We start from the raw sequence: 144,179 nt of genomic DNA on the forward strand, positions 1-144,179 counted from the left end.
TCTGCTTTTCAAAATTCTGATTTTCATAATTCTGTTTTACAAAATTCTGCAAAAAAGCGCGCGCTTTTAAACATTTTCCAAACCATTTTTTAATTTTTTGCTGAATTTAGTAAAATTATCTCTTCGCTGCTTTTTTGATTACTTACTCACTTTGTCAGTTTTTTTGTATGTTCATTGTTTGTTAGATAAATCAAATTGTTTGTTTGATAAATCAATAAATTAAAAAATATTAAAAAATTATATATTAAAAAATTTCGAAAAATAATTAGAAATTTATTAATTTATCAAATAAAAGTATATGTTCGAAAAATTGATTAAGAAAGGAATATTTCCTATCTTTCTTTTTAGTTTCTAATAGTTTTTAACGGCTTATAGATGTGAATTGTAAGAAAGTCAGTCTATGCATTATAACAAATATTTGGGACAGTTAGACAATAAACAGTAAGGAAAGTTGAATTACTTTAATGGATTAATGAGATGTTAGCGCATATTATGCTATGAAAAAACAAACAGAATTAGCAGAATTTTTTTGTTCAAAAAATATGCTAGCAGAATTTTGAAAAGCAGAATTTTGAAAAGCAGAATTTTAAAAAGCAGAATTTTGAAAGGCAGAATAGAAAAAAAGCAGAATTTTGAAAAGCAGAATTTTCGTAAAAAAAGCAGAATTTTGAAAAACAGAATTTTGAAGCCAGAATTTTGACCCGATCCCATAAAAGTTTTGTGAACATTTTCAAACTTTTTAAAAATGTTCAGTTAAGCTCATAAGCTAAAAATACAGAACAAGTCTTACACATGATGATTTAATTTTTATTTACTTAATATTTTGTATTAAAAGAATTTTTTTTTTTTTCAAATACACGACTATTCCTTTTTAGTTACATACATACATATAAATATACTTATACTATATACATCGCGAATGAAAATTCATAAAATTAAACGATAAACCCACTGTTGAATAAAGTATGAAGGAGACATCATAAAGCCAAAACAAAACTCACACATAAAAAAGCAAAAAACAATGTCGACCTTATTTAGTTTAGTATTTATTTAAAAAATTTATTGAATTTTTTTTTCTGAATTACTTGCTTTTTAAACAGAAGGAATTTAATAAGTATTGTTATTGTCCCTTATGGATAAAATTAGAAAATAGATTGTTGCACTTCATTACTATATTGCTTTTCTAAGACTAAGACCTAAGTTATCATTTTATTAGCCGGATAGTATGAAACGAAGGTCAACTTATCTTATGATAAGTGTAAAGTTAAAAGAATTTTTCCGTTCATATTTTCCAATAGCAAAAAGTTACACATACGCCACATTGTCCCTCTAAGTTGAATCGCAAACAAAAAGAAATACTTAGAATAATCCCTGTATATAAATTACAAAACTAGTTGTATTTTTTATAGAGAACTCATTGTTTACCAAAATACAACTGCTCATTTAAAATTTTAGATATGGTTTGGTAAAACTATTATCGAGGAGAGCAATAGTTCTCACAAACGAAAATTAGTTTCTACGCACATATCCATGAGCAAATCATACATTTTTTTTAATGAATATCGAAATACTTATTTTTATCTTAATGTAATTTGTTAATACATATTCCATCAGCCTTAAATTTCCACAAAACCATAAAAACTCGGTTTTGTTTAAAAATCATTTTCGAAATTCTATGAATATGAACATCTAAAATAAAAAAAAACATACAATCTTCTTAAACCATGCGACGTAATTTTCTTTAAATTTTGCATTAGACTATTTGCAATTTGATTGTGAGTTCTTTTTGGCGCAACGTACTTTAACAAATAAATTAAGTAACATCATAAAAACAATGCCATTAAAGTCTGTCAACGTCTTATTTGAAAACGATTTGCCTCTTTAATAGATACGCGCAGTAATAGCATCTAAAACAAACCATATGAGTACCTTAATCAAATCAGCTAATGTCGTCATACTGCAAATTTTATGACGTTTTTTTCTTGAACAATGGCAAAACATGTAAAAAAACTCACAAAAAACGAAATAAAAAATAAACCTTAATATCTTGCGGTTCAAGATGCTATAAATATTTTATTTTATTTAGGTATATAAAAAAAAAATACAAATTACTGTATTTTAAAGAAGTTTACGCATCCATCATCATCACATTAAAAAAAGATACAAGACATTTCGAATATACAAATAAGAGCAAAGGATATGAACGAGTCGCATGTAGTAGCTCTTGAAGCTTAAAAATGCTGGTAATATAAGCCTTTTTGGAATATAAAGTGAGGTATATAAGAATCAAAAATAAAAACAAACTGGCAGCAAAATTAAAAAAAAAAAAAATGTAAAGCTTTTATATCAAATTCTTTTGATTTTTCAAAAACAATAGTGTAGCATTCAAAGATCGAACCCATATTTGAATAAGCAGTCAATTCAATTCAATTTTTTAAAAATACATATAAAAGTTGGGTTGGGGTCAAAATTCTGCCGGGGTCAAAATTCTTTTTTCAAAATTCTGCTTTCAAAATTCTGCTTTACAAAATTCTGCTTTCAAAATTCTGCTTTTCAAAATTCTGTTTTTCAAAATTCTGCTTTTCAAAATTCTGATTTTCATAATTCTGTTTTACAAAATTCTGCAAAAAAGCGCGCGCTTTTAAACATTTTCCAAACCATTTTTTAATTTTTTGCTGAATTTAGTAAAATTATCTCTTCGCTGCTTTTTTGATTACTTACTCACTTTGTCAGTTTTTTTGTATGTTCATTGTTTGTTAGATAAATCAAATTGTTTGTTTGATAAATCAATAAATTAAAAAATATTAAAAAATTATATATTAAAAAATTTCGAAAAATAATTAGAAATTTATTAATTTATCAAATAAAAGTATATGTTCGAAAAATTGATTAAGAAAGGAATATTTCCTATCTTTCTTTTTAGTTTCTAATAGTTTTTAACGGCTTATAGATGTGAATTGTAAGAAAGTCAGTCTATGCATTATAACAAATATTTGGGACAGTTAGACAATAAACAGTAAGGAAAGTTGAATTACTTTAATGGATTAATGAGATGTTAGCGCATATTATGCTATGAAAAAACAAACAGAATTAGCAGAATTTTTTTGTTCAAAAAATATGCTAGCAGAATTTTGAAAAGCAGAATTTTGAAAAGCAGAATTTTAAAAAGCAGAATTTTGAAAGGCAGAATAGAAAAAAAGCAGAATTTTGAAAAGCAGAATTTTCGTAAAAAAAGCAGAATTTTGAAAAACAGAATTTTGAAGCCAGAATTTTGACCCGATCCCATAAAAGTTTTGTGAACATTTTCAAACTTTTTAAAAATGTTCAGTTAAGCTCATAAGCTAAAAATACAGAACAAGTCTTACACATGATGATTTAATTTTTATTTACTTAATATTTTGTATTAAAAGAATTTTTTTTTTTTTTCAAATACACGACTATTCCTTTTTAGTTACATACATACATATAAATATACTTATACTATATACATCGCGAATGAAAATTCATAAAATTAAACGATAAACCCACTGTTGAATAAAGTATGAAGGAGACATCATAAAGCCAAAACAAAACTCACACATAAAAAAGCAAAAAACAATGTCGACCTTAAGAAAGTAACAAAAAACTTGAACAGCAAAGTATGTAGTAGATGAGGGAGTGTAAAACCTTATAAAAAATCGTGGAAAAACACACGGAACTGGGAATTTATTTGAGGATTGGGGAATCCTGCAATTGTTAAGGGTAAATCCCATATCAAATATCCTACGACTGCGACGCAACGCAGAAACTCAAGAAAAATAATCTATTTATGGTTATTAGTTTAACAATAAATTAAATGGAAGAGAAATCACGTACAAATGAAAGAAATAATAAATAATAATTTTCCTTCGAAAGTGTTATAAACTAAACTTATTTGAAAATTTAAAAAACAAAATTGAATGCATTTTTAGGATCATATTTGTTATAGGGGCTATTTATAGCTTATGTTCATCTCCTTGCCTCTCCGCGGATCCGATGGCTGTCGACCATGCTAAGTTGCTTACGTTGTTTAAAATATAATTCACATAATCTTTGAACACAGATAAGTACTTCATGTCTTTTAATCCTGTGTGCTTATTCTCTCAGACACAGCATACCCCTCCAATTGGATAAATAGAGTTTTTTATTAAACCGCCCACAGTGAAACCTTTGATGCTTTTTGGTGACAATATTATTTACACGGCCATTAAGAAATAAAAAAATTTCAAAGTGCAATAACACTGAACATTTAATTTTTTATTTAACCAAAATTTACTCGATAAAACAATACTTAAAATTATGTTTGAAGCTTCAAAAGAAAAAAAAAATAGTTTCTACAGCATTTGTGCGATCTTTTTCGGTTTGTTACAGAAATGTCACATGGGGCTACAAGGGGTTAATACATTTGCTGCGTTCCTCTGGGCACATTTATCTGCTGCTTAGTAATTAAAGCTACTTTGAACTCCTTTGTCAATAGACTAACAGTAGTTCAACTTACTTTAAGTCCTTAGCAAGCTTTATCACATAACTACCAAAAAATCAACGAATATCATGGGTCTAAAGTCTTCTTTACAGTAATTCTCCTTATAAATTTCTATTAGAAATATGTTTTAATTGTTGAAAGTTTGATATGAAAAAATATTTTTAGATATTTTTGTATAGAAAGGTAAAAAAATTTGTTTGCTTATTAAGTATGGGCATAAAATTTTGCATCGGAACAGCTTGTTTAAATTTTTAATATTTGCAATGCTTCTGCTACAAATTTCCGTAAATCTTTTGTTGATGAGGCTTTTGACATTGACTTAACATTTTTTAGAAATCTACAAAGCTATTCCCAAACGTGTTGTAACAATATCCCTCTACTGGAAAGTACTGTTTTTTGAAATTCTTTCATCGTTGAATGACGATTGTTTGGTTGGACCAGATGGTGTTCCTCCAATATTATTGAAAAACTGTAGAAACTGGTTATATAAGCCCCTTACGTATTTGTTTGAACTTTCCATCAAATTTGGAAAATTTCAAATCGTTTGGAAATCATCATTTCTAATTCCAATTTTCAAGAAGGGTGATAAGACAGATATAAAGAATTAAAGACCTATTTCAAAACTTTCGTGTATTCCGAAGATTTTTGAACAAGTTGTTTGTGAGAGTGTTGAATTTTTCAGCAAGAATCTAGTATGTGAACAACAGCATGGTTTTATGAGGAAAAAATCAACTGTTACCAATCTTCTTACCTTTTTACATAAATGTTCAAATGCTTTAGAAAAAGGAAGCGAAGTTGATTGCATACAAACTGAAATTTCTAAAGCATTTGATCAATTGAATCATAAAATTATTTCTTTCAAGCTAAAAGCTTTTGGTTTTCCGCCTTTTTCTATAGCCTGGATAGAATCATATACCTTGAGAAAAGATCATATCAAGTTAAATTCAGAAACTGTCTTTCTGACCAATTTATTGCTCGCCCCAGGGAAGCCATCTGGGTCCATTTCTTTTAATACTTGCTATAAATGATGTAGCTTCATGCATAAATTCAAGTGAAATTCTCATATTTGCCATGACCGGATTCTTCTACAAGCTGACATTGACAGTTTTAGTGTTTGGTGTGGGAAAAACGGTGGGAAAAACGGTCTCTCTCTCGAGACAGAGAGATCTCTCTCAACCCAGTCAAATGCCGAACAATTACTTTCTCCCGAAAACGAGTCCCGAATGCCTTCGATTATTGTATATCGCAACACAAGCTCTGTTAAGTATTTAGTTTTAAGGAATTGGGTGTCCAATTCATTTCAAACTTAGAATTCACCGATCACATTAATTTCATAGTAAACAAAGCGAGCTCAATGCTTGGATTTGTAAAACGCTGGGCAAAGGAGTTTGACGATCCATTTGTCACACTTTCTTTATACAACTGCTACGTTCTACCCCACCTCGAGTACGCTTCCCAAGTATGGAGTCCTTTTTATGAGGTTCATAAGAATCGTATAGAATCAATCCAACATAATTTCATACGCTTTGCTCTGAAGGGTCTACCTTGGACAGATCCTTACAACTTACCACCTTACGATCAGCGGATTCAACTTTTAAACATGCAAACTTTACAACAAAGTCGTGTTAATAATGATATTATATTTTTTCATCAATTAATTAATGGACAACTTAACGCTCCTGACTTATTAGGTTGCCTGGGCTTTAACTATCCGGGAGGATCTCACCACCTACTAAGATTTGAATACTTACATATTGACTTTCATAGAACAAACTATGGTATAAACGAGCCTCTTAACCGAATGAGCCAACTTTATAATTTAAACGATATTGACTTTAATATGAGCAAGATGAAATTAAAAACTTTATTCCGAACCAGTGCTCCACAGACGTGATTGCCAGTTAATGTTTTAATTAGATTTTTAAATTGTATTTATGTAAGTATATCATTTTTAGCTAATGTTAATTGTATATTGTGCATGTGGATAGTATTTAATTGTTTTTGTCCTTCTAACTACTAACACATGCACTAATGATGAACCCTCTGATAGTAGTATACAGCTTGCTCTAAGCTGACTACATCAAAGAATCTGAAGTGAAAAAAAAAGTTCAGGGTCATAAAACCCCATTTTTGTATCCTCTAGTTAAGGTTGGCTAGAATAATGTTTTGGTTTTCTGGGCTCCCTTAATAAAACTGTATCACGGTTCTCATGCAAAACAACAGTTTTAATTATGTTCGTTACTGTACCAATTTTTTATTTCTATGTTTTATACATGTAGATATAAAATCATCTTGATACTCTCAACAAAAAAAAATTCACCCTTCAACCAAAAATATTTTTAAAATCTTTATCGATTTCAATTCTACTTTAGCTGTTGTAGAGAGAAAACAATAATAACGAATTTGAATTTTCTTAAAAAAAAATAAGACAAAGAACAAAGGAATCACCCAATTTCAATAGTTAGTTAATTATATTAAGTTTTTGGTTCAATAAATAAAATACAATTAGGAATTTCTCAGTATCTGTCCGTCATCCCCAATACAAGATGCAAGCGATACCTTAACCCAGGTATATCTTTTTCGAAACAAAACAATAATTTTGAGAAATGAATACTTATTATTTCTTCAAATTGACATCAATCAAGTTAAAATTATAAACGCAATCACTATGACTTTTGACCTTTTCTGAAATTGTTAATTATTATGTATTTTAGACTATGTTATACCTTTGCTGCTACCAACGTGCTCCAGCTAAAAGTGCTAACACGACCACAAGTTTCCATTCCACTGAAAACTAGAGAATTCAATGAACAACTAGGTACACGAGTAAAAGGAAATAATGATAATAAATTGGTTCCCGATAGCGATAGCATACATATAGCAGAGAAACTGACAACATTGTGCTGATGTCGTCTCGTCCTACTGCCTTACAATCTAAAAACATCCTCTCTGTCTCCTTCTATCGCTCTTATATTTGTGAAGCATCTGTGGTTCGCTCCGATTTTGTTCCTTGGGGCAATTGTTTGATATAACAGGGTACAAGCACAGGAAAGAACCAAAGAGTAGTAACAGCATTGTTTGAAAAGTTCATAGTAGGCAATCGATAAAATAACTATACGTCGAAAAATACGCCCCGTGTTGCTTTTGTGAACTTTATAATGGTGAAATATCTATAAATACACTCAGAAAAAAAATTCTGCAGCACTTTACCTTGTCTGGAAACCATGAAAGCAGACGTATCTAAAGTAAAGAAGATAGCGTTTTGTTTTTTTTTTTTTTATGAAATTCAAAAAGAGCTATTCATAATACCTACATATTAATATCTGATTGCTGGAGCTTTGAAAATCCCATAGTCATGTTAAGAAATGAAATCACATGAACGCACCAATACATCTCAAGTCCTCGTCCTAAAATAATAAAATTCGCTAAAAATATTAAATACAAATACTGGAAGATTCAAACTCTTACACGTGGATTCGCTAAGAAGAAAGTAGATACGGACACATATGCCAATAAATTCATTTAAGCATGGTTCTTAATTGAAGTTTTTTATCTATTAAGTTAAATTGCACTCTTGGAAGCAAAAAATTTAAGATATACAGCGCAGTAGTCCCAAAAGGCAAAAGTTTTAGAAAAAAAAAGTTCAAATGTTTTATTTGTATAACGTATAGAAATAGAAATACAAAAGCAAAGCTTTAAAAACACCGTACTAGTTTTATTTTGAATTTTTTACCTAAATTGAATAATTTTTTTCTGGCGTAAAATAAAATCAAAAATCGATTTTTTTTACAATTATATAATATTTAATGAAAGACCTTATATGTTTTAATTCAAACAATCAAATTGAAAATTAAATCCAAAAGTCTCCAAAACATGACCGCTTAAACAGGTAACCTTCATTTATCTTGAGTTTTTTAACTGCAAAAGTGAAATAACTTAAACTATATAAAGTTGATTCTCTTAAATCTTTCATATTTTTTATTAAAAACAAGAAAGAATAATTCCATATGAACCAAATTTTGTTTGGGTATCATCTGTCTTAAACTCTGGCTGGTATAAAATTAAGAATGGATCCAAAATAACGAAAAAAAAATACATTCGTCTGAAGTATGTTATTAAATCATTATTCATTAAACAACAAGCTATAGAAAGTTTAACTCGAAAAGATGTCAACAAAAATAATATATTTAAAACTTTCGTCACCCACACTTAAGTTGACGTTAACGTACAATAGAAATTCCAATAAAACGCCCTTATTTTTATAACATTAAAAATGAAATACACAAAAAATGCGAGAAAAAACTTGGAAAATTGCTTTCAACTTTTAACAACCTTTTTACAGGACATTTACTACTTCTCAGTTCTTTATAAATGTCACGTGCTTTGTGTCCATTTCGATTAAAAAGTTACACAAAAAGTGAGAAATTCCAACCCCAATCTAATATAACTTTGTTGTGTTTGCTCTGTTCGCCCTTTCAGCTTTTTCTCTGTTTTAATTCTCTCATTTTTTCTCTCTATATTATTGTCATGCTATTTAAATTACCTAAATAGTCAAAACTCAGTCTTTGTGTGAAAATTTATTAACATTTGTAGCAAAAAATAAAACCAGAACCAAAACAAATAAAAAAGTGAAAAATTTTTATTGCATTGGGTTGAAAGCAGTGTGTATGAATAGTTGGGAACCAATTATGTTAGTGCAGACCATTAATTAGACACCCTTCACATCGATTTAAAATTCACGGTGCTGTAAAAAATAACAGAAAATAAAAATCCTTTATATCATTCAGTAACTGTCCTTTGGTCCTTTTATTGTTGTGTTAAGTTTTAACCATACAAATGACAAACAATAGAAAAAAATACTATCACTGCGCTGTGATGTTGATTTTATTTGAGTAACCTTCACAAACCGCACACAGGGATTCGACAATGGATAAGGAAACAAGTGTTTCAGAGGTTTGGTGACTATTTCAATTTCGAATTTGTTCTCAGTAGTTGTTGTTTGGCTCAATGGAATAGTGAATTTCATTGCATTTCTCAGTTCTTCATTAGAATTAGATTTATTGTTTCCATACTTCATTCTACAATATTGTTAACAATTAGTATTTTACTTAATCTTTATTTTTAACAATTTTTATATTCATTTCTTTATCTACTTCATTTATTTTTAACCCTCTGTAGGCACACCTCTTTTTTGCGAATTTTGTTTACACTTTTTCATGTGGCTAGAACTTTTTTCGGTCTCACTATTTTATAGAGAATTAAATATGAAATTGATGTAGAATTTTCCAAGGAATTCGAATATTGTATTCATAATTCCAAAAATATTTATTTTCAGTCTTATAAAGACACTTTTTTGTGACCACTTTTTTTTTTTTTCCTACCAAATTCGCACCCGTGTGCCGGCAGAGGGTTAATAAGGTTTTTACATGAATATAAATTTATTTATTTTAATTTTTTTAAATGAAGTTATATAAAAGAAAGAAATAATAAAGAATAACAATTTGTGGCTATAAAAACCAGTAGCAAGTGTGTTTACATTAACTTATAATTTTTTTAAATAAGAAATGAGCTCCAAAAAAATAAGAGAGTATCTAAAGGAGAAAAACAACATGCAACATGCAAGTGCTTTTTAAAAGTTTAAAAAATATAAATAATGTTATTCTAAAAAAAGGGAATATAACTATGAGAGGAGACAAGCAATTAAGTTACAATTAGGATATAACTTGTAGTAGAGTTTCCACATCAGATCGTGAAAGCAATTTTTAATTTTTTTAAAAACATGTTACCTACCTTGAGTAACATTTCATGAGTCAGCTAGGTAGTTGTCGAATTAAAAAAAATGTGAAGTTTGTCACCTCAAATTTTATTTCTTGTGAACTGATTGGATATTGGACATTGTAAAAATTATATTGATTGGCCTTTCACGCAAGAATATATTTCATCTGGAAGGTATTTGCGAAGTGTGGTATTTTGGTCTAAATCCTGACCAAAAATATTCTTCACATTTTCCACATCAAAAACGTACCAAATGACTAAGAAGTTGTTTTAAAGGCTTTCCTCCCGATTACCCAGGAGAAAAACAAAAATTATTAAAAATAAAAAAAGCACTACAACACTGTGCTGTAATTTTTTCTTTATTTTGTTTTTTGACTCAAGTTTTTTCATCATATAAATTTTGAGAAGTTAAGTTTTAGAGATGAAATGTAGAAAAAAAGCTTTTTTCGTTTTCTAATTGATTTGATTTTTTTATCACTATTCAAATGGCCTAGTAATTTTTAGTCAAATACCTAAAACCTCATTCTAATAAATTCATAAAAATAAAAAAAGCTGTACAACACTGTTCTGTATTTTTTTTTTCTTTATTTTGTTTTTTACCGACTTCCAAAAAGGAGGAGGTATATTTTTTTTTATCCTCATAACTTTGGACCAATTTATAGAAAAACTTCACAAAAGAGTAGAGTGGCCTATTTATATACCTGTTAAAGGGCAGCTTAAACAATCTTAATCTTTGGAGGGAAAGTTGAGAAAATTGATTTACATATATTACTGGTGCTCCACCATAAATGACATAGGCACAACAAATGCATTTTTTTTTAATGTAGCGTAGGTACTTCTCTGTGAATTCGAAAAAAAATTCTTTCCCGGTGATCCGTTGGACTCATTGGTACTCAAGACTTTGTTCCAGAAGGAAAGAGGGAAGAGGCTAGCCAACATTTTCTTTTGCGAATTCCAATTTTTTGAGTTTATTTTTTAGGAGCTTTAGCTGATGGCAAATATTTCATGAAAATCTATTACATTATTCATCAAAAAAAATGTATATTAAATTTCAAACACTGCATTCATTTCGGCTAAAAGGATTAAGCTCTTTATATAAATGCATGATTATGATGACATAAATCTTAAAAATTATATTCATCTCCACCTGATTCATGTGTTTTACTTATTCAACAATAATACCATTGCCTTTACTATTATCCTTATCCTCCTGATGCGTCAAAAAGTCTTCCTCTTGGATGAAGTCGTAGGGCATAAAGAAGTATAAAACTCACTCTCTCCTCATGTGTCATCTGCTGAAAGACATCTTAACGAAAGAATGAAGATTTATGCTACATATCTATTTCATAGAAACCACTCCCCTGACATGAACTTACAGCACTAACACCATTAAGGCAAATCAACAAACAAAAAAGAAATCGCAAGAACAGAAAAAGTTCCTTGTCGTCATTTCTGTTGGTAGTATCTAGATCTATGAACAGGAACACGAAAACATACATTCCTGCTGGACGGATGACAGTGACGCAAGCAGGACTTTTTTATTGAAGGATACGTTTCAAAAATTTGTTGTAAGAAAACGAATGCAATTGAAATTATTTTCACGAAAAATTTCTTCTAATAATTCTAATTTACACGCAAATCCTTACCTAGATTTTATATTACTTCTGAGTTCCTGAGGGAGCAGACTCAAACTTAAGTCTACTCTCTCTCTCTCTCTCTCTCTCTCGCCACTGGTCCTTGTCCTTTGATGTTAGTTCTCTTGCACTTTGACAATATTTTATGTGTCGTCGTTAACGTCAGAGAGACGTATCCAAGTTCACTTATTTGACAGTCAAGAAAGATAGAGATTCCTGTGTATCCAGAGAAAATTCAAAAATAGACACAATCTACTACACTTCCTGTAGCAAACACAAAAAGAGGAAAATTTAATTATGCAAAACTTCGTTGCCTCGGCATCCGGTAATGTTTTTATCTATACCATCAACGTCCATATAAAGAATGTCCAAGAGCAAAGTTACACTGTCTGCTCTGGTACTAATTCTAGTAACCATTGAGATGTTTCTCTTTCTCTTCTATTCAGTTGTGCAGCAGTGTATGACGGACGACAAAGAAATTCCATTGCAACAAGCAAAACCTAGGTCAAGCTGCTGTTGCTGAAGCTGAAGCTACCACTGTTTATTATCGTTCTTGTTATCGTCTTCTTTGTGGATTGTTCTGCACAAAAGGAATTAAAAAAAAAAAAAAAAACAGGAAAACAAACCATACACTCTATATACGTACGCAGTGTACACAAATAAATTCTCAGGGTTTATTGTTTCAAAAGTTTGTGGTCATTCTAGCCCCAAGGATGTGTTTCTCATTTCCCCTTGAATGCAATCCTTTCTAGTTTGTCCTTCATTAATATTGTTACTGTCTATTATTACACACAACATTCTAAACAAAGATAAGACTTCTGTCATACAGGTAACAGATGCCTTATCTAGAGTGTTATTTGGTTTCATGTTTGGTTACGTAAATATGTAATATGTAAAAAGGAAGTTCTTGAAATAGTTAGAAGATATCAAACATACTTTTAGACATTATAACAATACTGGGTGGTTTCACAATTCACTTGATGATTGGTCACAATGTTAATATGAACCTACAGGAGTTTAAGTTTGAAATGCAAAAGCTTTTTTGCAATCTGCTTCGCTTTTTGAACGGGTTATGATCTCAAATCGGATCAAAAACTTTAGAAATCGTAGTCAGGCCTTCTGCGTATCTAGATTGTAAATTTAAAAAAAAGGTCACTGTGGTGTATGCGTATTTTTTTTTTTTTTTTTGTAGTGAATAAAAACTAATTCTTCTATAATTTTCAAACTAAGCGAAGGATAGCAAATATAAATGTTGGGCTATCCTGGGCTAACCTTGGTCAAACAAACCAAGGTTTTAAACTAAAGTTTTTTTTCTCAGGAAAAAAAATCACAATTTTTTCGGTTTCTGATATGAAAAAAAGTTATTTGTTGTATCTTTTGAAAAAATAGTGTAATAAAGAAAAAAAAGTTGGGCTATCCTGGGCTAACCTTGAGCAATCGAACCAGGTAAGTTAATTAACATTTAGGGGTGCCAAATTAACAGGGGATGAGAAAAAAATTATTCAATAGGTGTGTTTTTTTGTTTATCTCTATAGATTTTGTGCAAAAAAACGACATCGGGATTTTTGAAATCCGTCCAAATGTTTGGCACCACTGTATATACACTTTGGCAGCTGTCTGTCAAAAATGTGCCGTGCTCATGTTTTTTTTTTTAACTCCGTAGTGGTATGGCCATTACATCCATGATGGATTCAAAAAATTTTATTTTCACAAAAAACCAAAACCATTCGTATGGCCCCGTTGCATCCATGTTGGATTTTCGAAAAACTTTGGTAATTTTATATATACACTAGCTGACCCGGCGGACTTCGTTCCGCATTTTTCTAGTATTTATTTCCAATTTTTGGCTTTGTAATGTGTTAACCTTTTCCAATACAAAAAAATCGGGCGACAACTTGATATATGGAGCACAAACATATGTACAATTGTATAAAGTATTAAAAAAAGCAAACCATTTGTGGAGTGTGTACTAAGTTTCATTAATATTATTATTAAGGTATAACAACATAAATATTCAGCGGAAAGCAAATTGGTGCTATGTCCTTAACAGATCCTATGGAGTTATAATGATTTTGCTTTCCAGGCGATATGGGGCACATTTGAACACTTTTTGCTCTGGAAGCTGCTTGAACGAAATATGTTCGATTTCTTGATCTGTAAAGTTTACTAACATTGAACAGTAACATTGAACTTCGATTTGCAGTTTTGAACATGGAAGGGGCACTTTTGAACAGCAGTATTAGTTTCGTTGTAATGAATAAATAATACTTAACTTTTTATTAGTTTTTTAATAAGAACATACAAAAACTCCAAATTGATTATTATATCATACCCATTTAACCAACAAATAATAAAAACTCAGAAAAAATAACATTAAAATGTATACTATAGTTATCAGTTTATCACATTTATAAGTTCAAAAGAAAAACAAAAACCAAGAAAAATTCATTTAAAATATATCTTAGAAAAATGGTATTCATACCATTTATGCTTCTCAGAGCAAAATAGATCTATTTTGCGATCTAAATCGCATTTAGATTTAAATATTAAATCTAAATGTTAACAAAGCGGATGTTCTTCATGTACCAGGAGCATTAATTGGTGTAGGTAGCTTGACTTTAATTTCTATAACGCTTAAGCGGTATATAATCGAGTTCTCATCGAGAAAAGTCTAGCAGAACTTGAAGAATTCAGGCATTTTTTTAAATCCTCAATTATGTTGTACATATTCCCATTTTTTCTTTAATTTTGGCCACAAATGCTAGTTTCATTATTTTTATTTATAAGAACATTACGATTTATTAAATAAAACACATTCAAGTGTCCTTAAAATGTCTGATACACACTGCTCGAGGCGGTTTTGAACATGTTCAAAAGTGCCCCACCATACTTGTTCAAAACTGCCCCAACTGTGTCAACGACATAAAATGTTGAATAAATAATTAACATTAATATATTCATTAAAAAATTCACCGTCAATTAGTTTAAAATTCATTAACCATTAACAAAAATTGTATTGTGTTTTGAAATCTAACAACTAAAAAACTGAAATAATGCAAAACCACTATAAAAATCACCTTCCACCTATAAATTTGAAAGTCAGCCGAGATAACGATGGAAAGTCATTGACATTTATGGATATCGTGTTGACGGGTTCAAATATCGAAATACTTCTAAAAAAGATTGATATGCTAAAATTTTATATGCAGTGTTCAAATGTGCCCCGTGTTCAAAACTGCCCCACTCTCCCCTACTCGGCAACAGCTCCTAGAACTTGACAACAGTGCCAACTACTGGGTAAAATTATGAAACAAAACTTGTCTCGAATGAACCTTGTCATAACACAAAATTTCACAAAAATCTGTCCAGTCATTTGACCCCAAATATGGAATTTGCAGCGTCACCTACCGGGTCCAATTATAAAACAAAACCTGTTTCGGATGGACCTTTTCACATACATTTCACATAGAAGGAGTAGGGTCACAAACAAACGCACAGGGAAAATATATATAATAGATACAAACCATAACTCTGATTTATGGCACCTTGCATAATGGTGTCACACACATAGTTTTGTTGATCGTTTAACTTCGGCACATTGGTTTGCACAAAAATTTTTTATTTATTCAACGTAATTTTATTGCCTATCGCGTAGTATTTCTGATCAAGAACATCTTGGTCTTCACGATTTGAAACAACCAATCCTAATTGTTCCAATGCTTTACTCGCAATAATCAAACACGGGTCCTCAATGAAGATCAGAGATTGAATATACATTTTATTTGTGCAGTCCATATGTGGATTTAATGTCACAAGACGAATAATTATTTGTTTCAATAAAAATCAGGCTTTTTTAATTATTTTGAAAGCTTTACAAATTAAGCATACATAGTTAAATTTTTTATAAAGCGAGTGTTTTTTTACTCGTATAAGTTGACAGCTATGTAAAGATGCGAGAAAAGGTATTATTTTTTTTGATACAAACCATCTACGTATTATTACCTTTCAAACAAAAAAAAAATTACCAAAATCGGACCAGCCAAACGCGAGTTTATCGGCCACACACACTAAACGAACTCATTTTTATATATAAGATATTTCACACTTAAATACATTTTTAAAATACTACAAATATGTACTGCTATCTATTTTTTGATCGAGTTCGATTTTTTGATGAATCCTTTACATGACTTTAATAAAGTGCAAGTTGAATAAAGAAATGAAACAAATTTTTTTCAATTCGATTTCAATGGAATTTTTTTTCATCAAGAGACTTCGTCCATTGTCACCAATTACCTTACCCACCCAATCGATTTTTTTTCTTCTTGCAGATAAATTCACTTTCTACAGTTGTTGTGTTATTTTAAGAGTGGGGGAGAAAGTAAGTGGGTCGTAAAATTTCATAATCAACTAAAAGTAATCAAGACCCGGCAGACTTCGTTCCGCATTTTTTAGTATTTATTTCCATTTTTTTGCTTTTTAATGTGTTAACCTTTTCCAATACAAAAAAATCGGGCCACAACTTGATATGTGGAGCACAAACATAAAATTGTATAAAGTATTAAAAAAAGCAAAAAAAGATATTACCTATAATTTTAATTGGAATGTGTACGAAGTTTCATTAATATTATGATTAAGGTATAACCACATAAATCATCAGCGGAAAGCAAAATGGTGCTATGTCCTTAAGGATGGAAATCCCTCTGGACGACGGGTTTTTCAAGAATTTTTTTTGGAAAACTGAAAGCATTAATTAAAGTTTGGAAAAATACATGATATTATTGACATCATGAAGTGTTAACACAATTTTTTTGAAGTAATAAAAAAACAAAATGGCGGCTCTACAGCCGTTTAAAGTTGATGCCTCGCATTTGCGCCGTGCAATGCCCAGGTCCAGATAATTATTTATAATCAAAAGAGAGTTTTTTTTCCATTAAAATATATTTATACGCATTGCATGAACCTAAATTTAGCAAAAAAAGTGTAAAATAAAAATTAGAGACCAAAAAAACGAAAAAACACAATGTTTTTTTATAAAAAAATTGTTAAAAAAAAATATTTATTGTGAAAATTATATTAAACTTTTAGGTTCATGCAATGACCAATGAGTTAACGAGTAATTTGCACTTTATTTCAAGTCGATAGCTTCATTAGTTTTGGAGTTACTTTGCACGGCGCGGAAAAAAACGTGTTTCGAGAAAAATTCGTTTAATGTTTTCGTTTTTGTACTGTGGTAGGCTCGAAACCCATGGGTTTCAGGACTATCTGGGGATTTTTGAGGCTTCATTTAAGGCTAAGACCAGTAAAATAGTTTTTTCGGTTGATAAATGATTTTTTTAGGCAAAAAATTAATAATGCAAAAATAAAAAAATTCCAGAGGGTTTTCCCCCCTTAACAGATCCTATGGAGTTACAATAATTTTGCTTTCCCAGGCGACATGTATGTTGTAAGCATGCCACTGTTTTTTTCTGTTATTAGCACGGGTTTTTTGCGTCAAATAGTAAAAAAATGTTTTTAAAAACAAAAGCTTATGTATCTCGAACTTCTTTCAATGACTTGCAATCGCTAATAAAATCTGATAGTTTTTGGCTATTTAGGAAATTCAAAAATTAGCGATCTTTTTTTTTGTAAATTGTAAAAAAACCAACTTAATTCTGTGCATACGTCTAAATATTAAAATATTTTCTTAAAAAATTAAATCATTTTAAATTAATGCTGAAATCGTATTAATAATTGGTAGTTGAAACAACTTAAACAAATTTCAAGTTTCAGTTTATCATACCAGTTTTCAACTGAGAGATAGCTTAGTGGTAAACAATTTTATTTGAGGAAATAACATTTTAAAGAGTTAAATCATGTTTGTTTTTATTAGCCTTGAATATGAGCTCTTTGAACCCCAAATATTGTATTTGCTCATAGCTTAACAGCAGCGCCACGTACCAGGTATAACTATAAAACAAAACCTGTCTCGCATGAACCTTATCAAACGCAAAAAATTTCATAAAAGTCTGTACAACCTCTCGGACTACAAATATGGAATCAAACTATAACTTGACAACAACGTCCAGTCTTTCGAACTCCAAGTATGGAATATTTGCCTATAATTTGACAACAGCGCCACCTACCGCATACAATTTTAATTTACAAAACATGGATGGACCTTATTACATAAACGAACTTTCACAAAAATCTGTCAAGTCTTTCGGACTCCAAATATGAAATTTGTCTATACATACTTCGGCAACAGCGCTACCTACCGGGTCCAATTTATGAAACAAAACATGTTTCGAATGAATTTTATCAGACACAAAAAATTTCACAAAAATCTGTCCAGTAGTTCGTTCAAAATATGCAATTTTCTTAAAACTTGACAACAGTGCCAACTACTGGGTCCAATCATAAAATAAAACTTGTCTCGAATGAACCTTGTCATAACACAAAATTTCACAAAAATCTGTCCAATCATTCAACCTAACCTATGAAATTTGCCTATAATTTGAAAACAGCGCCACCTACCGGATCAAATTATAAAACCAAACCTATAACGGATTGACCTTATCACATACACAAAATTTCACAAAAATCTGTCCAGTTATTCGACCCCAAATATGGAATTTGCCTATAACTTGACATTAGCGGCACCTACCGAGTTAAATACATACATTTCACACAGAATTTCAGAAAAATCTGTCTAGTCGTTTAGAAGGAGTAGGGTCACAAACAAACGCACAGGAGAAATATATATAATAGATACAAACCATAACTCTGATTGCTGACACCTTGCATAATGGTGTCATACACATACTTTTGATGATCGTTTAACTTCGGCATATATTTTTAATTTATTCAACGTAATTTTATTACCTTTCGCGTATTATTTCTGACCAAGAACATCTTGGTCTGCACGATTTGGAACAACCAATCCTAACTGTGCCAATGCTTTACTCGCAATAATCAAACACGTGTCCTCAATGAAGATCAGAGATTGAGAGATTCGTCACAAGACGAATAATATAATTATTCACTCAAAATCAGGCTTTTTTTATTATTTTGAAAGCTTTACAAATCAAGCTTAGTAAAAATTTTTAAAAAGATAGAGTGTTTTTTTACTCATACAAATTCACAGCTATGTAAAGATGTGAGAAAAGGTCAGACTTTTTTAATTCTGAAAGCTTTACAAATTAAGCTTAGTTAAATCTTTTAAAAAGCGAGAGTGTTTTTTTACTCGTACAAATTGACAGCTATGTAAAGATGTGAGAAAAGGTATTATTTTTTTTTGATACAAACCATCTACATATTAATACCTTTCAAACAAAAAAAAAATTACCAAAATCGGACCAGCCAAACGCGAGTTTATCGGCCACACACACTAAACGAACTCTTTTTTATATATAAGATATATATATAACTATTTGTTCAACAATATCTTATGAGGATCCATTTAAGACTTTTATCTGAAAAGTGCATTGCGTATATCTCGAGATATTAACATTTCAATGCAACCATGTCAAAAAATTTTTGATTATTTTTTTCTATGAGAGCTTTTTTTTTTGTTAATATTTTCAGATATGTTCATACAGAAATACAACAATTAAACTACCTTGGCACTACTGTTTTTATCGAGAGAAAGTAAAATCTGGATAATTATCTGGATTTTTCAAAAAACTATACAGATAAAGTTTTTGTTGTTTTTAATAAATTGATTTGATTTCAAAAATCCCGATGTCGTTTTTTTTGCACAAAATCTATATATATAGATAAACAAAAAAACACATCTAATATTGAACACATGAACAAATAAATAGAACATTGTAAAAACCTGCCCCAGTCGCATCATTCTTTGCTGATGAAAATGCGATTTATTATTTTCTTAGAAATGATTTGTTTTTTCTTAAAATTCCATCTCAATTTATGTCTCTAAGCAAAAACATAAATTTCTTGTAACTTTATATAAAAAAAAAATTGACACACACTTGGCGTGCGCGGGAAAAAAAATCATATTAAACCTAATACCTCAATTTTGAACAATATGTACGTCATTCAATCTACGTAAGACGGATTTAAACCTTCTGGTTAAATTGTACACCTGGTTTCATCGTCTACACCTGGCACATATATAATTTACCTCACAACGCTGTCAAGCTGTGTAAATATTCCTACGCAATGCACCGAACTAACCATATGATTGTTACGTAGGTATTTACAAACTTTCGTCATCAGTCTTATGCAGAGTCGGGCTGTGGCAAAGGGGCCCGGGTGGCAAAATGATAAAAGGGACCCGCCACCGCTGCACAGTGCGTCGATTGTATGGAGATGGTGGACAAAAATCTATTTTTCAAAAATAACGTTACTATGTATATAATTATGACTTGTGAATATAAAATAAAGTGTTTTTAAATCAAAACAACAAAATTAACAGTTAATTTTCTTATAAATAAAGCTTTATATTAAAAAAAAAATTTCAATGCAAGTATTTTTTTTTTTTTTGCTGGGTTATTTATACAAAGTTATTTATTGGGGTTATTTACCTATATAAGTAAAAGCAAGAACAAAGTCTTACACGAGGGGGTGTAATTCCCCCGTTTCGCTGGGAGGGGCAATTTTATTTAAAAAAAATTACATAAAATAGAAAACATATTATAAAAAAAAACAACGGCAAAACCTACAATATTATGCTTCACCATTAGGTATATGAGGCCAGAAATCCATTCTTTAAACCGTTTATCATATTAAGTTTTTTTAGTTAAGGGTTTTTGAATAAAATAATTTTCAAACTCTAAGTTTTGAAAAAAAAAACAGGTTATCAAAGAATTTCAATAGTTTTTTTTTATATAATTTATTTTGAAGTTTAATTAACAAAAAATTACAAAATTAACATTCTTAACATTGAAACACAAAATTAATCATAAATAATGAGCATAATATTTAAAAAAATAAGTATTAAGAAGAATCATTATCCGAATCTTCAATACTTGCTGTATTTTCTGGCATTTTTATATATTGACCGATATCTTTATGGTCTTCTTTTGACAATTTAGTATCTTTTTTTCTTAAATTTGATATAAGAGGGTCAGACCTAAGAAGTAACCCAGTGAGAAGGTCTTCGTTGGTGTTTATGCGGGATGATTTTCTAGTGTGAGTAAGCCGATGTTTGCGAAACTCTTTATGGCTTGCCTCAAGTGCTTCTTCCGAAAGCTGACCAATTGGTATGTCAAAGGAGGAAATAATATCTGGGCCGTGGATTAAAAGCTTGTGAACACTTATTGGCATATAATACCAACTATAAAGCTCCAGATAGAGTTCTCTCACTTCAGCAAGCAATCTTGAAAATGCCTCGATGTCAATAGGCAACCCCGAAGCCAAAACTCTCAAAGTTAACGAAAATTTGTAAATGATTCTTTCATCAATTCCAGTTATTTCCGCAGTTGTTCTTGGATCATTGAAAAAGCGTCTTGCCGTGTTGCCATCATTTGTTGAACCGAATCCTGGCTTTGGCTTATCAACAATTAGACCCATTCTAGCCTTAAACAATCTTTGGATTTCGTTTTTCCTTTCATCAAAAATTGTTTTATTATTAGAGTCTTTCAACACTCGCCATGATTTGAAAGGGAGTCTGTAAGAAATGTGCAACAGGCATTCAAAACACCTTATCCACGAGTGAAGCGTAGATAAACCAAACCGAAAGTGTTCTTCATTGACTGGTTTTTCATTAACTTGAAGTGAATTCATGTCTTTCGGAGTTGCACCACATATACAGGGTGTCCCAAAAGTAATGGATCAAACGAAATATGCAGATAGGCCAACTTTAGGGCTCTCCATTGAAAACAGTAAAAGAGTTGGTATTAAATGTTCTTCTATACAATAGACCAAAGCTAATGGCTCTCCGTCCATCCATTCGACCCGAATTTATAAAAATGTACATACACAAAATTGCACAAAAAGCCATAAGAATGCAAATAAATTTTTTTGTTTATCATATTTAGTTTATATTAAATCAATCCCTCGAAGTATGTTTACTTTAAAAGTCTAAAAGTTACCAATTAATACGATTTTATCGAGTTTTAAAAACTTGCTTTTAACTAAAAAAGTCAAAAATTTAGAAAAAGTGCTAATTTTTGAATAGGTACATTTAAGTTGTTTCTTGACAAAAAAAATTAAAAATTGCATATTATCAAAGGATTTTACCTCTACTTTATTTCATTAGTACAAAGTTTGGACGTCCCGGCTACAAACACAAAATGCCCCTTGATTTAGTAAAAAAAAATAAAATTGTCAATTTTTTAACTTTTTTTTCTTTGATTTTAGGTTAGAATTTTAGTCAAAAATAATTTTTAAAATTTTTTAACCATCTTAAATTGACAGAAAATTTAATTTGCTATGAAAAGTGTCTTTGAATCATCTCAAAGTCAGGCTTGGTTTTCGAGTTAAATCAAAAAAAACTGAAAACCGACCAGTGTTGCCGTTTTCTCAGAAATGCACCAATGGATTTAGTAGCACTTTTGGCTGGAGTATTCTTGTATGCCAAGGAATCATAATCGCCAATAAAAAGTCTTTAACGAATTTGTTCTATTTTTGCTCTGGTGCTCGGGTCTATTAAATAGACTACTAGAATAGTTATATTTTTTAATTATTACCATAAGTCGTTATGTCGGCATGTCGCCTAGTCGCCATGTCGCCTTGTCGCCATGTCGCCTTGTCGCCTTTTCGCTATGTCGCCATGTCACCTTGTCGCCATGTCGCCATGTCGCCTTGTGGCCATGTCGCCTTATCGCTTGTCGCCATGTCGCCTTGTCGCCAAGTCGCCTTGTCGCTTGTGATTCTGTTGTATCATGTCTTTAAGATATATTAGGTGAAAATAAGGAAACGGAGTGTTTATTTCTATCTGTTTCTTCCCTAAATACAATCTAGCGTGGGGCCCTGGTATATGTACGTGGGGGCCCCGGGGGACTGCCCCAGTACAAGGTTATGCACAATTGTACACCCCTGTGGCCCAAAACCTTTTCACTTCTTATACCTACAATTATAAATATAACTTTCAAATAGTTAGAGTAAGGGCGTGCATTTGTTAAACGGGCCCCTTTTCTTTGTTTGAAATTTGTATTTGTACTTGTTTTTACATGTTCTTTATGTATTTTTTTTTTTTTTTCAATTATAGAATAGCTGAGGGCCCGGGTGGTAATCGCCAAGTCAGTTATATGGCCAGTCCGACCCTGGTCTTATGACGAATCCAGATGTTTTGTCATTGATAAAATTAAGTAAACTACGATAAACCGAATAAATAATCCCTTCTTTCCTAGATTTTCATATTATGTGCATTGCATACCCATGTAACTTATATTTTAATAATTCTGAGAAACATCGATTTGTACTTGCTCTATGGTAACTACATCGAGCTGGAGTCTAAACGGATGGATTTTAACTTAGGATACACACAAGTACATAATATGTATCTCTAGTTATTTTTCCGCAAAAACAAATCTAAGTTGAAATAAGAATAATAGAATACGATTTTTATAATGACAGAGAGTAGTCGAGTCCCGCAAGAGCATCTGTATACTCGTATCGTTTTTTGGAAGCTCTACATAGAAGTTTTTGGAATTCTTGGAAACGTTTGAATTTATCCAAACCGCCTTCTAGGGTTTTGATAAAAAAAAATTATTTTTGTATCTATATTTTTTTCGAAAATAAATAGTAGGTACCTACCTACCTCCCAAAAATCGGATTAGTAAATGTTTGATTTACACCCAAAACACATTTTATCCAAAGTAAAGTTGCTTCTTTGGGAAGAATACAAAAAACCAATGAGCTTCCATCAGCATCACAATTTCGCAATAGAGGTTTTCCAGTTTAAGTTCTGGACAGAGTTTGAACTGTAAAAAAAATCGTGTTTCTTTTATGTTCAGAGCGTTCAGAGTCTCAAAATTTGTGTATCTTTTTTATTCAGAAATCGTTCAGAGCACCAGAGCTGCCATTTCGAAATTTAAAAAAACATGATAAAAACATTATTTGAGTTCAAAAAACATGATTTATAAAAAAACAGAAGAGGCAAAAAAATGTACAACCACATCAAAACGAGCGAGGAACTAAACAAATAATTTCGAATATTTATTTATTATTTATAAATCACAAAGAAGGCAGGAATAAAACATAAATAAGTCCATAATTTCTACTCATTAAGGCATAACTAAAACGAGCACTTTTTGTAAAAAGTGGGAAGTTTACATAAGTAAAAAAAAAATTGTTTCTTTCTAGCGCAGTGATTCTGAAAAAAAACTACCAAAATTGTGTTTGGAACCAAAAAATAAGTTTTCGGCATAATTGTTTTTCATTTTTCGGTCTGAAAATTCTCACAAAATGAATTTGAAAATGTTCACTTTTTGCTAAAAGTGCTAGTTGTAGTTATGCCTTTAAGGTTAATTTCATATAAACGGACTTCAGGTATGGAGTTGTGGCTTACAAAATGATTTCTAAGTCTGAACTGCATTGGCTCTGAAAGTGCAAAAGTACAAAAGTGAACATTTTCAAACGCATTTTTGTATAGTTTTTCGGGCTGGAAAATTAAAACAAATGATGCAGAAAGCTTATTTTTTTGGTTTAAAAAACAATTTCTATACTCTTTTTCACAAAAAAATTGCGCCAGCCAGAAAAAAAAAATAATTTCACTTTTGTACTTTTTCAAAAAGTGGTGTATGTAGTTAAGCCTTTAAGCGTTTTTCCTTGAATTAAAAAAAAACATGATTTTGTACACGAAAACATTAAAACATGATTTTAATTCAAAAAACATGAAAATCATGGTAAAACATGATTTCTGGCAGCCCTGCAGAGCACGAACTACAAGCTCGGAAAAAAATAGACCGAACATTCTGAGTAAAACCTGAACGCCTTACGTCAATGAAAAAAAAAGAGTGTGTGTACACATGTACACGTGACTGAAGTTATACTTCTCATTCAGTATCAGTATTACATATGTAAATGAATTTCAGTTAATATTTTTAATTTCTATTATTAAATTAATTAATCCACACTTCGTTTTTTTTACATTTTTATCAAGTGAACAATAAATTAATTCTTTCATCCTCCTTGCGTCCATGTAGTTTTCAATTTATTCTGTGAAATTTACTTATGTTGTGCGGTTCAGAACGTACGGTATATGCTTAATGAAAGTAAATGAATTGCGCATAAAATGTGCGATATGGTAATTTTATGAGAATTGTGTGTGCTTCAGCACTAGTAGTAGCAATATGGAACTTGCAGGGTTGCTACAAAGCTCAAAAGTGAGCTGAGCTCAGCTCACAGTTTAGCTCAAATTTTGAGCTATCTCACTTTTGAGCTATGTACCATAGCTCAGCTCATTTGAGCTGAGCTGAAAGTGAGCTGAGCTGATGGTTGAGCTGAGCTGTTGGGTGAGCTGAGCTGTCGGTGAGCTGAGCTGAGCTGTTGGGTGAGCTAAGGTAAAGTGAGCTGAGCTGTGATGGGTGATAGGATACATTGATTTTTATTTGGAAAGTATAATGAAATATGAAGATATTTTAAACTTTTATAAAACACCATAGCTTAAGATGTTTGGTTCTAGTTATAAATAGAATTATTTTAACACATGGATATTTTTATAAATAAAACAGATAATTTTTCGTGATCTTTTCTCTTGGTTTTTTTAATAGTAAATAATATTTCTATTTTTGTATTAAAATATTTCTTTTTTTATCATAAAAAAAAATTCCGGTACAATTCGATTTTTCGACTTTTTCCAAAATTCCGAGAAAATCGCGTTTGAAAGTTGAGGTAATTTTTTTTTTTTCGAAAAATCCCCGAATCTTTGAACGCTCCTGGAAGCTAAGCCGCTTGAGAACAATTTTTGGGAGTAATGCCAAATGATAGCTTGTGTCATGGGCCTACGCTTTGCACATTGTCAGATTTTTAAAAAATCGCCTTCCATGTTAAACCGCCACATCATGCCTTTTTTTTCAGAATCATGCCTATTTTTTTTTTTTTTTACTTTTAAGTTCTCCCGGTTTGAGAACGCGTGGACCTACAGGGATGGGAGTTGTACCCAAATGTAGGTTAGAGTCCCCGCTACCTTTTGGCATCAAAAATTTTATTTTACTTTTCTTAAAAATTTCGCGATAAAGGGGTTGGCGCGCTTTGATCTAGAGACAGGGGAGTGGTGCCATATGAAAGTTTATATTCTCAGCTACCTAAAAGTGGTATAATCCGGTTTTTCGATTTTTTTCAAAATTCCGAGAAAATCGCGTTTGAAAGTTGGGGTAAAATTTTTTTTCGAAAAATCCCCGAATCTTTGAACGCTTCTGGAAGCTAAACCGCTTGAGAGCAATTTTTGGGAGTGATGCCAAATGATAGCTTGTGTCATGGGCCTACGCTTTGCACATTGTCAGATTTTTAAAAAATCGCCTTCCCTGTTAAACCGCCACATCATGCCTATTTTTTTCAGAATCGTACCTATTTTTTTTTACTGTTAAGTTCTCCCGGTTTGAGACGGCGTGGACCTACAGGGATGAGAGTTGTACCCAAATGTAGGTTAGAGTCCCCGGTACCTTTTGGCATCAAAATTTTTTTTTTTCATTTTCTTCAAAATTCCGAGATATAGGCGTTGGAAGTTGGGGGCGCTCACTTTCAGCTCAGCTCAAATGAGCTGAGCTATGGTACCTAGCTCAAAAGTGAGCTAGCTCAAAATTTGAGCTGAGCTGTGAGCTGAGCTGAAATGTGAGCTTTTTGCAACCCTGGCAACTTGCCACATGGAAATTACCACATGCAACTTGCCACATGCAACTTGCCACATGCAACTTGCCACATGTAACTTGCCACATGCAACTTGTCACACGCAACTTGCCACATGCGACTTGCCACATGAAACATGTAACTTGCAACGTGTTGTGTGTTTTATGTTTGCCGTACTGCGACGTACTGCATTTTTAAATACTAAAGTACTGCCTACTCTAAAGGTGAAAATGCACAATCAAAATTAAAATGGCTGCTGAAGCTGTCGGCTCCATCGTCGTAGTTTTAATAATTAATAATAAATTACTTCAAACTATGTTATTTTTAGGCCCATTTGCTCATACGGATCATAAATTTGAATCTTAGCTAGGTGGAGCATAGCACTTATGTTTTACTTAGTTTATTCCAAATTGCTTAAAAATATTTATGTCCAACCTAGCAATGATTTACTTTCATGCGAAAAATCAGTTAATTTAAATTGTTTTTGAACAATTAACGGGAAATAATTTAACAAATTTGGTTATTCTATCTATTTTTATTGAAGAAAAGGTTAAAAACATTGAAAGCAGTAAAATAAATGGTGTTTAATTAAATAAAAAAAAATTATTCATTTGAAGGATTATTTTTGTGTTTGTACATATTTGTGTGTCATTGTGTTTGTTTGTATTGTGTGTGGAAATTTTGACAACAAAATATTGAAAATAGTGTACGAATTTGTGCTGCAAATTGTACCATCTGCTAATGGTTAACACGTAAAAAGTAAGTTAACCGTTCTTACACTTATAATTATTATTATTCACTTTACAACCAAAATCATTTTTAGGGGATGTTTTTTTCTTTTTTATTCCAATTAAAATTGCTTAAGTAGAACATACATAATACCCTTATGATCTACTATTTCCTCATCCTAAATTATGTCAAACTTAGTCAGATTTAAGGGTTACTTTTAAGTCGTGCAAACCGGTATGTGAAACTTAGTCCCTTACGTTTTACTTAAATATTTAAGTTCCGTTTCAGCAAATGACCCTTAATGATTAAAACATAATTTTAATTTTTTCCTTTGTTGGGTTTGACAACTATGAATTGACAAATATTTCAATATTAATTCTGAGCGCTCAGAACACGTTCAGTTCACAGAATGTTCAAGGCATAATCAGAATGATCAGACTCCGATAACGTATTTGAGTTTTTTGGAAAGAATACAAAAACGTGCTTTTAAAATGATAGATGATAGATCGATAACTTCTCTAACTGCCTTAAAATAAAATCATATTTATATTAAAATAGAGTCTTTATTAATTAAGTTTATTTTTACTTGCTCTATAGGGCAAGTATTGGCTTCGTGTAAAAAAAAATGAAATTTGGTATAGATGTTTTTTTCGTAATTTCCAAGGTTATATGGAATTTACTTTAATTTTTTTTGTTAAATGTTGTATTAATCTTAAACTTGAACGCAAAGAGAAATTTCTTTCGACCCAGTCGTGCACTTTATTTTATAATTATAAAGAACTTTGAACATTCTATTTCCATTACATTAAAAACATTATCAAATAAAAAATTTTCAAATTTCACAAATTATTTTTATTTATTTTTTTATTTTTCCCTCGCTTTTTATCATAGAAGGTAATTCCAGACTCGATTTTAAACTTGATTTCGAATTTCCTACGAATATCAAATATTCATCCTACCTATACCTACATATTACAGGGAAATTTACAGCAATTCTAAAAAAATTTAATTTAATTCTATTTATTTTTTTAAAAATCAAATCGTAATGCTATGAATTTTCTTTGTCATTCCACATTACTGCTTTAAGGATCCCCTGCAATTTTCGAATTACCCTGCCAAACATGACTGGCATAGATACTCGTACCCCAGCTTCTACAATATCCAATACATAATGTATTTATACAATACAACATTACATTCTACCTGATCAATTGCTACTATCAAGTCCACAAAAGACCCATACATTTTGTTTGTTTTACGCAAAGAAAAAAAAAATTCATCAGAAATGCTGCTCAGCTCAAAATTATATTCAAGAAAAAATGAATGTAACATAAACGAATCTTCTACTACACACGTGGAGAGCCTGGTAATGCCTATCTATACACATTAATGTTTTTGCCAAAAACCTTTGTGAAATATTACAGCACATAATATAGTACCTACCATCAAATCAATTTCGTCTACGTAAAAAGAATGCTCTCGCCTTCTGGTTAAATTGAACATTTGGTTTTTCTGTCATATCATGCCCTTTAAATATGTCTACACCTGGCATATCAAACATATCCCACAGCTCTGTCAAATTGAACGCACGGCACAAGGCACATTCCTTTTCATAGGATCCAGCTTACCATGTGATTTTTACGTATTTACAAACGTTCGTCATCAGTATTATCTTTATCTGACGCACCCAGATATAATTTATCATGTGTGTGGGGGCCAAAATTGTGGTTTAAGGGAAAATTATTTTGGATTCTAGAAAATTTTCAGCCCAAATGAAGCACAAGCAAGCACAAGCACCCGCTAGGTAGATAGATGTTGTTATGAAATAATAACGAAGATTAACAGCTGGAGAATAACCCTATATTTTGACGTCTATGTTAACTGTTAACTGACTACCAAAATTTACATAATATCGAACTCTTTTGCTAAAAGCCAAAACCAAGTGAATCATTTATGATGGGGATCACGAAATGTCTTTTCATAAAAGCATGTAAGTAAAGTTATCAGCGCTGTAAGTTTTTTTTTATGAAACTATTTTTATTACTCAGTAGTGGTTTGAAGAATATAATTAGTGATATGGCTCATATAAAGGTGAAATAATCATAACACGTGTGCTCAGAAAACAGTAGGGAATAGATACGTTCTTTTACTAACAGGCATGTATCAAGGCAAGGGGATGTTGATGGAGATTTTTCATGAACCGTTTTTTTTTAAATAAAATAGGAAAGGTAGTTAAAGCTATAAACCTTTAAAACAATATGTATGCAATGTGAAGGTAGAAGTGGTAAGCGAATTCTTTCAAACTTTTAAGAATTGCTTTTAAGAAAGTTCGGAATTGTTTTTTAAAATAATTTGCATGTAGAGTGCTGTCAGATTAGATTTTCCTGTCTTTTAAGTGAATTTTAACAGAAAATTGAGTTATTCTTTCTCGGTTATGTTCCAAATAGGTACGTGTCATATGACCAAAATAGAAAAGCTCATTTTTCGCAAAAATGGTTCACGCGATTTTTAATACGCTTTTAGTAACTTCACTTGTAACTGACAAACTAACTAAGAATAATGTAATAAAATCTTGGAACTAAATTTTGACCCACTTCCAATTATCGTATCAAACTGAAACTTGGTACACATTATGTAGTTCAGATGACAACACAATATTTTGGTGGTCCGGACCCTGGGGAGGGGCATTGGGTGTCGAAAGTCGAAACACCCCAAATCAATTTAAGCTTACTTGCAACTATCTCAGATAAGACTAAAAAGTAAAAAATAAAATAAATAGTTTAAAAAACTAAAAATACGCTTTTATCACGCACTAAAAACGATAAAATAATTTTAATTGACTTATTGGAAATGGTTAGATCAAAAAGCGTAGAGCGCATGTTTGTTGTGTGTACTTTTAAAAAGTTTGAACAAAGTGCTGGACGCTTTTTAATCTCATACACCATTTACCCGATTTCAAGGAAAATCATTTTAGTAGCCTAAATTTTAAAATGAAGATAAAATTTCAAAAATAAACTATTTTTGGATTTTAGCGTCAATTTTTTTTTTTTTTGAAAAATCAATTTTTCGAAAACAAATCAATGATTTTTTCTTGTTTTTATTTGTATTTTTGAAAATTTTTTGAAAACAGTTTTTTTTTTTTAACGCTACAACCATAATAATAATAATTTTTCTTAAAATTCTTTGTTGCCTATATAAGAAAGCAAAATGCATACTTGCTTTTGAGTTCTAAGCAATGATTTAAAAGTTTTTTTTTTATCTATATTATTATCAACGTTTTTGTTAAATTTCTTGTAAAATTAAATTAAAAATGTTCCATTTTTTAAAAATAAAATTCCCTAAATTCTAAGAAACTCTTCCCATAAGATCAACTGCGTGCGACCAAGTCGTACATTTTATTTTATAAATATGTATATAAAATAAGGAAAACAAAATGAATCTGAATATTAAATCGTCTTAAGTTACTCATTTCGATTTATTACTTCTTTGACTTTTAAGGTGTCTTTTATCCTCATTACATTAAAACATATCTCTTCAAAGACTACATAATGTGGTAAATTTGATTTGAAAGCCAATCTGACTTACATGAATTTATATGGCATTGTGTTAAGAACAAACACATTCCTGCCGAAATTCAAAACAGGCTTCTCCATTTCCATCAACTCTTCTCTGCTTTCACATATTCCTGTCTTATGAAAAGGTTATGGTTTCATCCCAAAAAACAAGTCATAAAATTTACACTGTCTCTTCAAAATTTCGTGCGTAAATGTAACCAAAAATACTTTTTGGTCAGAATGAGTACACTTCTAACAACTGGGAACTTCAAGCTTGTTGCTGGTTGTTACACCTTGAAGATAGACCTCCCGTTGTTCTCATATACTGAAAAGAAGACACATTGATATCTTATTCTAATGAAACAACAATAGATATCCGAAAGCGTAGGCATTCAACAAAATTCAAAGATTGCACGCGCACCGGTTGTCGTTGTTTATGTTTATTGTTCGGCAAACAATACAATTTGTTGAAAATCTGCATTGATAATGTATTCCTATACCTAAGCTTGATACTCCTACTACCATGTTACTTGCTCTGCCTCTTTTTCATTTTTGATAGAATCACAAATTTAAACTTTGATTTTTGAGGTTTTCTCTTTAACTTGTGATAAAGGTTCTTTAAAGATTGAGTTTTTGAATTGCAAAAACAAAACGAACTAGAGGTAAAAATCAGAGATGATATTACGGAAATGAGGGTTGATATCAGATTTTTGTCTGATTTTCTGTCCAACATACATGTTTCAGAATTCAAAAACCACTTTATAGTGACTCCAATCTGTCTTTTGAGTTAATAATTTCCACTATCAAGCAAAAATTTGAAGATAACGACTTCATATATTTTATGAATTCAACCAATATAAAAGACATGTACGTACGACTTAGTCGTGCATTTTATATTATTTTGTTGTGTGAAGGAGGAAGTTTTCCCAAAGGAATAATAATTTTTCTTGATATTTAGGCAAAACAATAAACACATACATACATACAAACGTATGTACATAATTTGTGGTGAAAGAAGCATGAGTTTCAACTGAATGGAGTTTAGTTAACTGATACTTAAGCATCAGGCATCCAAAAATTACTTAATCCTAAGAAAACACAACCACGTACTGTTATATTGTAATTTTATTTTTTTGTTGTCGGATCTTATAGAACGTTAATGGATATTCTAGGTATTATGATGCAAATTAGTGCTGTAGGGGGTTGTTGCCTTACTTTCGTAATTTTGCTTTTTCTATACAAAATAATGTGAAAAATTTGTTGCAGAATGTATAAATAGACATTTTATGATACAGAATATATTAATAGACATTAAATGGTTAGACAGGACTAAATTTGCGTCTTTTTTTAAGAAGGTTTAATTACAAAAAAATTGTTTAATGCATAAAAGAAAAGGTTTTCATGTTTGTCAGTTGCTTGCGCATTACGTTTTTTTTTTTCTAAATGAAGAAAAAAAAACGATTTATTAAATTTTTGTTTATTCAAAAAAAATGCTCAATTTGCGGCTCTACAAAAAAGCGCTTAATAATTTTTTGGATTTACCCCCGCGTTTAGAAGTTATTCAACTTTAAAATATAAAAAGTAATTTTTTCTCATTTTTTTCCGATTTTTTGACGAAATTATTAGGTTTTTCAAAAAATTTGGCAAAATTTTCGAATTATTTGTATTCCATGTTGTGTTTTGGTTTCCCAGATCCTTTTATATAACTCTCAAACCCCTAATACTATCATATTAGATTTCTTCAATAAATTTGAATTATTTATTTTTTCAACTAAAAATTATTTTAACCCTAGTTTACAAATTGGGGTTCGTGCGAACCCCAATGCATGTTTAAATGGTTATAACTTTTTTCTAAATCGTTTTTTCGACCTGGGATGAAAACTCAGTGAACGAAATTCATTTTTGTTTACGTTTTTTGTCTTTTTTTTCCTTAAAAGCGGTTTTATATAATTTTCTGGAATTTTTTTCTGAAAAAAAGTCACAAACCAAACTTGGGGTTCATGCGAACCCCAAGACTTTAAATGGACTATTTTCAACAATTTTTATTAGGTATATTTTGGCAAAACCAAACACGTGTTATCATAAAAAGACACCGCAACTGTCACCTTAATCAATAACAGAAAGAGACAATGCATCAAATTGTTGATAATGAACAATTAGAGGTGCATAAAAGCTTTGGGGTTCGCGCGAACCCCAAGTTTGGTTATTGCATTATTTGCGTGGCGTAAACTAGGGTTAATTAATTTTTCGCGTCCGTTTTTTTTAAATTTTATAAATGCAATTAGAGCGTTCAATTTTATATAAGAAAATGATTAAATCTAGCCTTTTTGATGAACCATTATAAAGATAAAAAAATCTAAACACAAATACACAATTTTTCCCATACAAATCGTATGGGAAATAGAAATTTGAGATGCGGTGGTACTAAATGTTAACATTAAAGGCTGAAACTTTTACAGTATTTTTTTATCGTCATTTCCAACAATGCTTTGAACAAAAAAAAATTTTTTTTTTGAATCAGTCTAATACATATACATATTTCAATATTTCTATTTTTACTATTTCCTCTACCATCAGGGCAAGAGACTAAAATTGCATTGTACGCATATTTACACTTTTTTAGAAATCTTCTGAATTTTATTATTCCTGGAATAGAGTGTACCAACTGACATTACATTGCTAAAATATGAAAACCTTGTATCTTTTAAAACTTTTTCCACTGCCCACTTACATTTTGATGTTGCAAACAAAAATATAGCAATGCCAAGCTTATAATAGTATGAAGACTTTGGGGTTCTGTTTGTATATTCAAAGGAGCTATTAAAGATACAAATTTTCGTAGGAGTAACCATAACCTGCCCCCATATTGAACTGTAGATATTGCATATTGTAAATATTGTGCAATAAAATTTTATTACGTGTTCACTATTTACATAGCCCCAAGGATTTAGTAAAATGCCACCACCTTTTGAATATGTATAACCGATATAGAGTTATGCTGCAACCACATATTCCTGTCTTGGCAGCAAAGTTATGGAATTGTGGGCTTTACTTGCAACATCGAATTTGCCAATGAGAAGAATATTTACAAATTGGTTGTATTCAATAGATTTTGAGCTCACTTTGATTTATATAAAAACTGTACCGAGATTTAAGTTCATTTTTTTAATTTCTCAAAATATTTTTTCACATTTATTATTTTCTTATAGCAGTCAAATTAGTTTTCAAAATTATAAAACCTAAGTCCCCCTTGTTTTGTTTTCCTAATTTTCGTTTCGTAAAATCCAAGAAATTAATACATGTTAGTATTGTTAGTGAATATAAGAAAATAAAGCATTTCGTTGTTGCTCTTTCAAAAACTACAACTAATGCAGAATCTTGAACGAAAGATATGGACATCATTGAAAAACATAAGTCAAACACAAAAAAACAATTGGTTATATAATTTTGTTACAGATTATTTTTCTAAGAAAAAAAAAAGAGTGTGTGTACACACGTACACGCGACTGAAGTTATACTTCTTCTACTCAGTATATTAAATGAATTTCAGTTGATATTTTTATTTTTTATTATTTTTTTTTTTTTATTATGTATTAAAATAATCAAACAGCGTATTTTTTATGGTGGTATGGCTTATGGTGATCTTAGGAAATTTTTGATGCTATCTCCGTACCTTAACCCAAGACAATCTGACTTTCCTGAATATAGTTGTGCATGAAAATATCTTTATAGTTGGAAATTAAGAAACTTCATACTAATTTCCAGGACTTAATTTTTGAGAAAAAAAAATTAAATTTTATCTACGATTAATGGCCTTCCTATATCAACTTGCCGCATGCAACTTGCCAAATGCAACTTACTACACACAACTTGCCACATGCAACTTGCCACATGCAACTTGCCACATGCAACTTGCCACATGCAACTTGCCACATGCAACTTGCCACATGCAACTTGCCACATGCAACTTGCCACATGCAACTTGCCACATGCAACTTGCCACATGCAACTTGCCACATGCTACTTGCCACATACAACTTGCCCCATGCAACTTGCCATATGCCACATGCAACTTGCCACATGCAACTTGCCAAATGCAACTTACTACACACAACTTGCCACATGCAACTTGCCACATGCAACTTGCCACATGCAACTTGCCCCATGCAACTTACCACATGCAGCTTGCCACATGCAACTTGCCACATGCTACTTGCCACATGCAACTTGCTGCATACAACTTGAAACTTGCAACTTGCCACATGCGACTTGCCACATGCTACTTGCTACATGCAACTTGCCACATACAACTTGGCACATTTTGTATACTGAATACCACATGCCTCGTGCTACTTGCCACATGCACTTGCACCATGTTTCATGCCACATAGTACCTGCCACATGCAATTTGCGACATGAAACATGCAACCTGCCACGTGTTCTGTGTTTTTTGTTTACCCTACTGCGGCGTACTGCATTTTTAAATACTAAAGTACTACCAACTGGAACGACAGCCCTGCTGCCCAATTGTCTCAGATGGCGATCGCGTCATAATCCCTTTGACATTATTGTCTAAAAACAAATTTTCATACCCACCGTCCCATGAGAAGTATAACTTCAAAAATGTTACGTATACGCCAACGTGTCCTAAAAACCGATTAATCATTGAAAGATTAAAAAAAAAACATTGATATGAACCTACAAGATTTGGTGACGAAGATCTTCAAACGTTCACAAAGTATTGGAGGGAGGGGGCCAATTTTTGTATAGCCATCGCAGTTCAAAGAATCTCTTTTCTGAACTCATATTGAACGGTTTTAAATAAAACGTCTTTTCAAGATAAAGCACACACGAAAATAAATTAATTGAATGTATCTTGAACCTTCGTTCGTTTTCACAAACCTATTCTTTTAATCAACGTTGTTAAAATGGGTCAAAATGAGCATGGACAGAATTTGATCTTCTTAATCATGATTATTTTAATTTAAGGCTCCACTTTGAAAGTTCTCTATTTTGGTATTTAAAAATATTACAGGGGTGCTATACATATGCATACATATATGAAAATTTGTTACTTTCTTGTGAAAAATAGAACAATGTGTGGTCGTGCATTATCCTGCATAAGGATGAAACCATCCACCGATCTTTGTGCAAACGGGATGATATACGGATTGATAATCCGTGGGATGTAACTTTGAGAAGTCACAGTGCCTTCATTAAGAAAAACAAGGTCAGTTTTACCTTGTAAGCTGATACCAGCCCAGATCATTACATTTGGACCACCAAATCTGTCACTTTCATGAATGCAAGGATCAGAAAATCTGTCTCCACACTCTTATACGCCGATTGTCACTAAAAAACTTTACTTTACACTCATCTGTGAAAAGCACCTTACGCCATTCCTCCGTATTCCATTGAAGATGTTGGCGTGCAAACCTTAAGCGATTTGCACGATGAGTCCGGGTTACTTGGTGTGTGTTAAAGGTTTTCGCGAGCGTTGCTGATCTTCGTGTAAACGATTCCTAATGGTCTGGTAACTGACAAGGGTACCAGTAGTCCGGAGTAATCGGTTTTGTAATGCGCGCGCAGTCACAGTCCGATCTCGTCGCGCACTTAGTCGCACATACCGGTCCTCCTGAGCCGTGGTAGACCGAATTCTTCCTCAAACCAGGACGACGGGACACACTCCCAGTCTCCTGATAACGGTTCCAAAGGTTTTGGATAGCTCGTCGTGAATATCCCAATTGTAAGGCCACGGAACGTTGGGACTGACCAGCCTCAAGAAACGTTACGGCCCTGGCAGCAGGAACAGTGTCCAAATGACATCGGGACCCTGACATTTTACACTTTAATGATTAAATTACTCATTAAACTTTTAAAAACAACCGAATCAGTTAGGAGAATTGCCTTAAACTAATCCAAAATCAATTATCAAAAATTCACCTTTTCACGATTTTAGACGCAATTAATTTTAAACATACGCGGAAGACAAATAACACTTGAGACTTTATTTTAACCGTTAAATTAATACTTGAGAACAAAATGGCATTCATAAAAAATTAATGTCTGGAATGATATCTGGAAAAAATAACGGAAGAAGCAAACATTTTCTAGTGGCCCTTATTTTGTTTTGAGTACTAGCTATTGATTTACATCACGATTAGGACATGCTATGCTTAATCAATAACGCTGATGGCTTGAAAATGTGTATGATCTTGGGTCTCATTGTAGGTAGATCTCTTTTTTAATTCTATGAAAACACCTTTATATCATATGAATAAGGATTTTGTTTTCTGTCCAACTTTTGTTAAAAAACTAAACTTTCGATTCCCATATTTATTTATTCGTTATGTTAAAACAGCAATAATTCAATTTCCTTCAACTAACTTTTATTTCTCAAACCAATTTTATTTATGACTTTGTGTTTTAGTTAGTGGCTTACAATGTCTCCTTCCAAACCCATAAGACTCTATTCCAAACATTTTGATGTAGGTTTTAACTGCAATCTGTAATTTTGTATGTTCTTTTCATACTCAAAAGTAAGTGATTGTTCTTATTAGTTTAGACTTAGAAATAATTTGACCAATTAACTTACTTGTTGAACTTGCACATACATAAGTTACCAAATAACATCTTCTATATTTCATGTTCTTTTTCAGAAGAACAAAAAAACAAGCAATCAAATAAATAAAGAAGGTAACATATTCAGAAAAACAATTGACTACGTTCTCCATTAATTTCCCCATTCTCTGTGTGTCCTTAATGAAAACTTATTTTCCCACTCAATTTTATGTGATAATAAGTTTTGTTTAGTCACACACGCCATATTAATTAGTATTGGCATAGATTTATGCTCTAAGGCCTTGAGTTTTGTTCTGGTGATGAATAACATTTCAATGGTTTGTGAAACTTAGAGGTTAAATATGAACAAATTAAGGACATAAGAAAAAAGCTTAACGGGCTTTTTTGTCAAGAGTGATTGATCCATCACCATGAATTATATTCTCAGAATTCAAAATAATATCATTACGTTATTCCTGTTCTGAAATCTAATTCGCAGGCTAGAGCATAATCAACAAGTTACATAATATAAAATGTATGAATATATGGGCATGATGATGATAAAAGCTTAATTCGGTAGTTGTGATGACTAAACAAAGATCCTTTTAAATTTCTAAGACCCAAATAATTGCTATTGAGGAATTCACAAGTTAAAGTATTATCTACTTTAAACATTCTGAAGGTAAGCCTATATTATTTTTCTGTCGTCAAAGGATTCATTAGACCAATTCCAAGCATTTCTAGTTTGTAGCTAAAATATTTTGGAAATAATCAGAACTCTCTTGATGGACTTTTATTTATTTTTTTTACAGTAAACAAAAAAGCATCATTTGAAAATGAAATCATTTTATAGATATCTATCTTTTTAAAATTTTGATCTAAATGTTTCAGTTATCAATCTTTCAACTTAATTTGGCTTCTAGCCTATAATAACCTACATCGGTTTAACACCCTTTTTTAACCAACTTTTTGAACTGATTTTGATGATTCTCTTTTTTTTAAAGCTGGTGTTTTCGTGTGGTCTTATTTGGTCCAGTTCTGGACAATGTCATCCATGAGGAAAATAAAGTCGGTATTTTTTTAAATATAGGTAGGTATATGCATGGTGTCCCGGAATGAGATAAGGAACATTTAAGGCATTATTCTTGGTTATACTCTACCAAAAAAAATTGTTCTATCAGCAAAGTTGATAACATTTCGCCATGATTTAATAAAACTCTTACTTTTAATTATTACTTAATTATGTTTAAGTTTTTTATACCAATTTTTGTACAACACTTTATAATACATACAAGTCCTTTCTTTCAAATGCATTATAAACTTAACTTCCAACAATATAATTTATTCCAAAAAACAAAATGAATATAAAGGCGTGTAAAATAAAAAAAATACTTAGACCATTAGAAAAAAAAAACATGCAAACATATAAATCATGCGCCACGGTGTACCAAAACATGTATATTGTATATCCAGTTAAAGTACATATAAATACATGATAACTTGACCTTCGAAAAGCAACAAACAAAAGCTATTCACTTCTGAAATACAATGAAATTCGCTACAAAACAAACTCTTAATATTGCAACATCATGTAGAGTATATATTTAAAAATAGCAAAAAATTAATTCATTTTTAAGAACAACACAAAAATACTATTATACTATACACAAACGAGGTGTTTGTATCGTTGGAACAATGGTTAAATAAAAAAAACATCAACATCCTACTTTTTCTAAAGGGATCTCTAAGCAAAACAAAAAAAAAATTTATAATTAAAATGAAAATTCAATTTAAAATCGTGATATTTTTTTACGAAATAAAATTAATAAAACCGCACAGACCAGTATTTTTGAGTATTTTCTATTCAAAGTGAAAAGGGTAACTTTTAAGCACTTTTCTCACCGAAGCGATGAGCATTATTTTAGTCATCTTTGTTTAAAAAAAATAAACTCCGTCGGGATTGTCTGAGTTGATTCATTGCTGAAACTTGTTTTTTTTTTTGGGTTTTTTTTATATCAAAACCCATTTTCTGTGGTGAATTTGTATACGTTAGCCGAAATTCTGCTGTGGCGTAAAATAAAATGGACGACTTGGTTGCACATGTTTGTACTTTTTGTTCAAAGTGAAGGCTTTTAGTCAATTTTGATAAATGTGTGATTTCAAAAAAAAAAAAGTTAAACATCAACCAAGATGTTCTATAAATGTAATATTATTTTCTTTGCGTGTGTACATAGTGTTAAATTTACTTATTTGGATTAAGAAATTTTATTTCAATAAAATAAGTAAGCTCAATTCTGAAAAGAGATAAATTAAGGACCTTGCATCAAAAAGGATGCGGCTCTATTTTTAAATTCAGGCAGATCCAAACTTTAAAAAATCGTAGTTGTTACTTTTGTTTACTTAATTTAAAAATGCATATTCAAACATTTTTTTAAACCAGTGTTGGAAAAACAAAATTTTGAAAGCAGAATATAAAAAAAAAAAAAAGAATTCTGGTCAGAAAAATTCTGCTTTTCATAATTCTGTTTTAAAAAATTCTGCAAAAAAAAAAATTTATTTGGAATACCTATGTTAAAAACCTTTTTTTAATTTATTGCTAAATTTTGTAAAATCATCTTCTCGTAAAATTTTCTGATTATGTTATAATTTAATTATTTTGTCAATTTTTTAGATGTTCATTTTTTTTTTTTGAAATCAATAAGTTTGAAATATAAAAAAAAGGATTTTACATGTTAAACATTTTTAAAAAATAATTACAAATTTGTTAAATTATCAAATAATAAAAATGAACAGGTATTCAACAAATTAAAAAGAAAAGGTATATTTAAAAAAATAAAGTTGAATTACATCAATGAGATGTGATTTTGCTTAGTAAGGGAATACCTATACTATGAAAAAAAAACGGCATTGGCAAAAATTTTTTTGTTCGTATATGCTGGCAGAACTTTAAAAAGCAGAACTTTAAAAAAGCCGAATTTTGAAAGACAGAATTTTCGTTAAAAAAAAGCAGAATTTTCAAAACCAAAATTTTGACCTCATTTCCCATGTCACTTTTGTAAAATGTTAATTTTTGCCTAATTCTTTATGTACACTTAAGGAAAGCGACATCAAAATGAACGGAAGCCACTTTGATTTAACGTTTATTCGGAATGATTTAGCGTTGAAAATGAACATTTTAAAATCAACGTGGAAAAAAGATTTATTTTTAGTAATTTAATTTCTATAAGGCAGTACAAATCAATTTGGTACATCTTTGAAACAAACACTTTTTAACTTAACATGATTGCTTTGCATCATTTTTTTAAAATTCTTTTTCGAATATTTTCCAGAAGGCTTCTGAATGATTCCGGACGCTTCCGGAGAGCCAATAGAAAACGACATCAAATACACAATTTCCTTTAGGATTACAATGTAGATATTTAATACGAAGCGATTGCCGTATATTTTATGAAAATCGGTTCATTATTACAGTGGTGACGTAAGTCCAAAGTTTTTTAAGTTCATTTTTTGGGCATAACTTTTTTGTAAGGACAAATAAAAAAAAAACTAGGTACACACAATGCACATATCGCAGAGCAATTGCCGTTTTTCAAAATCGGATGAGTTTTGCAACTTTAGTGGCTGTCCAAACCTCAGCAGGCAAATTGTCTGAAAAGTTCAGGATCATGATATCGTCGGCACAACGCCAAAACCGCGAATCTGCATTTTTTGACATTTTAACTTGAATGCGTCATTTTATTTCTATATAAGATTGTAGTTACTTGATAAGAATCAACTTTCAGCCACAGGCAGTAAAATTATTGCCATTCTCAAAGTGACAGATGGTCAAAGTTTGAACTAGGGACTAAAACCAGGATTTTTTCAAACTAATATTTTTTTCGCTTTTTGGAGCTTTGTGTCCTTTTCATTACCCCTAAACACAAAACTTGAATTAAGTAAACAATTTAAGAATGTATTTTTAAAATTGCTTAGGTATGGTTTTAAAAAGCTGAATTTTTGAACTAGAATTTGGGTTTTTTTACCTCTTCTAAACTTACCCTTAGTATCTATGCATATTTACAAATATATGTATATCGCATATGAAAATAAATAAAAATTGAAACAGTTCAACGGCACACGCATGTCACTCCCACCCCAAAACGCCACACAACACCTTTAGCATAGTGCCTTCATGGATAGAGATGACATTTGACTATATTACTTGGCAACCGTGTTCTTTTTTGGGTTAAGTTTGGTTGTATTTTTTATATAACATAAAAACGTATATTCATATGCGACATCGAGTGCTGTAGCTATTTTTAAATCCAAGAAAAATCTTTTTATGGAGAAAACAAATACAACTTACCATTTGGGTTGATTCACATGAAAATTATTGTTTTTATATTTTTCTACTGAAAACATTTTGATTCACATGAAAATCATACATTCATATAAATGTATGTATTGGTATGTTTGAAATACAATTTTCTTCTTTTAATTTTGTCATGTTCCCACTTATCGGAATAAATGTAACTACATGTCTGTGTCTGTTATTATACAAAAGGATGGTCCAGAATATACTAGGTTTTTTTGTCTCGACCTTTTATTTTAATTTACGTTGAATTTTTTTTTTTTTATTGATCGAAACATAAGAAATTAATATAGTTATAGAATGTCTAGAAGTCACTGCCCAAAACATACAAATATTAATTACCTTCAAACTTGGGTTATTTCATTTTTTAGTTTTCATCTAATGGTTTACCAGATTTTACTTTAAACAAGATTTTTATAATTTTTAGTGGGTTTTTTTTACTTTTTTTTACTTTACCTAAGTACCTACATTACATAAAAAATTTGCCTTTCTGAGTTAAATTCTTTTTCTTTTCTTCTTATTTTGAAGGCTGTTTTCTTATTTCGTAAAACTTTTAAAAGTGACAAAAAAATGTTCGGACCACCCTTATGCACATATTATGTGTTGAAAATATTACTCTGTTTGAAAAATAATATTTGTGAATATGACATTTGTTCATTAATAATTCATTTTACCGTTCGTTATTTGTTTGGAAATGGTTAAGGTTCATACATACAAACATACATAAATATGCCTGTATATCACACCGAAATAAACAAAGATATCCAAAATTTTACATTTTGATTGTTAATAAATAATTTATTATCCAAGGGATAACTTGTTAGACATTTTATAAGGATAATACTATTTGATGAAAATTGCATTAATATAAAGGTGTTTGATTATTTTGAAGTATAAAAATACTAATAGATATATAAGTGGGCATACATTTATAATAAACATGCGTATTAATAGTGGGCTACTAAATATTCTAACTGAAAGGGTATATCAGACACTGAACCTTGAGCTGAAATTAATTGTTTACACGACACTTTTGCATTTAAAAAGTATCATCAACACATTTTGATTTGGAAAATTAAGTAGCTCAAAATTTAAAAAATTAGGATTATATTACGTATACTAACAGTTCTATAAATTTCATTCCTGTAAAATCGAAATTCTTTTTTTTTAATTTTGTACTTTGCTAGACACCACCTCTAGAACATACCAACCAAATATGAGCTCTTAATATTAATGGGAAAGTCCTCCGCTTCGAATTTTCTAATTTTTACATCAATCTTCTACAAAAAAAAAATCATTTTTTTATAAATCGACCTTTTAGCAAGTTGCCTATATATTGCAATTTCCTTGATAAATAAATCAATATTTTTCCTCCAAAAAAAACTTTCTTTTACAGTTTTTAATTTAATAAAATTATTCGACACATAAAAACAAAATATCTAAAATATTTATCAACATTTTACTCCATTTTTGAATAAAAATTTTCGTTTCAATAGGAAGACATTTAGAAAAAAATCAGGGATCAAGAAACCAGTTGTATGTATATTTAATAATATGGTCAAAAAAACATTTTGTTTATTTTTTTTTTTATTTGGATCTTATATTTGCTAAAGCCCACAGTTTATTTTTAATCAAAACTATTGAACCCGGTTTTGTGAATTTTTTTGATTTTGGTTATTTATAAGGTAACTACTGTTTTCTATTTCTACTTCTCCTCTAGGAAATCTTTCAAAACCATCAACTAAATTATTTCAGTGCATTGGACTGTAGCTCGAAATAGAGACAGGCATACAAGACCAACTTTTTTCGCATTGTCTATCATCGTATAGTCCAGACAAAATAGACATAAAATAGATGTTGCAAACCGCATAGAGCCAACAATTGGTATAGACATAGAGCATTGAGGCATCGATTAAATTAAAATGTCAAAAAATCCCATGTGTGCATAAAAAGTTATCCAAGGCTAAATGTCGAAAATAAAGCTATCAAAAACAAAAATACATGGACGACTTGTAGGTTTTGTAATTCCCCAAAAAAAGTAACGTCACTCTTTTTCCTCGAGAAATCCTTGATATCGCAATTTTAAAATGTGTTAAATGTCAAATAACAGGTTTTTCGGATATTTCAAATTTCAAATATTTCAAATCATGTGTAGATTATAAGCTTCTCTACATTGGAAAAATTCACTTTTTATTTCTCAGAGCTATAAAATAACAAAAAAAAATATTTTTTTTTTCAAGAGTTAATTTTTTCGTTTTCGTCCTGTTTTTGAACTATGATGGTTTTATGATTTTGCTCTCTTTTCACTTAACTGGCTTTATCTTTGCCAAATTACAACCAATCAAGAATTAATTACAGTTTTAGTTTGTCCCAAAACTTTTTTTTTGCGGACAACAATTTCTCCGCAATTTTGTTTTTTTTTTTCACTTTCATATCATTTTATTCAAAAACAAGTGAATGAGTATCTATTAATTTTTATTTTTGTTTCATTAATAACGTGCAGTTTATTTTCTTTAAAAAAAATATTTTTTTTTTTCATAAAAAAAAGACTACTGAAAATTTAAAAAAATAAACAAACTTAAAATAAAAATAATTTTTATTATTTTTTCTTCGTTTGTATGTCATTTAAAGCATGTAGGATGTAGGTATAGGTACAATGTTTACATTATTTAAAAATTAAATCAAAAAGATGTTGTGTAAAATATTAAAATATTTTTTTAAGTATAAAAATTGGTATACAATTCAAAAGAAAATACTAACCGTTGTTCGAAAAACTGATTTAAAAAAAAAAAATGTTTTTTTTTTTTTTCTTAAATCCAAAATTAGTTTTTTTTTTAAACTTTTCTTACAATGAGAAAAAAACGTAAAATTTAATATGATCAATATATGGTGTTCCTTGATCTGAAGTTGTTTTTTCTTTCAGTATAGTCATAACGTGAAGAAAACGCTTTTATGGAAATGACCGTTCTTAACGTTTCAGTGGTTTGGGCTGCAGTCTGAGTTTTTTTTGCATTCTCTATAATGGTAAAGACATATTTGATTGATATCTAGAGTTCGATTTATTTTTTTTTTAATCCTTAACTTGCCCTGTGTTTTTATAAATGCCATCATAATTGTCTCAAATGTCCACAATCAATTTCCACTTTCGCTGTAACGGTGCAGCACCTTGTCAAACTACGGGGCCCACAAGGACGTGAATCGCCCACATTGAACACGATCTTTTTTAACCATCGCAATTTCCAAATATCATTCCATTCTAGTTTTCGTAGAAAAATTTATTTTTAGTAATAAACCATTTGATATGGTAAGCAAAATAAATTCCAAAAATCAATTCTTAGCAAAAAGTTCCCATTTTCAGTGTTGCTAATAAAATTATAATGACATTTCAAACTTGAGTGACCCTATTTTAACTTAATCACTTCTACGACCTAACAGAATTTACCACCAAAAATTACATTTCTACCATGTGCCAGACATTTCGTTACAATATAAATGTCAATCATCTGCATCACCATCATCATCATCGCCATAATAATGGTTTTGAACACAAAATAACCTTTAACCTTTTAGTGGCATTTGAGTGATATCTTCATAGCCTCTTTGTGTAAATAAAACTTTAACCTTTTCTGAAACCATGGTGCCTTTAAAATGGTTTCACACTTTCAACGCCTATTTTTGCTCAATGCACAATGTATTTGTATATATTTTGATTGTGCGACGCGACGCGGCGCAACGGTAAGAAATAAAAAAATAAAATAGCATTAACCCATGAGTAGAGATAAAATTTTAAAACCTTTTTCCCGTAAAGAATGCTTTTACCAGCATTCATAGGATTTGCTGTGTAATGTTTCCACTCTCGTCCTTTATATCCCATGTAAAAGTACATATTTATGTAGATAAAGTTAAAAATGCAGAGACTGATTTATAAACGAAACGCTTCTTTTACTGGATGATGTTAACCAAAATGGATGTAAAATGCAGGAAACACGCAATCAATCATGTTATTTTATTTTATTTATAAAAAAAATCTGAATTTTTATCTATCAAGTTAAAATTTCTGCGAATTGTATCATTACAACTTACAACTTATTAATTAATTTTAAATTAATCTCTTTGCTTAACAGGACTTCCGAAATTGGGGACAAGGATAATCTCATGCACATTTTAGTTGAATTGTGCCACTATTGTATGGCTGTGAGTTCCGTTTAAACGAAAAAAAAAAAAACAATTTTCGGTGCTATTCAAGATGCGAGTTTAATGAGCTAACTTGAGATAAGACTTACACTAGCACCGTTTTTATTGTTGGTTTCGGAAAGTAGTTTCTAAAAGAGCAAAGGTATTTCGATAACGGAGATATTTGTATTTCAATTGTTTTTGAAGCATCAAACAGATAAATATTAATGTCTCCAAACGATAAACAATTAAATAACCCATTAACTAAGGCTTTAAAGTTCGATGCCTAATGTATACTCAACGATTTGATTCGACATCGTTGCGTTTTGGCTTATTTAGGATCCAAATCAATGGTAATAGGTAATTGACCAAAATGAAATAAGTTATTTCTTTCAAAAACTGCTCTAACAATTTTGATTTTAAAAAAATTAATACTGTTACAAATAAGTTCTTACTTTTGAATAAAAAAAATTGCTACGAAATCGTTTTTTTTAAATGAATTTTTAATTTTTTTTAAACCAATTTTTTTTTTTTTTTTTTTTTTGAAAAATGACTTTCTCAAAAGCGACTCTAACAATTTAGATTTAAATGTTTGTATGTAATGGAGCAAATAAGTTGGAAGCGTTATTAACGGTGTCTGTCATAGAAACGTTTTCTTCATTTCTCAATTGGTCGTAAGCGATTCAATCGATTAGAACGAAAATATTTATTTATGCAAAATATTTACCTAGTCCATTTTTTTTTTTTTTTTTTTTGAAAAATCAATTTTTTTTTTAACAGTTTGATGATTTTTTTTTTTAACTTTGTTAATAAATATTTAAAATGTCATATTTTTTTATAGGTACCTACATTTTTTTATCTAAAAAAAAGCTCTAACGATTTTCAAATTTTTGTTTCCAAATAAAAATATTTTGCATTAAAAAATACTATTACAAATAAAAAAAAACTGTAGGTACTAAAAAAAATTCAATGCATTAATTTTTTTCTAATATTCGTCAATATCACAATAATTATGAATATTAATGCCAAATATCAGCTAAAAATGCAAGGATATTTAAAAACAATTTTTTTTTTTTAATGCAAAATACATTTATTTGCATAAACCAAATTATTAAAAAAAAAAAATTGTTTTAAATGCATTTAATTTTAACAAATATTATTGTTTTGTATGCATAATTTCAACAAATATTTTTTTTAACTTCCATTGAATTTTTTTTATTTTGATATTTTTACGATCCTGGCATTTATTATTTTTTAAAATATTTTTCAACCGTTTTTATCTCCGACTTATTTATATCAAGAATTTACCAATCAATTATAGACTCCTTGACACATGAACATACATTTCAAATGTAAATGCCCTCGTAAGAATTTTTTTTTTTTTTTTTTGGTAGGTAAATGAAATTATTTCAAAAGCGAAAACAAGATCATCTTTTTCATCGTAAAAATAAAAAAACAAACAATTGCTAGCCAATTGCCGAAACAAAAATACTTTCCTGTCATTATCCGTGACATTTTGCTGAAAAACAACATTTTGCAACACGATAAAATTAAAAGCTTTTATAAATATAGCTCCACATTAACCGCTAATTATTATTACTCGCATATTATCATCTCGCACAGATCCATTGATCTTTAAATACTTGTAAAATCCCAATATTTTTTTCAGAACAGGACGTTGCGATGATGTGGCGTATTCGTTAACTGCAATAAATACCAACAAATAATTTGTGACTGCTGATTGAAAAACATTAATGAAAAACTTATTAACAAGAAAAAAGCACAGTCAGCAGATAGCTATATAACATTCAAAGATATAAAGATCCGTTTCTGAACTGTGTTCACATAAAATTCTTGCAACATTTTATTTTTAGAAATTTTCATCAAATTTTATTAATCTATAACAAATTTGGGCAAAAAGAAAACAAAAAATTAAACAAAATCAACTCATTAATTTTCTTTTCTGCAATAATCATCTCCCAGAAAATCATCAACGCATTCAACTAAATCGTTGGACATGGCATTGTTTTGGAAATGTGAAAAACTCCCAAAAAATATTTCATTAATTACAGTGAAGGAAAACACATACAGGAGCGTGTTATGCTAGTTTGAAAAGTATGTTCACACACAAAGGAAGGGCGCTTAAGACTGCAAATGGATTGCTTTCTTACGGTCCTTACAGATTTTCTTCTAAATTAATGTTTTTTTTTGGATACAGCAATTTAAAGTCAAACTTTAAAGGTACTATTTTCAAAAATACGTTAGTATTTTTTAAGTCCATCCTTACAAATATCACCTTAAAGGTTTCAATAATAAACAGGCGCTGTTAAGGTTCAATGCGGCTATGAACACAAAAATAAATCTCTGACTACAGACGCAGCTGTCGTCCGCCTGCTAGATGCCCCATCACAAATGCATCTAAAAGTATCTTCTGAATTTTAAAATAACTCTGAGAACGATGGCTATTCTATATATATTTCATATGTGTGTAAAAGCGAAACAAATAGGTTTAGTTGCCGGTGGACGTAGCTTTTTTTCGCCCAATGCCAGACTGAAGCATCGAGCGCCACCGGACAGTTGTTGGAATGACACTAGAATATTTGTGTGTTCTTGAGATTTCCAGTTGAAGTGTGACCGTTTCGCCGTGTGAGAATTTTTAAAAACGAACTGTATCAGAACTTTTTTCTAAACCAAGTGTACTTTTTAAAGTGTTCCCTTGAAATAAATAACAAAAAAGAACTTTCAAGACTCTTATTGTATATTGTGATTTAAGTGAATTAAATATAAAAATAAACTTCATCATGCAGGACGTAACTGTAAGTGAATCTTTAATCCATTTCCACATTCCCAAAAATTACTTCACACAATCCCTTTAAATACTTTACCTAATTACAAGAAATTCACCAAAGTGTGGTGGCAAAAAGCCAAATAGGTCGATGAACGACAAATTAGTCCAACTTGGCAAAGTGGTATTGGCGGCAATTTACAAAATAAAAAAAAAATAATAGAAATCGAAGTAAACGACAAAGTATTGTCATCAAAAAGTCATCAAAATGTTCCACCTAAGTTACATAGGTATTTAGGGATTTGAATAAGAAAATCAATCTTCAATCAAACGGATTCAATGGAAATGAAAAAAATCGGAAACATTAAAGAAAATAATCTGAAACCAGCAGGTGAAGTGCCAGTTGCAGCATCATCTTCTTCCATTTGAATGTCGTATATAACAACTTTTTGGGTTGATTTTATTATTTTCTATTCTATTTTCGTTTGAATACAGTTTTTTTGTTATTTAAAATTTGAGCGACATTTCAAAAGGGCTCTTGAAGACGAAAAGAAAGAAAAAATAATAAATAAGCCGGATATAAATATATTGTTTAGTTATGCAAGTTTTTTTTTTTTGTTATAACTTTCTTATGCATAAAAATAATTTATAGAAAGTGGGTGGAAAATGGGGACAAGAAAAAAAAAAAGGATAAAATAACATAGAAAGAAAAAATAAATAAAACAGATTGCATGTTTTAATAAAATATAAAAGGGGAGCTTATATTTTATTAAGATTTTAGGTTTCCTTTGTTTTTATTAAGAAAATTCAATTATAGGAGAGAAGAGTGAATTTAGTTTTTTCTTTCAAAGAAAATAATGTAGGTATAAGAAAAATTTCAATATTATAGTAGTGTTTTCTTACCACAATTAAATGGAGGAATTAGGATTTGATAAACTTTCAATACTTTCACGAAACAGCTTTTCATCACTATTTTATTTTAAATATAAAAATAAAATAATAATATATCAAAGCATTTTTTTTTTAACTCTTTAAAAACAGAAATAAGGTTTTTTTTAGTTGATGCATATCAAGAAAATGTAGGTTACTTCTATAAAATTATATATAATATCTCAAAAATGGAAGCTTATAAACTTCGGATGACTTCGGATTTGAACTCAGCACCAGATTTGAAAAACCTACAAAAAAGTATATTTTCAAAACTAATTGTTTTTTTCTAAAAATGCGTCTTAATAAGACAAATCAAAACGCATACTTTTAGCAACTGTTTTTGTATGTTAAACTGTAATCATGATTCTGCCAAACACTACAGATTTTTGCATAAATGTATTCTTTACTAAAAGTACAATACCAACTATGCAAATATATATTATTATTATGTACTTACTATAAGATACTATCACTATCTAACTGTTATCTAAAGGAATATTTTCAAAAACACACGTTACTCAAATATACTCGTATATCTCCTTGCGATGTTTTTTTTTTTTTTTTTTTTTTTTTTTTTATCAAGTATGATAACATGACAACATTAAATGTACTTAAAATGTCACATCTCATAAAACACAAGAATTCCCAGCTGCAAGAAAGATCAAAACAAAGAAAAAAGTATAAGTGAGTTGAGTTTACTTTGGATTTGAAATCGAATGCAATAAAAAACCATAAGGAATACAAAATAAAATGTCAATAAAATAAATATATACAATAAAAGTAATTTCTTACTCGCAGGAAGAACGACTTATTACAGACAGTCAATCCAAATAAGAATAAGCAATAAAAATATATAAAGGTCATAAAATGGCATCTGAGAAATGAATGACTTTTTTTTAATAAGAATGAAGATTCTTTAACGAAAGTTTAAACAAATCGATCCGATCTTGATAGAATGTTTGAAAATTACTTCAACTTAAAAAAAGCTTAATCCATTTTGTAACTTATGTATATAACTTATAATAATTGATTAAAATAAGTCTACTTATCAAATAGCTACAACTAATTTACTGACCGTATATGAAATTTTACATAACATTATACGACTATTATCTTATAACTAAAAGTACAGTCAAATCAGATTTTGACATCACAAAAAAAAAGCTTAAAGTTAAACATTTTATGTCACAGGCCCCTTTTTTTACAATGACAAACAAAAATTCTAAACGTCAACAAAAGTTTCTGAAGTCAGTTCAAGCTTGTTTCGATTTTTTTCTACTGTATCTATTTTTCTGGTATTGGTATTGGACCACAAAACTGGTTAAAATTTCAAACTTTAACTCACCGACCAACAGAATTAAAAATCATTTCAAAAGGGTTAAAATGGGTACTGGGTAATTGCTTCCTCGATTTAGGGTTAATTTAAAAAACACGCAGGTACCATACAAAAAATTCTCATAGGAAGGTGCATTTTCATGATGTTTTTTATTTCGATTGAATTTAAAAACATAACTTATCTTACATAGAAAATTCTTTGTATGACAGGAATGTTGTTCTTAATTATTATTTTGAGGATATTTTTCACAATTATCAAAGATTTATTTGATTTATCATAATAAACGGAAAGCATTTATACAAAGCATAAACACGAAATTTAAAATGACGTACTGAAAATGTTGGCATGATATTTGTCATAAATCGTATCAGAAATAATTAAAAAAAATAAATCAAAGATATTCAACAGATAAATAAAAATAATGAAAATAAAATTAGAAAACTTATGTGATGCAAAAGTTAAAAGAATTTTTGCCCGGATAAATATTTTTTCATAATCAACTTCAATTTTTTGTGATTTCATTGTATAATGTTAGGAAATATTTTAAAGGAAAATGAAAGCAAAATTAATATTTTTACTTAGCAATTATCTTTGCATACATAACACGACAGTAATTTATATGAAATATTTCTTTGAAATTGAGTTCTTATTGCAATTTTTTATTCAATTTAATTAATTGCCAGTGAAAACCTAATTTTCTATAGGGTATAAACTTGAGTTAATAAATGTATTCACTTTTTTCTTCAGGTTTTTTTATTATGTTTTAGCACCACTTTTTTCTTGTGTGTTAGTTTTGGAATTTGATAAAGATAGTTTATATCTGCTTTTTTTTTGGCGTTCCTAATCTGTTCTCTTATTTTATTTTTGTTTAAAAAAAAAAATTTAGACTGGGTAGTAGTGTAGAGAATATTTATTATGAATTTTAAACACCTTTAAATTAAACCAATATGTGGCTCCAAATGCATATATGTTAAAATTAATACTCTTTTGTTATTCATGTAGTACAGCGTAATGAAATGTTTAGTGCAATGGACTATGAAACCAGGAGTCTGGGTTCGAATCCTAACCTCCACCAAAAAATTGAAAAAGTGTAATTTGTGGGCTTCTTCCATTCTTGACGAATAATTTTTTTCTTTAATTTAAAAGAAATGGACTAAAATTATCACTTATCAGGTTAAAAAAAACCTCACTTGGCATTAGCTTGTCTTCACCCCATTCTACAATTTAAAACTTTTGTCTTAAATCTGGTTTAATTTTACATCTAGGCTGGGAATCCCTTTCAAACATTAAAAAAGAAGTTTAAAGAAAATTATTCAAGCATTCAGGGCAATAGATCGAGATACAACCAAACAGGCAAGCTGATAAACAAACGAAAAAACATCATGAATGCGAAAATTTAAAAAAATCTATTTTAGTGTTAAATGTGTTTTTATTTAATATTACTTTCACTTAAAAAATCTTCTTTCTTTGGTTCTTCGATCATTAAGATAGAAAAACAGTTATGAAAGTACAGATTTTTATAATAGGTACATACTCTCAATGGAAATGGGTCCCTAGGGTGTATACGTGATATTTATTATATTGATAAACTCAAGTGAAGGAGGCATTTTTTTTAAGCAGCAAGTTTAGCTTAGATGCTCACTGTTTTTTTACTGGTTTTTACTTAATACTAATTGTCATCCCTTCAAATCCAAAATTATAGATATATTTTTAAAGACTCCAAAAATGACATTTCACTACATCTCCAATATATCAACAAAAAAAAAACGTACAAAAAGGTACATAAACTTTTTACGGTACTTAAAATCTAGTCTTCATTTAATCTTTCTTCGTGATTTTCTTTGCCAGTAACTTAAATTTTAAGAAGTTAAATCATATTAAGATAAAAAAAAAATAAAATGAAACCAAAGACCAAGTAAAACTATGCAACAAGTTGATAAGTTGATCAATTAACCAATTCAAAAGTTCTCCTTTGCCCTCGTTCTAATAAATAAATTCTTTAACTTGAACTTTATCATAATATACCAACGTTATCCTCTTATATACTCTTATTTGTTGATAAAAAAAAGGGTTGCAAAACTTAACAACAGCAACAAAAACTAAAACATGGCACACATATCCTTTGAAAACTTATGCATATGTTTTGGTGAAAGTTTCGTTTACAAAGCATTCCTCCTTCTTTCTCAAGTTGAGTGCTTCTTGCTAAACTTAAGAGCAGGCTATACCTACTAGTATATAGTAGGACATTCCCCTAGCTTACCTCTATAACATTTCTCACCTACTTGCTTCCCCTATTTAGGGTTGATTTTTCACCGGAATCTAGCCAACAATCAACCCTAAATCATCTGTAAGGGTAAAACACCTCGTCAAGAGCAATTAGGCGTAATCGAGAGGGAATTCGCTCAGCAAATATAAAATAAAACTTTGTTAAGCATAGTTAGTTAGGGCTAGAGCAAATATTGACCCAAACTTTGAACTTCAGCCTTAATTTCTGTTGGTCTCCTATATGAATATAGTAGAGTTTGTATATTAAAAATATATGGTTTGGAAAAACGTGCCCCAATTGCAATTTATTACATAATTAGTTGTTTAATTATTGTCACACACAAACACAGTCAGCCAGCAGCGGTCGCTATTGTTGATTTTAACAATTACCAATTTAAATATTGGGGGCCACAATAAAGCTAATGGTTTTGGTCAGCAGTCGTCCTTGTTCATGTATATTCGTTTTTGATTTTATTGCCAACCATTTATATGGGGTGGCAAATGAAGTGTAGATATAGATACACAGCTTTGTAATGACGTGGGAGGGTATTTTTTTTTTTATTATTATTATTTCTTCGAACCCAGATAATGTAATTATTTTGGCTGCATGCAAAATACAATAGTTTTATACAATAATTACATTTTATTACTCAAGTACATCAGATAATGTTTTTGAAAATAAACAAAGCAAAATAAATGTACATTTGTTTCAATTGTTAATTTAACAACCAAATGTACCTAAATATAGATTTAAAAAAATAATATTTTACCGATTCAAAAATATGTTGAAAAACAAAAATTGTAAAATTATCCTCAGACTTCAGATTTAGTTACAGTTTATGATACTTATTTCCAACATTGAGATAGGCTGAAAAAACACTCGCCTTGAGACCCAACAATTGTAAGATTGATCCCCAATGGCAGTTCCACCAAAACTTAAGATGATTTTCTGTTTAAATTAAGTGAATTTCTTTTAAATCTGCACAATCAAAAAATTAACAAGATTTGTCCGCTAAATTAGCGCGCGAAAGTCATCTTGTTAAAAACCCATGCAGAAGCCCCTTAATTTAATGCAGATTCCGCTTGTTTTTAAGCAGTCTTTTTTCGCCGTGTAGAGTTTTAAAACCATAACAAATTTTACAATATTATTGTAAAATTGGGGCCTGAAACCGAAATTTGGCAACTGAGTCGGTTGTTATTTTTTGTTTAGAGAGATGGTATTTTTAACATGAATGAAGATAGCAGAATTTTCCCGCCACTTCATCCACCCTCTGCTGACGTGATGATTAATATAGTCATCAGTAGTAGCTTCATTATTTTTAATAGACCACAGATATTAAACTTTTCACACTTGGGAAGCACTACTCCATTCAAATGTATGCCGGAAATAGGCCTTTGTGCCTGTCTGTCTGTGTTTTTCGTGCTTATGCGGTACCCATTTCCTTCATTGCAGGGATAATCTGCTCTTCACTTATGATGGCTCTATCGTCAGAAAAAAAAATCACTAAAGAAAATAACTTAGCAATTTTAGAATTAAATAATTATTGATTATTATTAACTATATCAAGTGAAATATGATGCGGACAGATAACACAGGTCGACAAAAATAAAAATATTTTTTGTGCTTGGGTTGAATTTGCACTTTTTGGGTTCATTGTAAACCAAAACAATAGATAATCACCCTTTCCCCTCCTAAGATTTGCTTTTGTAGTGTTGGGAACAAATTACAATTTTCATACCCTGTGAGTCTAACTCGAGTTTAATGAGCTATAGTGCAAGAACCGTGCATTTTACAAAAAAACTGTTACGGTATAAAATGTAGATAATTAAAAGATCTCCATTTTTGCTAAAGCACTTTATTCAACTTAAATTATAACAAAAAAGTTTTGATGAATACAAGGTTTTTTGCTCTGAAAAACCCTGTTTTTTGAGTTCAAATTGTAATATTTTTTTATCTAACTTCAACTTTGGAAACTTTTATACTTTTTTAAAAACTGCAATACCGGGATAAGTTTTAAAAATAATAAACCAGAGTTACACAATACAAATTTTTTTCGTCTTGTTGCTCTGAAATAAAAGCAAGAAATTGAGTTTTTAAGAAACTTGGAACTGTTCATTAATTTGCAGAAAAATGGCGTATGAAATAAAAAAAAATCACGTGTGCAATTCACACTTGGTAGAAGTGAAACCTTAAAAAATCATTTTTATTGCAAAAAAAATCTACCTATTTTTATTCTATCACCTTCAAATTCATGGTTTTTATATGACAACCTAGATAAATTTTATATAATCTGAAAGCTTATTGTCTTAGCTCAAAATATATATATCGATCAAGTCTATGAGACATCTACAAAAAGAGCTAGAATTTTTTGAACTCGATCAATTTCCAGCAAAAAAAAGCGAAAAAAACACGTATTTTTATCTTCTCACACTATTCAATTCATTTTTTCCTTAACAACCTATACAAATTTTTACACCATCTGAAAGCTTATTGTCTTAGCTCAAAATATATATATCGATCAAGTGTATGAGACATCTACAAAAAGAGCTAGAATTTTTTAAACTCGATGAAATTTCATCCAAAAAGCAAAAAAAACATTTATTTTTATGTTCTCATGCTATTAAATCAATTTTTTTGTTTGACAACCTATACAAAATTTTATACCATATGAAAGCTTATTGTTTCACCTTGTATAATGATGCATAAATCTTTTTTCAAAGATGTCTACAAAAGAAGTTAAAATTTTTTAAAGTCAACCATGTCGAATTTCCAGACTGAGATTACGGTACTTCCTACACTGGTAGCTGGTCATCGCCAATAGATCTCCACAGGTGTTTTGAGGTATTTTAAAATTTTTTTCAATTTAAGATTGTGTAACTTGTACGTAATGTACGTGTTGCACGTAATGTTATGTGTGATATATGTATCAAATAAAAGGTTATGTTATCAGCATGCGTATTAAAGTTAAATCAAATTTGTATGTGCACTAGATCAAAAGATATAACACGTGTTGGAAAAGAACATCTTTTTACCGTTATCTCCGAGTTTTGAATATAAAATTAATTGAAATTTTGTACAATTAGAATTTATTTAATTACCTATCTACAGTACAAATTTCGTTTATCTATCTATTAAAACAAAAAAGTTATAACAAGTTGAAGTCGTGTCGCGTTTTCGTTTCATCTTGTTTCAAATCACTACGATACTAAAGAAGTTTTCACTTCAAAAAATATTTTTTTTAATTAATTGTTTCTTATTGCTAAGCAATGTTTTATTGAAAGAATTGTAAAAAACAAAAATCAATTATGGGCAGAGGAAGCAAAATATTGTTGCAAAGTAGGGAAATTTCACAAGAACTGCATATTTTATCGAAAACCGTAAGGATTTAGGCTGAACAAGCTACCAAATTCTGAGAGATCAAGTTTCGTTTCATCCATTACTTTCTAGACACCCTGTATATGCAACAAAATAATAAAAATACCAAGCAAACAAATTAATAATTTAATGTTTCAATAAATAAAGAATTTCAATATGAACTAGTTTGGCTACAGTTTGGATACAGTTATTTTTGTAGATTAGAAATACCATCAGAGAGAATTACTTTTACCATAAATATTGAAAATAAAAGGTATCAAATAATGCCTCAAGCTCCCATTTGACAAAAATTCGAACAAAACGAAAATTTCGATTTAATTTTTCTTTTGTCTTCTTAATTTTCTTTTTTTTTTTATTTTCCTGAATATGAATATGAAAACAGCATTAATATGAAGAAAACAAAACAAAAATCAGCCAAATCGGTTAAGACGTTCTCGAGTTTTTGCCAAAATTCATCCGACAATTTTTGTAAAAAACAGATTTTCTTGAATACTGGAAATTGCTCTGCTGACTTCAAAAGCAAATTAAAAAAAAAAAAGAAAAATTTTTCCAGATGAGTATCAATATAGCTATCATAATTTCATAGTCACAACCCAAGCACAAATTTCGTGTTGACCTGTGTAATTGCCGTATTAAACTTAAAAATGAAAAAAATGCTGCAGTTTTCTTTAAGGTAGTTGCTATTCACAACTGTTTTGCAAGAAGGTATAAGAAATCAAGTACAACAATAATCTATTACAACAATAATATAAAATTATCCAGTTAAGGGTTTTTACAAAAATGTCCGGTCCTTAATATATTCTTAGATCAAAATTTTTTTGTTACTTATTAGTTTTCGGAAAATTGCTAATATTACCTATATTAGGGTGCTTCTTAAAAATCAATTTTCGAAATTTTAATGGGACACCCTTTCATTTTGTTCTTCCTGCCTTAAATATAAATTGGGTAAAATTTGGTCCAGTTTAAACACGTTCTAGGGGTCGCTACCACATCTCAAAGTTTTGAAAAATACACCAAATTTTGTTTTTTTTTTTTTTCTCAGAAAATTTAAAAATTTGTAATCAGAATTAAGTACTTTATATTAAATCTTTAACTGTTTTGAAAGAAGTTTTGATAAAAATACAGCGGAATAAAAATGAGGTTTAATTTTAAATATTTTTGAAATTGACATTTTTTTGTGTTATTCTGTAGAATAGCTTAATTGAAAAATTCAATGATTTTATCTGATCTTTATTATATTATTATCTTTATTCGACAGACAGTCTGACTGTTTATTAGAAGATTGAAAAATCGGGTCTTAAACGTACTTTGTATTGTAACAAAAAAAATTTTGTTGAAATTGATCTTTTTTGTTTACTTAAATCTTTAGTGAATGGTAGCGACCCCTAAATTTTAATATTAAAATCGGAAAAAAATACCATACACTATGCTTATATGGTAGAACATAATGCAGGGGTGTCCCATTAAAAAATCGAAATAAAGATTTTTTCGACCATATAAGAAGCACCCTAACCTATATGGTTAACACACTCATTAACAACAATTTTGTCAACTTATATTTCACTGCACAACTTCCTCATGACATTGAAGTTGCTTCCATTTTAACCTTAGTCTTGTTTAAAGCAATATCCGGTAAATGTTCTTGAAGGCGCTTTATAGTTTCGAGAGAAATTTTCCTCACCAGCATTGACGTCCTTAAGAATATCAAAGTTTCTCTTAAATAGATAGAAACGAATAATTGAAAAATGAGACTTTTTGGAACTTAAATCTTTAACTTATTCCACTATAAATTATTTCTTAATAAATAAATTAACATTTTTTTTATTTAAGAGGATGGATAAAAAGAGTACGTTATTTTAAAATAGAAAAATATGCCAAATTCACTCCTCCGCACAAAAAGAATTTAACAAAATGATTCACTTTTAATTTCAATGTTAAACAAATTATTGCGAAATGATGCGTGGTTAAGATTGTCCTTCGTTGCTTATAATGCGGTTTAGTCAGCCGATGCAACTAAATAGTTTTGAAAATGAAATCAAAAGTGTGAAAATTTCATTTGGTTAATATTTTTGTCAGTCTTTCTTTGGTGCAGTCAGTGAAAGTGAATTGTCCACTTTGCTCTTAATTTAAAGTAAACAAAATAATAAACAAAAATATTTATTTAAAAATTAAATACATCTGAAGTTGGTGAACTACAAAAGTGGCATAATATTTTGAATAAACAAAAATCCGTCAAAAAAGTGAGCGAAAAACTTTGAAACAATTATTTTTTTTTTTATTATTTTGTTCGTGAATTTATTTATAAGTTGCAAATAAATTTGCAAATGTTTTCCAAAACTGTATACCACTTGACGTCATGTTTTGAAAAAATACAAAAATAAAAATAGAATTAATTAAATCGCCACAGTTTGTTATTCCAGAGACACATTTGTGTGCCAGTTTATTTTATAATTTTATTTTATGCAGCAATAAATAAAAACATTCGTCTGTTGAACCAAAACGCTGCTATACATATATTGGGGTTGATAAATTTTAAAATTTGATGTTATATTATCAGAGTGAGGCGTGATTATATATTTGTTGTTATTATTTTTTATTTTTCAACGACGATGTATTATATTATATATTATTAAAATGTTGGATTATATTTTTTTTTTAAATATTTCTTTTTATTTTGAAATATATTTATGCAATCGTTTTGTTTTTGAATTCAATACAAAATCGCTCAGACATTACAATATGGAAATACTATAGAAAGCAATCTTTTGAAAAGAAAACATTATTGCATTGTTTTCTTTGTGATTATCTTAAACTTACAATAACACTGGAACAAACAAAAATGCATAAGTTCATGATATTCGAACCTTTTGAATGAATAATTCAGGTTTATTTTGTACATTCTTTTGTATTTTTTCAATATTTCAGACATGGAAAGATGCAAAACTACATTTATTACCTTATTAAAACCTTCAAATCTGTCATCTTGATTCTTGTCATTTATTTCGAAGTTACTTTATTTTCCATATTACATATTTATATTATTTTTATTTTCCAAAAATGTTGCTTATGTTAGTTTGATTAGTTATTCTTCATACTTCATAGTCAATACAATACTATTCTAAAAATGTTCGTCAAACTTTTTTTTTATTTTTTTCAAAAAATCGGCATCGTATTCCAGGTCCGAATTAGTAATTTTTTTAGATCTTCAATTGACTCTAGACGCTTATTTGCACTCTTAAGTTTCATAATTGTGAAGATACACTCAATTGGATTCAGATCTGGAGTGTAGGTAGGTATACCAACGTATTTTTCAACCTAAGAAATAAAGCAAGAAGGGTTTTGTGTATGGCTTTTTTATACTTGCAGTGATGCTGCTTGTTTAGCTTTCACCTTCAATATTATCATTTTTAGTCATAAATGTCTAGGGCCCATTTTATTCACACTCCATTCAATTCGGCATTTAAAAATAAGAAAACTGTCAAATCGCAAAGAAATTATAAAATGTTTTCTTTAAATTTAATGGAGTGTGAAAAACTTAAGCCTTAGCTTATTTTAAAGCTTAATATTATTCTTTTATATTAAAAAAAAAGTTCATACTTACAATTTTGGCTGTATAGCAAGAAGCATTGTCCTGTTGACAAATTAATATGCAAGTTCTACCAAAAATGTCCAGCGCAGAGGGCTCTAATTGGTAAATTTCCGCAGTGACTTTCGATTCTAGGAAGACCATTCTATACCTTATTAATCTCTAGAGAAAGATCCCGAGACACTCTAAGTTTTACGTTACATAAGAAAGATGCATTCAGAGCTCAGTCTTTTCTTTTGGTTCTCTTCACGAGAAAATATTCCCATTTCCAGCATATAGTTGGAACTTCGATTCCTCGGAAAAATAACATTGTTACACATGTCTTGAGTCCAAATAAGATGCTTCTGAGCCCAGAGCAATCGTTAATTGCTCTAAATCCAGCTTTCACAAGCCATTCCTTCACTGAGCTTGACGAAATTATTTTCCTTTTTCTTTTCGTGTAACTCGATACAGGTGATTTTCAAGCTCCGCCAAAGTTTTGAACCGATGCTAATCAGGTGCGTACACTCCCTTGGGGCAAGCGGGGCGGTGCCCTGGGGCCCCCGAACAACCCCAGGGCCCCCACTGGAGACAATGCAGAGAAGGAAACTGTTAGCATAAATTGAGTTACGAAGTAACCAGGGAGACAAATTATGTCATTCAGTGTAATGTATAATGCATTGGTATCCACACAATATATGTATATAGATTTTAAAAAAAGTTACAGCAGGGGCCCCAAAAAAAATAAACTGCTTTTTTAAAAGAAAAATTATAATTTTATCTTAGGACCCCAAAAAATATTACTTGAAAAATCTTTGCCACCACAAATAATACATTAGGGGCCTCTAAGCACTTAATTTTGAGGCTCTAAAAATAATTTTTCAGGGGCCCCAAAATAAAAAAAATTATGTCTGATGATGGAAAATAAAATATGTATTTATTACTTCAGAACAGGGGCCCCAAGAACTATCAATTCTAAGCTAAAATTTTTTTTACTTTAGGGTCTCTAAATATTTAATTTTGGGGGCCCCTAGTACAAGTGTTTACCACTTTTATGAGAGACATTTTAAGTAAGTATAGCAAAGTGCAATACAAACATATTAAAACATTAATATAAACCTAAAAATAAATAAGCCATACAAAAAAAAAACGCATGGCGTATACGTAATTTTTTTTTGTAACTAAGGGGCCCCCAAATATCAAAGGGGCCCCAAAATTTAGTCTTACCCCGGGGCCCCGGCGAATCAACGTACGCCACTGATGCCAATTACTGAGCAGCACCAAAAAACAGTCTTCCACTGGGGTCTTTTTTGGCCCATAGATATTTGAATCTTTTGCCTGACACTAAAATGGTGTAACCTGTTAAGGCACCACATATAACCTCTGAAACTGTGGTTTTGATTGGAACCAAATATTTTTTATTAAAAAAAATAACGGTACCTGCATAATTAAGAAACATTTAATTTTCTCAAAAACGGTTTCTATGATTTTTATAACAAAAACTTCAAATTTTTGTTTTTAGTCAAGTTAAATTAAAAAAAAAAACACATAAAAAAGTATTCTCCTTTTCTTAATTATATTATTTTTTCAATATTTTGCAAATTCATGGATTTTATTTAACTACTTGGAACAAAGGTGGCAATTAAATGATGTTGTTGCTTAAAGTTCAAAGTACCTCAATTGAAATGTGGGTAAAGTAATGAAGATTTTAATTCAACAGTTAGCTACATAAATCCTTATAGATTTCACGTTTTACTACATCATAAACTCGCTTTTATTATCAACTGATGGTGCAAACGACCAGTAAATTAACATAATATTTTTAGCACCAGTGATTTCTTTCAAATTCCTTTTAGATGATAACATCAATTATTTTTTTCTTTTTCTTACAGCGTCGTGCTTCGCGCGTTGGCTCACTTCGACGTGGATCCATCTCACAACTACCACAAAAAACACACGAAATCCCATGGGATATTCTTGAACGATTGCTGATGCCATTCCTTTTTTGTCATGCAGCTGCCATTATTATTTCGACATTCTTACACGCATTTGACATATCTCATGTGTCAACATTTGCTATTTTCGTTTGGTTTGCCCTGTCAACAGTTGGTGCTGTTCTGTTCTATCATTTTGTCAAGGTAAGGTTGAAATTTTTTATTTTGGCTCATTTGAACATATATTATTTGTTATCTTAAATTAAGCTTCAACAGTTATTGTTCCTGCAGTAAAACCTTTTTTTTATTTTGAATTTCTCTTACACCCCCTAACCCGATTTTACAAAATTTAAAATGAATTTTTAAAAAATATTAAAATTTTTTTGAGAAATATTTTTATTTTTTTAAATTTCGTGTGTTAATTAAATATTTCTTCGAAATAGAAAAATGTTAAAACATTTTTATAAAAAATCATTTATGGTCACGATTTTCAATTTTTTTCTTATGAAAACTCCTTTTTATTATAAAAACAGAATTTATTTTTTCAACAATATTGATGAAATTCCTAAAAAAAATCAAACTATAATTTGCCTTATTTTTTTATAAAAAGCTTTAAAATTGGATCAACTAATACCATAAGATTAAGTACGTGTGGTGCAGTCGTGTACTTTATTTTAATTTTACTCCATAAACCTGAAGTTTTTGTAAAGTAATTTCAATCAAATTTTTAGGTCTATACGTGGTTTTTTGTGATTATATCCAGTTCAGATTTTGTATTAGCTATAGCATTTCAAGACATTGCATTTCAAAGAAGGTTAGCTATCTTAAAAGTAAATATCAGTTTTTTACATATCAGACTTGTATTTACAAAATGAGAGTTTTTTTTTTAGTATTACTAAAATTAATTTGAAAATTACAAATTCACTCTGGCTTAAATTAATCAGCTCAAGTTTTTCAAATTGTTAAAAGCCATTTTATAGAGGACCACATAATCTATAAAGTTTTTCGATGAACCACTTTTGAACAGCAGCCTAAAACAAATATATACAATATTTTGATTTGGTACTCCGAAAAATCGATTGCTAGACCCCTCTAGAATATACACACTAAATATGAGCTCTTTATATTAATGGGAAGGTCCTCCGCTTTGCAATTTTCCATTTTTACATCAAGTTTCTACTAAAAAAAAATAATTTTTTTATTAATTGACTTTTTAGCAAATTTCTTTTCATATTCCTGTAGGAAATTGAATGCTCTACAAAAAAGGCCTTATACACTTTTTTCGTTTATCTAACCGTTGAATAGATATTTGAGGTCCAAAAACCGAGAAAATCTTAAAAAACTCGTTTTTTGTTCTCAATTTTGTAACAAATTGAAAAATTATAATGATCAAACGCGCAAGACATATTCTTGTTGAAAATTGATTGCTCCACAAAAAAGGTCTTATTAACTTTTTTCATTAATCTAACCATTCTAAAGATATTCGAGGTAAAAGTTAAAAAAAAATATAAAAACATTTTATATTTTTAAAAAACTTCTAATTCACTGAAACTTCATTATTTTCAAATTAGCAAGATATATTCTTGTAGGGGCTTAAACGTTCTACAAAAAATTCCTTGGAATGAAATTGATTGCTTTAACCGTTTAGAAGATATTCGTATCCAAATCGCAATGCATACGGGTCATAAGAAAACTATTGAAATCAGTGAGCATTGGTTTGGATACGAATATCTTCTAAACGATTAAAGCAATCAATTTCATTCCAAGGAATTTTTTGTAGAACGTTTAAGCCCCTACAAGAATATATCTTGCTAATTTCAAAATAATGAAGTTTCAGTGAATTAGAAGTTTTTTAAAAATATAAAATGTTTTTATATTTTTTTTTAACTTTTACCTCGAATATCTTTAGAATGGTTAGATTAATGAAAAAAGTTAATAAGACCTTTTTTGTGGAGCAATCAATTTTCAACAAGAATATGTCTTGCGCGTTTGATCATTATAATTTTTCAATTTGTTACAAAATTGAGAACAAAAAATGAATTTTTAAAGATTTTCTCGATTTTTGGACCTCAAATATCTATTCAACGGTTAGATAAACGAAAAAAGTGTATAAGGCCTTTTTTGTAGAGCGTTCAATTTCCTACAAGAATATGAAAAGAAATTTGCTAAAAAGTCAATTAATAAAAAAACTATTTTTTTTTAGTAGAAGCTTGATGTAAAAATGGAAAATTGCAAAGCAGAGGACCTTCCCATTAATATAAAGAGCTCATATTTGGTGTGTATATTCTAGAGGGGTCTAGCAATCGATTTTTCGGAGTACCAATTCAAAAAAAAGAATTTCGATTTTTTTGACCCACCCTAATATACAACGCTGTTTAGCAATATCTACATATTTGAAAAACATTTGAAAGCCTTAATGCAAAAATAACCATTTTGGCAGTTACCATGTTTATACCAAATGGTTATGGTGTCGAATTTCACTTTATATGCAGAATTTTCTATAAATGATAATTCCATGTGTTCTTGTAAATATTTTTTTTTTTTTTTTGAGTCAAAAAAATATTGTTTTATCTAGGAACATGAAGCAACAATGTTTTATCGGTAAAAGTTTAAGTATTTTAAAATACCAAATGAAAGCTTAGATCTTTTTAAGGAATAAAGTAATGAAATTTTAACAATATTATTTTAAATTTATAAGAGTAAAAGACATAGGTAGTTAGCTTGAGCATAATTAATACCATCTTGTATGTAGCTTATATCGACAGCTATAAATGCTTCTACGTATTATAAATCAAATACAAAAATTATTCATTCCGTCTTTCAATATTTGTTCACAATGCCCGAAAAAGCATAATACTTTACTCACTTATACATAACTGTCTAAATTTTCTCTCAAACAACGATAAATTTAAAAAAAAAAAATAATAAAAATAATACAAATTTTCAACTTTCTTTCACGGTCACTAGCTGAGTAATCTGCCTCTCTGTAACTTTTTGTGAAATCTAAAAAGAAAACGTTCCTCGTTTCTTCTACCCCAGGACGACTTTGTGAATATTTCCAAAGTGCAATTCTTGAACTTCCCAAACCACGCCATAACTTTCATTCACTTCATAACTTTTTGAAAGAAAAACCCACGCCACGCCAGTATAGTCCCCACTGAGCAACGCTATGCTATAATAAGTTATCGGCCAGTTGTTAGTCGGGGAAGACTTTAACACCCTTTGTGCTACTTATTATACCTTCTTTCTCCAATGCCACATTAAGTGCTCACGGAGAACTTAATAAGCCACAAACTATTTCCAGCACCTGCGGCCTTAAAAGTGAAACCTTTGGAATACTCCATTCCATAGTCCCAACAAAACTATGTATTTTTGGAAGTTCTTTTGCCGAGGTAGAGTATTTAGGCATTCTTATAGGAGAAAAGCTGGTTTGAAAATAAACAAAATTAATGCAGCTCTTAGGTCCCCCACCTGAATCTTGATTGATCCTTGATGTCGTGGCTTGTGGGCGCGTTTACCTTTCATGGATGCTACCTTTAGCGTCTGACAGTTAACACTGATGCATGCTTCGAATGCGTGATGATCATAACTCGAAATCATCAGAAGACAAGCGAACTGATTTGGCCATCAATCCTTGAAAGGAGGCATCCTTATTTTGCATGTCGAGCATGCAAAATGCAGGCAAAAACAACTCAATAAAAAATAGTTTCCTTATGTATAGTTTCATGCTATGGTTTTGACTTGTTTTTTTTTTTTTAGGGAAATCTACTCCAAGTGACGCAAGGAAATCACTCTCGGTAGCTACTTAAATTTTGCTTACGGCGATGGGCGATATGGTTGATATAAATAAGGACAACGAACACGACGATGACGATGACATCGAATAGATGCGAGATGAGGTTGAAAAAGAGGCAAGGGTTGTGCGGACCGAAATAGAAAAGACATGAAAAACTGCTAAACTAGCTGCTTTCTATATTTCACTCTGTCTCCTTTTCTATTTTCTTTTGAATTCAAGGGATGTACCAAGGAATACGCCTTGAATACAAAATAAGGATCATGTTTCTGAAACTTGATGTTGTTGGGATTTAACTTTCAAGTGATACACTTACTTCATTTTTTTTTCATTTTTTTTTTGTTTACTTCTTCTTATATACGTACGTATACTATACATAGAACAAGACTCCTTATTCCTAAAGACTTACAACAGATTTTGTCCTTCTAAGGCGCGCTGGCTGGCTCCAGTCATGGAAGATATACAAGTATAGAAGGAAGAATAGGATGACGATTATTATGCTTGATGCGATGCGCGCGGGTAAATATGATGAAGCCAGGAAGTTACTTCATCATCAGAACAACACAAAAGGCGGCACGTTTAGCAAAACAGAAATTTTCTTTCAAAAAAAAAAAAAAAAAAAAAACACTAAATAGATGTGTCGCAATAGAACAACTCTCTCCTATAGGAGTTTCTTTTTTTTTTTAGATTAATCTGTGCGAATTGAGGTTAAGTTGTTGTCGGGAATATATTGTTATAAATTTGCAGAGATGATAATTTTTATATTAGTCTAGTCAGCGATAGTGATTTGAATTCCAGAGATTTTAAAAATCGATAACAAAGATGTGTATTGTAGATAAAACTCTCTAATTAGGCGTTTGTTGCGAAAAAAGTTTAAATTTTAGGACATGTAATGCGGAAGAACAGGTGTCTAACAAAAGGGCAAGTAGAATCTAGAAAGGAAACAACTGCTTTAGAGATTAAACTTTTTTTTAAGCTCACAAAAATGTATGTGAGAAAGTAGAAAGAGTTTTTAGTATATTGAACTGTTCGAGAGCTTGAAGAAATGTAACTAAAACATAAGGTATTGGTGTTTCAAAATGCCATGACCATAGCAGAATCTACTTACTTCGTCAATTACTCGAAAAGGCAGTACTCTGAAAAACGAAAAATTTTAGGTGGTAGATTTGAACCCAGACCTCTGGCGTTGTAGTCTATCGCTAGTCGCTACTATTAGCAATGGACATTTAAATATGTATTTGTTTAAACCTGTTTTACGTCATAGAGCTGGAGTATGTTTAAGGAATAACTTATTTTTCTTTCAATTCTGTCTTCACCAGCTTTTCCGCGAGTTCCATATACTTTCTGATTGTAAGCAATTTTTTCTTATTTGAGCTTCTTAAATCACAAGTGGTGTAACTCCAATTTTCTTGTTTTGAGATATTGAAAGGGTCTAAAATCGTTTGTGCTGTCAGTTAATATTGGACAGCATTGACTGCACAGGTAAATTTAGGGCATGGAAGGAGTCCATCTTGTAATTTGGGCCTCTCTCCGGGAACTAAGTCCACTCCGGGACATAAGTTCATTATGGACTTATGTCCTGTGGATATATGTCCCTGTGCAAGCTTTGATAATCTTTTGGAAACTAATTTTTGTTAATCTAATTTATACCATTACTACGATTAAACGCTTCGGTAGTATCATCACAAAATTAATGCGTACTAATTTTTAACAGTTCATTATTACAAATTTTAATATTTAACTAAAGAAAGATAAAAGAATTAGTAAATCTAAGGCAATCTACATTTTTGCCAACTACTTTAAAAAAAATGGAAATACATAGTTGCACATAATCACTTTTGACCCTACCAAAAGTAATAACATAAAATATTTCATTTTATGTTTCCTTGTCTTTTTTTTCTCAAAACTGTCAACCAACTTAATAAAAAGATAAATACAATAATACTTTTACAAGAAAACTCTTTTGACGCTTTTTTCAGAGAATAACCTTTAGCACTTCTTTCGAAACAAAAAATGAAAAAATCTACTTTCTTAAAATATTTACATAATTGCCTCAAAATTTGAAAACTTTTTCTCTTTTTTTGCTGCCCAACATCCTCGGACGACGACTACAACACTCTTTAGCTCTTAATAAAAGTCACCAAACTTTCCACAGGGACTAAACGAACTTTTTGCGACAAGTTCTCATTAAAGTTGCCATAATTAGGGCTTGTTCTTTTGCATTCCACTGTCTTCAAAGATTTTTCATCTTAGTTCACCATATAGTCAATGACACTTTCAATTTACCTCTCCTTAGGTCCTTGGGGAGGTGAAGAGGGTTATTCGATACGAAAACATTATGCATTTCTAAATATAGAAGACCTCTGCGCAAGCAGTTCTTACCTTTCATTTCAAGAATAGAGTTCTGTAAAGAAATTACCATAATTCCTTATGTCCCTGCCCAAGAGAGAGACTCAGAATCCGATGGTGAATTTCATTAACATTCTTAAGGGATAGCTCACTAAAAATTCAAACTTATATGCACACACATACCCACAGTATACACACACACACAGATGAAATAAAGACCTCCAAAAAGTAGGCAGGTACACATATACATGATATATGCAATATCCAAAGCTAAACACATTAAAGTATCACGTCCCGTTTCGCAAAAATGGAACGTGAGGGGAATACAATCAAAATTCCACCCTATAATCCTCTGGATGGTAAGAAGAAGTGATGTTGCTTCTACATCACTAACCATGGCACCACCACGAACACCATCCTGTTGAAAACAGTGCCAACCAGGGAAACCACCAGATCGTCGCCGTCATCGTAGTTATAGGCCTTCTCTAATCTTGGAGAAAGACAACACACAAACGTTTCGAGAAAGGTGTGATGCGGAGAGACCTACAAGCTACAACAAAACTCAATGCCTAACCTTCTCTCAAGGATTTGCTGAGTGAGCAGGTTGTGCCTGGGTAATGGCAGCGGCGAGAATTACGAAATCCCTGGCACTTTCTTCCTGGGTCTGTGTTTCTATTTTTAAAGCTTACATTCATGTGGTTTGGGCTTTAGTTCAATATTTGTCCTTCGTCTTTTACCAAGTCTTTTCACAGCTCCAGGCCTCTGTGAGTTTGATTTTTCTTTTGTTTTACATTTTTCCTTTTATGCTGTCGGGCAAGGTTTAGGGTGGGTCGGAAATAAAGGATAACCCACGATTAGATTGTGCTGTTTGTTTTAATTCCCAAAGCTAGACAGTTCCAGCTTTCTGGGTTTTCGTGACTGTATAGATTTCCTATACCTACATAGTAGTTTTGTTTTGCACCCGGTCTCGAAAGGAAAATAGAAAACAATGATAATACGGGACAGAAGGCTTTTTTGTTTGGGCATTTCTATATCTAGCTGCGATTTTTATCTCTGATTGAGTTAATTTTTCTCTGTGTTTGTTCGTTTTTTTTTTTTTGTTGTGCTGCAGATTCAAAGATAGCACTTGTGTCCATTAGAAGACAAGAAGTGCTAACGAAGTGACGAGTCTGTGTAGTAAAACAATGAATCGTTTTGGGGATATGTTTTGCCAGGAGGTTGGGGTTATAATTCAGTAGTCTTTTCTATGTGCTTTTTTTTTGCTTTTTGTCTAGAGCTATGAAATTAAGTGGCGTTTCCGGTATTGTTTGGTGGTATTATGAGAGCCAATTCACTCAGGTGATGATAATGTTTTATTAATTCTAGATCTCATTCCATAGAAGGTATAAAAGTGATTTAAAGCTTCATTAAGGTTTTCATTTTTTAATGTAAAGAATAGAATTTTCAGCCTCTTCAGGAAATCATCTACTTAAAAGCAACACAAAAAAATGGAAAAGTCAAATTAAAAACGATCAAAATAGATTAAATTATGTGAGATGGCTGCAAAAAAGAAAAACGTTAAAACAAGCGTTTCACTTTTAGAAATACGAAAAATATTTTATCTACGAAAAATATTTTTTTTAAATAATTAATGCACACATTCTTATTTTTGCAATATATATTTTTTTTAATGCTAAATCTTTTTATTTTTAATAAAAATATTATTTTCGATGTAATATTCCATTTCCAATTTTTTATTTCCATTTTTATTTTTTAACGCAAAATATTTTGAATTCCAACACCTAATTTTTTTTTTAATTCAAATATTTTTCATTTGCAATTACATTTTTTTATTGCAAAAATGTTGTATTTGCAATAATTTTTTTAATGCAAATATATATGTTTTTTTTTATTAAATATATTTTTTTAATTCCCAAAAAAATCCAACTAATTTTTTAAAAACATCGATCATTTTTGTGAGCGTTCTGCTAATTTTGACGAGCAGTGTATGAAACAAAGCGAGTCTTGTAAACTGCTTTAAAATTATCTATACTAAATCTTGCTTAAGCTTCCAGCTCGTTGTACAGATGGAGGCACAGAGTTATGTAGCGCGATATGACGAAACAATTTTATTAAATTTCTCCAGCTACGTGATGTTGGTTTTGATGAAAGATCTTTAAATAGCATACATATAATCATAATGATAAGAAGAAAATTTGTTACAAACAATATTGACAATATTGCGAGTTATACTGCAATAATTTATGCTAAACTGAAGAATTTGGTAAACAGTTCTAATTGCATAAATGCATACCAAATGTTTAAGATCTACGTATCTCTATTAAGACCTATCAATGACCCTACAAAGTTCACGAATGCCAATATTTCATCGACTTACCACTACATGATGTTAAACATGCAAAAAAGCTTCACAAATGTCGTCTGGATTTGTAACTTACTTGGCAAGAAAAAAATGTTACGTATACACCACAGTGACCAATTACGTTTAAGCTTTAAGAATTGATATACATATGTACAATTTTGATGCTGCTCCAATTAAAATTAAATTAATTTGTCTTTGTTTTGTTATGATAGCAGAATAAGTGATGGATGTTATCCAGTTTGGAACGAATTCTCTTGTCAGAAGAAAAACCTTATTCAGTTATTTAATTTCTTCAAATGAATCAAACACGTTAGCGAAACAAATTATGTATAGTATAAGTAATTTACATAATTTGTTTCGGTCAAATTTTAATCCTAAAATAACATTTTAGAATATCAGATAATGCGTCACTACAAGATTTTCTGTTGAGACATCGAAAGAACACTCTCACACAGAGAAAAATATGACCCGCTAAAAACTAACAGATTGCCATATTGTTTTACCGTCCATACATTTCATAAGGAAATCTTATTAAAATCAACGATTAATAAGGTTTTTTTAAGGAGATTTCTTATTATTTTTATAGAGAAAATCTTATTAAAATTTGACTGAAAAGTTGATTTTTTTTGCAACTTAGCACTAGAACAAAAATCGCGATCAATATTTTCATGGCAGGTTGGTTCAGGTGGTAAGGTGGGCGACTAATGATTTGAAGTCTCCAGTTCGATTCCCAGCCTGGTCATCATTTTTTTTATTTTTTTTCACATTTTAAAACAATAAGGAAAACCCGATTGTTTTAATAAGGTTTCCTTCTTGGATGAAAACCATAGAGAAATCTTATTGTTTTTGTTCTATTTTATGTGGTCTATTTTTCTCTGTGCAAGCCACTACATATAAAAAAAGAATAATAATAAAAATATCATAACAAAATAGAAACACAACACGAATAGTTATACGAGAAAATCAGACGTCTTTTAACAAAAAATTTTATTTCAATAGTTCAATTTTATATGAGGATGAAATAAACTTAAATGTTTCAAAGATGCATTTTTTACAAAAAAAAATAAACAAATACATTTGTTCCATACCTAACTATATTTAATAGTTGATAGGAACCTGAAAATTACTATGAAACCCACACCAAAATATTTAATTTAAGCAACAAACACAGTATTTTTATTTATCAACAGGTGGATATATACGTTTTTGAAATGTTCAATGTTTCTCCAACTACACACGATATTTCGACGGTACAAAATTTGATCAGATCTCAAGTGCACCATTTAGAATTTCTATTCTATTCATCCGCTATATAGCAACGAGAGCTTGCAAATTAAACTGTGATATATATTTTGTTTTGAATTTTAAATTCTTCAAAAATAGATAAATTTGTAAAATTATCTTGTATATTTATTCAATACGAATAATGTAAATATAAATGATTTAAATACAGATGATTGATTGCTATTAAAACTAGAAATGCTTTTTTGTTTCTTCATGGGTGTTCCAATGTTGAAAATGTTTATGTATGTAATGTATAGAATAATGTAGATATACTGAAAATGTTTATTTAAATGTAATTTAATGATAGAATACGAATAGAATGCATAGATTGTTCACAAAAGAAAGCTGGTAAAACTTAAAGAATGCATTCTAAAGATAAATTATACATACCATTTGTATCTGCTAATCATTCAATGACATGATGATTTTCTCTTTTTGTTTTTCATTCTAAAGGAGAAAATCATCATGTCATTGAATTTCGATTTTATTAAATTATTAAAAATATTTATTATTTTTATATTTTTAATTTATAAAATAAAATGTATAATGATGGATGTAAGATGTGATTTTTTTAAGAGGTGGATACATTTCATTGCAATTTGATTCAAATGATTTTGACGTTATTTCCATTACCAATTAGATTTTGGAGCTTGAATATCACATGTTGAAGAAATAACCCCACACAACATTTTTACACCCACTTAATTTTTCTCGAATAAAGGGCTCTAAGGATTTCGATTAAATTTAAAAAATGAATCTAATTCGAGAACTTATAAAAATAAAATGCACGACTGGGTCGCACGAACTTGCTCTTAGAGTTAAAGTTGCTTAAATTTTTAAGACTTTTTATATAGAAATTTGGAAAAAAATAAAATTCGTTTTTAATTCGTTTTAAATAATTTTTTATAAATAATTTCTTGGAAAAAAAGTTTTAAAATAAAATTGGTATGCCATTTTGTAGAAATCACTAATCAGCATTTAAAAACAAAATTTCAAAAAAATTCAAAATTCCCGTTTTCGAAAATTTGATTTTTCAAAAAAAAATTTTGAAAATTTTATTTTTGGTTTATATTTAAATAATATAAATGCTTCTTCACAAAAAGTTTCGTTGAAATCGAATAAGCGGTTTCGGAGATAATCGGATTTGAAAAAAAAGGTTCTAGTGCAGGTACCGTTAATAACCTCAGCTTAAAACTAACATTTGAATTTTTTAAACAAAATCGTTGGAGCCGTTTTCAAGATATTTCAATTTTACTAAAATCGGTATATGACAAGTATAGTTATTTTTGGACCAAAAAAATTAATTCCAAAAACCTCAAATAACGCTACATACCAAGTTTGACATCAATCGGTCTATCAGTTTAGGCTGTAGCTCCTTATACAGACAGACAGACAGACGGACTTCCGGGTCCAACTTTTTTGGCATTCTCTACCATCGTAATGTCATGGAAAAATGTTATCTCAACTTTTTTTTTTGTACGAATGCATAACTTGATATATAGTACTTATATCGCAAGTAAAAAGAAAAATTTTTATTTGTATTTCATTAAGAATAAATATTATAACTATTATCTTACATGGTTTGGAAATATACATTTTATTTATTCTTTGTATAAAATTCTTTGTGTTGCAACTTAAATCTAGAAAAATTTCAAACACTTTCCGAACTTCTTAAAAAAAACTGTATGAAATCAATTCTGGGTATAAAGTCTCCGATGCTCTGTAAAACCAAAAACAAACTTTTTATCCCAAGGGAAACAATCAGTGCGGCAATGAACAAAACGTACGCCAACTTATACACAAATGGAAAATAAACTAAACCTTAAGCCATATCCTTTAAACTATTCCCTACATCCCTAATCATCCATCCATACAATTTTTTTTTTTTTTCCAGTCAAGAGAAAACCAAAAAGTAGCACAGCATGTGTACTGTACATGGAAGATGAATTATTCTTCTGCATCTCCAATTGAACGAACATCCATCCTGAATAAATTCCTCTGTGTGTGAATTTTAATCTTTTGCACTTTGAACTTCAGAGGTGAAAAAAGGAATGACAATCCAATTCCTTTCATTATCCTTATTGCTTCATCCATTCATCCACATCCACTTTAAGCGAATTATTATTCCTTTCTGCTGAACAAGAGAGATACATAGGCAAAACGAACAGAATTTCATTTCTTGAATTGATTAGGTAAGGGGATTAAATGAAATGCAATTTTATGCAGGCAAGACGCAAAAGGTGCATTTAATATGCAGAAGAGGAGCAGCAAATTGTGTGTGTTGACATACTGTGTCATATCAGTTCGGCTAGACAACGATATTGTGTGCAGCCCCCTTGAGCCTTTTTCCCCATATACATACATCATCCATTATGTACTGTACATACATATACAAAATATAGAAAACTTCAAGGACTTGGTTTTCTTAGAATGTTTTCGAAATCATGTGGGGTCGGAAACGTTCGTGTTTGAACAATAGAATCAATTAGGGAATTGTCTGTTAACCTTTTGAACTAATTTTCTATTAGTCAACCTGTTGCAGTTTTTGTTTTTGTTATTGTTGGGAAACCTGACAACAATTGGTGGGATATGCTGTTTAATCTATTGGCAGGATAACAGGGGGGTTGACTGGTGTCCTAGTTTTTTTTTTTTCTGTTGATATCTGTAAGCGTGTCAGTGTAAGTTTTGCGTGTTTGGTGAAATTAATTTATTACCCTGCGGTAAAATTGACAGCAAGGAGTCTTTTTTGTGTTCTCTTTTGAAAGACAATGACGGAAATTGACGTTAAAACAGGAAGTACTTACAAGAACTTGCTGTTGACTCTTTGAGAGTGAAGGCAGGGCAGTTTTCTGATTTAATTTTTTTTGTTTTTTTTTTTGTGGGTTGCGTGCTTTTGGGGTATTGACCCGTACAAAATGATAACAAAGAAGAAACGGAAAGAAAGTCAACTTTAAGCCTATTTCGACTTCCTATGGAATTGTTTTGAAACTTTGGAATGTAAAAAACAGGAATTATTTTCAACAGTACACTGGTATCACATGAAAACTAAATTGCTAAACATAAATTTAGGACTTTGTGTCATTGACCCAAAATATTTTGTCGAAGTTATTGGAAGCAGCTTAAAACTAGTTAATTTGTTTTCTCAATCGGAGGTAAAAATACAAAAGGCACGCGCTCGAGTCTATTGAAGGTTGCTGTGTAGGTATTAGGTATTCAAAATTAATATCAAAGAGTAAAATGACCTACTTAAGTATGCCAAATCCTCTTATTATAAGAAGGAAGGTTTTTTTTTCGAAAAATGAAATGAAAGAAAAAAATAAATTTATAAATTTCTGAACAATCCATTTAAATCAGACAACAACATTCAAATTTAAGGAACTACTTACTGAGGGTGTTGATAATAGCCTACAGGTACAACTTTACTCGGTGAACATTGGACCATTATTCTGACCATAATCTCGTAAAGGCCCTAACTACATTTTTCTTACTTCTGAGTTATAGAGGGAAACACTAAATCTAATACAGTAGACTCTCGCTAACTTGAACATACGATAACTTGAACAATCCAATAACTTGAACATCCTATTTTCTTGAACTTTTTTATTGCTGACTCTATAAGTTGAATAATTAAAGTATTTGAAGCTCTGTAACTTGAACAAAAAATAAATGTATTTCAACAGAAGTTTGAATTTCTTCAATGTAGGTTACTACGTTCGTAATCATGTTTTGCGTCATTTACATTAATTTATAATAAATTGAATTCATACAAAAACCAAGACTTTTTTATATGTTCCAGTAACTTGAACAATCCAATAACTTGAACAGGCCTGGTTTTGTATGTGTTCAAGTTAGCGAGATTCCACTGTATCACAATTTGCATATAAAAATGAAAAAAAAATCAAAAGTACATTTTGAATTTTCTGACTTATTTGAAGACCTAGGTTAAAATAATAAATGAGAATAAATCAGAGACAATAGCATAACTCCAAATATGCAATAAAATCAAAATCGAAAATTTTGTAGTTAGGGCCTTTACGAGATTATGGCCAGTATTACCCATCACTACTTCTCCGGGAATCCCCATTTTAGTCATATTAACCGTTGAATTCGCACTTTAGAAAAAAGTGTAACTCCGTGGCCAATAAATTTAGTGCGAAAAAGTGTACCTCCATAATTTCTAGTTGCAAAAACGTTTTAAGTGACATCGTGTCGTGAAAAAAGTCAAATATTCGTGAATAGTTTTTTTACTCTCCTGTAAAATTTGTGTCGATGGAGTTACACTTTTTGCACTCGTCACTGACGATATATCTAACAAAAATAAACTTGCTGCTTTTTAAAAATGTTCATTTTTAGTATTGTAGGTAGGTGTTGCAGTTGTGTCAAAATATTTTTGTATATGCTTTTGAAGTCATTTTATAGGAAAATTCCTCCTGACTTCAAGGCATTAACACGGCAATTATGCGGCAAGTACTGAGCCAAAAAAAAAATAACTTTTACAAAAGTTGTCATGCTAAGTTTATAACAGGCCCATTAACATTAAAATTATGAAAGTTCAAGCAAATCAATGTTAAAAAAAACAATACGGCAACAGTGGGAGTTGCAATCCATAGAGGTTAAAGTCATAAAATTCCGAAATAATTTCTGTTTAAAGTAAAAAGAGTTTATTTTTCCATGGAATATTTGTCTGTACGTGCTCGAGGAATTCACCTGTAACTCCTTTCCAATTTAGTTGGCCAATACACAAAACTTAATTAATCTAAAAATACAGCAAGCGTTCTATAAATTATTAAATCAATCAATTAGTCACGATTCGTTGATTTTTCTGAAAAGCGTGTTTTTGACTACCCGACTAACAATTTTGCTTCTATAAAGCTTTATAGAAGCAAAATTGTTAGTTGGGTATAGCTTAACTTATAGTTTTTCGTTAGCAGTTAGAAGGGTTACCTATAGCAGTAAGAACATTGTCGAATGAGGGTGTTATAATAAAGTTGGAATAATAAAATGCCATAAACCCAACTCAGAAAGTATCGACTTAATTATTTCCCAACAAATGAATGTTTAAAAATGCTTCGACATAGTCAACCTAAGTAATAAGATTGACAAATAAATTTTAAAAGACTTCCATAAACTTGGTTTAATTCCATTCGAAAAAATTAAAATTAAACTATAAAGATGTGTATGTAATTAAACCTTCCAAACAAGAAATTTCTATTTACTCTTCGAAAATTAATGAAACAAGATTTATTACAGTTTCGTACCAATAAATACACATACCTACAATCTATGACCGCGTCTCCTACTGACTTTTAGTTTTATCCTCAAGCCAATTCTGAACTCGTCACAATATTTCAGCTGATACAAACATTAATTTACCTACGCGAATCAATAAAATATGTATAAATTTTTCTTCTAATTACTAGACCATTCCCACCATTATCAAGTTCCCAAAAATTATTGTAACAACCTAATTAATCACCTCTCTAATCAAATAGGATAACCTCTACCTTTATAGCGCAAAGCTGACAGCAGGAGATACTTATTAGGTACCTCTTCCATCTGTGTGTAAATGTTTATCCTTTCGAAAAACTTCACAACTTCAACAAATATAATGCTTCCTTTCCAAAATTAATACTCATTGGTTTGACCTTTAACTGCTGTATTAAGCAATGCCCCATCTCACGTATTAAGCTGCCAACCAAGTTTATTAATGACTATGACGCAGTTTTCTCCGAAAAACATCATCAAAACAGTTTGCTGTTGGTATGAAACAAAATAAAAATAAAAAACAAAAAAAAAACTAATGAAAGACTTGTCTTTGTGAAACGGAAATACACACGCCCGCCCTTTAAATAAAACCTCGTCCTCCTTTTCAAAACAAAAGCAACAACAAAATAACAAAAACAACCTGAACCTCTCTCTTTTTCTATACAAAACTAAAACAGTTAAAGTGGATTGAAAATAGGAAAAGCCCATCAAAACCATTGAAATGGTAAATTGTTGTTTGATTGAGTGGGACATCCTTCCATCCTCTAATTCTTCCATCACGTCATCCTTTAATTATTGTCAAGTTCATTCTTTTAACAAAACGTATAGGTACCGTAAGAGAAAGCTTTTCATTAAACCGCCATTTTTTGTTTGTTTCTGTGTTTTCCATAGGTTTCTGCGTCAGGTAAAGGTGTCCTTATAACCGGATGTGAATCGCCCATTGCTTGGTACTTGGCTAAAAAGCTCGATGACTTGGGCTTTACCATTTATGCTGGATTCAGTGTTCCTATTGAAGACTGCGAAGAGGCGAAAATATTGAAAGAAGAAACTTCTGGTCGTATGAAGGTTCTTCATGTTGATGTTTGCTCCGAAAAAACTGTAAGTTTAAATGCTTTTTATACCGAAGAAGTGTCTAATTTATCTAATACCACAACCACTTGACAGCTTTTGGAAACTTGCCTATTCATTTCGGAAAACCTTCCTAATGGAGCTACTGGATTATGGTCAGTTATTCATTGTGCTCATTGGATTGCTTTTGGTGAGCTTGAGTGGATTCCGTTTGCAGTGCTTCGTAAATCTTTGGATCTTAACCTTCTCGGTAACAGATGGCGCTGAATTCACCCTGTGGTAGTGTTTTAATTGAATTACATTTTGCAGGAGCTGCACGCCTCACACAAATCATGTTGCCCCTCATCCGACGCTCTAATGGACGTATTGTATTTTTAACCTCCGGTAAGTTAACGACTCCCCATTCCACAAACGACAGACCCCTGTTTTACCTCTTTTTATTGAAACAATGTTATGTGACGGGAGGCTAACTTAGATGATTGCATTATATCTCAGGTGAACTAATTAAATGCAATGTCCGTTTCGAAGAAAAGTTTTCCCTGGACATGCAAGTTGCAAGTGTTGTACCGTTTTATTCGACCTTGTTACGGGATACTTTTTTTTTTGTTTTGTATTTTTTAATAAGAAAAACTTTATGTTATGTTTGTTTAACTGTTATTGTATGTTTTCTTTTATCACAGGCTTAAATAAAGTTCCGTCGCCTGTACGTGGCATTCAATGTGCCACCCAGGCAGCTGTGGAAACTCTTGCCGCTTGCATGCGTCAAGAAATGCGTCCTCGTGGTGTCGATGTAACTGTTGTTGCAGCTGGGGAGTTTTCCCCCGGCAATGCTTGGCTTGATGATGCCAAACTCAGGGAACAGGTGAGTTAGAAGTGTGTGGCATGATAATGATGGTATGAGCAAGGATGTTTCCGTTATGATTTGTTATTTTAATAATGTTGCCACGTTATTAGCTAGTGACTTCCGTAGCTAGGCATATTGTTGGATAGATAGACACAAAAGTGTGCTGTTGGTGGCACTGGGTAGAGGAAGAGAATAGAGATATACTAAGCGGAAAGTACCTACCTTGAGGGTGCTGATGAAAGGCGTTCAAGTCGTAATTATATGCTTGGTGGGTTTTTCCTTTCTCTTTTCTCACAAAGCACACGTTTCAGGGTTGCCCGAGGAGGATTTGTATTCGCTACATTGCATAGTTTATTGTGCGGGCGTAGACAGGAAAGTAATAGGAAATTTTGAAATATGACGACTTGGTAAGGACGAGGCTTTTTAGTTTAATCGTTTGTACGTTGTTTTATAATAGTGCTAGGTAGGTAGGTATTGCTTTTGATTGAAAGTTTGCTGCGAGAGTAAACATTTGAAATTATGTTGTTTTTTTTTCTCGGAAATAAGGTAGTTATTGCGATCGTTACTACAAAATATTTAATAATAACTCGTTATTTGTTTTTACGCTGTTTCATTTATGGCCCGACTAAGAAATTTAAGAAAATCAATAATTATAAAAGCTCTTAAGTTGAAAAGGATTCATTTGGAAGTTTTGAGAAGTTAAATTGCAATCACTTTTAAATAATTATATAATTATTTTTTCTTTAATTTCGTTACTCTCATTTTTTGCCCTCAATACAATTTTGAAATGAGTTTTCGAGATCACATCTTTAACTAAACATTTTCCAATAGTGGAAGAACAATTTAACATTTTCCAGTCATTTTTATGGTTATCATCATAATTACTAAAAATAAACTGCATGGTTACTGCTCAATATCCAATATCTCAAACACAAAATTCAAGGATTTTTCAAAAAATATCAATAATCTTATGCTATTACTCAAACCCTTTCTTATACAAAATACACATGTCATATAGGGTCAGGTGTATACAGAATATATTGAATATGGTGCGAAAATGGCCAACACAAAAAAATAAAATTGCATGGTATGGGACACAATCGCTTCTTCCGTTGGGCCTGGAGGGTCAATTTTCAAAATAAAATCAACTTATAATAGAAAAGAATTATTTAAAAGCAACGGCAACACTTAAATGATCGTGGTATGGGCAATTCCATCGTAACTCACGTCACATTCAGAAAAAATTTCCAATACTACAATAGAAATTTTTTGTTGATTTTAATTTAAAATGAAACGAAAATAATTGTCCATGAATAAAGCATTCCTAGTACTTTTATCATAAAGTAAATATTACATTATGATAAATTTTGAGGTTGTATGAGGATGTTTTTAAGTGTACATCTTTTAATTTCCCTCCTTCTTAAAACATTATTATTTCAAAAATATATGATTCTTAATGATAATGACTATTAAAACCTTCATGCATAAATTGGTTATTCCGACAGTATGAACTTTTTCTTTAATGTTTAGAATCTAAATGTATTTTTAAAGAAGATTCCATATATTAGCTTTCAAAATTAGTGACAAAAGCACACTTGTTCAATATTTCGAGGAATAATTTGAAAATATTTAGGTAACTCACGTTACATTAATTTAGTAACTCATGTTACCAGCGATTTGTTGTTGGAAAAGTAAAGAATAGATGATAAATAAAGTAATTTTAAAATCGAATATTGTGTAACGAAGCTTGCTTAAATGTCAATTTGTCACCGTTACTATTAGATTCATTTTGTTTTCTGTGGCCTTGTTTTTCCATCACGTTCACGTGAAATTCTTCTGTAGTTCCCAAGCTTATGCTTTAAAAATGCTTTTAGATTACTTATATTCCATGAATTAAATTTCTCCATAAGGGTAATATAATAAAGAATCGTTCTTGCAACTTGCATAAAGAGTTGCCGTTTGTAAATAGTGATTTGCTTTTGGAAAAACTAAAAAAGGCTGCATAATTTGTTCACATTTCGTGTCGACTTTTTCATGGAATTATACTTTTTTAAGACCAAAATTTTACCTATTCTGTAAATTTCTTATTTACTCAACTCTACCAAAGAATAGAAAAATGTTCCATCTATTGTTACAATTTTTTGCTTTCACAGGAAAAGTTTCAGAGAAAAACAGATTGAACAGAGTAAATTCAGGATTTACGACGATCTTGAAACAGTTTTTTTTAACCATCTATAAGTTTGACAACGGAAACTATTTTTTGCTGTTTTTTCGATAAATACTATGAGGGCTTGAGGTCGGATAGATATTAAAGAAAATGGTCTAAGAACAGATATAATCTAGATTCACCTAATGAACATGATTATTTTCATAATAAATAAAAAGTATAGTATTGGAACAAACTTTTCAAAATTAAATTTGACATTCTGATGAATTATTCAAGTTGTAGTAGAGAATAAGTCAATTCGATTGACATGTAAACATATACATTAACTCCTTCAAGCGAAGATTTCTTGCATAAGTTTTCTCAAAACAACATAATTTTGTTTCATAATGTGTTAAGTTATATGAGCTTACCAACTTTCAGTGAATTATCCAAAATATAGTGCAAAAAAACTTTTAACAACTTCCTGCTCCAAAAAAAAAAATACTCCATAAGAAAATTAGGTACCTATGTTTTATACACACAACCACAACCCCATAAAATACACCACATCTTAACAAGGATAACTCAAGGATTATACTATAACATGTTGAGTGTTCATCCTTTAAACGACGGTAATATAATTACTATAACCCATAAAAACATTAATTACTCTCCCCATAGTAGTTATAAAGACGAGAAGAGCAAAACAGCTTTTGGTCAAACTTTGTGATAACCGCCTGCCACACAATGTGGCCCCCATTGTAGACCCTTTTGCCAAAAAGTTTCTTCCTCTGTTCAACTATTGTTCAATGTATGCCTCAATTTTCTTTTTTTTTTAAGAACCTTGAATCTTGAACCAAAGTCCTTCTTTCTACAATTTACTTCAAAATTCTGCAAAAAAAAAAATAAAGGAAAAAACTTCACCTCACCGGTTGATAAAAAGTAGGTAAGGGTGCACCCGCATTATTGTTTCATAAAGAAATGCCACATCATTTCATAACCTACATTGCAACTTTCTTTTGACAAAAAGTGAAAAAGTAAAACTTTTTATATTACATTTTATGGCTGGTGTAGTCTTTCATGGTTTTTTTTTTAAGGAAGAGAGGTGAAATTCGAAAATTCCCTTTGTTAAAAAAAAGTGATCGCTTCTCTACCCCGGGGAATGAGGACTTGTTAAAAAGACATAAAGTGCATACCTCACGAAAACACTTACAATAAAAATTTTAGCCTTCAGTACGACAGCCTTGTCAATATTTTTACCACAAGACAATAGCAAATGCATGATGCAGTCAAACTCTCAAAATATCCTGGGAATCATGAGTATGATGAAATTATAGTAAAAACAGGAGTAGAAGTAACTAAAATGTCATCTTCACTCAAAAATGTGAGCGAAATAAAATTGCAGTTTTATCCCTTTTGTATGAAAAAAAAAAATAAAACATCAACAACCTTGATCCTGTTTCAAGAACAACAGAAAATGGAAAGCATCAGGTGTCAGATGCTATAGTAAGACTCTAAGGAGATACAAAGTGAGTAAGTGAAATGTTTTTGAATCTTTAAAAGCATTTGTGCAGATTATGTGGCTTAGAACCCTTCAGCTGTGACTCCCATTTTGCAAAACATTGAACACTATCTCATTTTGTTTTTCATCCTGTTAAAGAGATGACTTCACTTCCAGTTTCTATTGCCACATAAAATATTAAAATGCTTTTTTTCAAGTTTTTTTTTTATTTATTTATTATTTTTGTATTTTTTGTATGAGAAAAAATGTCCTTGGTACGTTGGTGTGTGTGTGTGTGTGTGTCTTTGAGTGCCAAGAATAGTAAGTGAGGCCAACAACATTGAGAATAAAAATGGAATGTTATTATTAGTGTTTATGAATGGCAAACATCATCTCTAAACCACCTTGGTGCACAATGATAAATATAAACAAGAGGTAGAGATGCAATTGTAGCTTCAAACGAAGCTTGTGGTTCTATGTACATAGTTATCGTTGTCGGAAGATATCATTCAAAGTTTCCCGCAAGTTTCACCCACTATGCAATGAAGGCATCATACCATTCGCACAAGTTTCAATATTAATAAATAATTTAAGCCATTTTGGTTAAATATCATATCTAACTTGTGGGTAGATATGGATCTTAAACTTATGGGTGCAAGCATTAATCCAGCTCTAATATTCTGCTTAAGGACGTTTTGTAGGTATTTAAAAAAATATAAATATGAAAAAGAAATTCTTCTAGTTTTTTAAATTTACAAATATAAATCAAAATTAATGAGTAATGGAGTACATCCCTCCTTATATTTTGTTATTGTTCTATTTTCTAGGGTCTCTAATTCTTATGAAACTATAAAGTGTAAAAAATTAGGTATACAAACATTTTTGTACTCATTTTATTTATTGTACTTGTATCTTATTATTATTATTTTTTAACTTATTCTATAACATTTTTATGAGGTAAGGGAAACCCAATTTGTAAGCTTATTGCAACAAGTTGTTAGGGTGTAATGTGTTTTCGCTCTCTGATGAACACATTGATTCATTAACTTTGCAAGGTGGTTTTAACATTTTGTCATAAAAAATGACAAAAAGAGGACTAAACCAACTGTAAAAATTATTATTATAACAAGAAAAAAAAATAAAGGATAACCGTTAAAAAGCCATTAAAGCTTGTTCATATGTAGCCGGAGGATGTTTCGCCTTTGAGTGGTTTTATTTTATGAGTTTGACGTAGGTAATGACCTTTACATTTATGTGGTAATAAAAAGTTTTGCTAGAATTATAGCCCAACTCGTATGCACGAAAAGCGAAATTTTTGTTTATGATAAATTTGTTTTCACAACAATACCTATGAAAGCTGTTTAACTATAAAATTATATGTTATTTATGTATGTATGCATACATGCATAGTTATAAGTATAGAGATAGAAAAAAGGTAATTGGGATAATAATAACAAATAAATTGGGTATGTAAATATATAAATTAGCTTGTTTATGAATCTTCGAAAAAATTTAAACGGACATTTTGTCAGAAGTTTTGTTTTCTTTTTCTGCTTTGTTTTGTCAGACAAAAAAAAAAGCATGCTTCAAACAATTCAATAAATACAATTAATAATGTCATAACAAAGGAAATGAAAAAAATTCTCTTCAATCTTACAGTTTTTAAATTTCACCCCAAAACATCCGACTCTTATAAGCACCCAAAATAAATACAAACATTTTAAATGTTTTTTTTTTTTCAAAAAACAAAAGGAACAAAATAACATATCACTGGCAACAATTCATACAAATTTGGTTTGGTTTCAATTTTCATGAAAATTTAAACCTATGGCAGAAATCGCTTTTCTTAGACGAAATCCCATCATTTGCACATCTTTTCATTACCAATTTTATATTTAAAAAACCTATAAATAGGGAACAGAGATCAATTTGTGTGATTAATTTATTTAAGAATAAAACAATTTTTATAAAGATTTGTCTAAAAAAAAAGTTACACATACGCCATAGTGACCCTTTAAGTTCTTTCTGATTTGATTACTGATTTAATACTGAAAATGTTGGCTTGTGTTGGTCATTTATTGACTGTCAAAATTGTAATAAGAAAAAAAAACAAATAAATCTTTTATAATAAAAAATAGTAAAGAAAATCCTAGACAATCTTTTGGTATCATATAATTTAAACAGAATTTTTGAAAAAAAAGAATGTTTTTGTATACGGCAACCGGTTGACATTTCAACTTATACATGTTGAAATATTTTTAAACACCCACGTTTGGAAAAAAACAGATCATCACGGTTGCATAAAATTATTTTGAGTTCTAAAAGAATTTTAAGGCAGCAGAGAAGTTAAAAACTCTTTACTTAAATTATTTAATGCGATCAGCGCCTTAAGGCAGTGCTAGAGTTCAATGTGGATTTGTGCCTCAACAATCTTCTACAGCTACACTGAGGGAAAAAACGCAACGTAAAATGTTAAACGTTGATTTAATGTTGAAAAAATTAACATGAAACTTCTTCAAAATACAATTGAAACAGCGTTAGAATTTTTTTTTTATTTTTGTCGGACTTCAGCTTTTGTTGCATTTTATCACTCTAATTTTCAACAGTGAGATAGCACGTTGGTAAAGCATTCGCCTAGTAACCCAAGAGTTGTAGGTTCGATCCCCAACGACTGCCCATTTTTTCTTGTTTTTTTAATAAATTGATGCTTTTTTTAAAGATGAAACAACTTTGATTTAACGGTAAACCACTTTAAACTAACGATGTTCTACTTTGATTTTAAAATTTTCGTCTTCAACGCAAAATCATTCCGAAAAATAGTTCAATCAACGAGGTTTTCGTTGATTTTAAGTTGTTTTTTCCATCAGTGTAGATCGATCCTAAGTCAACTGATTCTAGATTCGCACGTAAAGTTGACTTAGGACCTCTTTCACTTAATGCGACCTACTTTACTAACCCTCTTAGTAGAAGTTAAAAAAATTTCGTAGGTTGCATTGTTGTTCGTTTGCTCCACATGACTTAGGCATATTAGTCGTTGCACCTTTACTCGTTTAGCTAGGTTAGTGTCCTTGTAAAACCCATATCACCATCAATATGATTACGAAACGAGGCCGAAAATCGTCCAAAAAATTGTTTATCTCCAATCAACTATAGTGCTGACGAGGCCGAATTTTTACAATTGCCAACATTGCTGCCCGTTATGATACAACTTTTTTGTAGCAATATTTTTACACACGGAGTCAAAAGCGTCCGTATTGTTGCTTTAAGAAACCGTCTCTTTATGCAAATCCATATTGAAAAATTCAGTTACGTAAACACTATGAAGGCTATACCAGTAATAATTTACCATTCATAAAATTGACTTACAAAACATCGCAAGTCCAAAACTTAACAACTTGACTGGGTTCACAAAAAAAAAAAAACATTGTTTTCTAATAAACTAAACAAAAACTTTTTTGCTGGGTCAAAAGGACTGAAAAATTCTTACACTCACAATTTTGTTTGCTAAACATTAAATAAAGGTCAAGATAACTTTTCGGGGAATATTGTTATTAATTCACAGGAAATACAAAAAAAAAACTTTACACCTCATGCTAATTTTTTTTTCTTTTGGCTTTGCTCCTTTCTGATTTCCTTAGGGGTCCACGAGGTTTTCTTTGAATTCTCCTATATAGACCTCCCTAAACGAACGACCAAAAACAAAGAAAGTGTAAGTGGCCATGAACTTCTTTTGTTTCATCTTCTGGTTAAATTCATACCTTTCCCCAAAAAAAAAAGATTTAAATCTTTTGTCTTGAATAATTTTCCTTTTAAGCACAAATCTACCCTTTATAGTGAAAGAGCAGTGAAAGGAAGTGTTTTAAAACCCCTTACCCCAAACAATTGGATCTTAATTGGCTTTTCCAGAAGGAAACGTTGTTGGATGATGATGGTGGAAAAAAATGTCACAGCAAATTAAAAACAACAACCATTACATCATGGAACAACCTAGCTAATAAGAAAAGGTTTTTAATTAGAAAAATTTAGATTTTCAAAAGGTTTAAGGAACATGGAACATTATTAAATGAAAATTTATAATTCCATTCATTTTTTTTTTTTTTTCACTTTGTGTATACGTACCTGGGTCTGGCGGACAAGAAGTTTAAGTTTAATATGCGATGAGGAAAGTTTCAATTAAAGATTGTGAAGATTAAAAAACTTAATATAAAGAGGTTTAGATATTTCAACCGATTGTCTTTGTGTCTTTATTTTTATCTAATTACTTTTTGCTTCCGTTTTTCTTTTATTGTGGTGGATCAACTGGTTTTTAATAAAATTACATTTATTAAAACGCATTTGTATGAATTCGTGCGAATTGTTCAAAAGAGAAAAATTCTTTAAAAATATTAAATATATAAACGTTTACTTTATTTAACTGCAACATAAAAGTTGAGACTTTTTTTCGATAAGGTGTCAAGCACGTATAGTATTTACCCACAAAGTGGTCTTAAAACGCATCACATGCAATGTATATTTTTTTTAATATATTTAAAATCATTTCACAAATTACATGATATTTTTTTTTTAATATAATTTGTATACCTTCAATATATGATTTGCTCATCATTTTGTCATGCCCTTCGTTTGTTGATGGAAATAGCAGAGCTCTGATTGTCAAAGCCATCAGTGTGAAGTGAAATGAAGTGACAAATCGATGATAATCAACTTCCTGTGCTTGGAATTTTCGACCTCAAGAGAAAATGTTTTGCAGTGAAATATTTCCAAAAATACCGATTGGCTGTTTTCCACACATTGCACGTATGAAAGTCATAAATTATCATATATGGAGAATTGGAACTAGTAGCATGGGTGGTTTTGCTAAAAAATTTATAGGTAACCTAGGCTTTTTGTTGATTATTTACGATTTATCATTTTTGAGAGAAAAAATAATTTCATTCACACCACAGCGTGTTTATAGAAATGAAATTGAAACGATTTTGCAAGCAAATGAGTTTTTTTTTTCTTGCGTTGCTGTTGTTGTTTTTGTAAGAGAATAATATTTTAACCGACAGATGATGCTATCAGAATAAATCGATTTGAAAGCACAGGATGAAATATTTGATCTATTATTCTTTTTGAGGGAAATCATTTTAGTGTTAACATTTCAATTCTCTTGATTTTTGTTAGGGTGAAGGTGGGTGAGATGCCATGCTATGAAAATAACTGGTATCGAATTTATTTTGAAACTGAATTGGAATAAGGACTTAAGGCTTTATTGGTTAATGACATGGCTTTTTGAGTACCTAGTAATCGTAGTGAGAAATTTCCATTAGAAGAAACTCTTGATCTATCAGGGTCAGTTACAAGAATTTGAATTTTTAACATTATTGTACAGTGAATCAAATGTTCATTCTTGTTTTCGTTCAACATTTAGACCACTTCGATCTACAAAATTTTAATTAAATGAATCAATAATGGAAAAATGAGAGAATTAGATTAATACACTGAGGGAAAAGCCGCCATAAAACAACGTTGAATCAATGAAAACCACATTGATTTAACTATTATTTGGAATGATTTTGCGTTGAAAATGGACATTTTAAAATCAACGTTGAAAAAAATGTTAATTTTTGATGGTTTCCTATCTTAAAGTCACATAAATCAAAGTAGTTCATCTTTGAAACAACGACGTTTCAACTTCAATTTATTTTTTCCGTCAGTGTACTAAGAATTCTTCATCTCACCCGGTTATACCCTATGTATTCAATTCACTGGGTGTTTCAAGTAATATGTTTAAAGTTCCGAAATATTAATAGAAGATGTTAATATCTATTTTTGTGAATGAAGTTTATTTCTTAAAAATGTAAATTTCCTAAAAAATTCCTAAATTTGCTAAAATTATTGTCATGGAAAGTTTTGCAAAGTAGTTGAAAGAACACGAAATCTAAAAAAAGTACATAGTACCTGCTTTGTGTGTACGATATCAGTTAAAAAACAATATTAATGCTTTTCAAAAACATTTTTAAAACATAACTTTGTGCAAAAGTTAAAGTAAAACAATTTTTTTCTTCTAAAGAAAGCTGCTTTATCTTTTTTTCTCAGACGAAAAAGTCTTGTGTTTTTTTATTACATCCAAAAAGGACTTAAGTGCTGTTACCCCATTCTTCCACTCATATTATGCGGTTTTTTTTCTCGGACAAAAAAGTCTTGGTTTTTGTATTTCAGCCAAGAAGGAGTTAAGTGCTGTTACCCCATTCTTCCACCCATATTATACGATTTTTAGTTGTTAGTAACCCTTTTTTTACCAAAAATTAAAGCGCTAAATAAGAAAATACTAATCGTAGCGTGACGTAGATTAGACGGAAATTTAAGTTTTCGCAAGACATTCTCATTTTTCAAAAAAAACCGAAAATCGAAAAAATGTCACTTACCCCCTTCTTCATTCAAACGCTTCAATTGATCTTTGAATAATCATTTTTAGCAACAAAACCGACTTCCATGGATCAAAACTGGGTTTTATGGTTTTTAAAATAGTTCCTATGGCTTAAAGTGAACGAAATTGAAATGGGACCACACTGCAGCCACCAGCTTTTTAATACAAAAAGAATTATCAAAATTGGTTCACTCAGTCCAAAGTTATGCGGTAACAAACATAAAAAAAAAAAAAAAAAAAAAAATACAGACGAATTGAATACCTCCTCCTTTTTGGAAGTCGGTAAAAAAGAATGGACCAATTCGTTTGCATACCAAAATCTAAGCTCTTTGTATCATTTTTGTAAGTTTTTCAATTGAAAAACCCATCACAAAAGTAGAAAATTTTCACTTTTGTGCTTTTTCACTTCTAAGGTGTACATAACTAAAATTTCTTATACGCTATAACTATAACATCCATTTTTTGTGTTTACCCAGCCAGTTATTTAATTTTAAAATGCATTATTCATTAAACTATTTTCACATTAATTTTTAAATTAAATTTTACAATTTAATTATTCACTCTGTAATTACTTTCAATTATAACAATATCTGAAACACCTGTTTATTTTACTTCGATTTAATATGAGTTTACCTCAATTTATTTAAAAAAGAAAAAAAAATACATGCCTTTGTGTTCATTAATATTTTAATCCATTAACAACTGGTCATTAAAATAATCGCGAAGGATATCCTTTCCAAATGTATGATTTTGTAATATTTAAACGTGGAGGAAATTTAAATGTGAATTAAACAAAACAAACAAGAGAAAAGGTTTTAAATAGATGAAGTTGCAGCAAATGGAGGAAGAAGAGGTAAATAAAACACTATTCAATAATGGATTCTTGCATTTAAACAGAATTTTATTATTTAAGAAAGTTTAACTTATTCATTCGATGCAATGAAATAAATTAGATATATATTTGACTATTTCGCAAGCTGCATGTGTTCTTACAAAAAATGTATTTGTATTTAAATTTTCCCGATACCTTCATATTAGTTGGAGAGGTGACCGTCGCATCGAGTTCCCTAGCTCCCAAGGTTAGAGGTTAAAATTGGAGTGAAATGTAAGATAAGTTGATACTTTAAACGAAAAAATAGGGTAGTCACTTTTAAAATGGGAGCTTCTATGTGGCAACCCTATTTTAAAAGAAAAATTGTCACATAACTAATACTGCCATATCTTTATAGTTTTTTTCAAATTTGTCAAAGTTTTTTTTAAATGTCTAGTGCCGTCTCTTAAATACGACAAGTACAAAAAAAAAACACAAAAATTCTAATTTTCAGACAAAATGTATGATATTTGATAGAGTAAAAGGCGAAAAAATACATCACATTTAAAAAGAACCCTCTTTAATTTTAAAAATATCGGATGCCAACTCTGAAATACGGACAAATACTCGACAACCCTACGCAAATGTATAAAAACACTCAAAATCTATCAAAAAAAAAAGAGTGTGTGTACACATGTACACGCGACTGAAGTTATACTTCTCACTCAGTATAGGTATGTAAGTGAATTTCATTTGATATTTTTAATTTTTATTATTTTTGTTTTATATTTTTATTAAAATAATCAAACAGCGTAATTTCTTAACAATCTCAGCTTATGGTGATCTTAGAATACTTTTTTATTGCTAGATCTTTTTGACCCAAGACAATCTGACTTAACTGAAAATAGTTATGCAAGGAAAATTCTTTATAATTGTAAGTTAAGATTCTTCATACCACTTTCTAGGGCTATTTTTTTGAGAAAAAAAAAATAAATTGTATATACAATTGATGTCCTATCTATCAATACAGGTTTAATTTTAGTCTATGTTGTTTTTTTTTCTCTACCCATAAATAAGGTATTTAAATTTTTGTTTTCCATTATTTGTCCAAAAAAATAATAACACGTTCAATTACCCAAAAATATTTTAAAAACTATTTTTTATTAATCCACACTTCATTTTTTTTTATATATCAAGTGAACACTAAATTGATTCTTCCATCCCCCTTACATCCATGTTGTTTTCAATTTATTCTGTGAAATTTACTCATATCGTTGAGTTGACTGAGTTGGGTTGTCTGAGTTGAGTTGTCTGAGTTGAGTTGTCTGAGTTGAATTGTCTGAGTTGAGTTGTCTGAGTTGAGTTGCTGAGTTGAGTTGCTGAGTTGAGTCGTCTGAGTTGAGTCGTCTGAGTTGAGTTGTCTGAGTTGAATTGTCTGAGTTGAGTCGTCTGAGTTGAGTTGTCTGTGTTGAGTCGTCTGAATTGAGTTGAGTTGATGGGATTTTGTTACTTTTGTATCTTTCTCCAAATTTTACCAGGTCCATCTGAGCAGTACACTTCGTCTTACGTGTATATGAGTTATGGATGTGGCAATATTTCTAGAAAACCGATAAAAGAAGTAGATCCGAAAAGAAAGGAAGGTACTGGTAAAAACGGCAGTGATTCGTTTATGGTATGGGGGTTTTTGCTTATAGCTTTTGGTGTGGGTATTTGGTCTCCTTGAGGAAACAATGGATGGGTATTGTTTTTTAGATATTTTATAGACAAACCTGCACCAGAGTGTCGAATAATTAGGCGAAGATGGATTGATTATCTTCAATAAAGGTAACGGCCCTAAGCAAAACTCGGTATTTTTGAGTGAATTTTTGATCAAAAACTTTCAAAACCAGATCCAAACGTCCCCCAGTCACTCGATTTGGATACTATTTAGCATCTGTTGGACCATTTGGTGAGAAAAGTAAGGAAGAATTCAAAGGATTAGCTGAAACGAGTCTTTTAGGAAGAGTGGAAAAGATTCGGCCCAAAAGTTGCAAAAAATCTAGTAAAATCAATGCCTTCAAGTGAGTTTGACCTCGTCAAGTCTAGGGGGTAGCCTAAAATATATTAATTCCCAAAAAAATTTAGATATTTATACTTTTAACATCGATTTTCATAGTTTTTTCTTCTCTGTATACTTACTTTTGTAATGCGAAATTTTGTACTGTGTTTAATTTCTTGTCACTTTTTCATTTAGTATTGATTATTTGACAACATTTTTTTTGTAAATATGTAGGCAATGATTAATGAAATAAAACCATATTTAAATTTTTTTCGAAAATGTATTAGATTCTTTTTTTTGAGGTCTTGGTTAAACAAAGTTAGGGGTGTATACTTACTTTTGTGACTGAGTGTATATTTCATTTGGCACCATTTTGACCTGTATCTAACGGTTTTATCTAGCTACGGTAAAGCCAAAGACCGTTTGAATGTATGTTATGGATGCATATTCATTTGTTCCATCTTAACTTCTAAGCTAACCTCTAAGTTAGTAAAGTTGTACACCGTTAAACCTTCCAAAAAGCTAAGCAACTGCTAAAAATGTAAGTGATGATTCTCAGGAAGAGGACTTTGCAGACTGTATTTGTACCTTCTATTTGCAACTGTTTTCTATATCCCATCCAAAATATTGTTGGATTAAGTGCAAAATGTGTACAAAATGGTACAGCTTGTGCTGGAGTGAGAACTAATGAAAATATAGCATAATTGTGCTATTATTGCAAATAGACTGCAATAAAAGCAAAAGAAACGATCTTTCTAGCAACAAAATTTGATAGGGCGGGCGGTCTTACCCAAATGTTGGGGCAAGACCGTTTTTTGTTAGATGTTTTTTCAAAACTTATTATCTTTTGTTCAATATTTAAATTTTTTGAAGTTATACTTCTTATGGGAGGGTGAGTATGAAAATTTACTTTTTGACAAGAATGTCAAAGGGATTATGACGCGATCACCCTGGGTAGTAGGGCTGTCGTTTCACCTTTAGAGTAGGCAGTACTTTAGTATTTAAAAATGCAGTACGCCGCAGTACGGAAAACATAAAACACACAACACGTTGCAAGTTACATGTTTCATGTGGCAAGTTGCATGTGGCAAGTTGCATGTGGCAAGTTTTATGCGGCAAGTTGCGTGTGGCAAGTTGCATGTGGCAAGCTGCATGTGGCAAGTTGCATGTGGCAAGTTGTATGCGGCAAGTTGCGTGTGGCAAGTAGCATGTGGCAAGCTGCATGTGGCAAGTTGCCAGGGTTGCAAAAAGCTCACATTTCAGCTCAGCTCACAGCTCAGCTCAAATTTGAGCTAGCTCACTTTTGAGCTAGGTACCATAGCTCCGCTCATTTGAGCTGAGCTGAAAGTGGGCTGAGCTGAAAGTGAGCGCCCCCAACTTCCAACCCCTATATCTCGGAATTTTGAAGAAAATGAAAAAAAAAATGTTGATGCCAAAAGGTAGCGGGGACTCTAACCTACATTTGGGTACATATCCCATCCCTGTAGGTCCTCGCGTTCTCAAACCGGGAGAACTTAAAAGTAAAAAAAAATTAGGCACGATTCTGATAAAAAAGGCATGATGTAGCGGTTTAACATGGAAGGCGATTTTTTAAAAATCTGATAATGTGCAAAGCGTAGGCCCATGACACAAGCTATCATTTGGCATCAATCCCAAAAATTCCTCTCAAGCGGTTTAGCTTCTAGGAGCGTTCAAAGATTCGCGGATTTTTCGAAAAAAAATTTTACCCCAACTTTCAAAGGCGATTTTCTCGGAATTTTGAAAAAAAATCGAAAAAACCGGATTATAACACTATCAGGAAGCTGAGAATATAAGCTTTCATATGGCACCACTCTCCTGTCTCTAGATCAAAGCGTTTAGCTCCCAGAAGTTTTTTCGCGCCCCCAACTTCCAACGCCTATATCGCGGAATTTTGAAGAAAATGAAAATAAAATTTTTGATTCCAAAAGGTAGCGGGGACTCTAACCTACATTTGGGTACAACTCCCATCCCTGTAGGTCCAGGCGTTCTCAAACCGGGAGAACTTAAAAGTAAAAAAAAAATAAGCACGATTCTGAAAAAAAGGCATGATGTGGTGGTTTAACATGGGAGGCGATTTTTAAAAAATCTGATAATGTGCAAAGCGTAGGCCCATGACACAAGCTATCATTTGGCATCACTCCTAAAAATTGCTCTCAAGCGGTTTAACTTCCAGGAGCGTTCAAAGATTCGGGGATTTTTCGAAAAAAAAAAATTACCCAAACTTTCAAACGCGATTTTCTCTGAATTTTGAAAAAAGTCGAAAAACCGGATTGTACCGGAATTTTTTTTATGATAAAAAAAGAAATATTTTACTAAAAAAATAGAAATATATTTACTATTAAAAAAACCAAGAAAAAAGATCACGAAAAATTATCTGTTTTATTTATAAAAATATCCATGTGTTAAAATAATTCCATTAATAACTCGAACCAAACATCTTAAGCTATGGTGTTTTATAAAAGTTTAAAATATCTTCATATTTCATTATACTTTCCAAATAAAAATCAATGTATCCTCTCACCCATCACAGCTCAGCTCAGCTCACTTTACCTTAGCTCACCCAACAGCTCAGCTCAACCATCAGCTCAGCTCACTTTTAGCTCAGCTCAAATGAGCTGAGCTATGGTACATAGCTCAAAAGTGAGCTAGCTCAAAATTTGAGCTGGGCTGTGAACTGAGCTCAGCTAACTTTTGAGCTTTGTAGCAACCCTGCAAGTTCCATATTGCTACGTACGGTCTGAACCGCACAACATGAGTAAATTTCACAGAATAAATTGAAAACTACATGGATTCAAGGAGGATGAAAGAATTAATTTATTGTTCACTTTATAAAAATGTAAAAAAACTTAGTGTGGATAATTACTTCATAAATCATAATAGAAATTAAAAATATCAAATGAAATTCATTTACAATTTTACATTATACTGAATGAGAAGTATAACTTCAGTCGCGTTTACATGTGTACACACACTCTTTTTTTTTATAATAAGGAGAGTTTTTACAGGAAACATTTAATTTTATGAATAACGACTTTATTGATTAGGAAATTGAATTAAATTACCAAAAGCAGTAATTGAAATCGTAAAATAAAATATAAAATTAAGAAAGGAAAAAAAAAATTAAAAAAAAAGGAAAAAAAATTGAGTTTAAAATTGATTATTTCAAAAACTATACGACATTTTAGCTTCTAGTTTTCAGTAGTTGATTTAAAATTGATTACGAAATTGATTTTAGTTACCAAAAGCAGTGTTTTGAAATCGTAAAATAAAAAATAAAATTAAAATAAGAAAAAAAATTAAAAAAAAGTTAAAATTTTGAGTTTAAAAATTAATTATTTCAAAAACTGTACGACATTTTAGCTTCTGGTTTTCAGTAGTTGATTTAAAATTGATTACAAAATTGATTTTAGTTACCAAAAGCAGTGTTTGAAATCGTAAAATAAAAAATAAAATTAAAATAAGAAAAAAAATTTTAAAAAAGTTAAAAATTTTGAGTTTAAAAATTAATTATTTCAAAAACTGTACAACATTTTAGCATCTTGTTTTCAACAATTGGTTGAAAATTAGCTAGATAATTAAATTAAATTACCAAAAACAAAGCTTGACCGTGTAAAATTAAAGAAAAAATTAAAGTAAAAAAAAAAAATTAAAAAAAAGTTAAAATTTTGAGTTTAAAAATTTGTTTTTCAAAAACTTTTCACGAAAACGACATTATTTGAAAAGATAATTAAATAATAGGGTTTTGGCTTAAAAAAAATTTATAATACAAGAATGTAGGTGTTGCCGTTGTTTTTAAATATTTTTTTAAAATAAAAGTTTTTTTTTGGCACTCTCCGAAGTAAAAAATTGAAAAAAAATATAACCCATCCAGTCTGCTTTCTGCCATTTTGAATTTAGAAACTACAAACCATCAGGAACACGCATGCAAAATGGCAGCCATTTCCGAGTCAGTAAATTTCAAAAAAAAATTTACCACTTTGCGCCCTTCTGCCACCCCTTTTCCATCCACTTAGCTTTCTGCCATTTTGGAACTGTCACTTTAACACCTTCTTCAACCACCTTCACCACTTTTTACCCATTTCCGAGAAAGTTTTTTTTCCAAAAAAAAATGCAAGTTTGACCCCCCACCCACGCTTATTCCATCCAGTCTGCTTTCTGCCAATTTGGCATTTGCTTATCCCACCCCCATCCAACAATTTCATGAAAAAAAATTCCATTTCCCGAGTGAGTCCGAAAACTTGCATCCATCTCTCCGGTATCGTTGGAAGCGCTTTACTTGTCCTCTGGTTAAAGATTTTGTGTCATCATATTAAATATAATAAATGACAGCCTATGGACTAAAGATGCAAAAGTCATGAATTAGAATTATATATACTGCTTCTTTAGATATACTATAGAACTATAATGAAAAAAATGGTATTTAAATCAAGTATTTTTTTTTTTGTTGTTTAATTTTGCAGGGACTTTTAAATACATTAGTTTGAAAAACAGTATTCAATATAGCACATGGATCCGCTCCCGAAAAAGGACCATAATATCAGTCTTTTAAAGGAAGTTTATGAATTATCCTTTTTATGCAAAGCACCATGGATTATAAATATGTACCCAAACATACATTTACCATAATCGTTTTAAAATGATGACGAATTCCTTTCAACAAAAAAAATCGAAGTAAAATCGATTTTGATGCGATTTAAGAGGCATTAACAATGTGCATGATTTACTGAACAAAAAATCCATTTTAAATCTATTTTTTTTATTGAATTCGACATTAAACTTACATAATTGATCCAAGACCCTTGAATAACACCGATTGGAATATACCTACGTTAAAAACTTAATTTGTTGGCTTTAGCTCCTTTATCGTTGTGTCTTATGTGGGTATGTTTTGTAAAAATAATTCATACAAATGCCTACCTTAATTTATCTTTCACCTGTCTTATCTAAAATGCTATCAATCAACGTCATAAAATCATAAAAGGCGTTGCCACTTATAAATTAGTATGTTTGTCGTATCGTATAATATCTGTTGTACCTATGTACAAAAGCATGTAAAAAGCTTGACACGTGTGGGTCTGTCTATCGTTAACGTATAATGTCTTAAGTCTGTGAATATAAAATACCTTTTGTTCTTTGTGGTGTAATTTAAGTATTTTTTTTTCTTTTGCAAAGTCATGTACACAACAAAATGACATTGAACCATGTAATTTTATACACACCCTTAAAACTTTTTTTGTTGGAGCTGGTTTTTTTTTGCCACTCTTCGTATTTAAGCGAAGGATAAAGTTCAAGGACTCGACGAAAATTAAACAAAAAAAAAAGTCATAGAATCCTGTAATAAAAGGTATGATTTTTTCTTTTAACGACTGAAAGTCTGGATTGAAATCCCATCAGTTTGTTAAAAGAACTTTTTTTCCTAAAAGAAGAATAAATATTTTGTTAGGCTTTCTTAATCATCTACTGATTAACTCAAACCTCATTCTGAGTTGATGTATACTTCATTGATGATTTTGAGGCTCGTGTAGACATTATATTTTGTAGGTATCTTATTTATATCTTTTTTAAGGAATAAAACCAGACGCAGACCAGTTTCTAGAGAAATAAAATAGAGTTGAATTTAGCCATTTTTATTCTTGATGCAAGAAAATGTGAACAAAAGATGGAATTTAAAAATATATTCCATCAAAAAAAACATTCTTTTGGCCATTCAATAATTGGAAGGGACTATTTAGAATTGATTTGTAATTCCATGTTTATGAATGGCTGAGGTTGGTCATTGAAACTAATAGACGGTTGAAAATTTCAAGAACCATTTAAGTAATAAGAAATAAAATTAAACAGTTCTCCACAAAAATTAATCTTTTTTCCTTCGACTTATGTTATGTAGTTTAAACACAAAAAAAAAAGAGAAACCTTAGGAATAGCAGCTTTTCAGTTATAGCTTATAAGCATCAATGTCACTGAAAATATTTTATATATCATCTAATTTTCTACAAAAAAAACAAATATCAAACATCAAACATAACGGCTTTGTGATGAAAACTATCCATTGTGCCGATGTTATGATACATTAATATTTTATGGTCACTTTATAGATTTCGATAGGGAGACATATCGTCGGTCGGCACAAAGCCAAAACCGCGAATCTGCATTTTTGGACATTTTCACTTTAATGCGGCATTTAACTTGTCATCGGCCCCTCTATCCACTGCTTCGACCCCAATCATCCATCTGTTGCCTAAAAGCCTAAAATATCAATTTCCGTAGCACGAGTTCCCATACGATTGCATGAATTTCCAAAACTTTGAAGCCGTTTGTCTCAAAACTACAATTTTGCAGATTCGTGGTTTTGGCGTTGTGCCATGACAAAATAAGAACATTAAATTTTATAACAAACTAGTAGGACTTAACTATACACAATTTTCAAAAAAAGTTAGTTTTTCATTAGTTAATTTTTTTTTATTTTTTTTTTTTTCAAAATTTTTATTTTGAAATTTAATTTCAAACCATTGATTTTTACTAATTTTTTCCAAATTAAGTCAGGAGAAAATAACACCAACACCAACAAAATACATACCTACCTATATTAAAAAAAAAAACATAAGTATATACATTTTCTTCACCTTCAGTTCAGTTTGATTTTTTTTTGTTGAAGTATTAACGAACACCATAAATGTTTTCTTCTCCAGGAAAAAAAGGAATTTTTTTTAAACATCTTTGTATGTCTGACCTTTATATGCTTGAAGTGTCAAGTAAGTTTTCAACTTGCTTATCATAACTTCATCTTTTGTTATTTTCACCTTTCCGACATTCAAAACAAACCATCATACCTCCGCTCAAAACAAAAAATCGATATCCACAACGACAAATTAGTCATGACCTTGGAGCACTTTTTTTTCTCTATATAACAAGAAGCAAAAAAAGCCCAAGAATTTGTTTGGATTTCATTTGACTCAAACTCAACCCCAGAGAATTTCGTTCATTCCTTAGCATTTGGTCTTTATGACAAAATTTCTTCCAGAGGACTTTTATATTCCTATCATCGCCTTACCCAACCAGCAACAAAATACAAAGTTATATAGACTAGCGTTGTGTGCTCATCTCCGAATCAGAAAATTCATAAAACCATTTCAAGATTTTCTTATTTCCAGCTATTTGAACAATTTGCCTTCAGGCTATACATGACTTTCCAACAAAATGACATCAAATAATGGTGCAGCAGCAGAAACACAAAAGACAATATAGAAGAAGCGGAAATATACAAGCTTAAACACTTTCCAAAACTCAATGGCAAAAAGCAAACGACATGACACATACAACACCACAAACACTACTTTACCCAGGATTCATTGCAGAAGAAACTTTAAGAACAATGCTCTCTCTCTCTACTCAAGAAGAGGCCTTAAAGTCGCTATTGTTTAACTATCAAAGAAGGATCCGTCAATGCGGAAAATCTTCTCAATTCATCTATTTTCTTTTTCTTTATTTTTTGAATTTGTAATTGTCACTCTATTACGCCCAGTGCTTTATATCCTTCGTTTCGGATATAATAAGGTGATGTCCCACCCCCAGGTACATAGACCTAAGGATTCATTCTTAATAAGTTGTACTTGCCTATTTATGTGCTCAAGCAAGAGTTTTCTTTTCACTTCTCTTCCACTTTGTCGCTACATCAGATGGAAGCCATGAATGCAACTACAGAAAATACAGAAAATAAGACGACATAGCTGGTGAAAGAAGAAACTGGCGCCCAACGTGGGACTTTTGGTTAAAACTTAATGCAGTTGCTTTGTTTGCAAACCAAAGCGACCAAAAATAGTTTTTCACTTTTGTATGTTGGTAGTAGGACTTCTTTCTTATAATTTATGACAATCATGGGTTAAGTGCTACTAGAGAGAGGAAGGGGAGTGCAAAGGTTTTTTTTTAGATTGCAATTCTCTGTGGGAATAATTTAGTAGGCAAAAGATCTGAAAACAGACTCTCTTCTACGTTGTCGTCGTTTGTGTGGCCTTGATGGGAAAATTGCTTTAAGCTACACTGAAAATAATAAATTTCGTAAAATTACGAAAATCGTTTCATACACTACATTTTCGTTGGCCCAACGAAACTTTCGTTGGCTCAACGAAAATATGTAATTTTTCGTAATATGAAAACCTTCATCAATTAATGAAAACGTTTCATACACTTTTTCTCCCTTTTTAATGCCAAAAAATCCAATTCAATGAAAAGATTCATCAATTAACGAAAAATTTCATACCCATTTTAAGAACAAAAATAAGAATTTTTTCCTTACATTATCAAAGTTTTAATTAAGCAACGAAAAAATTCATTAACTTATGAAATTCAACATTAACTAACGAAAATCTTCATAAGCTTATGAAAATTCTTCATATGCTAATGAAATATTACATTGGCTTATGAAAAAATACATCAGTTAACGAAAAAAAATCGTTGCCTTACAAAAAAAAAAAAAAACCTAGACTTGGGTGCATTTCTGTTTTATGGATTAAAAATTGAATCTTGCTGGATATAGTTCACATTAGGTTTTTGTTTAAAAATCTATGTAAGTTGAGCTGAATATAAAAAATATTTGCGTATTGACAAGGTGTCTCACGGATAAGTCAACTGATGAGTCCAAGTGAGCTCCACCGGGTCGAAACGCCAATTTTTTTGTTTTGGACTGTATTAAATTAATAATAATTTAACAAGTCCAATAAATATATATTATAATCTATTAAAAAAAAAATTAATACAACGAAAAGTTTCGTTACCTAACGAATATTTTTTCGTAATTTAATTAAACTATTCATAAAATTTACGAAAAAATTCGTTAGCTAACGAAAGTTCTTTCATAAATTAATCAAAAAATACATTGACTAACGAAAAATATCACCGTGGTTAATTAAATTTTACATTAATCGATGAAAAAATTTCGTAAAGTGATGTAAAAATTCATTAATTCTCGATCAAAAATTTTTATGAAAAATTTCATTAAAATACGAAAGTTTTCGTTAATTGATGAAGTTTTTCATTAACGTATGAAAGCCATTTCGTTGAGCCAATTAAATTTTTCATCGGCTGAAAATTAATTAAATTTTCGTTGGCTCAACGAATTTTTTCGTTGTATTTACGTAAGGATTTGGTTCAGTGTATATGCACTTGTTGGGTCAACAGTTTGTAAAAATTCCGGCGTCTGTTTGTTTGTTTGTGTGAATGTTTGACAGATTTTTTTTCCTCTCCCTCTCTCTCTGTTTTTAAAATTAACACGAGAGTATAATTGCATCTTCTTTTTTTTTTCTTTGTTAGTAAAAATATTTTTTTTTTTGAAATTTTTTCTAGGCCAAGGAAATGTGGGAGCAATTATCTGACGAACAGAAGAAAATCTATGGTGAGGATTACTATGAAGCTGCTATGACGTCAATGGAAACTTTCAACAAAGAGGTGAGAAATATCAACACAAAAAAAAAAGACTTAAAACAATTTTATTTTTGTTTTCTTTTGATTTTTAAGTCTGCCGATATCCAGCCCACGCTCCGTGTTCTAATTGATGCTGTAACACGCACTTTTCCAATGGCCCGTTATACTCCTGTAACTGGAACTGAGAAGCTTCAAATCTTCATGGCCGAACATTTTCCAGCAGGATTATACGAGGCATTGTATGCTAGGAAGTAGATTGAGGAACTTCTAATGCCGATTGACTTATATTCGGATAGATGATGAACGATTAATATAATTTATGGTTGCTTTTTGCACTTAGAGAACGCATTTGTTAATAATTTAGTGTTGCATATTAAAATACATTATTTTTCATTTCATGAACTTCATGTTCATATATATATTTCAATTAGGTATGCAATTTTATAATAATTTTAACTTTATATGAAAATATTTTTGTGTATCACTGTTCTTTAAAATAAAATGTAAATTAGTTTTAATCGAAGGTGGTTTATTAACTTGCTCAATACTATAAGGCAAGTATGGGTTTCGTGTCGAATTAAATGTGTGGAGATGTCGTCTGTGCGTCCATCTGTATATCAAACTAACGCCTAAACGGGTGGTTGGATTTACTTCAAATTTGGTACCCAATGCCGTCTTCACCATAAGGGCACACAGGGCCTGTGCCCAGGGCCCCCATTTTCGAAGGGGGCCCGAAGGAACGAAAATTTCTTTCACACATTTATTCGCAAAACATTTTTGTCTGGCAGACCATCTACCAAAAAATTTTAGTTTTGATATGCGGCAACCAAACAATAAAAAAAAAGTTTTTTCTACACCTATACGGAAAATATATGTTTTCAAAATGAAAACAAATAATGTGGCGTTGTATGCGGACAAAATTTTTAATCCAAACGAACAAACCCAAATTCAATTTTACAAAAAATAAGACAATAATATTTTCAAAAAACAAGAAAAATATCTTTTTTTTCCACTGAAAGCTTATTTTAGGCTAGGACCTATGAGAACAATTAGTGGCGTAACCTACTTTTTTTTTGAAAAGAGAGCTTTTCATAATAAATTGGTCTCTTAATATATCTTTTTTAATACAAAAATAGATTTTTGCTGATAGCTACACTCAAAAATAGATGGCACTCAAAAAATCGTTGTTTTAAAAAACCCAGATCTAAAATCTCTCGTGGCTCAAAACTGAATTTTATGGCTTACGTCACTATTGTTCTAATAGCCTCATTTATTTATAATAAAAACAACAAATTCTCTTCCATTTCCATTATCTACATTCTTCAATGTTTGGCAGTTTGCACCCCTAAACATTTTTTCACTTTGAATTGCGAATTGCTCTCGTATTTGATGATTGACAAATAAAATTCATTAAATAACTTTTAAAAAATTGATTTTCAAAAAAAAATTTAACTTTTTTTAAAAATCCAAAAATAAAAGATTTCTTAATCTTTAAATCAGCATAAACCGTTTTCATTGAAATCGGTTGAGTAGTTTACATTAAAAAATCGGTTCTATGGCTAGTAGGTTAATAATCCAAAAAAAATATTTTTCTTATTCAAAAAGTGCGGCCATCTGCAGCATTCCAAGTTTTTTTTTTCAAAGCAAAATTGTTAGTCGTTTTTGAGAAAATTGCAAACTTTATATTGGAGATATCCGTTAAAAAGGAGACATTAAAATAAAAAAAAATTGCTCTTGGAAATCACGTACAAATCGTCTGTAGGTATCGAGTTTTAAGCAAATCTATCGATCCGCTTGGGCTCTTTTTTCAATTTTTCAAACTGAAATTTATAACGGATACAGGGTATAATTATTGGCAGTATAAAGAGTACAGTGACATAGATTGATGTCCCAAACCCAATGTACGTATTATTGGCATCCCCCTGCCACTAGGTACATACTCTATATGGAACGATATATTGGCACCCCTTTTTCACCAGCCATTGCCTTTTAGCCAACTTATTTTAGTTTCCAAAAGAGCCCCAAATTCGTGTGTGCCCAAGGGCCCCAGGCTAGTTAAAGACGGCCCTGTATGGTACCTACAGATGATTTTCTTGTAATTTTCAAAATTATTTCTTTTTGTATTGTTTTTTTTTTTTTTAATATGTCCTCCAGAACAAATACCTCAAATATAACAGCTTCAAGGTGAAGTAATTTACTAGAAAACTGCTCTAACGATTTCCATTAAATTTGGTTCTCCATATATTTTTCTAATTCTAACATATTTGCATTTTTAGTTTTTCTTATAAAAATCGAATTAAGGATTTATGACGTTGTCATTTTTGAGACGCATGTACCTCGTGTATCACTGTGGGTATTCGGAACTGTTTTTCCATCACCCTTTTCTAATGTGGTTTTTATTTTTTTTAGGTTTATTTGCATTGAGTTGATTTTGATGTTATATTAGATTCAGCATAGCACTTATAGACCAGTGCCAATCCGGTTTTCAGAGGGCAAAAGTTGAACAAATTATTAGCAGCATAAGAGTGGTGGGAAAATTTAGGATAAATGGTATATGAAAGGGGAAAAATAAATTGCCCACAAAAAAATTGGGGGAAAGGGGGTGGGTGGGCGAAAAAGTGGGGTGGGTGTCAAAAATCATGGTTTTTTACAATTTCTGTCAAAACTAGACGTCCTATCGAAAAAAGTCAAATGCAAAAGTTGTAGGTAGTATAAATGTCTACAACTTTTACTCAAACAATTTTTTTCTATAACCTCAAAAATATTGGAAAAAATGCAAAAATACGATTTTTTTATTTTTTATTTTTATCTTTTACAAAAATGGTTGGATTTTAACAAAACTTGCTTAAAAACTACTTTGTTATGTTTTCTATCTATTAAAAATGTTTTTTGAGCAAAAAGTAAATTTTTGGATTTTTGACGAATTTAATTTAAAAAAAATAGCCAATTTTTCAATCAAAAAAGTTACCGAAAAAATTTTTGATTTTTGAAAAGTTTGAAATGAAATTATTTAGATTAAAACCTATTATTTAAGATTGTGTGGAAAAACTATACTTTTGTTTTAGAAAATATTGAGAAAAATTGAAAAAAACAAAAAAAACGATTTTTAAGATTGATTTTCCCTTAAATGACAGTAATATTGGCGAGAAATAATTTTCCATAGAAACTAAATTATACTTTTCTAATGGCCTTTGACCTTTTTAATTTGAATCTAGCATTAGAATACCTCTAACGTAAAAAGTTTTTGAGATATTGAATTTTGAACGTCCAAAACACTATTTTTGTGATGTTTTGCATGGTAATATCTCAAAAACGTGATGTGATAGAATTTTTCTGACTTCGGATTCGAGCTCAGCGCACAAAAAACCATTAGAAAAATATACTTTGATTTCTATAAAAAAAAACTTTTTGACTAGTGAATTCGAACAGGGAAGAAAAAATCGAATGCCTTGTTCGAATTCACTAGTCAAAAAGTTTTTTTTTATAGAAATTAAAGTATATTTTTCTAATGGTTTTTTGTGCACTGAGCTCGAATCCGAAGTCAGAAAAATTCTATCACATCACGTTTTTGAGATATTACCATGCAAAACATCACAAAAATAGTGTTTTGGACGTTCAAAATTCAATATCTGAAAAACTTTTCACGTTAGAGCTATTCTAATGCTATTTTCAAATTAAGAAGGTCAAAGGCCATTAGAAAAGTATAATTTAGTTTCTATGGAAAATTATTTCTCGCCAATATTACTGTCATTTAAGGAAAAATCGATCTTAAAAATCGTTTTTTTGTTTTTTTTTCAATTTTTCTCAATATTTTCTAAAACAAAAGTATAGTTTTTCCACACAATCTTAAATAATAGGTTTTAATCTAAATAATTTCATTTCAAACTTTTCAAAAATCAAAAATTTTTTCGGTAACTTTTTTGATTGAAAAATTGGCTATTTTTTTTAAATTAAATTCGTCAAAAATCCAAAAATTTACTTTTTGCTCAAAAAACATTTTTAATAGATAGAAAACATAACAAAGTAGATTTTAAGCAAGTTTTGTTAAAATCCAACCATTTTTGTAAAAGATAAAAATAAAAAATAAAAAAATCGTATTTTTGCATTTTTTCCAATATTTTTGAGGTTATAGAAAAAAATTGTTTGAGTAAAAGTTGTAGACATTTATACTACCTACAACTTTTGCATTTGACTTTTTTCGATAGGACGTCTAGTTTTGACATAAATTGTAAAAAACCATGATTTTTGATACCCACCCCACTTTTTCGCCCACCCACCCCCTTTCCACCAATTTTTTTGTGGGCAATTTATTTTTCCCCTTTCATATACCATTTATCCTAAATTTTCCCATTACCCATATGCTGCTAATAATTTTTTTATTTTCAAAAATTATTGGCACTGGTCTATTAAAATACCTTCAACCAAACATTTTTTTTTTCTATTTAGGGTAAATTAGGGCATTATGGCATACCTAAGCACAAACTCAAATAACTTTACTACGGACTACAATTTTTACTTCAATCATTTTTTTTAATTAAATTTCATAAAAACATAACATGAATAAATTATTTAAGAATAAAAATTCAAGCTTTTTAACAAAAAATAAATTAAATTAAAAATAGTCCAAAAAAAACCATATTGCCCTATGTACGGGCAATATGGCGAACCCCATTTACTTCGGAACCCTTTACTTTTTTTACGTATATTCAGCATTTCTGAAATATAATTGTAAATAAGTTTCATAAAATTAACGTTAAATTGAGGTTATTTTCAAATTTAAAAAAATGCAGAGATACTTTTGAAATTAGTTTTACATAAGGGCACTATGGCGCAGTCGGGTATAATATAGCGCCATAATGCCCTTATTACATCTGCGCCATATTGCAAAATATATACATATTCACAAAACTCCAAAAACTAAACACAATTCTAACTTCAGTTAAAATATAACAAGTGATATAACCAAACCAAAACTGTACTCTGCATTCCACTCTTCACAACAAACACGTGCACTGTATAGTTACCGAGATACACACAAACAAAAACAAAGCGATATTATATTGGAACCCAGAACCGGTATATTTTTTTTGTTTTCTTTTTTGTTTGGCACAAAAATAATAGCACTGACCTGCGATCGTCACAAGGCTAGTGTTCGACGAAGGCCAAAGTTTCTGCATTGGTTTTATTTAAATGCGAGTATTGGAAGTATGGTAGTTGAGAGGTGCGCCATAATGCCCGGTGCGCCATAATGCCCGAAGTTACCCTACCTTCCTCTCTCCTAAGAAAAAAAAATTTTTTAACTTAAAATGTTTTTATAGACTCTTTTTATCCTACATCCTAATTGCATAATACTATTATATCAGATAGGTACGCTTAAACAAATCTTCCATTAAGTTTCTTAAAAATAACTACCCATTATACCTTGCAATTTCTCTCAAAAAAAGTCCAGGACCAACTCATTAAAATAATCTTCTACAAGGACATCTATTATACCTGAATGATTACTTAAATTTTGTAAGAACCGATGGTAATTGATAAATTGAAGTACAAAATTGTGTTTTAAAGTTAATTGACTTTTTATAATTGATTGCAATCATGAATAAGTTGCAAAGCGCCATTCCTTACACTTTTATAAGTCTACGACATTATACCTACAAGAATATATAATCGTTCTTATAGATTTATACAGTCTGGGTATTTTATTTAACAAAATTAAAAAATGATTTTTTTTTTTGTTATTATATTTATGCATAACGATTTAAATTTGTCTCACAACTTTAAATTGTTCATCTCACAATTTTGTCGAAATTTTTCATCAACAAAGATTTTAATAATTTTTTAATTTGTATTTCCTTTTATTTGTACATTGTCATCATATTATATATTTAGAATAATGCGTTATTGATTAAAATTATGTTAATTAGTGGAAGTGACCTACCAGAGATTGTATTTATTACATTTTTCGATTGTTCCAGTAAATTGAAATTTCTGTCACGAGTAAAAAAACATAACTTCCACAATTTCTTACCGATTTTGATGAATAAAAGCTTAATTGATTCAGCATAAATAGAACACAAAAACTGTTTATAAAAAAACGGTCTCCGAACTCTAAAAAACGTTAAAAAAATGTTTAACTTTGAGATTCAATCCATAAAATCTACACCCAATTTGGTGCTTGAACATAATAACAAAATATTTTGGAAGACGGACATAATCCCGAAATTTTGAATCCAGAAAATCCAAAATCCAGAAAACCCAGAATCCCGTTAATCCCGAAAATCCACAATCCCGAAAACCCAGAATCGCGAAAAACCAAAATCCCGAAAACCCAAAATCCAGCAAAAACAAAATCCTGAAAATAAAACAGAAAAAGTTAAAAGCTCTTCAAAGTTGTCTGTTTACTGAAGTTTTAAGTGAAACATAAATATAGGGTTTTCGGGATTCTGGATTTTCGGGATTTTGGTTTTTCGGGATTTTGGATATTCGGTATTTTGGGTTTTCGGGATTTCAGTTTTCGGGATTTTTACCCCAACCCAAATATTTTCAAAAAGAACAAGTACTCCTCTGTTTAAAACTCAATCTGAAATTGACCGAAAAATTACTAAGTAAAAAATCGTTGAAACCTGAAAACATTGAAAATACTTTTTTGACGATTTCTTGAAATTTTAAAGGTCGATGAAAAATGTTTAATGCCGAAATATGATGTAATTAGTAATACCTACATCCTACACCCTTTAGTAGCTAACTTCCATAGTTATTAACATTATTTTTATTTTGTAACATTGTGTAATTCATTTTTAACAGGTATTTAGAGTTTATAAAATGTCATAAACATTTTTGAGGTTTTTAAAATATAACAGCCGAAGCGTTATCCATTTTTTAAACAAAGGATTCTAAATATTGTACCAGAATGCACGTCTCAAAAAGTTTGAAATTTTTGTAAATACACAAAAAAATCTATGTACATCTATTTCATCACTGCAAAAAATAGTTTCGTTGTAGGTTGCCTAAGATTACAAATTTAAGAACTTTCTTTTATGTAAAAAAAACTTAAAGAATTACAGAAAAATATGTGTGTTCATGTTCATGTTCAAATTTATATATCTAATAAATTCAACCACATTACCAAAAACAAACCTACAAAGAGAATAAAAGGCCACGCAAAGTAATTTAATACCTACTCCCTCAACAATACTTTGAAAAGTGAACCTGTAAATCTGTTAATCGTTATCATAACAGCACATATGCCATCACGTGTACATATATATGTTATCTAAACACATAATCATAATTCTGTTTCCACAGTCACGATACGCAAGTTGAAAATAAAGTCTTTTTCAAGGATACCTCCTTCGGTAGGTATTTCTTGTTCTCCTTTACTTAAGAAAACCAACACGTGGCTCCTCACATAATTTTCTCATCCTGAAGTACAAGCCTACGCTACAAATGGATGGTATCAACGGTTAGCTTTCAAGGTTAAAGAAACTGTATTTCTTAATCCCAAAAGTGAATGGTTTTGTACCCATTGTCATGTGCCGTCCGTCCTTGGGCGTTGGATTGAGAAATATATTTTCAGGTTGAGTTAGGAATGTATTTATCTACAAGATTTTGGGATGCTGGTAATTTTCAGTTGGATTTATGAACCTTCTGTTTAGAGGTAATATAAAGTCAAATTATTAAGTCTTGAGTTGATATAGGAAACAAAAATATATAAAATTATAAACTTTGTTGTCCTTAGAATTTTTAATAATAAACAATAAAAAAACAGAAGAGGAATGCGCATTAAATAAATTACTAAAGCATTTTATGATTCGAACTCGGTCGTTCGTAAGTACGTTTGTCTTTAGGGCCGTTTATAGCAAACACGATAACGAATTTCAAATAGCTAATTTGAAACATTTCATCGATCAAAATAAACAAAAGAATTTGAAAATTTTTAATTCATATCATTCACGGATGCTTTAGATAAAAGTGAAAACTGTGGTTACGGTTGCATGCAGTCATAATAAAAATGCACGGCTTAGAATATTGAAGCTTTTTAAAATTTTATAAAAACTAAAAAAATAATACAAAATTTGTTTAAAATTAAAAGAAATATTCTATTAATAGTTTTAACCTCCAAACGAAAGTACCTAAGTCATTTAATTGCTTGTCAGACACACAATTTTTAGGAAAAAATTGAAATCTTTTTTTTTTTTTTTGTATATAAAGTTTCTCAAAAAAAAAATTATAAGAAAAATTGGTATTTCGTTAAAAAGGGGATATTAATTGACACCAAAAATCAAAGTTTAAAAAAAGTCATGGATGCGTTTTCAAAAATTTGATTCTTCAAAAACTTTAAGATTTAATTAACAAAATTAACATGGAAATTACTAAAACGTTTTTGCAGAAAAATTTACGTTGAAATCGGTTACGTGCATAACGAGAAAGTCAGATGCACTTTCGCGTGATGCACTTTTTCATGGCAATGATATTCTTCGAGGCTTTTTTAATAAAAGATAAGGTCTAGATTGGCTTTGAAACCTGATCCCCTGCACTAGCGTGTTAGTCAATTGTCTAACCATTGGGCCCCTGTAACTGACTGGAAGTAATTTTACTTTCTCTTTGTTTCATCTCTTTTATTAGTAAGGTTTACCAAACTACCTTAATCCTCAAAATCCTAGTCAAAGCACCCATATCGATTTCATAGTTGACAGTTACCTAATTTTTTTTTCTGTTGAATAGAACAGACATTTTCATCTCTCCTTTAAATTTTTAGAAATACTTTACTTTATATTAATAACAACTTTTTTAAGTTTTCCATATTACCAAATCTCTGGCGGGTTCCAAACAGATTGTCAAGAATTTTATGTTTACAAATTATGAACAAAAATGACTTTCATTGTCATTTGAAAATAAAAGCAAACAATCAAAAACCATTAAAAATTCGCGAAATTTCTTGCACGATTAATTTTAAATAGTCCTCTATTGCAGTCTTATATTTGCCAACTTCTTAAAGTGTCCTCATACTGAACCAAAATGGAAAAGATTCATTCACGATGTTGAGTAAACAGTTTCTCTTAAGTTGACCCAAAAAACAAAAAACCAGCTCTACTTTCGTCTTTCTAAATATTCTTCCCGATTTTTTTTTTTTAACTACGCCAGAAGGGATTTCAATTTTAAAATAAAGACAAAAAAAAAAGGAAAAATAAACTACCTACCACAAGGATCTCCTCTACTCTGTTTTGTTAAAGTGAGCTTTGCTCTCATCACCAATTCCAAGCAATTCTACAAAAAATACACTCTGAGTTATAAAATTAGAACAGTTTTATTAATGGAAAAATTAAAAAGCAAGGAGGCTATTAGAGCTTTGAACCTGGAAATAAGTTTGAATGATTTCACCAAAGTTAAAAAGTAAGAAGTAAAGTATAAAGAAAAGATATGGTTAAACAACTTAAAAATTAAAGTGACTCAACACAACTATGTGTAAAGAATTTTGTATTTAATTATTGTACAACATAAAAATATTTGAATTGTTACATAGTTTATATGACCTAACTTAAAACTAACCTTAATCCAATCACTTGGAGTGTACAAAAAACATATATTATATCGTTTCTAATATGCAAATGACTGACAATATTGGGCAGGACTTTCATCGGCAGTAAAAAAGAAAAAAAAAACAGATTTATCTATATACCTACATATATTTTTGTTTATTTAATTTTTATGTGCTACGTCAAGCATATGGCCAAACAAATGATTTGGCGGAATAAGAAAAATCTATTAAATATTAAGGTATTCCTTTTTTTGAACATTAAATCAGAACGCCCCATTGGCACTTTGCAATTGGCAATAATGTCCTAATGAGTATTTTATGCGCCTCATTTTGTTTGTGTGAAATTGCGTGCGGCTTTCATTTGAATTAGATTTGAAAAGTGCTTAATCGATATGGTGAAGTGGCCGCCAAGAGATGAAGGGAAGCCTAAATTGCATAGTAATTAGAGCGAAACTTGCTGTGTAGTGGATATATCGAAAGTTTAATTTTAAATTGAGCACTTTGTTGGCATAGACACTTTTTAATATAAACCAGTAGTTGCATATCGAGGCCAGTATGTAGTATGTAATTAGAAAATCTGTTTTTTTTTTTTTGGTTTGAAAACCGAATAGTTAAACTTTGATACAAATTTGTGGGCTGATTTTTGGGAAATCGTTTGTATATTTCAAAAGTTTAACCTTGTTGAAACCACATGTAGAATGAAAATAAACCAGAGATTGACAAGGATGAAATAGATTCATTAAAGTGAATTAAAAGGACGTCCTAGATAAGATTCATGACATAAAAACCAAATTCAGTTGGGTCTTATATTAATTGTGAGCACAGTGAAAATAATTTTTCCTGCTAATTCGTTTTATATTTACAATATAGATAATTCAACAACCGAATAAATAAATTTTTACTAGCGAGGGGTACTAAAGGACAAGTTTAGGATTCGGAACAAAAATCAAAGATTACAATCAGATATGACACTACAATGTGGGTCCCACATTTATATCTGTCTATGTTTCGGTTTACATCCCAAACAATTCAGGCAGTTTAGTAGTAAGCGCCTGGTGAAATGGTCAGTATGGAAAAATATACCTACTTAATTAAAACGAAAAAAACTTTTTTTGGAGCATTATTAACAGCAGGTACCTGCAATAGCTTTTTTTAAATTTTATTTCTTAGCATCTAATTATATTTTTTTAAGATGGTGAAAGCATTATAAACACTTTCGAATAATGCACAGTTAAGGGCAAAAAGTGTAAGTATCATCCTTTAATTTCTTAAAGGTTTATCATTTTGTTCCTATTAGTGGTCAACTTGCGTGGAATTACTAACAACACGAGTCGATGATAAGTATAAATAAGGCGTGATGTGTACACTGTACATGCACACCCTTTTTTTTACTTTAAGGTTAAATGGGATATTTAAACTCTATTTTCCAAATAGAAAAATAAACCCCTTTCATCTTTGACATCAAAAGTGCAATTGGAAGTTAGAAAAAGAATGTCAAAGAGAAATTCAATTCAGCTAAAGCATCGTTCATGGGATACATCAAGTTAAGTAATTAAGTACATAAGTCCAAATGCACTTTCGTCTATTTTTATCTGCGATGTAAAAAACATCAGCTTTTGGAGATTTGTACAGAGGGGTTTTTGGTATTGATTTTTAACGGTACATGTCATATATCAAATTAGAAAAAGTTTAATTTTCTCAAAAATCGGGCTCCTACGATTTTGTATCAAATATTTTAAAATAAATGAATATATCAGAAGAAGAAGGGGTTAAGTGACATTTTTAAATAAAAATTTCCAAAAAAAAGTTTTGTTAGTTTTACGTGTCCCGAAAGCAGTTTCCTAATATTTACAAAATATTTTGAGTGATATATAAAAAAAAAAAAACAAATTCGCGTCATTACGAATACGCATTTTAGTGCTCATTGTTTATTGCAGATACAAACAGATAAAATGAATGACGTAAATAGTAAAATAAACCGATATATGAATTGAAGACAGTTGAATAGAAAATCTCAGCTGATTGCCCTTCAAATGAAATTTTTTATCAGATTTTTCATTAAAAAAACCAAGAATTAATATAAATTCAATTATACGTTTAAAATTTATTTTCACAGGTTCACTATGGCGTATGAGGAACATTTTATTTGAAGCAGTTTTTTTTTTTCTCTGCTCAACTCCAACATTTTATTTTTATTTAAATTCACCCTGCTGAACACTGTAAGATATTATATCTTATAATCTTTTGATAAGTGTAGTATATGATTTTCAGTTGGTTCAGAAAAAATGCTCTACCGCTAAGCAAATAATGAAAATAGTTCACCTTTGTAGACCATTTTCTGAACATTAATGTCTTCGAGAAGTCAATCAAAACTTGTAAATGGTGATCATTGTGAGCTTTTGTAGGGAAAGATCCATATATTTTAGGGTTTTAAGATTGGTTCCTTTTTAGTCTAAGAGCCCACAGCAAATTTTGGGAATGGAGGTTTAACCAAAATGTGAGTAAGCAGTGTTATAGCCTTATGCGTTCTTAAAACGAATTCAAAATTGTGGTAGCTTTGAATTGTGGCTTTATATTGTTTTCAGGGGCTTCAAAAACGTGAATTTGCCAATTAAGATGAGTAGGCTAAATTCACTTTATTTCATATTCTAAATACAGGACGGATGATCTGACATTTAACCTAAGCTTGAAGACATCAATCCTGACTATGCGATCAATAGAACTCAAGATGTAAGCTGCTATAACGCTTTTGTTGCAAATCAGTCAAAATATGACCATGAAATTGCATTTTTTGCGCGACAAAATTTTTTTAATGAAATCTGTTCGAGACAACTCTTTATCTTAAAGTAAATTTTGTTGTGATGATAGAATATTAGGAGCACCTGCTATCTTGGGAAATGTTTTGTGGCTAGTACTAGCAGTTAATCGTAATTGATCAACTATATGTTTATTAGGGTGGACCAAAAAAATCACTTTTTCATTATTTTAATTTGCTGTGCCGATTGTTTGTTGTTTTCTCGACACATTTTTTACTATTGGAGGGGTGGCCTATCTGCCTCCGTTTAGGCGGGAATGACAATTTTCTAAAAAATATTAAAAAACAATGGCAACACCTACAGTTATGAATAATAAATTTTTCAAGAGCTAAAACTGTGCACCTTATTCTAATTTTGAAGTAAAGTTATTTAAATCAATTTATTTTTGAAATAATCGATTTAAAAGTAAAAAATTGTTAAGAAAAGTTTTAAAAACACATTAAATACTATTTTTGTCAAGATTGTGGATTGCAATACAAAAAATGGCTGATAAAATAAAGTGTCACAATTGATTCCTTATCTAATACTGAAGTCCATATGTTTTAATGATTTTTAGTTTTTGAGAAAATTGAAAAATAAAAAAAAAACTTCTTTTTTATCAGACCTACTTGAGATCGTACTTCTGGTTCCACGAAATTTTATTTTGAAAACTATCCACTTTATTTTATCAGCCAGAAAAATTGAGGTAAGTAGATCTGATGATACTCAATACTTTTTACTCAAACAGCTTTTCGATTAAAAAAATATTTAAGCTTTAAAAAAATTAAAAACTAAAAGAGCTTATTTTTTTTTAATAAAGGGGAGCGCGCAACCCCTAAACATCATCGAAAAATTCTGAAAAAATTAGGGTAGCATTATTTTGTGTCGAGAAAACAAGTTATCGGTAGAGCAAATCAAAATAATGAAAAATAGTTTTGTTGGTGAACCCTAATGTTTATTCATATATTGATGTCCTTTTCAGTAAAATAAAATAAAACAGAATTCATGTAAAGACAATGTTTTGACAGCAAAAATCTATACTTAAAAATTTTAAAATTCGAATGTTCATAAGCTTGTAACTAAAACCTTTTTTTTTAAGGAATTTCATAATGGCATATAGACCACGATGTTTTAAGTCAAATGCTGAAAAAAAAACTGTTAAATGTAGATACTATTTTCTTCCAGTTCCAATGACAATCACTTTTCAAACTTTTCGGGATAAAATTGAAAAGCAGGTGAAAAATTTGAATTCCAGGCGTTTCTGGAACACCAACTCAAAACACACTAACTCAGAAACTGAAATTCAAATGTTTAATCCATTCGAATTTCAGTTAAGTATTTCTTACAAAAAAAAACTTCATTGATAAAAATTTTCAAAGTTATGGAGGTGAAAAATTTGAATTCCAGGCGTTTCTGGAACACCAACTCAAAACACACTAACTCAGAAACTGAAATTCAAATGTTTAATCCATTCGAATTTTAGTTAAGTATTTCTTACAAAAAAAAAACTTCATTGATAAAAATTGTGCCAAGAAATATGTTGCATTGTACCAAGATTTCTTAAAGCGTAAACATTTTAATCGGACCTCGAAATCTCCCACCCTCATGATTTTTATTCCAGTTTAATTTTGATACATGTCCCATTAATTTACATTTTCTGACACAAATTACTCCAGCTTCCTTACGCAAAACTTTAAAAAACTTACCTTAATAATACTTTCAGTAAATCCGTAAAAAGCTGTTCTCTTTCACTATTGATGTCTCTTATAAGAATTTATATAACAAATAATGCTTTATCTTTGTAAAGAAACTTCCAGTAAAACAAAAGGTTTGGAATTTTAATGAAATGTTTATTATTTTTCTAAATCTTATTTTAAATTTTTTTTATTTACTTTTCCATTTTTTTATATTTTTGTTTATTTTGGTTTTGCAATTCTTTATAAGATTTTCTTCTTTTTTTTTTTTTGTATTTACCTACTTTCTTTACAATGTTTTTTTGTATGCTTTGAAATCATTTTGTTTTTTTTTTTTAAGGTGCGTTTATACTTTTTGTATATTTTTTTTGACAAATCGGGTAATATGTCGGCTTCATGCATTTGTTATGTTAAGTTTATATATTCAGCAGTTAAAATGTTTTTTTTTTTTTGTTTTCAATTTATTTATTTATTTTTATATGAATTACTATTGCTCTATTTTAAATAATAAATATTTGTTTGAAAATGCGTTTTTACTTGGTCTCTATGTAGGCAAATCACCTTATATGTGACATCTAACATTTAAATCTAGTACATTTTTTTACGTAGTTTTATTTCGTTTAATTCTATGAATTTTTATTTTGCATTTAATTTTTTTTTATAAATGTGCCATAACACTCAATTTTTGATTTTTTTAAAAGATATTGTATTTTTGTTACTTGCGAAGATTGTAAGACTTCGACATGAAGGTTTTAAAGACCTTCTTTGGCCAATTAAACTACTCAATAATTTGTTTTATTTCCTTTATCTCTTGATATTGTGAGAGAGCTAGAGAGAGTAATTTTAGTTTAGTTAAAGAGTTAGGACTGTGCTAAGAAGATGGTGATTGGTCTGTATGAACTTTGGGCTTAGGGCCTAAATTGCGAGGGCTAGGAAATAATTTTTGTCGTTTTATGTTTTCGTCTGTTTTCCTTCATTTTCAACCTGATCCAATTCTATCTTGTAATTTTATTTTATTTAAGTCCATCGAATACTGTTATTTTGTAGGTTTTGATAATAGTATTTTATACTCAGTTTTATTTGTAATCTGTTAAGAACGCAAACGATTTATAATATGATAGCATATTTTTCAAATATTTCGTTCCTAACGGATTCATTTAAGAAATTGAATGATTCGATTAGCTCTGCAGATTTGTTTTCGTCTAACTAAACTTAAATTATTTTAACTTAATATTGGCAGTTGTTTTGACATTCTAGCTTTTTTCTTCATTTAATTTTTGAACTTAATAGGATTATTTGTATCAATGCACTTATATAATATTTTTCCATATTTTAAATAAAAAATATAATTTTCAATGGATTTAAAAAATATTTATAAATACATGTATGTATTCAAATGTTATTTATTTAATTTTTATCCAAGCAAAAATAACAATAAAAAAAAAACAACCCGATGACGTATCAATTTTTAAAATAAGAAAAAATATTATTTAATTATTTTTTTTTATATTCAATTCTCAATTATCTTTTGTTAAAATTAATTTTTTTTATTTCATTTTCAGTCTTAAAATGTGTTTTGTTTTTACTTTTATTTTGTATATTTATTTTTTTTTTTTTTTAAGAAATTGTTTTTGTTTCATTTTTTTTATAAATCGTATATTATTTCTAGCAAGTTTTTAGAATCATAAGTTTTACAAATGCAATAATTTTTGTTAATATTTATTTCTATCTTTTTTTACCCTTCCATGTTTAACTTTGAGTTGTTTTTTTAGTTTAATTTATAATAATAATAAAATTTTCTATAGCCGTTTAACCATAAATGGGATATTTTCACTGCCAATTTTGGTTTAAAATAAACTTAAAAAAGCCTATTCCTAAAAATAAATCAAAAATAAAATCTCTGAAAATGTGATTTTTTTATTCAATGGGTTGAAAAGAATGGCCATGGGGCTTACATTTCCTTTGTAAATCATCTTTTTATTTTTTTTTATTTTGTTGGTTTAGAGAGTTCTATAAAAATGTATCTACACGATTTTGCTTCTAGATGTTTGTTTAAAATTATTTTGATGTAGAATTGTATAGTAGGTATCTGTCCAAAGGATAAATTTATTCTTCTGGGAAAATAAAGTTCAAAGGTATTTCTTCTTATTTTTATCCTTTATTTGCTATTGTTACCTTGACAGGGCATCTTGAAGGAATACTTTCAATTGAAAGGAAAGAAAATATATCGAACGTTGGATTTCTTCAAATGTCTATTTAGAAATTTCATACATTTTAAGTTTTAATTACTTTCAATGTGATCATTGGTTAGCAAATAATTAATTAACTACACATCTTTTTAATGGAAGTACAAATTTTAAACAGTCAACACAACTTAAGACTGGTGTACTTATTTTTATTAGCTTTGTTGCATATTTCTGGAGACCCTGAGAACGATTTTGAAGTTGTCTAGAAAATTTCTTAAAGGCAAATAAATTTTTTATACATTCTAAGATTATGTCTGGAAAGTAAATTGTAGGTAAAAATGAGCGTTCCAAATTTAGCTCCACGTTTGCAGTAACGAGCCAAAAACTACCAAAAATTTTGCCTTTTAACCATTCGAAAATTTGCCATTTTTGTCTTTCATAGAAACAAAAAAATTATGACTTTAAGATACTTCAATTGCACCTATGACAAAAATGTTTTTAATAGATTTTGTAACTTTTGTAACTTAATTAAGTACTAGTTTTGTGGTTGATAAAGAGCTCATTCTAAAAGATGCACATGAGTGGGAAAAATAGATTGATGACTTGAAAACAACAACGGCTTGAAATGAAAATCCATTCTGACCTATAAGCGCAAACTGCATCAAGTAAGTATTATGTAACGTTTAGTGTCGAAGTAAGAGTGTAAAATATTTCGACATTTTGTATATTATTTTCATTAAAGGTCGAAGTTAGTGAATCCTGATTGCATTTAACTGTGAAACAGTCAGTGGTATTTCTCTTTCGTTTTTAACCGACTTCCAGGCCCCTAACCTTTTAAAACTTAAAAATTGAAAAAAGTCCAAAAGTAAAACGGTTTTTACGAACCACACAGCTAATAGAATACTGACGCAGCTAAAAAAACTTTTTTATGTATGTATAAGTTTTTTAATATATTTTAATTTGTATCTTATTTTCATAGTAATCAGAACATTATTTAATAAACAAATACAAACAAAACTCTTAATTGTATTTCTAACTGATGAATTAAATTCAAAAATTGTAGCTGCACCTAAAACTCCATTCTTACTTTCATAAATCCCTGGTTTAATTGATGATTGCTTTCATTTTCATTACGTTTCTCTCAACAAAGAAAATTTTCTTCTCAAAAAAAAAAATAATAAGAAAGAAAACCAATATAATGGAAACAACAAAAGAAAGTAACTTCCAACAGCAACAAACAACCATCAATCCTAAATGAGTTAACACATTCAAATATTTACTGCAACAAATGTAAACAAACTTTGGCGTAAGCATTCCCAAAAAAGTTTTAACTTCCCAACTTTAGTTTTGTTCTCACTTCTTTCAAGGCAAAAGTTTTTTCTTTTTTTGTTTTATAATAAAGCTTTGACAATGACGTAACGTTAAAACACATTTTACTTTACTCATTTATATAATTGAGAAAGTGCCTTCTCAAATTTCTTGAAATCTTATAAACAATAGGACTTTTGGAAAACGAAGTTTGGAAACTAATTTATATTTCATTTGAAGGACTACTTACTTTTATAGGTATACCAACATAGGTAAATGTCTATAAAATCAATTTGGTAAAATTAAAACAAATATAGTGAGAGTTAAAACCACAAAAAATAAACTTTTATCATCACAAAACGTCAAGTTTTTAAGTTCGTCAAATAACACACATAAGCCTGCTGACACAAAATTTCAAGGACTTGAAGGACTTAAACATCCAAAACAAAAATAGAAAATATTTGTATAGTTTTCAATAAACCACCAGCACCATTCGGTCTTCTACAAAAACCATAGAAAACATTTCATCATCATAACAGCCTTCACAGTTTGCAATAATAAAGCCGATTAAAAGTTGTGTGCACACTGGTGTGACACATGTGTCTATTATCCTAATACATCACCGATTTTATCTAAGGATTATTTTGTTATCCATTTTGGAGAACCACCTCTTCGAGAGCGGCACTCTATTCATATCATACATCATCATTTGTTGGATTGAAATTAATTGGGGTTGTAGCCTGACACACTCAGGTGGATACTCAAAGAAAGTTACCCAAATAGATATGTACAGTACATCGGTTCTTAATTTCGATTTCAATTTGAAATTCCCAGGTTACCCCCAATTCGAGGAGACTTGTAACATGCGTTTTTGTGTTGTGTGCCTAACGTGGGTTGTTTGGTTGCGATTATATCGTTGCCAAAGACAAATTTTCTTTCCAGATTTTGATATGTGAGTGTGGTGGTTTTTTATCTTAAATTAGATTGACAATAATTGGAGACAGGTTTTTTTCCAAAGGTACAAGGCAATATCCTGCAGGAGATCTGCCTCATGTCTTAAAGATTTATAGTAACCATAAGACACCATAAAAAGTTTGTCCTCGTGTTTGTTGATTTTTTTTGTTTTGTAATGGAAAACAGATGTTTTGAGATTTTTTGTATGTTTTTGGTTTTTAATGTCACACGCGTGTTTACTCTCTCCTACACGACTATGGTACTGACTGATGATTGATTTTTTATTTATTTATTTTTTTGTGAAACACAAAAAAACATAATGTATTAATGGATTTCAGATGAAAAACGTGTTGCGAATATCTTCAAATGTTTATCCTTGAAAAATATAAACGAAATTGATATTAGCAATGGGTGCTTTGGTGTTGATTTATCAAATTGTCTCCATGAGATTGAAAAAAAAGTCGTGTCATGCCTCGTGACTCATGCAAGCATTTGAATTATTAGTTCAATATAAATTATTCATTTAAAAATAAAATACTTTATTTACTTTTGTCTTTTGTTAAAATTTAATTTTGACATTTTGAATTGAAAACAATAATCATCTAAAGTGATGATGTCAGCAAATATCAACGATTTCAATTTAATATTTGAAAAAGAGGCGAAAAAGATAAATAAAGCTCCTTATGTTGCTGTCTTCATGACAGACCAAAATTTGGGTTAGAAAGTGATTTTGATTTTTTTATCATCAAAATATGTAAACGTCTGCAGAGTGAACAAATTACGGATGATAGGTTGTTTTGCTCGAAAAATTATGGCAGAAGGACCATCTTGAAAAATATTTGGTTTGAATGTTCTCAATGAATCAGAGCTTAAACGTATATAAATATGTAAATCTATAACCAAATAATGTTTTGAAATCAGAAGAACATACCAAATGAAAGGCTATGAATTATTTGTTTTTCCAACGTTAAAGTTGCTTTTGGAAAAAAATATTTTATCCATTGCAATTTGTTTTTATTTATTTGATTCCGTTTGTAGAAAAACGTTGTTAAGGATTAAACAAACAAGAGTTTTGACTGCGATTAAACGGTTTCAGCTGCAAGTTTCAGTTGCAAATTTATCACTTTCAACTACGTTTTACCAATTTTTCAGCTATTAGGCTGCAACTCACCAGTTTCTGAAGCAATTTTACAACTTCGACATCAATTTTCCATTTTCGGGTCCAGTTAACTGCCTTAATTGTTTTGATAAATTATGTAAATTTATCAATAAAATGAGCTGTTTCTCATCAAACAAATAGGATTTAAATATCACTTAGTGCACCGTTTTAGATTCCCACACAAGATTGCCATCTTCAAAGCCCTTATTCTTTTGAAACACAAAAAAGCCTTCAGAAAACAAACCAATACTGTTGACAAAAACCACTCCCTTCTCAACTTTCCAAAGAACTCGAGGAAAAAATCGGTTCAACAGACTATCAATGACAAGTTGAAAGTTCATTACATTCTTGATTTAAAAGCAAAATGAAACAAAACATCATAAAATTGGCAATTGCTGAAAAATGTGTTCTATTTTCTCTCCAAGTTTTATTCGCAATATAGAAAAAAGGTTCTATTGATATTTTAAAAGGTTTACAAGAGCACCTCTTTGAATGAACTATTCCACTATTCCACACATCGATGGTAACAAAAGAACCAGATAGGATTAAGAAGTGATGTGATTTTTAATGAATATTAATGAAAGTACTGTAATCGAAGTGTACCTATGATTTCAGAACCATGCAGCTACAGAAAATGAATATAAAGTTGTGTCTCACCTACACCCTTAACTTAATTTTCGCACTTTAACATTTACCATCCGTATCATTTAATTGCAACCTAAAAGTCATATATATTATCCTTCTGAACTCAAGGTGTTAAATTTCACATAACAATGGAGGTTGTAGGTGCATACAATGTACACAACTCCATTCACTAATATTTTAATTAAGTTTTAACAATCCATTATGTCCTTTGTCTGTGCAAGTTGTTTGTTTAAAAAAAAAAAAAAAAAACCATTCCATTTATTAGGACTGATTGTGCCCAGATGCGATTTGTTTTTTATTTATTTTTTCTCTGTAAAAAAATCCAATTAAGTCACCTGACCCGTTTTTATTCTAAAGGTGCTGAAACATAAAATGTGCTATTTTTTTCACAAAATTTCTGTGTGCAGTGTTGTGGAATAAACTTTTCGATTACTATTTGCGTTGGAAAAATAATACAAAAAAAAAACCATGTACCTGTTGGTCTTGGAAAACCCACTTGAAGTTGAAACCCATTTTCAGAGAAACAGAAAAATATACAAAACGAAAAAAAAAATGATGTAAATTTGTTTTAAGTAAAATACCTTTCTATCTACTTTTTCCACCATAAGACATTTTTTAAATCGAATTTATCTCACTAAAGATACATAAATTTAATAACTTTTCATTCTTATCATATTTTTTATTTTTACTTTATGTTTTATTAAAAAATAGAAAAAAATCCTTTATAAAGTATAAACTTAAAATTAATTTCTTAAATAACTAAATTTGATATCTTACTCAAGACAAGAAGCCTTCGTCGAATCATCGATCGTTGTTGTTGTTTTTTCTTGCAGCTGTTGTGTTATTTATCTCAACCCTTGTCCTTGTAAACATTCTCTAAATCTCATGTTATTGTTGATATTATTGGTAGTCAAATGTCGGTCTTTGAGGCTGTGGCTGAAAGTTTTTTCTGTTGATTCTGTTGCTGATGATGATGTTGGTGAAGTTCGATTGTCATCGGGGGTGTGTTATCGGCGGTCGGTGATGCATCACGATTATTTATTTCCAAATCAATGTCTTCTGCATCTTCTGGATAACGTTCCGAGCAGAAGATTGCTCCATCTTTGAGTAGTTTTAGCAGGTTAATTCGGTCCTCAGCGGTTCGCTTTGCACACAGTGGTCTGTATTAAGTTTAATATAAAATAAAAAAAAATAATTTTAATAAATTGACTGCAATATTAATTGTAATAAGGTAAAATTAGTTAATTAAAGTATAAAAATAAAGTCAGCCGATTCGTAGTAATAACATGCACCAAATTAATAGAAATAATAAAATTAGGCAAAAAAAAACTTGCTCTGTTGCACTTTATTGACACCCGAAATCTATGATAACAAAATAAAATTTGATGTAATCCATCACTCCGTAATCTATTGTTTTGATGTCTTTTATTTCCCAATCGATCAAGTTCAAATCATGTGGGAAAAATATATTAAGTTTAAATTGTTTAACATATTATATCAACTTCCTATAGTTAAACATATTAAAAAAGAGTAGCGGGCGGAGATTCAAGTTTTTTAATTTTTTGCATTTTCTGAATACATTTACTTTAATTGTTTTTTACAGCTTCCGAAAGTAGAGATCTAAAAGAACAAAATGCCTACTGAATTTTTGAAAAAAAAAACAGATATTTTGACACAAGAATTTTCCATTGAAAACAAGGGTGTTTTTTGATATTAAGTCAAAATCAGGTGAAAAAATAAGTATTTTAGATCAAATAAATTACTTGTATTTAGGACATAATAAAGATAAGCTTTCACCAATTTTCGTAGAAAAAAAAAATTTCAAAAAAAGATAAAAACAAAAAAACCAAAAACTTGGTTAGATGAATTTTTCACATATTAATTTTGAGGTTATGTGAAATAATTGTAGATACCAAAGTTGTAGACGTTTTTATGACCTACAACTCTGCAATATAACTTTTTTCCATAGGACTTTTAGTTTTGCCGGAAATCGAGATAAACCATATTTACCATTAAAAACTCACCCCTTCCACTTCCTGAACTCGGATTGCTCGTAATTAAATTTTCCTTTCATTTTTATCATAAAAACTTAATTAAAATTTAGGAAAGCGTTTTGAAATTCAATTTTATTTAAATAAAATTTCAGGTTTGCTTTGAACAATATTTACAAATAATAATTGATCAAAAAAATGAAGTGCGCTTCAAAAAATATTGCCATTACAAAAATACTGACTTATGCAACACTCCTCATGGAAAGAAAACCCTTATAAAAAAAATGCACCGTCAATTTCAGTTGAAAAGAACTTTCTCATAACTATTGATATTGACTAGTAGCTATAGTTACACAGAAACAAAAAAATGTATGTTTTTAATCGCTTCATCCAACAATATCTGTGCACTGAAATCACCCCACTCTTTCCAAGTGGAAATCACTGCCACCGAATTGAAAGTCAACTTGAAATTTTTAGCGAGCAGTAATCAAAAATATTTGGTTCCATTAATTTAGTAATGATATACATTTTTTTTAATGTAGGTTTTTCCATAGAAAACAAAAAAGTAACTCATACGCCACAGTGATCATCAGAGAGTAGGTACATTGAAATCGTTGAACTTTGGAATTCAATTTTTTTTATTCCAACAATTTTTAGCATGAACCTACATAGGGTTCTGGGGTGAAAATTCTGGCGGGGTCAAATTTTTTTTTTTTTTTAATCTGTTTTATAAAATTCTACTAACTATAAACCAAAACTTTTTTTATTGTTTGAAGATTTTATAAGCTTTTCTCTTTTTTTGTGATTTATTCCCAGTCAATTCAAATTAAAGTCAACTACACAAAAAAATTATTATTAAAATCGTTAAAGAACAAAATCCAATGTATGTAAAAACAAGTGGAAAAATTGTTTTTTTTTTAACAACACGATTTCAACCTATTACATTTTGTTTTTCATTTCGAAAATGTTTTCATTTTCAAATGACATAAACAATACGTTTTTGTCTAACAATTTAAAAACAAGATGATATAAATTTGATTTCACATAAAAAACTGTACGTATATTTAGATTTAAAAGAAAGCGGTTTTTCTTTTGAATTTAAAAACACTTTTCATTTTTTTTTTTTTTCCAAATGTTGAATTTCTAAGAAACTCATGCATGAAAAGCCTATAGACTTTAATGTGAACAAGTTTAGGTCAACCTTTGACCTTAAGCGAAAGAACCCTATCCATTTTATTATTGAATCCAATAAAATCCACTTAATCTAGTGCTGCTTTCAATGCTTACTTATGTTTATGTTCATTCAAAGTACCTTTTAATTGGCTGCACTCAGGATCTGTGAGTCCAACCATAAAAGAAAAAAAAATTCAAAACCTAAATAAAATCCTTTTATACACGTATTTTTTTATTTTCGCAAAACACAGTCGAGTGTACCGATAGCTGCTGGAATGAATATTGGTTCAGCGAATAAAGTGGCCTTTTCGATAATTTAGCATCGTCATTTCATTATATTCCTGCGAAATATGCAATACGCAAATAAATATTTCACAAAGGGGATTAAACGTCGTCGTTGTCGTCGGTTGGTTCGGTTGTTTTGTTCGTCCCCTCCTCCCCCATCAGACTATAATGTTGCTATGCTCAGTGACCGAAAAATCTGACGGCCTCAATTCCGTGTACTACATACACAAAAGTGAGCCTTCTTTTACTATCGATAGGTACCTTTTTATTCGAGTATGTTTCCATTTGTTGATTGAATTCGACAGAATATTCAAATCCACTTTATAGAATATTCAATAATGAAATCATAAAATATTCTCTGAACAGAATAATATTATTTGTTTTTTTTTTGTAGCAACGCGTGTACAAAGGAAGAAATGAGTATTATTATATTGATTTCACAATAATTCAATATTTCTAACTGACAAAGAGAATCATTTATTCAGTATTCTTTTTGAAATTTTATTTTTGAATTTGATAAAACGATAATTCAAAATAAATGAGTTTAGTATTATGTAGAGTAGACGGATTTTTTTTATTATTTTTTGCATTTCGTATCCTGTTTTTTCCATCAATCAAATTTGATTTACGCATCAATCATATCGACAGATAGGATACAGGATACAACTCTTCGAGATTCTACCTTCTAGATTACCTTACTTATTCTTAACAAATTATTCTTCTATTTAAAGATTTTACTTTCAAAGTAATAAATAAGCATTTACCTTTAACCGAATTTGCAATTATAACATTAAACAATTTTATGAATTTTCTCATGCATTTGACGAAAGTGATTTAAACAGTAAAATAATAAATAATTTTTTTTTAATTTCAACTCAACTCAAAGGAACGTAATTGTTTTTGTAATGGCTTATTTATTCGACAAGCTATTAATAAGTAAAATAAATCAAAGAAGTTTAGTCGGTTGAATGTTTAGGATTTAGCTTAATGGATTTCAAATTGATGAAGAGAGCACGAAATGTTTTTCCATTATCTAGCCCATTTTCCACAAGGAAATTACTAACTGCTCGTTGTCTATTATAGCAACGTTGATTGTTGTCCTGATTGTTTTCAATTCGCAATGGATTATTCAAGTCTTTTGTTTCTGTTTGTATTTTAAAATTGAGAAAATGTTCAATCAACCAGCAATGATTGAGAAGGATTTGGTCTTTCCCGAAAAAGAAAAATAATCTTGGCCTTCCAGATAGATATCTTCCACTTTTGTTCCTATTTTCTTTCTATTTTTAACTTACAAAAGAAGTGATTGGGATTGAAGTAAGAGATATAAAGTTCCTATTTATTTATTTTGTATACCTTAGGTTGTATTGTTGCATAGAAAAAAAGTTATTTTTACCGAAAGAAATTGCATTTTTAATTTAACCTAGGTAAACAAACACGTAATGCAAGTATTTACTTTAAATATACATAGATAAACTAAAAGAAAAACTTCACAAGTAATTTTTTCGTTTTCGTCCCGTTTTCGAGTTATGACGGTTTTACTGATTTTTGCTCTCTTTTCCCTTAACTTTATTTATTACAGCTTTAGTTTGTCCTTTAACTTTTTTTTCTGTGGACAACCGTTTCTCGGCAATTTTGCGTCAAACCGAATTTCTTTCGTTTTTTTCGTTGTTTTTTTTTTTCTCAGTTTCATATCATTTTATTCGAAAAAAACACGTAAATGAGTATTAATTTTGTTTGCTTGTTATTAAAGCCAAGTTTATTTTCTTTAAAAAAAAGATTACTAAAAGTAATTAAAAAAAAATAAACAAACTGAGTGAATTAAAAAAAAACTAATTTTTAAATACAAAATTATTTCAAATTTCAAATCTTGTATAACCAAAGAACCACTCAAGATAGTGGGTCCTTAGTCCAAATGAGGCAAAAAAAACCATATGTTTTTTTTTATTTGCGATTGATCACTTTTCAAGTTTTATACGTCTAATTTTAATCGGTATGCTGGATTTTTTCTCCATGTATTTTTGGACATTCTCCTTTGATAATCACTTTTTTAGGGACATGCTGAAAAATCCCAAGAAAAATCACGACAGTAGGTATAATTGTGACAATTCCTGTATTTCCAATTATGTAAGTGAAGCGTTCAAGAGGAAAATCTTGAATCATCTGAATGAAGAGGAATCAGTGAATAGCTAATGATTGGTCAAAGTTAGGTGATGTTGTATTTTGAGCCATTTTCAATAAATCACCAAAATGGCGATTTAAGATTTAACTTCATTTGGCGACACGACACGATAAAGGATAGAATTTTTTTAGTTTTTGGCAGTTTAAATTCTTCGATTAAAAATCCAATTTTTTTTTACTGCATTTATAGTTCACGAAATATAGGAGGTTATTTGATTTTTAAAAACCACAAGTAAGTAGGTTTAAGTGGTTTATGTAGCAAGCAATTTTGAAGTTTAGCGATTTATATTTTAAGTTTGGTGATTCCGGTATTTGCGGATTGCGGTATTTTGTAGCGAACTTTGCAAGAAAAAAAAAATAATAATCGGTTAGCAGTCGATAACTTTTTTGACGAACATGTGAGCGAACTTGTAGAAGGATGCTGCGAATAAGTCGTTTTGCGTATGAATATTCTAAGAAATAGGGTAGAGTTGCCTATTTTCGGCCGTCTCCAGTTTCCGGCCACCTCCCGAAAAATCGTTGTAACTAGTGATTTCGAAGGGGTTCATTCCAAATTTTCGCTCGTATGCTGTTCTAACATATAAGAGAACAGCATAAGAGCAACATTTTGGAATAAACCCTATGAAATCCCTAGTTATAACGATTTTCCGAAAGATGGCCGTAAACTGGAGACGGTCGAAAATAGGCAACTCTACCCTATGTATGACACACAAATGTGTTTCATCACGTACTATTAGTGGCACACAACACCGTCACACATCACAAGCACTACCATACAAATCAAAGTTATCTTATTATTTTTTTATTTATCGTCTATTTAATAATGATTAAGAAAAAACCAACAAATCATTGAGTGCCGCTATATGTATTTATGAAGTTAAACAAAATCAGTTATGATCCCTCAACCCTCAATCACTTTACCATCGACTTTGTTACTTTGAAAGAAAAAGTTAGTTTGATCTATGTAATAAAACTAATAAAACTTTTTCAGTAAATCTGAAACGAGTTAATCTATTTCCATTTATCAAAACTTTTGCGGTTAGAAGGGCAAAACATTGCAAACAAATTTATCGATATATATAAAAACTCCTTTAAATTTTAGCCTAAAACCAAAACCACTAACAGAATAAAACTATAAAATTCAAAAAATAAATAAACACTCTAGTTTCCGTTTGTCATTTTCAGTTTATCATTCTCTCCATTATAAAGGTCAAAAATCTCTATTTAAATTTGACTATGCAGAGCATTAATTTCGATACCAAAAACCATCCTACAGTTTAGTTTTAAACTTTTCCAATTTTCCATTTCATGGAATACCACTATGGTTTTTATTATTTGGAATCACAATAAACCGAATATAATGAATTATTATTTAGCACTCAAAACAAAAAAAAAACACACACAATCCCCAAACTTTTCTAACTGGGACTTCTATAACAACAGCAAAACTTTTCGCCGGCAAATTATTTCCATCTCTCGAAAACCCACATAAATATTGAGGGAAAAAAAATCCCAAGCAACTGCGAAAGGCAAAGTGCAATATAGCAACAAGAAGAAAAAAAAATGATAAGAAAACTCGTTCACCAAATTCAATAGAAAACGAATTTATATAAGATAAACACATAAATGGCAAAGAAACTTTCACATAACAAAAAGCGAACAAAATAATAAAGAGAACATAAGAAGGAGAAATCAAATTAAAAACAAAAAAGAGAAAATAAACATCGAGACAAAGATGGGAGGAAAACCACCATCCGGCCTCCCCCTAACCTGCCTGAATCCTTCAGCTGCTCCATGAAATCCTTGCCGGTGATATCGACCAAGGAATTGGGGTCCATGTTCGACAATGAATCCAAGTCAGGGTCACTCATCACGGACACGTTGCATAGGTTGCTCTGAAGTTGGCCAACGAGTTTTTTTATACGATTCGTCTCGGCTACGGCATCTGTGGTGTCGGCGTATTCTCGATGGCTGGATATTGTTACGTAGTGTGTTGGCTGCAACGAAAATAGAAATAAAGATGTTAATTAATTAATTATTGTTTAAAAAGTCGTTAGTGTTATAAAAATATCTAAGACACGAACAAGTCCTTCAAAAAAAAAAGAGCAGAACTGCTTCCATCTATTTTTTGCATCCCTTGTATCATTTTAGTGAAAAAGATTAAGAAAACCAAAAAGCCAACAAATCTATCTTGAAGAAATGTTCAAAGTTTCAGTATTCATTTCAAATGGGCTTGAATATACTTTTTTTTTTTAAGTAACAACTTCGTTAATGGGATTTCCTCTTATTTGCGATTGTTTGAATTTATCTTTGTAGCCAAAGCATTTTTGAAGCACAAAGTTCTCTGAAATTCCTCCTTTTATTTTAAGCAATGTTAGTTCGCTTACAAAATAAAATGCTTTATAAAGTCGCACATACTTGCTCGTATTATAAAATTTGCTTTGAATGTTATAGTTTTTTTTGGATTTAGGTCAAAATTATTAGGTTAAAATACATTATTTTGAATTAAAAAAAAGGGAAATTATATTTCCTGCAACTGTGGTCTTAACATTTTTCGGTTAAATTAATTATTTCATCGATAAAAACCAATTAGCGTTTTTAAAATTGGCGGATTTCGCCAGGGGGTGACGCGACGCACAGTGTGCAATTTTACATATCTAGTCGAACTAATTATTAAATTTAAAACTAGATGCGGCGTTTTGCAGTGTCATGAACATAAGATTAAAATAAGCAAAAATATATTTAAAGTTAGATGATTTTTTTGAGTGAATCTAATAGTCGTGTATTTTATGATTATCAAAGCTAGCTGGACACACATTTTTTTTATTATCTTTTGGTATTCTATTATGATGTTACCATAAAAACAAATGTGTTGTTAAGTCTTAAAATGGAAGAAAATTTAATTTTGTTTCAAGACCTTAGGCCCTTTATTTCAATTATTTGTTCTGACTTCGTCAAGCGTTTTAAAAATGTATCCGCATGTATCCTTCGTAAAATGGTGCTTAGGACCTCGCTCAATTTTCTATTTATCAGAATCCCTTAAGGGTTTTTGTGAATAGCTGCGGCCCCCATACAATATTTTTTTTTGTTTAGATTTATAGGCCAAAAACGTATTTTCGATATTTTCAAAAAATCGTAAATCAGATTTTTGTGACTCCTCATGATAATATAAGACAAAAAGATTAAATAAATTTTTTCGATATCTCGCTTCGTTTTCGAGATATAGATAGTTTTGATAAACAACTCAAAAACAAAATCAATCGCTCGGCTCTTCCGCATCTATTTTGTACATTATGTACTCCGATGCCTCATATCGGACTTATAATTATTATATATATATATATCTGAAAATCAATAAGGCGCTTGTAGAAATACTTATTCAATATAATTAAACTGGTTTTCAAAGCAAAAATTAAGTGTACTTGAAACCACGAATTTAGTTCCGCTAGATTGGCAAAATTGCACACTGTGCGACCAAGACTTAAGCTTTTCTTAAACCCTTTCTTTAATACCTGAAAAAATCAGCCCTATATTTAGTGACAAACATTTAAGTTACCCGAGTAAAAATAGAAATTGAATTTTTAAAGAGAAAATTCGTCGCACCACCGCCGCACCACGACTGTACCACGATTGCACAACGTACGCACCATTTCATTTTGTATATTTGTATATGCTGCAGCATGGTAGATATACATAATATAGATTATTGAAAAATAAAACAAAAACTACCGACGAGAAGGAGATTCGAACCCGAGTATCCAGAGCACTTTCAATTAGAAGTCCAACGCCTTAACCACTCGATGTCTGTACGAACTGGCATTTGTTGCTTAAGTCAAAATTACTTTGAAGACGACTTAAACATTTATATAAGTACGAGAATAGAATTTTTGATCATGGTGCAGGCGTGGTGGTGGTGCACCGAATTTTGCATTCAAAATGAAATGGTGCGTACGTGGTGCAGTCGCAGTGCGGCGGTGGTACACCGATTTTTTCATACAAAATGAAATGGTGCGGACGTGGTGCAGCGGTGGTTTAGAAATTTTTAAAATGGTGAGACGTGGTGCAGCGGTAGTGTGGCGGAATTCCATTTTTACCCGGGTACCTACTCCACTTATAAGCGCCATTCATCTTTCTTGTTTTAAAATATTCTCAAATTTCTTTCAAAAAGGCAAAGCAAACAAGTCAAACGCAAATGTTTAATTTTGTATTCTATTAGAAAATAAAAATGGTAACACAAGATAACCCATAAAAAAGGCCAAAACGGTTTATGAAGTAGGTACATTTCTTATTCGTCCTCTTTTTTCTAAAAATTAGTATTGGTGCACGAAAACAAGTTTCATATTTCAAGGGTTTTCTAATAAGAGTGACTATTTTCAACACATCTCTTGGATATGCAAACGAAATATAAATCATTGACGACTTCGAACGAGTTGTTTTAGAATCAATTACACAATGATTAAAAAACAGCAGTGTTGTTACTAAGGACCAAATTAGGAAGTACAAATCTCATGTACTTCAGAGTAAACATAAATTTCACGAACGGTACCTTAAAGAGTAGACGCCGTCCGTCGTCTTCAAAGGCCGGGAGTCTAAGAAAGTAAGTGATTAAAAATAGAATATTTAAAAAAAAATGAGATTTAAAAATAAACTGTCCCTTATCAATTGTTGGATTTGGGATTTGAAGTACTTACACAAAAAACTTTAATACTAACAAAGACTTAATTTGCTTATTTATATTCACGCTGAATACATTTTAATGGTTTTAAGCAAAACCGTATACATACATGTTTGAATACATGAAATGGTCACTTGAGGTTTCACGTTGAGTAAACTTTATTGAAAATCAATCAACGCATATTTTAGTGTATACCACTTCAAAACCATACAACTTAATGTTGCCTGATTAAAGTGCATCTTACCCACATTTAATTAACATTCCGTTTTGGTTTAGTCATACACAACTGTGAACATGCTGGTACTAATTTAATGGCAAAAATTTAGTGTATAACGAATACATTTGCCATATTAGTTCACTGGTTTACCTTTAAGCTCACATCTCTAACAGAACATCTGCAGCCATTAGTCTCACCACAAAATGTAAGTTTAAACATAACCCCTTACATGACCTTATTACTTATCTTACCTAAATTCTAATACCTATATATTTTGGGTAATATAGTGTATCATTGACTGAGAGCAATGTAAACTTTAATTACCCTTAAAGTATTGCATAAGGATTTATTGGAAATGTTGCGGTTGATTAACTATTAAGACGCAATACCAAGTATGCTTTCAGAACCAAACAAAGGTGTCTGGTTGTTATGTGTGGCATTTCTAGTTTTGCCCACAAAGTTTAGGTATAGGAAAAATAAAACAATTGATCACAAAAAGAAAAAAGAAAAAACATAAACCAGTTCATTGTTTTATATGAATTGTGTATATTTTTCTAAGTATAATTAAACGATTTCGGAAGCAAAAAGTTAACAAAATTAGCAGAAAATAAATGATGAAGAAATCAAAAACTAACTTTTGACCGAACCACAGCTAGAAGTCATAAAAAAATAATTTTTCAAAAATTCAATTTCTATTTTTACTCGGGTAATGGTATAGATAAGTGGGGAGAAGTGTGGAGGAAAAACAATATTCCGTCTGAACTATCCAAAAAGTTCAGTGTGAAAATTGGACATATATAGGTCGCTTAAAAATTCGACTTTTTTTTACCGAACTTTTTTTGTCGAAAGATTTTTAAAACATTTTTTTGAATTTAAGGCACCTCAAAAAAAAAAAAATTTTACAATTATTTTGCCATTCTGCGGAGATACTTGTCTGATTTTAACAATTATATAAATATAACAGCAAACGCTTGAGATCCTTGCAACATTTGGATAACGAAATCAATTGTGTTATTCTGAATTCAATTTCAATTCAGAAAAAAAAAACTCTGAATGCAATTCAAATACAGATTGCAAAGTCCAGCAAAAATATTACGATTTCTAAAAAAAAGGAAACTACTCCTTTCAGTTCCATACAGATTATTATCTGTATCTTTTCAATTTTTTTTTTTTTTTTTTTTTTATTTTCTATTGTATGAGTCCTTCATACCTAACCAAAAGCTTTATATCAAAATGAAAATCAATTTACGTTGTGCTCAAAGCATTTGAATGTAAGCATGAGTATAAATTATAGATAATATTTGTTTTTATTGTTTACTTTATTGTACCAGGTAGGTACAAGAACCTTGTGTATATCTATATTTACATTACAGGATTGAAAAAATGAAAAATAAAATCAAATTTTATCAAGAAATCTATGGATTTTCTTTTATTATTATTCTAGAACATAAAGCAAAGATGGCTATTTATATAGCAATTGATATTTTTGCAGGTAAAACTCATTTCAAAATAATAGTGAAAAATATAAGCTATGTACATATTTGAAAATCTGAATTAAGCTACTATGTGAAGGATTGCATTCCTTTAATCTTTCCCAGAATATTTCACTAATTAAGATTGAAAGTTTAAAGCTTTAAAGTTATTAAGAGCATAGCATTGTCCCTACATTATTTAACTTAAACATAGTGTGCAACTTGTACGTACAGTGTAACTAATAGTCCTATCTAGAAACGCATTGTCGTTTGGTGTTGCAAAATTGTAAACACGTATATTTAGTTAGAGTTGAGATAATTGAAATAATTAAACGTCAAAATTTTGAAATTAGTAAAATTAAGAATGAATTTAAAACTAAGCCATTTTCAATAAATCCTTCTAATATTTTTTATTTAAAAACCGGTTAAAAATTGGATTTTTGTGAGGGGAGTTTCACATTTTTTTTTTTTCGATTTTTGTGTTTTTTGAAAATTCCTGTCTCCCAAATGTTTCTTTTATTTTATATAATAGATTATAGATTAGATATATTATAGAAGATTATAAAGATCATTAATAAAGAGAGAACATAACTCAGGGATAACTTTACTTCTGGTATATTTAACTTTATTTCTGGTTACAAATTTTCGTTACAAAATATTTTACTATATTATGATCAGAAGTAAAGTTTTCTCTGTTATTTTTTCTCAGTGCAATCTTCTTAAAAAAAAAACTATTCTATTCAAATTAATTAGGTCATTCGTGAACTTTAAAAATGAAATTCCCAAAACTACTTAAAAAAGCAAAGGTCGTCATTATTCTCTTTTAAAAATCTGATCTCACAGACACAGTGAGGGCAAGCTATTCATCAACTTAACCGACCTACGTCCTATTACTGCACAGCAAAAAAAAAGAATAATTTAATAATGAGTCATAATATTTCATTCAAAGATTTTTTTTTCTTCGTTATTCCTTAATCGTCCTTCAAAATAATTTTCAAACATAAAAAAAATGTTAACAAAATTGAACAAAAGTTTCAAAAACTGTATAAGCAACATTGTATACATTCTAGGATTTAAAAAAAAAGGGATATAATAAAGATTAAAGGATCCAGAGCGCTTGTATATTTACATAACTTTATATTAAATTGTTTGCATTGGGAATAGGGGCAGATGCAAAGATGTTTTTTTTTTCGTTCTCTGTCGTTAGTAAACAAGAATATATACGATGAGTAGACAAAGTTTTTCAATTTATGTGAGCACATAAAACAAAGTATTTAATGTTTAATATACATTCATATACTTATTGGTCCTTTAAGCAATTTACAATTTTTGTTGAATTTATCTATTTCTCTTGATAAAACCCATATATACATAAATAATCTGAAAAATGTACAATAATGAAACTTCTTATTTTTGTTCAATTAGTGGAGTGTGAATAAAAAGAATGGCTAGGTTGCAGATTTTTTGATAACAACGACTTGCATTTTTTAATTTTAACTCATTTTTGCAAAACAACACCAACAGACAAACACAAATCAAGTTAACAACTGATTCCCGATAAATAGGCAACGACATTTCCTCACTAAAAAACTTCATATGTATTTTTTTTTTTTTTTTAACTTACATCAATCCAATGTTCACCAGGAAAAACAGCTATTAGCTCAGTATTTGGTTCAAGAGTCCTAAAATATTCCTCATCGTCTATTTCCGTGCCATCCGAATCTAAATGTATCGTTGGCAGGAGATCGACTTTTTCAAACTTTTCCGCTACTTTTGTACGAATCTCTTCGAGTGAGGATGCAACAACCGCTTTCTTAATGTTTCGTGTTATGTCCTTGATCTGCAAATAGAGAGAAAGAGAAAAAAAATTGAAAAATTACTTTAGGAATAGAGATCTTCTTCATCTACTATAGGTATTCTATTATTCAAATATGTCATTTATATTCGCACAAGAGCTATAAGTGGGATTTCAAAATTTATTGAAATCCCATTCGATTCAATTCACACATAGAGCAACAACTATATACTTTTATCATTGGGGACGCGCGCTGAACATCAGCACACCAACACCATATTCACACATCAACTAAAGGAGCAACAGCAACAACAGTTCACTTGACATATCAAGGAGTTGATTGAAAAGAACTCTTCTCGTTTTCATTGCAGACGATACAACAACCATGTCGTGTGTTCGTATTTTATAGTAGAGGAGCCCAAGGACACATCAGGACTCAGATTGCAGTAGCGCACTCGTACATATGCCCCACATTTTGATGCTGCAGAGAAGATTCCTTCTTCGGTTTATACGAAGAGTATGTACAAAACCTCATGGGGCTATTTTGAAAACCGAGAGGGTAATGTTTTGAATGTGGGTGAGTACCTATAGTTTGAATTTCACATTATTTGCTGGATAGGATATGGGGTTTGGAGGATTCTAATCGATTATAATCGATTATAATAATTATGGGCTTTATGAACGAAAGGAGGCTGCTGTAAGTGTATGGTTTAATGATAATAAATTCAATTGATGGCAATTGCCATATATTATACAGGGTGATTTGCATTAGATGTGACAAAAAGAACATGCGTAAGTTAAGTTGAGACATAGAACTTTTTTTCGGAAAGATTAACGTAGGAATTCCTTTCTTTCTAAAAGTTACGATCAAATTAGTCTTAAAATTTATTATTTTATCGGTCAGGCGATTTCGAAGTCAGCCGAATTTGAATGCAAGAAAGAAGAAACAGAAAAGAAATCTTAATTTACTCCCTATTTGGTATTGGCAATTTTAAATGCTTTTAATGTCTCCATAAAGACATAAAGAAAGTCGTAAAGAAAATTTTCAAAGACTTTTCTGACTGGAAAAAATAAAAAAAAAATTCTTAAAAGAGTTGTATTTTCAAAGCTATAGAGCACCGCAATCCGCAAAGCATGTCTATGTTTTTTTTAGTCTTTCCTTCAGTTTTATTCGGTGCTACAGACTGAAATTTTTAGTTTATCAACTTAGATGTAAATTTTGTACGTCTCTAGGCCACAAGTTTTAATGTTTTTTTTTTTCTTTAAATTTTTCGATTTTGTACGTAAGTAATGGACAACTGATTTCCCTCCTAAGAAAATATTCAGCTGTGCATGCAATTACTTTTCCGAAATACCATCCAATATTTAATTTTAAGAACATGCTTTCATTTATAGGTACCTAGAAATCACAATCAATAACGTTATTGTTCATTAGTGCTAAAAAATATTTCATGTTGCTTTATCAAAAAAATATCATTTTTTACTGAATAAAACAGATAGAAAAAAAGTACAAATATTTTGTTTTATAAATTAAACCTCATAACTATTTTCATTACTAAAATCACAATCGAATTTTATCTCTTTTGATACCAAAAATATTATTTATTAGACCTTATTTAATTAATTAATTTATAAAACCGTTTTCTAACCGCATTCAAATTGTTTCCTCAGGCAATTTTCCTTTTAGAAATCCCCACATAATATATAATATATCTGTCTGTACCGTATGTTTTGTATTTAAATTATTCCATTTTATTTCCTGGAAAATTAATTTTACATTCACTATTTTCCATCTTAGTTAATTAAATATGCAAACGATGTGATGGATAGAACGTAGGGTGTTATATGCACTAATTAAAACCACTAACATAAGCAATAACCTGAGCAAAAAACCACAAATTTTCGAACGAAATGAGCAAATCCAATGCAATCTATTAAACACTTGGATGTACAATTGTGTATTGTATTGTACACTCAAAGAAAAATAGGCTATATTCCATTAACATTAACTTACTGTATGTATATTATTTTAAATTAACTCAGCAAGTTGCAGCAGTAATATCAAATTCAATTATATGGAAAAGGTTAACAAAAGGATGTTCACAAACTATTGAGATCATCAAAGTTAGATTCATTAAAACTGCTTATTAGTTATTGAAAAGCATTGATAAATCGCAAATGTTGTCATTTAAAAAAACCTTAATATCACAAAAAATACGAAAATTGTTCTATTTTCTTCTGACTTTTCATAACTCGCCAACCAAATCTCATGCAGGAAATATTAAAGCATTATTCTGTTCAAACGTTATTTGAAGTCATAGTTCAACATTAACATTTTTCTTAACTTCCTGAAGATTATTACCTATTGAATTATAATTAAAAAATGTAAGTTTAACTCAATGAACCATTTTTTTTTTAAGTGTATCTAGATATCATTTCCCAACGGATTTTTATGAGACAAACTGTAAAAATAAAGATGGAAAAAAAAACAAAGTGTAAATATGATTTTAATGGAATATATCCATTAGGGTGGGTCAAAAAAATCGAAAATTTTTTTTTTGATTTGGTACTCCGAAAAATCGATTGCTAGACCCCTCTAGAATATACACACCAAATATGAGCTCTTTATATTAATGGGAAGGTCCTCCGCTTTGCAATTTTCCATTTTTACATCAAGCTTCTACTAAAAAAAAATAATTTTTTTATTTATTGACTTTTTAGCCAATTTCTTTTCATATTCTTGTAGGAAATTGAACGCTCTAAAAAAAAGGCCTTATACACTTTTTTCGTTTATCTAACCGTTGAATAGATATTTGAGGTCCAAAAATCGAGAAAATCTTTAAAAATTCGTTTTTTGTTCTTAATTTTGTAACAAATTGAAAATTTATAATGATCAAACGCGCAAGACATATTCTTGCTGGAAATTAATTGTTCTACAAAAAAGGTCTTATTAACTTTTTTCATTAATCTAACCATTCTAAAGATATTAGAGGTCAAAGTTAAAAAAAAAATATAAAAACATTTTATATTTTAAAAAAATTCTAATTCACTGAAACTTCATTATTTTAAAATTAGCAAGATATATTCTTGTAGAGACTTAAACGTTCTACAAAAAATTCCTTGGAATCAAATTGATTGCTTTAACCGTTTAGAAAATATACGTATCCAAACCAATGCTCACTGATTTCAATAGTTTTCTTATGACCCGTATGCATTGCGATTTGGATACGAATATCTTCTAAACGGTTAAAGCAATCAATTTGATGCTAAGGGATTTTTTGTAGAACGTTTAAGCCCCTACAAGAATACGTCTTGCTAAATTGAAAATAATGAATGTTCAGTGAGCTGGAAAATTTTTAAAAATATAAAATGTTTTTGTTATTTTTTTTTAACTTTGACCTCGAATATCTTTAGAATGGTTAGATCAATGAAAAAAGTTAATAAGACTTTTTTTGTGGAACAATCAATTTCCAGCAAGAATATGTCTTGCGCGTTTGATCATTATAATTTTTCAATTTGTAACAAAATTAAGAACAAAAAACGAATTTTTAAAGATTTTCTCAATTTTTGGACCTCAAATATCTCTTCAACGGTTAGATAAACGAAAAAAGTGTATAAGGCCTTTTTTTTAGAGCGTTCAATTTCCTACAAGAATATGAAAAGAGATTTGCTAAAAAGTCAATTAATAAAAAAATTATTTTTTTTTAGTAGAAGCTTGATGTAAAAATGGAAAATTGCAAAGCGGAGGACCTTCCCATTAATATAAAGAGCTCATATTTGGTGTGTATATTCTAGAGGGGTCTAGCAATCAATTTTTCGGAGTACCAATTCAAAAAAAAGAATTTCGATTTTTTTGACCCACCCTAATATCCATACATTTTTTCTTTCCTTAAGCATTCGGTTACATCGAGTTTTCTATACACTACGTGCAAGTACCTACATACACGTTCTATCAACGAAATTTGTATTCTCAAACTTGTGGATATGTACCTAATTAGGAACATATACATACAGGGTGTCCCGAAATAAGATAAGGAAAATTTAAGGGGCGATTCTTAGTTATATTCTAAGAAAAAAATTGTTCTACAGTAAAGACTTATCTGTAAAGTTGATACCGTTTAGCGATAATTTAAGAAAACCCTTACTTTTGTATTCTTCTTCATTAACATGAGTAAAGGTATAACAAAGTAAGGGTTTTCTAAAATTATCGGTAAATGTTACCAACTTTGCACCTATTATAGCGTTGCTATAAAACAATTTTTTCTTTAAATATATAAAAAATTCACTCCTTTAATTTTCCCTATCTTATTCTGGGACACCCTGTATGTGTAGTTATGTTTTATGTATGTATAAAGTTTTTTTTTGTATAATGTGTGGTTTTGGTTTCACATTGGATTTTCAAATTGCTTCTAATAACAGAACAGGTTGTATAGGTTTTTTTCTCCAAAACATAGCAGCGTTATTTTGTATACTCAAAGCTAGTGGAGACATTTTGTAGACAGCGGACTTTTTCATTCTTGGGCCCGGATTTTCGTTCTAAATTATTATCAACTAAAATTGTTTTCTTTAATAAACTTAAATAAGTAAGGTGACATCTACTTTTGACATAATATTAATTAAAAATTAATTTAAAAGTAATCAAACCACTTTACTAAGATTTCATATATATCCCAGTACCTAGTACAGTTTTCAATCCCTTATTCAAAACTTCCAATTGAGCTTGACATACCTGAGTACAAATTTGAAATTGATTTAATTTGCTTCTGTTATAGGAAAGATTGTAAAGTTCTTCGAATTTTCAAAATCACATTAAATAAGAATAAGAAACCTCCTCGCTTCTAATTAAGAATAAGTTTACTACTGAGTTAAAGTATCGCAAACTGCATATTATTCCCTCGTTTCATACTTTTTTGTTTTGTTCTTTTTTCTTTTCATAGGGATCGCCAACGAAGAAAGTGATTTGCATTTTTCTCTTCAAATATTATGGATTTTTAATACGAATTTTGTTGGTTTTATTGGTATTCCTCCATACCAAAAGTATGTTCTTTCATAATGAGTTGAGTTCTCAGAGATAACACTCCGAGGGGTATTTGAGCATATTGAAAATGTTGCAAAAATACTTTCATGTGAAAATTCATGTTCTTTATTGGACCAATATATCTTGAAAAAATGTTAACTACGTAATTGTATTTTTGAATATTGTGGTAATCCTATTAAATTTGGCAATGTGATTTAATTTCTTATACAAATAAAGAATTAAAAAAGTCTATTTTAATATTTGACGACTAGCTTTTAACTACTAAGAGGCACACACTTGCTCTTGTAATAAAGGTTCCTAAAAATATGAAAGATTTTTATGTAAAATTCATAAAAAACTATTTTCAATCAATTTTATAAGAAATTAAACTTAAGAAACAATATCAAATTTTCTTTTAAAACATCCTTTTAAATGGTTTTAACCTTCTTACCAAGTATGTAATTTTATTAAAAAATTGTTGTTATTTTAATTTTTATCATAAATAAAAACTTTGTAAAAAAACTGGTAGTTTAAAAAAAAAAGAAAATATTTATCGACACATAAAAACAAACTTTTAAAAAAATTCTTTTGTTCGTTTAAAAAAAAAATGGTTTTTCAAAAAAATTATGTATTTATATATTTTTTTTTTTTTCAATCCAAAAAGATTATTATTTAACGCTCTCATAATTTTATATAAAAAGTACTTAATTATACATACTTATTTTCACTTCCCCCCTATCGAATAAGTCTCTGTCTTAGGCTGTAGCTCGACACATTTTGTAAAGAATCCTTTACTTTCCTTAAATTGGCCCGGCCAATTAATGCAGAAATTCTTATCTGATCGAGCAAAAGAAAAATTCAAATGGGAAGTGAAAAAGGGCTATTAGTAGTAACGAAAAAGACAGGTCTTCCCGTCCGCATCCTGGCAAGATTGTCATGTACAATATAAAATATCCGAAGTAAAAACGACCTTGTTCTCCCTAAATGCAACCATATTTTTATTTGGAAATAACTCAAAATTCAAATAACTCAAAAAACATTCCATTTCTTTTTCTAACCATTTGCTTGTGATGTTTATATTGTCATCATTAGAATTGTTTGTATTTTCGCTAAAAGTTTACATGTGAATTTTGTATCCTGTCTGCTATATATCTTGAAAACTTAAGAACAATTTCCAAAGTAGTTCAGAAGTGGAAAGATGTATTATATATGTCTTTATATTTTCTGTGTCGTATTTTATTATGTGTGTGCTGTGCATAGTCTTAAATTTTGAATTAAAAAAATATTTGTTTGCAAAATCATATTTTCAAAGAAATATTAAACTTTTTTAAGAAAACGTGACAAAACTGCAAGTAAGAAGAATCCAGATACAAAATTCAGGATGAGACAACAACATAAATGTAGATACATATGTGTTATGTGTGCATATCTATCTACTTGTTACATAAATTTATATTTTTAATAGGTTTAAGAGCTTCCTCCGTTTTTGAAGTGTCACATGTCTCATGCTCATCCGTTTTTCTCATGAAATTGAATCAGTTAGAGAAATTATATTGTTGAGCAAGTTGTTCATGTTGTTTCTTTTGGAAACATTTAAATTAATTTAACTTTCCTCCAAATAGAATATTGTGGTATGTATAGATTAAGAAAAGAAGATTAAAAATTGAAGATTGATGTTTTTTTTAAATTTATTTTGTCTTGCTTGTTCAATGTGGTTTGATTAGCCGTGAATAGAACAGATTTTAAAAAAGAATTATAATTCCTTTTCTTTAAAGTGCAAACATACATCTGCATAGATATTGTCATGGATTTTACGGTTTGAGGGAAATAAATGTATATAGACTCCGACACTTTGTTAAAGAGTTATTTATTATTATATTTACAAGGGGAGTATTATTTTGCAAGTGCTACATGCAAGTCAAGTTCTCGATGAAAAAGAAATTGGTAGAAAAGAATTTTTTTAAATAATTATGAAAAAGAAATTAGTACGAAAGAATTTTTTTTTTTTTTTTGAAAATAATGAAAAATATTTAAATTGTATCAAAATCAGTATATCAAAGAGAACAAGAATATTAAAACTATTCCTCATATTAAAGTTACTATTCCTAGGAAATTACAACACAAGTACCTACTGGATTTCCAATATTTAGTATTTTATTTATTTTTTTTTAGAATAGATTTGAAATAAATTCAGTTTAAATTTCTTTTCACTTTTTTTTATTTGAAAAGTTCGATATAATTAAATAAATTTTTTCGCAACATCAGTACAATCATTTTTAACAATGATACAGGAATTTGAAAAATAGCTAAGACTAGTTCTAACTTCTTCCCTTTAATGTTGCTTTGTATTCTTATACATTCATATCATTAAAAACTTTGATTTACAGTTAATGATAAAAATAATTATAAAAAAAGGATTATAAACTTTTTTAGCTTGGTCATTTTGGGTCTCATTCTCTTCAGAAATATAAAATACTATAAAAAATAAACCTGGGGTCGAATGGGCAATTATGAAATTTGATAGTTGTTGTTTTACGAGCTGTAGTTCATAGAAAAAATATCAATTTGACTGTCAACTATCAAATATCACCTTAGCCTATCAACCGTCTTCACTTTTCCTACTCTTGCGTATGCGGTTAAACAAAAAGCCAATACAAAAAATAGCACGTATACGCCACAGTGTACGTGCCAATACTATGAATTACAACTTTGCCTTAGCAGAAACACACCCTAATCTAAATTAAATAATCAATTGCACTCACTAAATGAAAAAAATGTATCTTTTTGTCATCAATGTTAATAAAAAAAGAGAAAAACAAAAACCTTTAGTACTGCTTATTTATAAAATATTATAAAATCCAACAAATAAATAATTACAATTCTAACACAAAACAAAATCAATACATACATATAAACAAAATATAAATATAGCCCTTTTTAGTTTTGGTTACTTAGTTACTATAAAAAGTCCTTTTCAGAGATTTTTGGGCTATCGAATACACAATCCGACTTTAGCGCTACACCTCATTCAGTATTTTTTCCCGATGCCATTTCTGTATAATTATTCAATGTTACGACACAATAATTGAAATGAAAGACAGTTATAATTGTTCGTTATCTGTTTTCACTATTAATCTTTGTTATATTTTTAAGTTAAAGTTAAAGCCTAAGAGCCATTTGCTAAACGAAACTTAATTATTTAATCTGTATCATTTCAGTGTGGAAGGTTTTATGATACTTAAACTGACACTGAACATCTTTAGCACATTTAATTTGAAGCAAGTTTTATTTTAATTATTTATATCATAGGATTTTAGATTTTGTGCACAATCGACCTCAGAAAACTTTTCTGTTGCAAAGCAATTATACGTTGGCCTACCCGTTTTAAAAACTACCTCACTTCTTTTTTGTCCCACCCGCTACACAGATTAAAAGACCTTGTCTTTTTTCAAAAATAACTATGTTGGTACCTATATTTTTTCTTTGCTACTGTTGATTATAAGAAATTCTACATTTATAAATGTGCAAGTTATTCTCATTATTCGTGATGAAGTTATTCTCAGTTAAAGGATAATAAAAGA

At 30.0% G+C, this 144,179-nt stretch overlaps 2 protein-coding genes across 5 annotated transcripts in view; one reads left to right on the forward strand and one right to left on the reverse strand.

The window, feature by feature from the left end:
* The first annotated feature begins 48,533 nt into the window (after positions 1-48,533).
* On the forward strand, positions 48,534-102,015 carry LOC129918475 (D-beta-hydroxybutyrate dehydrogenase, mitochondrial). 3 transcript variants are annotated; one of them, XM_055999058.1, is made up of 8 exons: positions 48,534-48,830; positions 62,164-62,409; positions 78,150-78,356; positions 78,423-78,576; positions 78,636-78,710; positions 79,007-79,188; positions 101,439-101,540; positions 101,610-102,014. In XM_055999058.1, the coding sequence occupies exons 1-8, from the start codon at positions 48,816-48,818 to the stop codon at positions 101,769-101,771; spliced, it is 1,143 nt and encodes a 380-aa protein (XP_055855033.1). In that variant the 5' UTR covers positions 48,534-48,815; the 3' UTR covers positions 101,772-102,014. The 3 variants fall into 3 exon arrangements, with proteins under 3 accessions (XP_055855033.1, XP_055855032.1, XP_055855034.1); XM_055999057.1 differs by lacking the exon at positions 48,534-48,830 and adding an exon at positions 61,811-61,962 and having other exon boundaries at positions 101,610-102,015; XM_055999059.1 differs by lacking the exon at positions 48,534-48,830 and adding an exon at positions 61,829-61,958 and having other exon boundaries at positions 101,610-102,013.
* A 20,017-nt stretch (positions 102,016-122,032) lies between these two features.
* The window catches only part of LOC129917847 (DNA fragmentation factor subunit alpha-like), a 46,391-nt gene continuing 24,244 nt past the window's right edge, over positions 122,033-144,179 (reverse strand). Inside the window, exons 2-4 of one of the 2 annotated variants that reach the window (XM_055998031.1) lie at positions 135,411-135,626; positions 129,193-129,419; positions 122,033-122,955 (exon numbers count right to left, since the gene is read on the reverse strand). In XM_055998031.1, coding sequence (XP_055854006.1) covers positions 122,706-122,955; positions 129,193-129,419; positions 135,411-135,626 — 693 coding nt within the window. In that variant the 3' untranslated portion in view covers positions 122,033-122,705. The remainder of the gene's footprint in view (positions 122,956-129,192; positions 129,420-135,410; positions 135,627-144,179) is intronic. The other variant, XM_055998032.1, reaches the window with a different exon arrangement.

This window comes from Episyrphus balteatus, chromosome 4, assembly GCF_945859705.1.
Source record: "Episyrphus balteatus chromosome 4, idEpiBalt1.1, whole genome shotgun sequence".
Lineage (NCBI taxonomy): Eukaryota > Metazoa > Arthropoda > Insecta > Diptera > Syrphidae > Episyrphus > Episyrphus balteatus.

Coding starts and splice junctions, on each gene's coding strand:
- LOC129918475 (XM_055999057.1), top strand. CDS start 61,918: ATGATGTTGTTGCTTAAAGTTCAAAGTACCTCAATTGAAATGTGG. Junction 61,963..62,163: donor GTACCTCAATTGAAATGTGG/GTAAAGTAATGA, acceptor TTTTTCTTACAG/CGTCGTGCTTCGCGCGTTGG. Junction 78,577..78,635: donor TTTGGATCTTAACCTTCTCG/GTAACAGATGGC, acceptor TACATTTTGCAG/GAGCTGCACGCCTCACACAA.